This window comes from Triplophysa dalaica, chromosome 20 (assembly GCF_015846415.1).
Source record: "Triplophysa dalaica isolate WHDGS20190420 chromosome 20, ASM1584641v1, whole genome shotgun sequence".
NCBI lineage: Eukaryota > Metazoa > Chordata > Actinopteri > Cypriniformes > Nemacheilidae > Triplophysa > Triplophysa dalaica.
Window position 1 is genome coordinate 15,240,659 of NC_079561.1, and position 124,976 is coordinate 15,365,634.

Below are 124,976 nucleotides of genomic sequence, written 5' to 3' on the forward strand. Positions count from 1 at the left end.
GCCAGGCAGATAGTGCAAAACAGTATGCAAACGGTGGTGAGGAACCCAAAACTCCCATCGAGAAAAAAAACCTCAGGGGAACCCGGGCCCAACCAGGGGATTCCAGTTCCCCTCTGGCAAAAGCTGCTGCCTCTGCACAAGCTCAACAATGCTTGCACAACAAGGCTTAATAAAATATAAAAATTAAGGATTTAAGATTATCATTAACAATCTAATAGCATTTTAAATGTTGTAGGAAAAACAAAGTTGTCGCGTCCTTTATCCAGCTCTATCCTCTTAGCTCTTTTCAGGTCACCGCTTCCCATTCTCAGCTCTGCCATCAGGTCTGGGCATGAACTGCATCCTGCGGTAACCTTGGAACAAAGAGACAAGACTGGCTGAGAGTAGAGTACTGTTCTGCACTCTTTGATGCAACAAGTACATCATTTGTTGTTGGATGTGTTCCTGGTTCCGGTTGATCTAAATAATGCAGCCTAAATCCTCTGAGGATTAATATTATGGAGGTATAGTGTATGCAAGATTAAAAAGATGAGTCTTTAGTCTAGATTTGAACTGACAGAGTATGTCTGCCTGCCGGACCGTGCAGGGAAGAATATTCCAAAGTTTAGGCGCTAGATAAGAAAAGGATCTACCACCTGCACTCGATTTTGAAATTCTAGGTATTACCAACTGACAGGACGCCTGAGAGCGTAATGTACGTGGAGGTCTGTAATACAATAGAAGTTCATTCAAATACTGCGGCGCTAGACCATGTAGGGCTTTATAGGTAATAAGCAAGATCTTAAAGTTAATGCGATGCTTTATAGGTAACCAGTGCAAGGTTGACAGAACCTGGGTTATATGCTCATACTTTTTTGTACGTGTAAGAACTCGAGCTGCCGCGTTTTGAACCAGTTGCAGTGTTTGTAATAGGCCCGCAGGGCAACCACTTAGAAGTGCATTACAGTAATCTAGTCTTGATGTCATGAATGCATGAATTAATTTCTCTGCATCTGACAGTGACAGCATATGACGTAATTTAGATATATTCTTAAGGTGGAAAAATGCAATTTTACAGGTGTTAAATGCGACATGGCTTTCAAACGACAGAGTACTATCGAATACAACACCAAGATTCTTAGCTGATGACGAGGATTTTATGGAGCATCCGTCAATCGTTAAGCAGTATTCTTGGTAGTTACGCATTGCAGTTTTCGGTCCAGTAAGTAGCACTTCTGTTTTTTCCGAGTTTAGTAGTAAAAAATTGTTACTCATCCACATTTTTAAGTCAGCTATGCAATCCTTTATTCGATGAAACTGCTGAGTTTCATTAGGCTTCGCGGAAATATAAAGTTGAGTATCATCAGCATAACAGTGAAAGCTAATTCCGTGTCGCTTTATTATATCTCCTAGAGGTAGCATGTATAAAGCGAAGAGTAGAGGCCCCAAGACTGAGCCCTGTGGTACACCGTACTGGACTTGTGATTTGCGGGACACCTCATTGTTTATTGCTACAAATTGAAAACGGTCGGATAAATAAGACTTAAACCATTTCAATGCTATTCCGTTAATGCCGACGTAATTTTTCGAGTCTATGTAGAAGTATGCTATGGTCAATGGTGTCAAATGCAGCACTGAGGTCTAGCAGCACCAATAACGAAATACAGCCACAGTCAGACGCTAAAAGCAGATCATTTGTAACTCTGATCAAAGCAGTCTCTGTACTGTGACATGCTCGAAATCCAGACTGGAATTCATCATTAATGTCATTCCTTTGGAGGAAGGAGCATAATTGAGTTGAAACTACTTTTTCCAGAACTTTAGATATAAAAGGTAAATTCGATATAGGCCTGTAATTCCCTAGTTCTTTAGGGTCGAGTTTGGTTTTTTTAAAAGAGGCCTTATAACAGCCACCTTAAATGCTTTAGGCACATGTCCTAATGTCAGAGATGAGTTAAAAATACTGAGAAGAGGATCTATAATTTCTGGGAGCATTTCTTTCAGTAGTTTTGTAGATATAGGGTCTAGCATGCATGTTGTTGATTTAGATGATCTTATGATTTTAGACAGTTCATCGTGATCTACTGTAGAAAATAATTGCAATTTCTCCTTAGGGGTGCTGTAGTTAGTTTGTTCAGCGGATTTCACTACAGGTTGCATTGTTATAATTTTTTCTCTTATATCTTGGATTTTACTCGTGAAGTAGTTCATAAATTCATCACTGTTATGCTGATAATCAGAATCTGACGTCGATGACGACTTATTTTTTGTTAATTTAGCCACGGTGTTAAATAAAAATTAAGTCAAGTCATGATTAAAGGTACCGTAGTTCACCCCCAAAACGAAATTTCTGTCATAATTTACCAATGGTCCCCATTGACTTCTATTGTATGAAGAAAAGTCAATGTGGACGAACGGTTTTCTGTTACTAACTTTCTTTCAAATATCTTCTTTTGTGTTTATACGGTTAACACATTACACAGTCAAACAGGTTTGAAAAGTCAAAAAGGTGGGTATGATTACAGAATTCTAACTATGTTTATGCAACTGTCAATATATCTCAATACTAGTCTACAGGTAAGTGCGGTTGGTTTCTAACTTGTCATCAAATTTTTGACTGGTTCGAGTCCCGCTTCGACCACTTGCAGATTTTTTCATTGTTGGTCTTGTTATGTTTATCTGTGTCACAGGAATTGTTTATTTATATTTCAGCATTTACTTCACGGTTAATATATAAAGAAAGTCAGGAAAAATACCTATTTTTCCACAACAAGCTCCCGACACCGTCCAGACAGCCACGTCAACAGCCTTTTAATAATCACCTTAACGCACATCACCTGCCCACTTAAATTTCAATAGCACGCGACCATAATGCACTCATATTATCTACATATTCCCCTTTACCTCCGTGAAGAGATTGACGCTATACCGTATGTGGAACTGACTTTTAGCCAAGCATTTAGATATAATTAATTTTACTCGACAAATCATATGAAACAATATAATTGAAGCTGATTATTGAAAGGCTATTGGCGAGCCTGTCTGGACGGTGTCAGATGCGATTGAGAAATGTAGAATATACTGTAAGTTTGCTGTTGAAAAGAAGTCTTATTCCTGACTTTCTATATAAATTTACCATACGAATTAAATCTCCAAATATAAATAAATAATTCATGTGACACAGATAAACATAACAAGACCAACAAATCCAAGTGGTTGAAGCGGGACTCGAACCCGTCAAAAACATGATATTCAATTGAAAGCCAAATGAGCTAACCTCTACACTAGTATTAAGATGTATAGACAAGTGCATAAACATAGATAGAATTCTGTAATCAGTTACCCACCCTCTTGACTTATCAAATCTATATGACTGTATAATGTGTAAACCGTATAAACACAAAAGAAGATATTTGAAAGAAAGTTAGTAACAGAAAACCGTTCGTCCACATTGACTTTTCTTCATACAATAGAAGTCAATGGGGACCATTGGTAAATGATGACAGAAATTTCGTTTTGGGGGTGAACTACGGTACCTGTAATCATGACTTGACTTAATTTGACATATTACATACTGCATTAGTTATATGTTTTTCTTTCCGGCGGGTTTTTCTTTTATTTCTTTCCATTTTTAGTTTTCCACAAAATTAAGCTCGATATGGATTTGAGATGACACAAGCCTCCGACTTGCCGTAGACCGTGCAAACCCAGAAGAGGAGGGGCTATGTATATTAGCTAATACGTTTGCATTTTGAGTGACGTTTGACGTTAACTTAACGTCGATCGGCGCCCGGCGTTACTTAAACGCGTGGCGGCGTGTGACGTTAATTAAGCACCAGACGGCGTTTATTTAACGCCTGGTGGCGTTAAGAAAACGGCGTTTTAATGTTAATACGGCGATCCAAAGCACGCGAATTGTGATACTGTTGGCTTTCGATAGCAAACAACGCGTAGCCTACTCTACGGAGAAGGGTCTAGCTGCAGACCAGATGCACTCTCAGGCCAGATGCACTGTCAGCGGCGCATGCGCACTCCGACACATGCAGTCTCAGCCGCGCATGCGCACTCAAACAAACGCACTGTCAGACACGTGTGTGAATTAAATGCACCTACAGGCCAATTATAAGTATATTTATTAAATATTCAATTTATTTATTTATTTATTTATTCTCATACAAGATCAAGTCGAAGTAAAAGTGTTATTATGAATTATTTGACAAATATAATCGAAAACGTTCTTTAACATTATCAGACGAATGTTGTAAGTATATTGATTTCGTTCATACAGTATAAGATAGATGTAAAGTATCGTTTTAATATATAAGATAATGTTTTCAAAACCTAACTTAATCCTTATAATCAATGGTAGATATATCGCATCTATGATACTTGGTTAACGATACATGTTCTTCATACAGTAATTTATTGAAGAACTAACGTTATCTAAATTAATTTTGTAGCGTTGCTTGAAAACTCACAGGAAAGTTTGTAGGTGACCTGCACTTTATAGTTATTTTTTTGACAATGTGTTTCTCAAAATTATTTAATATGACGTTGAAATCTATCAAATATAGGGATGTAACGATTCACTCAGCTCACGATGCGATTTATTCAAGATTTATTTTTACAAAATGAACAACTTCCCTAGTATTATTTCTAAAATGCTTCACGTTTCTTTGTATAATAAATTATGTTTTATTTCAAACAACAAAACTAACCTGCAATATTAAAACAAATTAATATTGGAACAATTATTTTTATATAAACAAACTATATATATAAACTATAATATATATATATATATATATATAGTATTAGATTAGATTAGATTAGATTCAACTTTATTGTCATTACACATATACAAGTACAGTGTAACGAAATGTAGTTTAGGTCTAACCAGAAGTGCAATTAGCAAGTGCAGGATATACAGGATATATATTCCCCTCCTTGAACTGCCACCTTACCGTGGTGGAGGGGTTTGAGTACCCGAAAGACCCTAGGAGCTATGTTGTCCGGGGCTATATGCCCCTGGTAGGGTCTCCCAAGGCAAACAGTTCCTAGGCGACGGGTCAGACCAAGAGCGGTTCAAAAAAACCCATATGATGACCACAATTTCGAGGACCGTGACGTCGCCCGGTATGGCGCAGCCGGGGCCCCACCCTGGAGCCAGGCCCGGGGTTGGGGCTCGTATGCGAGCGCCTGGTGGTCGGACCTCCCCCCATGGGGTCCGGCCGGGCTCAGCCCGAAGGAGCGACGTGGGGCCACCCTCCCGTGGATTCACCACCTACAGGAGGGACCGTAAGGGGCCGGTGCAAAGTGGAACGGGTGGTAGTCGAAGGCGGGGGCCTCGACAACCCGATCCCTGGACGCGGAATCTAGCTCTAGGGACATGGAACGTCACCTCTCTGACGGGGAAGGAGCCGGAGCTTGTGCGTGAGGTTCAGAGATTCCGACTAGAGATAGTCGGGATCACCTCTACGCACAGCTTGGGCTCTGGAACCATACTCCTCGAGGGAGGATGGACTCTTTACCACTCTGGAGTTGCCAAGGGTGAGAGGCGGCGGGCTGGTGTGGGTTTGCTTATAGCCCCCCAGCTCAGCCGCCATGTGTTGGAGTTTACCCCGTTGAACGAGAGGGTCGCTTCCCTGCGCCTCCGGGTCGGGGATAGGTCTCTCACTGTCGTTTGCGCCTATGGGCCAAATGGCAGTGTAGAGTACCCGGCCTTCTTGGAGTCTCTGGGAGGGGTGCTGGAAAGCGCCCCGACTGGGGACTCCGTCGTTCTGCTGGGTGACTTCAACGCCCACGTGGGCAGCGACAGTGACACCTGGAGGGGCGTGATTGGGAGGAACGGCCCCCCTGATCTGAACCCGAGTGGTGTTCTGTTATTGGACTTCTGTGCGAGTTACAGTTTGGCCATAACGAACACCATGTTCAAGCATAAGGGTGTCCATCAGTGCACATGGCACCAGGACACCCTTGGCCGGAGGTCAATGATCGACTTTGTTGTTGTTCATCTGACCTACGGCCGTATGTCTTGGACACTCGGGTGAAGAGAGGGGCGGAGCTGTCAACCGATCACCACCTGGTGGTGAGTTGGATCCGATGGCGGGGGAGGAAGCTGGACAGACTCGGCAGACCCAAACGTACTGTGAGGGTCTGTGGACGTTGCCGAATCGCCTGTCAGAGAGATCTTCAACTTCCACCTCCGGCAGAGCTTCGACCAGATCCCGAGGGAGTCTGGAGATATTGAGTCCGAGTGGACCATGTTCTCCACCTCCATTGTCAACGCAGCCACTCGGAGCTGTGGCCGTAAGGTCTCCGGTGCCTGTCGAGGCGGCAATCCCCGAACCCGGTGGTGGACACCGGAAGTAAGGGATGCCGTCAAGCTGAAGAAGGAGTCCTATCGGGCCTGGCTGGCTTGTGGGACTCCCGCTGCAGCTGACAGGTACCGACAGGCCAAGCGGACTGCAGCCCGGGTGGTTGGGGAGGCCCAAACTCGGGCCTGGGAGGAGTTCGGCGAGGCCATGGAGAAGGACTATCGGTCGGCCTCGAAGAGATTCTGGCAAACCGTCCGACGCCTCAGGAGGGGGAAGCAATGCCCCACCAACGCTGTTTACAGTGGAGGGGGGCAGCTGTTGACCTCGACCGGGGATATCATCGGGCGGTGGAAGGAATACTTCGAGGATCTCCTCAATCCCGCCGTCACGTCTTCCATCGAGGAAGCAGAGGCCGAGGGCTCAGAGGCGGACTCGCCCATCACCCGGGATGAAGTCACCGAGGTAGTCAAGAAACTCCTCGGTGGCAGGGCACCGGGGGTGGATGAGATCCGTCCTGAGTACCTCAAGTCTCTGGATGTTGTGGGGCTGTCTTGGCTGACACGCCTCTGCAGCATCGCGTGGCGGTCGGGGACAGTGCCCTTGGACTGGCAGACCGGGGTGGTGGTCCCCCTTTTTAAGAAGGGGGACCGGAGGGTGTGCTCCAATTACCGGGGGATCACACTTCTCAGCCTCCCCGGGAAAGTCTATGCCAGGGTACTGGAGAGGAGAATCCGGCCGATAGTAGAACCTCGGATTCAGGAGGAACAGTGTGGTTTCCGTCCCGGTCGTGGAACACTGGACCAGCTCTATACCCTCTTCAGGGTGCTGGAGGGTTCATGGGAGTTTGCCCAACCAATCCACATGTGTTTTGTGGATTTGGAGAAGGCATTCGACTGTGTCCCTCGCAGCATCTTGTGGAGGGTGCTCCGGGAGTATGGGATTCGGGACCCTTTGCTAAGGGCCATCCGGTCCCTGTACGACCGGAGCAGGAGCTTGGTTCGCATTGCCGGCAGTAAGTCAGACTTGTTTCCGGTGCATGTTGGACTCCGGCAGGGCTGCCCTTTGTCGCCGGTTCTGTTCATAATTTTTATGGACAGAATTTCTAGGCGCAGCCAGGGGCCGGAGGGCGTCGGGTTTGGTGACCACACGATTGCATCTCTGCTCTTTGCGGATGATGTCATCGTGCTGGCCCCATCAGACCAGGACCTTCAGCATGCACTGGGACGGTTTGCAGCCGAGTGTGAAGCGGCTGGGATGAGAATCAGCACCTCCAAATCTGAGGCCATGGTTCTCAGCCGGAAAAGGGTGGCTTGCTCACTTCAGGTAGGTGGAGAGTTCCTGCCTCAAGTGGAGGAGTTCAAGTATCTGGGGGTCTTGTTCACGAGTGAGGGAAGGATGGAGCGGGAGATTGACAGACGGATCGGTGCAGCTTCTGCAGTAATGCAGTCGCTGTACCGGTCTGTCGTGGTGAAGAAGGAGCTGAGCCGCAAAGCGAAGCTCTCGATTTACCGGTCAATCTACGTTCCTACTCTCACCTATGGTCATGAGCTGTGGGTCATGACCGAAAGGACAAGATCCCGGATACAGGCAGCCGAAATGAGCTTTCTCTGCAGGGTGGCCGGGCGATCCCTTAGAGATAGGGTGAGAAGCTCGGTCACTCGGGAGGAGCTCAGAGTAGATCCGCTGCTCCTCCACATCGAGAGGGGCCAGCTGAGGTGGCTCGGGCATCTTTTCCGGATGCCCCCTGGACGCCTTCCCGGTAAGGTGTTCCGGGCATGTCCCACCGGGAGAAGACCCCGGGGAAGACCTAGGACACGCTGGAGGGACTATGTCTCCCGGCTGGCCTGGGAACGCCTCGGTGTCCCCCCGGAAGAGCTGGAGGAAGTGGCTAGGGAGAGGGAAGTCTGGGCATCCCTGCTTAGACTCCTGGCATCCCCCCGCGACCCGGCCCCGGATAAGCGGTAGAAAATGGATGGATGGATGGAGGATATACAGTGTGAATAAATACAGAATACAATATAGGAAAAAAACTATACAATGGCCATGTACTATGAAAATGTGACAGTCGGTATGTACTATGAACAATATAGACAGAAGGCTATATACTGTGAACAGTAATGTACAGGTGGTTATGAACAGATAACAATATAGACTATACAATAGTGCAAGTGACTTGAGTGTGCATTAGTTACAGACATTAGCTATTAAAGTTACAGTGCAGTAGATGAGTTGATGCGGTTATTAAAGGTACAGTGCAGTACATGAGTTATTGAAGTTATAGTGCAATACATGAGTAGATGCAGATATACATTTACAGTGCAGTATGTCTATATAATAAAACTTTATCATTAAACCATTGATTAACAAGCACCTGTTTATTGTAGAATGAGACATTTATGTATATATGTGAGTTTGTTTATATTTTTAGGGTGGAAGATTACGTGTACAAGAAAAGGTTTTATTTAGTTATGTATTTTCATTATTAGTGCAGATGCACATTAATGTATTTCAGCTATAATTATAATAAATACCTGGCCTTGAACTGAACCACCAGTATTCACGGTACTCTTAAAAAGCAGTAACCTTAACATTTTATTAATAGAATCTCACAGTTCACCTTGTGAAATACGTTAGAGCGTGCATGGGACGAGTGCGCATGCGCGGCTGACAGTGCATGTGACGAGTGCGCATGCGCGGCTGACAGTGCATGTGTCTGACAGTGCATCTCGTCTGCAGCCAGATGCTATTGACTCTACGCGCAAACAACTTGTTAAAATACGCACGTTTTTGACCCTCCTGGTGTTCCATATACATTGTCCCCGTTCGAGTTCCATACATGTTAACGTAGTCATTGAGCTTGGCCTGAGATCTCGATGGTTTTACAACATTTTCATCAGTAGGTGGCGCCATCACGTGGTGTTTCGAACTCTTCAAAATCGTGAAACAACGCTTCGAAAAGCCTTTCCCATCATCGCTAACTGTAATAAAGAGACATTTATTACAGTTTTCAATAAACATAAAAACATTAAAGGACCCTTCATTAGCTTTGCAATTTTGTCTTGCCCTAGTTAACTCTACAGCGGAAATGGGAATTTCCAATGTTATGGATATTGTGGGGTGAGGTGGCAATTGTGTATTAGAGTATGTCATGTATGGTAGAGATAAAAAAAACATAATCATTTTAAACTGTGATTTCCCCTTACTTTTAATTGTTTTAATTCAAAACTCTTGGAACACTTGAACGACCTTTAACTTGTATTTGACGTCAGATGCCACCTGACATATGCAAAATGGCTTCCTCCATAAGTCCAGGTCGAAAATTTTGCCTGTTGGTTCATTTGACAATTTTTTCATGGTATTTATTCACGTTGTGGACCAACTGCTCTCTGCAAACTGCAGACAGACATCCCGGTGTGCGATCGTATGGAGGTCGCTGGAAATATTTAACGTTTATTAATCTGGTAGGAGATAAATTGACGAATATTAATGTCTGTAAGTAAGTGTCACATTGCGTATTTTTTTTTGTATCATAATTATTATTATTATTTGTAGGTCATGCAGACTGTGTTATTTGGATTATGCGTCCTAGTGGATGTAATTCACTTCCTCCTGCCTGTGACACAGACTCGCAGTGGAGTTCCTGTAATCTTCACCACAGCCAGAGACTTTTACTTTACTGTTCTGTGTTTCCCTGTTGGCACCGTAAGTAACACTAACATATTGTAGTTAATGTAACATCACTAACAGTATTATAATTTATACGTGCGTAGTCCCAAAATATGTAAAATAAAGCTATTGTTTTAAAATAAGGTTACCAGATTTTTTTTATGAAAACCAGGTACATGCGTAGATAAATGGTCAATATCTCATTATAATCTAATTTGTTCTAATCATTTAAATAAAAAACCAAATAAATTACAATAGTATAATATTCTTTGCATATCAAACCATTGCAAATGATCAAAACAGTATTGTGCAATAACACAAAATTCAATAACACTACAAAATATGAAAAAGTATAAAAACATTTGACAAATATGAAAACATGACAAATACTTCAGTTACCATTTTAATCGTACTTAATATTTTCATTTTTACAAACTGTACACAGCCATTGCAACCAGTAAATAAAACTTTTAAAATTACTTATGTTTGTGCTTTTGGAAACGGATCTCAACATTAAGCATTTTATCTGCATTTTTGGCTTATTTTAAGCAAATATGTCCTTACTGCGAATGTAATAGTTGTCAGTGTCGCTACTGCTTAGATAAATATTTGTATTTGTTTATATCGCTGCATACTTTCACAAGCACAAGCTCAGTTGTGGGAATTCTGTGTTGTGGCATGAAACTTTTGCTTTTGTGCAAACAATCCAGGTCCCTGGCCTGATCATGTTACATAACACACACAAACAGTTTTACTTTAATTCTAAGGTGCGATGAATCTGTGTTGTTTATTGTTTTATACTGTTATATGACGTATGCTTATGACGTTTGCGTGGTTTTTTTTACATCCAAAAACATCAAAATCAATAAGTAATAGGCTATTCTCTACCCAGGTTTTGAGGCCAGCTTTTAACCCAAGCTTTTGTTATATAAGAGGGAATCGTATCCACGTGAACATCATGTAAGTGTTAGAACTGAAAATTCCCTTGTCATGAGAATACATCTGTTATTCACAACAGGCACAGCGAATGCCAGGTTATAGAATGCACCTATAAATGACGACATTCATAGGTTGAACACGGCCTCCACAAATACACGCTTTGTTAGAGATCGCTTGATGTGCTATTACCTGGGGATCTCTTGTAGGGCTGTGCGATATACCGGTTCACACCTAATACCGGTGTGTATTTTTGTTCTGATATGAATTTCTAATATACCGCATTACCGGTGTATGTCGCTTAATCAACGTGCGGAACGCGGCGCAGCGCGACACTGTTTCAGTGGGGTCCCTTTTCACTGTTGCAATGTGACCGGCCATTCTTTTTCTATGCCGCGGCACTACATTATTATATTTTTTTCTATATAAACATGCGCTAAACTGAGTCGTATGGATTTTTGCGTGTACCTCGCCTCGCGCATGAGCGGTAACGTACATACTTCTTTCCTGTCGCAATGGGATTTGCACCTCACGGCTGAACAGCTGCACAAATATAGCAATTGCGAGTTACGTTATAATAAATATACTCACAAACAAACATTTTCATTAAACGATCGTGTTCCCCTTATATCTGCTCAATATAAGCATATAATAGGATGTGTTTTTAGTTGGAACTGTTTCTCTTTATGCCATGATGAGAAATAAAGGTCAGTAAGGAGGATTGACAGCATGATCCCATCGCTTTCATCTCGCATATCTAATTTAAGCCTTTGTTTTATGATAAAATTAGTGGTGGGCATAGATTAATTTTTTTAATCTAGATTAATCTAGATTAATCTTGGAATTAATCTAGATTAATCTAGATTAAAATGGCTCATTTAAATTCTGCCGAAGGCATTCAGAATATGTGTGCTACCCAAATAATGACTAAAAGTAAGTCTTTGAGAACGGGTTTCTCAAGCCAGGTGGCGCATTAGACCAGGGGCTCATCTCCTGTTTCCAAAATGCATCTCAAACTGCTTGAGAAAGCTGTTCTACTATGATAATTGGTGATGAAAAATAAGTTATGTTCAATAAGATGTACTCGTGTTTACTTCCGCATTAGCTAAGGGATGATTTGCGTTTAGGTGGTACTTGAGACTGGAAGAGCTCCTACAGTACATTTACATTTAGTCATTTAGCAGACGCTTTTATCCAAAGCGACTTACAAAGAGTGAGGGAGCAACAAGCGATATGTCATACAGGAGCCATAATACATTAGATCTCAATACAAAGTTACTGGTTTCAACTAAAGCTAGACCACTACCTGTTGAGAGAAAGTGTTTTTTTTAAACCAATTCCGCATTGCACAAGGTGCAAACAACCTTAGTCTTGTCGATGTTTCCATTGGGAAGCTTCTTAAAAATTAATATTCCCTGAAGCAAACCCGGCGGCTTCATAGCTGCATCCATGTTAGCACGTCACGTTTGATGCGGTAATTTCACAGTAACGTTATGTTGTGTTCAGACCAAACGCGAATGGCGTGTCAAGCGCGAGTGATTTATATGTTAATGCAAAGAGCCAATAGACCTACTTGCTGCGCGAATGAAGCCCTGGTTATGAGATGATGAGGCGCGAATGAAGTCCTGGTTATGAGATAATGAGGCGCGAATGAAGCCCTGGTTATGAGATGATGAGGCGACTTCTGCTTCCGCGAATGACGCGAATCACGCGAGTTGAAAAATCTCGTTCTCGCCCCGTACAGTGCAGTTAAGCTGGTATACATCTGCGCTAAAATATCAAGGTGAAAGTCATCATAGTTTGCGTAGTATAGACCCAGCTCCCAACCCAACTTTGAGAATAGATTAACGGCGACAATTTTTTTTATCGCGCGATAAGAGTCTCACTGCCCACCACTAGATAAAATATATGATTTTAGGAAATCCTGAAACCATTGTGACTATGTAAAATACAACAGACATGCATGCTATAATGGTAAAATTGTAACTGTCTTGTTTTAAACTATTACTTTCTGGGTGGATGCTACTAACTCTTGAAGTTGGGAGCACCAGTGGTTCTAAGGAAAAAAGTTAATTTCTCATCCTGGTCTTTATTTATTTGCTTAAATATTTTGTATAAAAGTTACCTTTGCCTGCTATTCAGTGTTTTGGTATCATTTCGGGTGCTGGGAGATATCCATAAGTTACCGGGAGTCTCCCGTTGTTATATATCATGGAAACCCCCATAACATTTGAGACCCGCGATCGCGGTGATCTTTTGTCCCGTTCGTGATCACGGGTCTCAAATGCTGACAGGTACGGTCATAAATCATTAAATACCATACAACTATAGGCTGTACAAACTATACGCAAAGCTTTGCCATCACATCCGGGAAATAAGTCAGACAATTTGATTAAAATCATCCCTTGCGAATGCGTCACACCTAACGTTACATCTCGAACCAAATTCACAGAAGACTCCAACTACGCAAATTGTTATCCAATCAAAGCGGTGGGCGTTTACTTATAAAGTCTTTACTGCAGTTTCCCCATTAAAACAGAGCGTTTGCAAAGCTGGCCTCAAAACCAGTGCAGAAAATAGCCTATAACTTATTGATTTTGATGTTTTTGATTGTAAAAGTCACGCAAACGTCATAACTAGACCTCATACAAAAGTATAAAACAATAAACAAGGCCAGTTCATGAGACCTTTAAATATACTCACGAACAAACGATCGTGTTCCCCTCATATCTGTTCAATATAAGCATATAATATGATGTGTTTTTAGTTTGAACAGTTTCTCTATATTCTATGATAAGAAACAAGGGTCAGTAAGGAGGATTGACTGCGTGTTGCGATCGTTTTCCTCCCACATATCTAATTTAAGCCTGAATGAAAATCCATTTCTTTTATAAATTTGCAAAGATTTCAAACAAACTTCTTTCACGTTGTGAATACCAGTTTGACAAATACTTCTTGCTTATTTTAATTTAAATAATGGAAAACAGTACTAAAAGAAAAGTAGTATAACGTAGTAATGAACCCTTGTGGATCAACTAAAAAGCACACTTAGGCTGAAAATGAACAAAAAAGTCCATTTTCAAACACGGTCATAAGAATATTAAATATACATATTTTTTCACACTTTCAATTACTAGATTTTTTTCACTAGAATCAATTCTTATCATAATTACCAAACAATCATTAATTTTTAGAATTTTGACCCTTTGAATACCAGTTTGTCTAATACTTCGGCTCATTTAGATTTAAGTAATGGAAAACAGTACTAAAAGAAAAGTAGTCATTCGTTTTTAGAATTTTAACCCTTTGAAAACCAGTTAGCCCTGTTTATGATAAAAATGAATAATTCTATTTTTTTTCCTGATTTTTTCCTGAAGCTGATTTTGTTTTATTATCATAGTCTTGGATATGTTATTAATCAGCAACAACATTAATTTTAATGCATTGCTATTTTTGAGCAATGTAAGATTACACATGGATTTAAATTCTCCGTTGCTATGACAGATTTCCGTCAATTGCAGCGAGTCTATTATGTGTCACATGTTAAGCAGTGCTGCGTCGCAATGGAAATGTTAAAGTGATACCTTGGAAAAACTCACCCCAGGGGCTAATACTAAACATTTTAAACTTATTTGTGAAAGTAAATGGGCTAACATTTCTCAAATAGTGTAATTAGTGTCTTAATTTTAGTTTGAACAGGCCTTTAATCAAGGGATGACAGTATTCTGCTGATGGGGATGTAATCAAAACCTGGAATGGAGCAAAAGCATGTTCCACTCTAAGCCTTCTATAATCACTCCGCTCTGAGTCCACTCCAGATTTTTCAGTAGTGTTTCAGTAGTGCTGCGCAACTTTATGCTTCTGACACCCGCTTGCCACACAGAAGAAGAATTCATCTTGCTTACTCTTCGTCAATGTGTGCTTGGCAAAACTGTTTTGCGCTTGAGGGCCACTTTGTGTTTTACTGTAACTTCAGCAGCTCCATGCACGTGAACCAAAGCACCAATAATATTGGTCGGCCAGTTTCCAACGTGACGCCTCAAATAAAAAAAATTAGCATGACGCGTTAAAGAAAAAAAAGACACTTTCAAGTAGGGCTGAAACGATTAGTCGACATTGTCGACAATTTTATATTGTCGACAAATATTCTTGTTGTCGAGTAGTCGTTTGATTACGCGACTTAATTTATGGCCTGCAATATCACAATTTGACCGCTACGTCACTGTAGCGCTAGAGTGTAATGCAGCCTTCTCGAATGCTATCAATAGTGTCTGATTGCGGAGTGCAAGACAGAGGCGTAACTGGTAATGGGCGGAACTTGTAATGGGCAGAACACCTGTATTAGTCCAAATCACACGGAACAACGCGAGATATCAAAAATGAGATGTTGACAAGATCACCTTCTTATTTTATGCTTTAATAGTATGTACTGGTTTTTGACGGAAAAAGTAAATATTTTGGATAGCGGAGCAAGTGTGTGCACTGATACAAACGCGAAACTAAAGTCACGACTGTTTCCTTAGGACACTATAATTATTAACAAAGACAGCATCTTGTTTTTACATTTAATCATTTCTTTATTAATCACTTATTGTGTATTATTAACTGTGTAGTTTAATTAATTCAGCGACGCATCATTTGGCCTATTTATTAATTTTGTGCAGCGCAAGTAGACTCCGCCCTCTAGCGGTGTTACTACTCGCTCCGTACCGGTAGCAGTTTTTAATTGCTTTTCTTCTCCAGATGTATGCGTGATATCCTTTGTGACACACCATTACAAGACAGGAAGGAAATATTAACTCTGGGTTTATTTACATGTGGAACATTCGACCATCTGTGACGTCCAACATCCGATTCCTACCGGGAACACTCTTCAACGTTGCACAGGAAAACACAATGGCATGATAGTAAAATACGCCCTCTGCTGGCCACCTCCACATTACAACACTACATTACTACATAATGTCACAGTTTATATGTGTGACACAAGTTCAGTTTAATAAACAAATAAATTAAAAAGATTACGTTTGTTATACACAATTTCTGAAGATGTTAGAGTTCTAAATATTTCAGCATACTTCAACAAATCTTCATTTAAGAAACACACAATGCATTCATTTATTAATTGTTTATTAGTTATATATACATCCCTTTTTTCTTTTTCACTCATTCACTCCCCCACCCATTCATTCATTCACCCCCGCAGCCATTCACTCATTCACAAAAAATAATCGCATACGTTAATGTTGACAGCCCTAGTTTTAATAAATTGTAGACGAAACGATACGAATATGTGTGTTACTCTACTATTGCATGAAAATTACTTAAACTATTAAATTTAAACTTTAATCTCGGGAAAATATCCTTACCGCTGTATCTATACTATCTGCCATCTCGCCGACAATGTGAAGTTTTTGATATCTCGCGTTGTTCTGTGTGATTTGGACAATTACAGGTTCCGCCCATTACGAGTTCCGCCCATTACCAGTTAGGCCTCTGTCTTGCACTCCGCAATCAGACCCCACTCAATGCTATCGCAGTAGAAGGACACACAGAGAGAATTATGGCGCAGTACAAACGAATGCGAACAAGTAAAGTGTGGGAAAGATTTACCAAACTGAAAACGACAAAATGCGGTTGTGTAATACAAGCAAGGCGGAACTTGCCTTTCACATCAGAACAACCTGCATGCTGGAGTATTTAAAAGGAAACATCCCGGAGAATGAGCAGAAGAGAGGCGAGTGTTCTCAATCTAGACCTAACTAACCAATTTAGCGGTAAATCTTTTTATGAGAGAATGCAATAATAACAGTATTGATAATAACAACAATAATCATATAATTATTTGTTTTGCAAAGTAAAAAGCTTTGATGGAGTTTAAAAGTCAAGCCTGTTTTGAATATTATAACAATATTAGGTATTACATGAGAGAAAAATGATTATAAGAGAGGGAAGTTAAGTGATAGGAGTCTTATATCTTGACTTTATTTTAAAACATTTTCTTCTGTTTCTTGCTCTTTTTCATTAACTCTTTCACCGACATGATTGATGATTTATCTCGTCATTTAAAAAAACGGTTCCCCGCCAAACGAGTTATAACGGCAATCAGTGGTTATACTGTGGTACAGCAGGTGGCGCTATTACACACCTTTCGGGAAAATACAGAATCCTAGAATCTAAGTTTTTTTCTTATCGGTTTTTTATGATTGTTCAGAGCGGAATCTTTGACAAAAAAAACGAATTAACTCAAAATTATCTTTTAATCAAAGTGATGCAGTTTTTAAGAAACCCACCCACATCTAAGGGGTGATAAAAAAAGATCAAATCAAGATTGAAGAATACGGTTTCCTTTGTTTAAAAGCAGAGACATTCATTGGACATATTGTTTGTCCATATATTCTTTACAGAAAATGTAGTGTGAGCCATCAAAGTTTGGTTAAAATGTAAAAAAAAAACGCTGGCGTAGGCTGGCAACTTTTTTTTTTTAAAGGCTGACGGGGATAGAGTTAAACTGAACTGTTTTCATATAAATGCTGCTTAATGCTTCTGTCAAGAGATTTGTTTACATTTAAAATTGTTTTGCCTTTAATGTACCTGATTTATTTATTTGTATTTAAAAGTTTCTAGAGAGAGAGTATTTGTGGGATTCGAGTTGGACAGAATCAGCAAACTTAAAGAGAGTAACCAGTTGGTTCAAGAGCAAATTTCAAAAGCTGAATTCATTTTATTCATTAAGTAAATTATCTATAACTCAATGTTTTAACTACTTGCAAAAGCTGAATAATCGTTAAAAACATACTGATTAGTCATTGAAATAATAGCCGATTAATCAATCTAATAATCGTATTAAAATAATTGTTTGTTGCAGCCCTACTTTCAAGCCTGCTGTTTTGCACACTCACTTTTTTTGGTCAGGGGGCATTAAATCGTGCACGATTATCGTTTTCAGCCATTAGGCTGAAAATGGACAAAAATGTCCATGGCCAAAAACGGTCACAAAAATAAACAAATTGTTTGATGTTTGCATAAACACAGCCAAAACGACAAAGAAAACAAAGCTGAAATGGACAAAAATGTCCAAAATATCGCACAAGGGTTAAATCTACCATAACCTTAGATCCCTCTTAGGTTAATTGACATTAGACAAAACGAATGCAGGGGTGCAGTAAAACTGCATAGGGGCAGACAGAGTTTGAGCCTAGTTCTAGACTAACTCAAATGTTAGAGGTGTCTTGATTGAAAACAACTTGCACTGATAAATCTTTAAATATATCAGTGTGATTGTTTTATTTCGTTTAATGTTTTTTAAATATACCTTAGTCTTGGCTTAATCAAATTGTTGTCCAGGCTTTCCTGTAGCTCAGTGCTAAGACAATGCCGTCAACAGCGCTAAGGTCGTGCGTTCGATCCCACGGGTTTGCACATACTTGCATTATCGTATACATTTGTTTCTAAGTATGTGCAAATTATCCTATACAATTGTTTCTAAGTATGTGCAATCCCACTTTGGATAAAAGCATCTGCCAAATGCTTAAATGTAAATTGGTATACCTTTCTTGGTATTTACCTTTTTTTATTTTCTTCTTTTAAACAAATACTGGTCTCTTTCAGGGGTCTGTAGATATGTGTTCTGTTGTCACTACATTTATTGATCTTCTTGCCCACAGTTTGTGTTTGCTTCTTTCTGGACACTCTATACTTACAACCGAGAGCTGGTCTATCCCAAATTCTTAGATGATATCATTCCCGTCTGGCTGAATCATGCAATGGTAAGACCATTTTATTATTTGGTTTGATTAATTCAGTGTTCAAATCTTGCCCTGCAGAGGTCGTTTCTCAATAAGAGTTCTTGTCTGTACTTATGTTCTTGTAGAATTTGGAATTTTACAACTAGCATGGATTTTTGTCCAATTTTGAGATAGATTTAAATTTAAATTGACAATTTAGAGGTGTCTTGATTGAAAACAACTTGCACTGACATATCTTTAAATATATAAGTGGGATTGTTTTGTTTTCAAGATGCACAACCATATTGTTTTTTGCAAGGTATGTTTTTTAAAATATACCTTAAATATCCTAATTTAACTAAGGCCTAGTCTTGGCTTAATCTAATCCTTGTCCGGGAACCCGCCTCATAATATTACTGTTATTTTGTTACAAAATGTGGTTTTAAGAGGCGATCACTGGGCACTACGTGATCATGTACTCTGCCCAATCTGATCATGTACTCTGCAGCCTCACCTTGGCAGGTCCTTTCTGAAATTGACCCTTCTCAAAGCCTGCCCCCTTTTGCTATGTTCGATATTAGCCTAAGTGCTCCCACTGCACCATAGAATATTTATCGTGAAATAATCATTTCTGGAAAAAATTATGTGTAGTTTCAGCCAATAACAACAAGAAGGTCTGCAATATGCATTTGAAGTATATCTTCAGGATGTGAAAGTGACTCGGAATAAAGTAAACAAAATAAAGATCTAAGCTATTAGACTACAGATCATTAAACTGAAAGCACTGCCTCACCTGGCGATCGAGAATCACTTCATTGAGGAGCAACCCTGTTCTTGTAAAGCTAAGTGATTTCTATTCACAATTCTAATCATTTAAAAGGAAAATCAGTTTGTATTTATAATGTCACATTCCGTAAGTCAACCTAGCTACAGTTAGTTAACAACTGTAATAATAGCCTATAGTGTGCTTGGTATATAACATCTGGATGGCACCATTGGTTTCTGACACGTTTAGGCAACGGATGAAACTTTGATTTACCTCCGATAAAATTCTGGCAGTGTTGATGAGATTCATATTTCAGTCTATGAAGTAAAATTACAGAAAAGTCGGTTTTAGGAAGTCTTCATTGTTGTACATGACAACTCAGAATCCACAGTGACATGACTTTTTGCTTGGAATAATTTTCGTTCAGTGTAAAGGACACCAATAATTGAAAATACTTTTCTTAAACCACATAATGTGCAGCCAGGTAAACTGTATGGTTTCATTGTACAACAAAATGGCGTATAGCAACAGGGGTGCATAACAGCGGCGTTAAAGATTTTGTCAGGTCATCTGTCAATCAATCTCCAGGCGAAAGGTCAATAGCTGGGTTTCAGTCACGTGATTATGATGACGCTCGAAGGCGGGGCGATTTCAGATGGAGGGCAGGAAGTAAATATGGAGAATACGTCTATGGAGGAAACCGTTGCGGAGAGTCCGTATTGTATGAAATTAGGACCAGTTTCAAGCAAAATATACAAGGAGTTAGTAAACAGATATGTTGGTCGTGACCCGTTACTCGTGAAGATGATTGAGCTTTTATGTCGAACTTGAAGATTTGCCAACAGTGGATGCTGTTGACATCACCAACTATCTATCATTTTGACTATTGTTATAAGTGTGGTCTTTGTAAGTTCTGGCTGTTGTTTAATATAAATGCAAACATTAAATGCCATTGAGAAGACAGAATTATAAATGGTGGTTTATTTACAATATTAGATTTTTCAGCAATTGTTATAATAAGAACATGGTGTGCAATAACAGATTAGATTCCATTTCATTACATATAATACATATAGCGAGTACAATTGGACTAGTCACTAGCCCTCGTCACTAGTTTTACACAAGTGTAATACTTTTATCCACTGGTCACTAGTCACGCTGCTTCGGTTCGGAACTTTCGGCTGTCTGTGTCAGATCCTGGCTCTCATCTGTCTGTTGGAGATCCAACATAGCCTCTGCACATTTCGACCGTCTTTGTTGGTCTTCCTTGAGCGTCATCCTCTGCTCTCGTTTGAGAGATGCCTCTGATTTGGGTTTAGTTTTTGGGGACCTTAGGTTGACCGTCGGAGCCCAATCTACCGACTCAAAGTCACCCAAAGCGCTAGGGCAGTCAAAAAAGCCCAAATGAACTGCATATTAGACTACCGTTAACTTTATAATAATTACTAAGTAAAGAGCATTTAACGAAAACCGAATGCTATATAAACACAGACACAAAAAACAATTTGGCTATATAACATAACCTCCGACGAAGTGGTCGCTGCACACACGGGCATTAACAGACTCTGCTCCTCCCGACCGCAGAAGTTCGTTAAAAATCCACTTTTTACGGCGTTGTTCTGTGAACTTTTTACATTTCTCACATTTATGAGTGACAATCTTTGGTACTCTGTAAAATCCTTTTCTCTGTTTGAACGATTGGAGCAGCCGTAAACTACACAAAACATTGGCATTTTTTCAGACGGCACTGGCAGATCCTCAACTATTTTACTTCCTGCCCTCCATCTGAATTTCGCGCTCTCACGATGCAGCATCGTGACGTCACGTGAAACCAACCTATTGACCACTGGCCCTGTAGCCTTTTAGGTATATCTAACAGTAGTAATTGGTCTCATAAAACAATTATTTGGTCCTGGGCAAATCTTTTTGACTGAGGCCAAAGTTAAGTTTCATAACTTAATATTTGATGTAACATTGTGCTGGAGCGCTATCTTGTACTTTTGACTAAATTATTTGCTTGCATATGGATTGCGTTTTGTCTTTTTTCGTTTTATTGTAAACCGTTAGAATAATCAGAGAAGGCACATGTTGCCAGAATCACATATTAGCAATGTTGTGTTTTATATGATATATTTTATATGAAATAAATTAATTATACTTTGTTTAAATGTAAACAGGGTGTCCGCGGGTCCTTAAAAAGTCTTAATAAGTCTTAAATTCCATAATGTGAAAATAAGGCCTTAAATAGCATTAAAATGTCTTAAATCCGCGTTTCAAAGGTCTTAAAAATCCAATCAGACCTACACCATAAAAAAAATTGTATTTTCGTTTTAAAATCATGTCATTATTAGGCTACGTCTATTTCTAAAAAAAAATAGGCGGAACCGCAACTAACACATTAGTTCGCGGGGTAATTTGCTAGGCGCGTGGACTGGATATTAGCAGTTTCTCGCTTTAACCATGGGGAAGAGTAAATATAATGAAAACTGGTTACATAACCCTAATTTTGCGCCGTGGTTAAGACCAGTTTGTGGCAATGCTTTCGAAGTCAGGTGTATATTCTGCAAGAAAGTTTTAAAACTCGGAACAATGGGGATCAAAGCTTTGGAAACGCACATGCAGTGCGAAAAACACAAAGCGGCTGCGGAAACCTGTCGGAGAACACCAGATATTTCTCAGTTTTGTTCCGTTGCGCCCTCCTCAGTACCACTGAGCACTGCTCCATGCCTTACTCCGGCATCTGCATCAGCTTCAAGCACCGCGGTTTCTACGCCAACAGACATCCGAACAACGTTTGGCGCCACCGCAACACTCAGAGCCGAGGTACTGTGGTCTCTGCATACTGTAACAAAGCACCAGTCCTATAACGCTAACGATGCTGTCGGGGACATTTTTCGAACTATTTTTAACCGATCTGTACAGTAAAAACCCAATGTTCAGGTTATTGTCATGCAGTGTACATTCCTCATGTTACTGCTGTGCAGTTTTTTTTTTGTTGGCTGTCAATTTTCTGCCTAACGATTAGTCAGTCTTTGCACTATGTTTTGCAATTTATTGTTCTTTCACGCTTTCAATATGTCAATAAACAATGTGTGTTAATGATCGTAATTGGTGGTATTGTTTGCTGTTTGCAAATTTGTTGGTATGTGTAATCAGGTAAGATGTTATGGGAAGGAGGCGGGAACCGGCGAACATTCAACAATTTAAAAAAAATAAACAAACCAATACAAAAATGAAAGTATAAGCCAGCAGCCCCTCGCGGACGACTGCTGACCACACAAAACAGAAACAGCGTCGTCGCTCCACCTTTTATGCTTCCGCTCCTCTGTGAGCTGAACTGGTCTCGCGCCGTTCTCTCATGTCCCTCGACCTCAGTATGAAATTGGTCTTAAATTTCATTCTGCATGGTATTAAAAAGGTCTTAAAAAGTCTTAAATCTAACTCTCAGAAACCTGCAGATACCCTGTGTAAAGCTACATTAAAATATTAAAATGAATTAGGATTGTATGTACATTGCAGTTGAGTGACGGCATCAAGTACTCTGCTGTTTCATTTGTATATAACCGTACTGCATCCTCCCGTCCTTGGGAGTTTGAACGCCGGAGTCTGAACTTGGTGAACTTGCTATTGAGAAACGGTGTTAGTTTTAACCCTGATCAAACACACCTAAGCAATCTAATTAACGTCTTCAGGATCTCCAGAGAATCACAGATGAGGTTGATCAGGATTTTACCCTAACTCTACAGGGCAGTGGATTTAAAAAACCCTTTAATAATTGATATATTTCTTTGTTGATTTAGCCTAATTATGAAACTTAAAACTCAGTTCATCTTCTGTACTCATTGGCACATTCTGAAATTGTAATGTAAATTCTCTTATTTTATACCATTTTATATATGCAGACAGTATTGAATTGTCCAGTAGTCATTTAATCTCAGGGGCTTGATATTTTAACATTTTAAACTCAAACTATGATCTCTTGACCAGATAACTAATTAAAAACAACCTCTATGTATTAGTTAATCATTGCATGTGGAACAATTGTCATAGAGTTGCTTAGAGGATTTATTAAATATATTTATACATACTTTGTTGCTATTATGCACTGTTTCTGATTCATGGTTTTCCATAGTTTTCACATATTTTACTTGCTGTGTTATGTTTAAGAAAGATTTCTTTTTTTTCCCTACAGCACACAGTAATCATGCCTCTGCTTCTGGTCCAGATTTACCTTCAGAATCACAAATACCCCACTCGTACGAAAGCAATTGGAGCTTTAGGTTTATTTGCCATCCTTTATTTGTCATGGTAATTTATCTTTGCTATTTAAATATCACACAGGTATATTTAGAATACTTTAGTTGCTATTTTCATAATATTTACTTTAAAATATTATTATTTAATGCTTCTGTAATGCTTCAATTTTAAGGGTATTGTGGGTGCACCACGCGTCAGGCATTTGGGTGTATCCCATCATGGCTCACCTAAGTCCTTCGGGTTTGTGCCTTTTCCTTGGAGGTGCATCCCTCACCATGGCTCCTCTTTATCTGTTAGGAGAGGAGATCAGCCGTATGATCTGGAGCACAACAGGTGAGAAACCTTCTAAATGCTTATGGTTTTCACTAGGGATGGACCGATAGGATTTATGGGGCCGTACCAAACCGATAACAAACAACTATCGGCCAATTCCGAAACCGATATTGGTCAATTGCATACAATACTACACAATATTAGTTAGTTTTTCTGCATTCAATTAATTTTACTTAACATGAATTGGATCGATTTAACATTTCAAGAGAGGCACAAGTGTAAATGGGCCTAAATGTAAGCCAATATAAAATTTAAATAAAACAACATGAAAATCTTCAAAGGTGATTTTTGCTATCCAATATTTCTTATACTAAAAACATTAATTCAAATTTGACTTCAATTTTTAAATTCAAATAGATTTAAATAAAGTCTGTGCTGTTGCTATTTAAAGTAATTGTTTTGTTCCGAGAAAAACATTGGATATTCAGACATCAAACTCATTGCCTCCATGCAGTTAATTAATAAACTAGGGACCTATGAAATCCGTTTTATTTTTTCCCAAATTACATTTAATTTTTTCTGGATTCTGTGTTGTGGTGTACAACTATGTTAATATGAACCAGTATCTTACATCTTATGTTTTTTTCTCTTGCTGTTTTATGTCTACTTGCATTTAATTCGTAGTTTTGTAAATTTTTAGTAGCAGTTTTGTCATGTGGTTAACTGGACTTTTATTTTGATGACGGACTTTAATTTTGATGGCTTGCTGCAAATATACCAGCCGATGAATAAAGGTCTTAACTAGCAAAATGATCTGTGATTTTTTTAAATATAAAAAAATGTATATGCTTTATAAATACAAATGCTCATCTTGCTCTGTTCTGCGATGCGTTCATGACTTTACGTAATACGTATTTAGTTGAAAACTTGCACGTTCAACTTGTAAACATTTACTCAGTACTTCTACCTACGTCAAGCGTGATCTTTTCAACGTAATTACGTATTTTTTGAAGTCATGAACGCGTATCGCAGAACAGAGCAAGGCGAGCATTTGTGTTTATAAAGGATTTAAAAAAAAATTAATGAAAATTTTATTTACATTTTTTGTTCATAAGCATTTCGTACTTTCTTCCGAAAAGTGGTGGGGATATGTCCCACCCACAAATTACGCCTATGCGTCCCTTACAACCGATCTGAAGCAAAACCGCTCAGTATAAGAGGCCAATCAGTCCGCTGTCAGGTGTCGGAGGGTCCCATCGGTTGAGAAACACTGCACTACAGTACACAAAACCACTCACTCACACGCAGAACAAGCAGATTGCATATTTAAACAGCAGCTGAATAATTATTAGCGCTATTCATAGCACAATTTGAATTTTATAAGCTGTTCAGTGCTACTTTCTGGCTTGTTTGCTACTTTTCTTCCGTGTTTGCTACTTTACATCTGTATTTTCCTCACCACGGAAATCATAGGGCCCTAATAAACGATCGGTATCGGCCCGTTTCATACTATTGCTGATGGTGGTGCCAATATCGGCCGATTTATACAGTTGAAAGAAAAAGTATGTGAACCCTTTGGGCTTACTTAGATTTCTTCATAAATTGGTCATAAAATGTGTTCTGATCTTCATCTAAGTCACAACAATAGAAAAACACAGTCTGCTTAAACTAATACTGCACAAACATTATACGTTTTCATGTTTTTATTGAACACAACATGTAAACATTCATAGTGCAGGGTGGAAAAAGTATGTGAAACCCCAGGCTAATGACTTCTCCAAGAGCTAATTGGAGCCAGGAGTCAGCCAACCTGGGGTCCAATCAATGTGATGAGATTGGATGTGTTGATTGAACGTTGTCTGATGTGAACCATGCCTCGCACAAAAGAGCTCTCAGAAGACCTACGATCAAGAATTGTTGACTTACATAAAGCTGGAAAGGGCTACAAAATTATATCTAAAAGCCTTGATGTCCATGTGTCCACGGTAAAACAGATTGTCTACAAATGGAGAAAGTTCAGCACTGTTGCTACACTCCATAGGCGTGGTCGTCCTGTAAAGATGACTGCAAGAGCACAGCGCAGAATGCTCAATGAGGTGAAGAAGAATCCTAGAGTGTCAGCTAAACACTTACAGAAATCTCTGGCACATGCTAACATTTTTGTTGACAAATCTACAATAAGGAAAACATTAAACAAGAATGGACTTCATGGGAGGACACCACGGAGGAAGCCACTGCTGTCCAAAAAAAACATTGCAGCACGTTTGAAGTTTGCAAAAGAGCACCTGGATGTTCCACAGCACTACTGGCAAAACATTCTGTGGACAGATGAAACCAAAATTGAGTTGTTTGGAAAGAACACACAACGCTATGTGTGGAGAACAAAAGGCACAGCACACCAACATCAAAACCTCATCCCAACTGTGAAATATGGTGGAGGGGGCATCATGGTTTAGGGCTGCTTTGCTGCCTCAGGCCCTGGACGTATTACTGTCATCGATGGAAAAATGAATTCCAAAGTTTATCAAGACATTTTGCAGGAAAACTTATGACCATCCGTCCGCGAACTGAAGCTTAACAGAGGATGGACGATGCAACAGGACAACGACCCAAAGCATAGAAGTAAATCAACAACAGAATGGCTTCAACAGAAGAAAATACGCCTTCTGGAGTGGCCCAGTCCTGACCTCAACTCGATTGAGATGCTGTGGCATGACCTCAAGAGAGCGATTCACACCAGACATCCCAAGAATATTGCTGAACTGAAACACTTTTGTAAAGAGGAATGGTCCAAAATTTCTCCTGACCGTTGTGCAGGTCTGATCTGCAACTATAGGAAACGTTTGGTTGAGGTTATTGCTGCCAAAGGAGGGTCAACCAGTTATTAAACCCAAAGGTTCACATACTTTTTCCACCCTGCACTATGAATGTTTACATGTTGTGTTCAATAAAAACATGAAAACGTATAATGTTTGTGCGGTATTAGTTTAAGCAGACTGTGTTTCTCTATTGTTGTGACTTAGATGAAGATCAGAACACATTTTATGACCAATTTATGAAGAAATCCAAGTAAGCCCAAAGGGTTCACATACTTTTTCTTTCAACTGTTTCTGCGGCCAAAACATCGGTGCATCCCTAGTTTTAACAATTGTCCACCTTGTACGTTGGAGCGTTTTTTATTGGCCTGTTCGAATTGCAGATTTTTTTACATGCCAATGTGCAGATTCCAATTCCATTTTTCTTTTGTTAAGTAACAATTTATTTAACCCATTATTTAACATCTCAAAAAAGCATGCTAAACCCTATGCTAACTTGCGCTGCTCTTAGGAGATTGGTCATTATGGAAATGAGATGCTGCACCTGTGTTCTTAAGCATGCACAATAAATCACAAGCAGAAATTTCCCCTCGCATCTACACTTTTTAGAATTGTGCTGTCATGCTTACTTGACGTGTTTAGTAAACATTTCTTGACTGCCATATTTTTTTGAAGATTGATCTGTCATAAATATCATCTTAAAGGGGACATATGGCGTGGATATGTGTTTTTCTGTGTCTTTGGTGTATTATAAATTGCCCATGCATGTATTAGACACGTGAAATTGCAAATATAAAAGTGTCGGAACAAAAGACGCATGCTATCTAAAAGTGAATCCTCACACTGACCTCCCTGAAACGCCTTGTGTAACCACACCCCCACAAATCTACATCAGTTCGTTATATGATTTGACTAAGACCGCAAGTAAGGTGGGCGTACCTGTCAGTACAATTGCTTTCGTACCTGATGTTCCAAATATGGTAAGAGGCTTTGCATTTCCGTCACACACTTGCAGTATTCGACCAATCCCTATGCACTTAATTACTGGCCAATCATAGCACACCTCAAAAATCTGATCGTTTTTTTATAACATACGAGGTAACATTTCTCAGGTTCGCATTGTTGCGAGTGCTTTTTTTTTTCTCTCATTTGGTACGCATTTGGTCTTAGGCTTTTTGCCCCGCCAAAGATTTATTTGAACATTTAATGTGATTTATGAGTGATGAATGACGCGCTTGTGATAATTGCAGGAAAGAGTGAGCAGAGAGGTTGTGCACTCCCTCTGTATCCAAACTAAAGTCTGTGTTTGACTTTATTCGTTGTTGCACAGACTGAACGGCATAAAAGCACAAGTGTGCTCCATATGCATTTATAACTCTTTTTTTTAAACTAAGTCGAACACGTTGGTTTTTCTAAATTGTATCTCTCCTTTTCCTTAACTAGCCTTTTCTTCCCTGACAAGTGTTCCGCACATGCAGCTGACATAAACGATAAAGTTAAAGTTACCTTTTTTCCTTGTTAACTTCATTCTTTTGCTGTGTCCTAACAGCTGTGAAAAACAGAAATCAGAAAGAGCTTTACTGCCAAGTATGTTTGCACATACAAGGAATTTGTCTTGGTGACAGGAGCATCCAGTACACAGGATCAGCAAGAACAGTACTCAGAGAACATCAAACAATAGAATTCAGTTACACCGATGATTTAAATTACAGACTAAGGGTTTAAAAAATTCAGAAATACAATACAATAAACATAAGTGTAAAGCTATAGAGAGTAAAGCTATGTGTATATGTAATAGAATAGACTATTGTGATAAAAGGTATGTGTTTATATACAGCAGAATGAAATATAATTTACAGAAAATGTTGTATAAAAATAGATAGTGTATTATCTGCAGGATATATTTAAAATTGCACTTTATTATTATTGCACGTAAATTTTATTTATATCTTAATTGCATGTAAAAAACAACTAACTGTTCGAGGCCTGGCCTGAGGGAAGAAGCTGTTTTTGTGTCTGGTTGTTTTGGTGCTCAGTGCTCTGTCATGATCCTGTTCTTGTCTTGGTGTTGTCTGGCATGGGGGATGTGTTATGTTTGTTTTGTCGAGCACTTACGATCCGTTGTTTTGCAGCTAGCACGCGCTCTGTGTCTACGTCATTCACCCCGCTCTCGTGTTTCCCAGTCAGGGCTTTTCAACTCACCGGTGACTCATTTGTTATCATCACGCACACCTGCAGCTCATTCAACGTTATTACCCCTCACCTGCCAGCTCATATCCCTTTATTACACCTCTATTTTCCCTCGTTCCGTGTCTGACTGTTGCGTGTTATGCCAGCTCAGACTGCCAAAGTTTCTAGCGTGTGCTAGATTTCCTTAGCGTTTGACATTACCTTGTCTTAGCCTTAGCCTTAGCCCTTGTCCCAGTCCTTGTCTTAGTTTTAGTGTCATGCCATCACAGTTATCTGTTTTCTCTCTGTCCTACCTTCTCACCTTCTCTGCTGCACCTACAACAGATCCCGTTGACGTTCCGGACTCAATCTCCTGCTTCACCAGGCACCTCCATTGCTGCTGGATTACATCCGCTACCAGGGACGACAGACTCTCTCGCCTAGCTGGTTCCGAGTTGAGCTTACTCCCCGGACCCAGTTCTCTACAGATTCTTCCCCGTGGCCCACAGGGGGTCTTCTGTGGTGCTTTATTACTGAACTATTGTTGGAGTTGTTGCCCTCAATAAAACCCTGATTTACCCCGCACTTAAGTCTCTTTTTGTCTGCGATGACAGAATGGTCAGACACCAACACGACTCAGCGGGGCCGGATCCTCTCAGAGCCGCTCTCCAGCAACAGGGCATCATGCTCGGACAGCAGGCGGCGCCTCCCAGGAGATAGATGTTCTTCGTGGCCAACTAGCAACTTTTCGGCTTCAGGTCAACGAGCATCTCAGTGGAGCAGCTCATTCAGGGGAGTCTTTCTCCTCGCCTCATGGCGAAGCGAAGCCTCACGCCAACAGCCCTCCCCGCTACGATGGGGACCCCAATGACTGCATGACTTTCCTTTCGCATTGTGCCTTAGTTTTCGCTCTACAACCGTGCCGATACTCTACCGAAGAGACTAGAGTGGGGTTCATCTTGACCTTATTGACAGGACGAGCTTGTGAGTGTGGAGACGCAGTTTGGGAGGCTCAGGATCCCTGTTGTTGCTCGTTTCGTTGCTTCCGTGAGGAGATGGCCAGCCTATTCGATAGGTCAGCACAGGGTGACGAGGCTGCCGCACAGCTCTCTCGTGTCACGCAAGGCGGAGGTATGATCACGGACTACTCTATTCGTTTTTAGACGTTAGCAGCCGCCTGCAATTGGAATGCAGGGACTCTGCCATCCCGTTTCCTGGATGGGCTTAATCCGAGCATCGCGGATGAGATAGCCGCGCTGGACTCTCCCCGGGACCTGGAGGAGCTAATCAACGTCTGCCTACGTATTGAGAGCCGTATCAATGCATGCCGTCGCTGATGTTCCCATCCTCCCTCTTGGCGACATCGGGACATCAATCGGGATGTCACCCGAGACGCAACCTCTTCCAGTTCTTTCCACAACCCAACGACAGAACCAATGCAGCTCGGGCGTCTTCTACACGGCCTGTGCTTCTATTGTGGTAAGGCGAATCACACGGTGGTGCATTGTCCGTCAAAAGCCGACGCCCATCCGTAGAGCGGAGAGTCCGGGTGGGCGCCATCTCCACATCCTCTTCCACTTCCCTTACCCAGCTGCCATTCCGTCTCTCCTTCGGACAAGCCACATACTCCGGTTCTGCTCTCATCGACTCGGGGGCTGAGGAAAATTTCCTCGATGCCTCCACGGCACGGAGATGTAGGATCTCTACCTCGCCCCTCCGTCAACCCATCTCGGTCTTGACGCTGGCGGGACGGCCATTCACTACCTTTACTCATGTCACCTCTCACGTAAGCCTTTTTCTTTCTGGGAATCATTGTGAGAGAATTAAGCTGTACATCCTCGATTCCCCCAATAACCCACTCATATTAGGGCACCCTTGGTTGTCACAGCATAATCCTCACATTGATTGGGTTAACACTTCTATTCTTGCGTGGAGCCCTTTTTGTCTTGTATCTTGTCTTGGTCCTGCTCCCTCTCCTGTTTCTGTGTCTCCCGTGTTTCAGGTGGATACCGCCGATTTGCCGGGATCCCGGAGGGATACCACAACCTTGGGTCCGTCTTCAGCAAGTCACGAGCCACCTCTCTTCCTCTTCATCGCCTTTACGACTGTGCTATAGATCTCCTCCCTGGCACTTCTCCGCCCAAGGGCCGCCTGTATTCCCTTTCCGGTCCAGATTGAGAGACTATGGATAAGTACATTCGCGAGTCATTGAATGCTGGACTCATTCATTTACCAAGCTAGACCTCTGCAACGCCTATCATCTTGTAAGTATCTGCGAGGGGGACGAGTGAAAGACAGCATTTAACACACCATCGGGACATTACGAGTATTTGGTACTGCAGTTTGGCTTTACCAATGCTCCTGCCGTCTTCCAGAGCCTCATTAATGATGTGTTGGGAGACATGATTAATTTTTTTGTCTTTGTGTATCTGGATAATATTCTTATTTTTCCCCCCTCTCTCCAGGAACATAACCAACACGTTAGAGAGGTTCTCCAGCGACTTCTTGAAAGTCAACTGTTTGTCAAGGCGGAGAAGTGCGACCTCCACTCCGATACAATTTCGTTCCTTGGCCACGTCATTTCTCACCAAAGCATTGAACCTGACTGCACCAAGATCAAGGCTGTGGCCGAATGGCCAACTCCCGACTCTCGTAAGGCCTTGCAGCGGTTCCTGGGGTTCACCAATTTTTACAGGCGATTCATCCGGGGATTTGGCCAGGTGGCCACTCCGCTCAAAGCATTGACCTCCACCAAGGTCCCTGTCTCATGGAACTCTCACGCACAGGTAGCCTTTGATAAACTTAAGTCCCGATTTGTCTCTGCACCTGTGCTCTGTTTTCCAGATCCTGAACGGCAATTTATTGTCGAGGTCGATGCTTCCGATGTCGGGATAGGCGCAGTTTTGTCCCATCGTGCTAGTCATGATGAGAGGGTGCACCCTTGTGCTTTCCACTCACACCGCCTCAGCCCTGCGGATTGAAATTACGATATTGTCAACAGAGAGCTGCTGGCGGTTCGTCTTGCCTTGGGTGAGTGGCGCCACTGGTTGGTGGGGTCGTCTCAACCTTTCTTGGTATGGACGGACCATAAGAACTTGGAGCATGTCTGTTCAGCCAAGAGGTTGAATTCGCGCCCGTTGGGCGCTCTTCTTCGGCAGATTCAACGTTCCGGCCACAGTACCTTCCGAAGTCCTCCAATGGTGTCATTCCTCCAAGTTGGCGATCCAGGAGTTCAGGGAACCGTGGCGTCCATGTGTCAGCGGTTTTGGTGGCCATCGGTCTCCACCTTTGTCAGACAATTGTGTTGGCTTGCCCGGTTTGCGCTCAGAGCTAGACGTCCCGCCGCCCACCCGCTGGTCTTCTTCGTCCCATCCCCTCCCGCCCCTGGTCACACATCGCTCTGGACTTTGTTACGGGCCTGCCTCTCTCCAAGGGTAACATGGTAATCCTCACGGTGGTAGACCGATTCTCCAAGGCGGCTCATTCCTCTTCCCAAGCTCCCTTCTGCCCGGGAGATGTCCCAACTGAAGGTGGACCACGTCTTCCGCATTCATGGCTTCCCGGTCGACGTCTTGTCCGATAGGGGTCCTCAGTTCACATCCCGGTTTTGGAAGGAATTCTGTAGACAGATCGGGGCCTCTGCGAGTTTGTCTTCAGATTTTCACCCCAGACCAATGGCCAGTGTGAGCGAGCCAACCAGGATCTCGGACGGAGACTCCGCTGTCTGACATTCAATAATCCCAGCTCCTGGAGCCAACAGCTCTCTTGGGTGGAGTATGCCCACAACTCCCTCCCTGTCTCTTCCTCGGGTATGTCTCCATTTGAGTGTTCTCTTGGTTATCCACACCCTCTGTTTCCCACCCAGGAACTCGATGCGGCAGTCCCCTCTGCGCTGGCATTTGTCCGGTGTTACCGCCGCACCTGGACGAGAACCAGAAAGGTTTTGGCCCGAACCTCCCTGAGGACCAAGGTCACGGCTGACCGTCACCGGTCCTCTCCTCGTACCTACATTTGCGGTCAACGTGTATGGCTTTTCACCAAGGACCTACCTCTCCGGGTGCCCTCTCGCAAGCTGGCTCCCAGGTTCATTGGGCCATTCCGTATCGCCAAGGTGGTTAATCAGGTGGCCCTTACGGCTCAAGCTTCCTCCTACTCTTGGTCGAATTCATCCTGTGTTCCATGTATCCAGGATCAAACCTGTGGTCACATCTCCTCTCAATCCCGCCAGTTCTCGCACCTACCCCCCTCCCCGCGCCTCGTGGACGGAGCCCCGGCTTACACAGTCAGGAAGCTTATTGAATTCCTCCGCCGTGGCAGGGGATTCCAGTATCTCGTGAACTGTGAGGGCTATAGCGCAGAGGAGAGGTCTTGGGTTCCTTCTCGTGACGTGCTGGATAGGTCGTAGTACACGACCAACGACGACCTAGGGGCGCTGGTGGGGGGGTACTGTCATGATCCCGTTCTTGTCTTGGTGTTTTCTGGCATGTGTTATGCCAGGGTGTGTTATGTTTGTTTTGTAGAGCACGTGCGATCCGTTGTTTTGCAGCTAGCACTCGCTCGGTGTCTACGTCATTCACCCCGCCCTCGTGTTTCCCCAGTCAGGGCTTTTCCCCTCACCGGTGACTCATTTGTTATCATCACGCACACCTGCAGCTCATTCACCGTTATTACCCCTCACCTGCCATCTATTTCCTCTCATTAGATTTCCCTTTATTACCCCTCTATTTTCCCTCATTCCGTGTCTGACCGTTGCGTGTTTTGCCAGCTCAAACTGCCAAAGTTTCTAGCGTGTGCTAGATTTCCTTAGCGTTTGACATTACCTTGTCTTAGCCTTAGCCCTGGTCCCAGCCCTTGTCTTAGTTTTAGTGTGACGCCATCACAGTTATCTATTTTTTCTCTGTCCTACCTTGTCACCTTTTCTGCTGCACCTACAACAGATCCCGTTGGCGTTCCGGACTGCGATCTCCTGCTTCACCAGGCACCTCCATTGCTGCTGGATTACATCAGCTACCAGGCACGACAGACTCTCTCGCCTATCGAGTTCCGGGTTGAGCTTACTCCCCGGACCCATTTCTCTACAGATTATTCCCTGTGGCCCACAGGGGGTCTTCTGTGGTGCTTTATTACTGGACTATTGTTGGAGTTGTTGCCCTCAATAAAACCCTGATTAAAAAAGGTGCGACCAAATTGTAAATTAGTGTGACCGGTGGGGAAAATGAGTCTAGAGCCCTGACGGTATGTGGAAATACAGCGTTTTTTTAACCTAAAACCGTGTAAAAACATTGCATTATATCTAAAACAAACATAAATATTTGTTTTAGCTGTGTCATATGATCCCTTTTAAAATAAAGGGTTGTCTCAAATCACGTTTGTCTTAAATCTCCAAAGGTAATATGTTTAATTTGGTTGATTCACAATGTGAGATGTATTGTATTGAGTCAGAATCATAATTTTGACATTTACTTTTCATTGATGAATATTTATATTGATATAATAATCAAAAGGTCTAGCTCCCTTGCTTCAATTTTCTTTACTAGATTTTTTACATTTACATTCTACACAAAATGACTAGAAATAGATAGGGTCACAAATATTATGATGTAGTGGCACAAAAAGAGATTTTAATAAAAATAATTTTGTAACGCTAGCTAACATTGCACTTAGGCACATTCAAACAAACTTTCTAATATGTATCTTCAGTACGACCTTATATTTCGTCATAAGAGAAGTTTTGTGAATCTGGCCCCTTGCGTTTATTCATGTAAAATATTCTGTAATAACTGATAACAACAAATACTCAATTACACATAGTACATTGTGTCATCATCTATTATGTTTAAAGCATTAACAATAAGTTTGTATTAAAATACAAAAATCATATATTTCCCTTAATACATGTCTTATTCAGTAAAGTGAAACTATACGTTTGTGAGAAAAAAATATTATATTTTGACTTGAGCTTAGCATATAATCGTCTTTGGATATAAACGTAATGCATTACTAGACACACAAAGGCTTTGGTTGTCACCTGTCTCACTTTGCCTCGTGTCTAACAGATGCCCTTCCGTCTTTACTTTTTCACAATACAGCGTGGCCTCCTTCATCGAAGAATGAAATAATTACTCAGAGTAATTACTGAGATTTTTGTATGCACAAGAAGTTTGACAACAGCCAGTGATCCACAAGGAGATCTGATCTCACCATCATCGAGTCCAATTCCAGACATTATATATATTTTCAGTAGAATATTGTGCTACAGTTTTAAATGTTGATTAACTTCTCAATATAATTCACAGTGTACCAATGTCTTCGATACTATTGGTCCTTTAAGATCTCAACAGTATGAAGATAAATAAGAACCCCGACTGAATAGTAACCTCGCCATCTTAGACAACTCTGCAGAAGAGCAGAACCGCAATGGATAAAGGTAAAGGAGTCTCATGTAATTATGTGTGAGTCCTTAAGTATATATCAAAAAGAAGTGAAAAAGCCAGGTCAAAGTATTTCTCAGAGCAAATTACGAAGTAGTTCAAGGGCCTTGTTCCACATATTGAACTCTACTAATCCTAAAAATAGCAGGCATGTGTGATCGTCGAGGTCTTGCCCTTAACTGATCTTTTTTAATCTTTTTACTTCTGTATGACAGAAAGTTCTTTGTGGGCATTGGAATTCCATTTCATCAGTCGCCCCCTGACTTGTAGTGTTCACCCAAGGGTCCATTGTCCCCCAACCCTGTTTTCTTTGTATATGCTCTCACTAGGAAATATCTTAGGAAGCATGGAGTATCATTTTTAACTTTTATGCAGATGATACCTGCAGATGAAGCCTCTCAAGCAAAATGACAAGAAAGGTTTAGGAAATCTGTTTGCACTTTCCTGTAGCTCAGTGGTAAGAGCATTGCGTTAACAACGCAAGGTTGTGGGTTCGATCCCAGGGGATTGCAAATGCCTATGTAAAATACATACGATAAAGCAATGTAGGTCCCTTTGGATAAAAGCGTCTGCCAAATGCATAATGTAAAAGTAGAGGACATAAGAGCTTGGATCTACATATTTATGCTTAAATCCTAGTAAAACAGAAGTTATTGTGTTTGGGTCTCAAGTGAATAATGCAAATGTATACCATAATCTTGGGTATCCGAACTACTTTATCAAACCAACTGTGAAAAATTTGGGAGCCCTCTTAAATTCCTCCCGAAAATTTGATGAACATATTAATACAGTAGTGGGGAAGTTTTTTTCAATTGAAACTTCTCTCTAGAGTTAAGTCTTGGTAATCTTTTAAAGATCTTGAGAGAGCCAAACATGCTCTTGTCTTATCGTAATTGGACTACTGTAGTACCAAAAAAGACGATGCTGTTGGCTGTTATCTTGATTCTGGTTGGCCAAACGAATCCAGGTGCTGGACCAAAGATGTTTCAGATGCTCGAGAGTAAACACCTAGTAGACGCCTTTATTTTGAATAAAAATAGTTAATGTAAAACGTGTAAATCTGAAGTTTTGTTTTCCCTTGGGGCCAAGGAAAGCGTCAAATTCTGTCTATGTGTTTAAAACTAAATTGAAATCTTATTTTCTTACTTTTGTTTTTCAAATCTCGTATGTTAAATTATTTACTGATTTCATTAGTTAAGTTTTTTTTCTTATTGTTTTGTTTCTACAGCACTATGGTCAACTTCTATTGTGTTTATCGTTGCTTTATAAATACAATTACAAATCTATTATTACATGACTAAAGAGAAAACACTGACACTGACTTAAGCCCTGAGAGTTGTGGCCGCAAATGTGATCTCCGGAGGACGCATGCAGCCTTCGAAGACGCAGCTAATTGGTCCACGTTTCTTAAAGGGGTCATTTGACTCGGCTGAAACCAATATTATTGTTTGCTTTAGATGTAATACAATGTGTATACACGATGTAAGGTTAAAAAACGCTGTATTTTCCAGATACCGTGCATGTTTGTATGTCCTCTTTGCTCCGCCTTTCTGAAACGCGCTGATATTTTACAAAAGCTCATCGCTCTGAAAAGCGAGGTGTGGTATCATTGGCGGGTCACTAGTGTGTAGTGATTGGTCGAAAACTGACTGCGACGGTACAATGAGATTTACAAGACTTGCGTATACATTTGGGCGGTCTTAGTCAAATAATACCACACGAGGCGTTTCAGGCAGGTCTGGGTTCGCATTCGCTTTTAAATAGAATGAATCTTTTGTTCCGACACTTGCATATTAGCAATTTTACGTGTCTAATACATGCTTATATACATAGCTTTCCTGTAGCTCAGTTGTAAGAGCATTGCGTTAACATCCCCGATCCAATAGGATTGCACATACCTATGTATAAATGTATAGGATAATTTATGTCGCTTTGGATAAAAGCTTCTGCCAAATGCATAAATGTATAAAAAAGGGCAACTTATAACACACCAAAGACACAGAAAAACACGTATTTCCACCATATGACCCCTTTAAGTACATTCTAAAATGTTGTAACAATTGAGGTTTGATATTTTAAGACCGCATTTTCCCTTTTTTTTTTTTTTTTTTTCTTTAGAGCCTGTTCCTTTTATTAACCCCAGTAATAATAAAGGTGTTCACATGCATTTCATCTTTTAAATTTTATTTTGAATGTTTCACTATGGCAGCTATATGTTCACGGAAATAAAGTAATGAACATATTCAGCCTACTACTAAGACATTTATTCAAGAAGTTTATTATAAACTGAAAACAATTAGGCTTACTAGGCACATTTATTCAAGAAGTTTATTATTAATTGAAAACAAGGCTTACTAGAGACATTTTATGTCAGAGCGGGATCTGAGCGGGATTTGGTTTACCGGTGAGCGTGAGTAATGTGAGCGGAACCCTTGCTTGGTCTGTGAGTGACTGAGCGAAGCGCACAGTCAAGCCCCATTCTGCATCACTCAAGCCCCATTCAGACAGCCAGAGACTTTGTCGCTGTGTGTAGCTTGTCTCTTGCTATGAGATCGTTTGAAGGCGATCCTAGCTTTGCCTGTCCTTGTAACAGTTTAAACTAACCAGTAACTGACAAGAGTTTGATTTATATGCAGAATGATTTAGATTGTGGTCTAAATGGGTTAAACCACTGAACTGGTAAATCAAAGGTTGCTGGTTCGATCCCAGCAGCCACCACCAGTGTGTCCTTGAGCAAGACACTTTACTCCACGTTGCTCCAGGGGGATTGTCCCTGTAATAAGTGCACTGTAAGTCGCTTTGGATAAAAGCGTCTGCCAAATGACTAAATTATTTAAAGAATAAAGAAGCGGTTTTATTTGTTGATTTAATTCAACACCTCTAAGGGCACTTCTCTGCATAACCAAAATGTTTAGCTATTCATATTGTCCACTGTCAGAGTTGATATCTTGTGATCAAATTTTTAAATGACTTTAATTTTTGTTTTAAAGGGGATCATCAGAAGAAGAAAAAGAAGATGCAGTAGGAAGGAATACTGCATTCCACTATTGCCAGTGCAAGCTGTGCAAAACAGGAAAACATAGGGAAAGATGTATTTTATAAAAAGTTATTTGAATGGCACCAAATAAAGGGTACTAAATGTGATGCAATATTTTTTACAAAAAATATTACATTTTAAATGTTCCATATAACTAGTGTTTTTTATTATTATTTCCGTTTCTGTAATATCCAATAATGCTGAGTAATTCAATAGTTAATGGCCAGTTAGTGAGCCTTTTTTCAATTTTCTCAGATTTTTCATAATATGACTTCTATGAATATGTGTGACAATAGGAAAGACTGTTTGTTTCTGTGAGGAAAGTCCCCAATATTAAATAAGAATTCATATACTGTAATTATTTTTATTTGAAGGGGTTCTGTGAGCGGTTTTATTTGTTGATTGAATTCATTGGTGAATGTTCACATTTTAGGGATACTTGAATGACGGAGTTTAACCTGTGTGACCTCGAATAATCTTGCATATGAAGCCCTTAATGTGATTTTCTGGCTTTGCTAAGAATTTGATGGTGGAGGCATTTGAGTTCATTGGAGAGATCAGTATATCATACACTAACAAATGCTTGGTCAAATATGCAATAGAATTTTCTAGGAGGTTATTTCACAAGGAATTTGTTGTTTTTATATTTAAATAGTTACTGTAAATTTCTCCATATTTAACGCAATCACAATTTTTTTTTCTTTCTAGTGTAACAGTAGCCTAATCTCTGTCCTCAGTACTGTATAACACAAATTAAATTTAATTCCAGAGATGTTCTTTGCATTCATTATAACAGTATTCCTATTTGAGCCCTTTTAGTCCAATTATATAGATTCTGCAAATGTTTTATTAAAATATTGATTTTCTTGTTTCCTCTAAAATGTATTACCTTTAAAAGCCTAATTTGTTTGATCACCTGACAACTTTTCAAATGGCAGTAATAATAAAATAAAATTGCTGAAATACTGGTTCACTGCGACAGTTGCTTGTTACTTTCTACTTATAGACTCTCCTTTAATCAGATTTGCTTTAAGTCTATAACTTTCTGAATTATTTTAGGACCTCACCTCATTATCGTTTTCTGTTTCTGGTGAGAGTTGAGTACATGATATACTAATATGAATGATATATATTAACCTTTGGGTAATGGGTTGAATAAATGCTTCAACTACAATGTTACATATTTGTCGTTTTTCAAACAAGCAAGGCAACTTGTAGTTGCACCAACTGCTGCTGTTGAGAAAAGCATTGGATATTATGGATTTTTCTCTCCGTCATCTGAAAATCTTGTCACAGTCAGTTTGGGATTTCTCAATTAGGCCCCAAAACATTTACATTTACATTTAGACATTTGGCAGACGCTTTTGTCCAAAGCGACTTACATTGCTTTATCCTATACATTTTACATAGGTATTTGAAATCCCCTGGGATCGAACCCACAACCTTGCGCTGTTAACGCAATGCTCTTACCACTGAGCTACAGGAAAGCTAAAAAAACAAAAACATCATGTATTTCAGTGAAATCTTCCACTAAAAGCTTTACTGATTTTCTGTAACGCTGCTTTTAAAACATTTGCATTGTGATAAGCACTAAAGGTTACTTGACATAAAATACACTTCAAAAAATAATAGAATAATGAAAGATCTTTCATCTCTGTTAAAAATAAAATGGAATGAACAGCTTTGAAAACTGTGGCTGATAATGGTATTTACTGTGGTTGTCAGAGGCGATTTCTTTTGGCTGTTTCAGAAGTAAGTGGATTAGTTGTTGAATCTTAAGGGAGTCTGAAATAGCCACAGTATCTTATTCACTGCTAGCCTTTGCAAGTGATACATTTGCAGTGAAAGAGAAAAGTAGTACTGTCTCTCTTCTTCAAGGAAGACAAAACAAATGATATGCAACATTTGCCTTTGTAATAATCAAGACAATGTTTAATAGTTAAGTCAACAAATCAGTCTTGGATGGAGTAAACAGAAAAGAAGTTAAAATATATTTTCTTGACCTGTGGTTGGGTGAGTAATCTCAGCTCTTTCAGACAATAACTTGTTTTTTAGGAATATATCAAGGAATACTGTGGACACTGTGTAACACAATTTTAAACTTATTTTAAAAAATTACGCAGTTGGTAGTAAGTATAGTCTAAAAGTATTTGCAAATGTATTACCTATTCTTGATTTGGTAACCTTCCAATTTCACAAAAATCTGGGGCTCTATCATTAAAACATTGTCATGTAAGGTTAGGCCATGTTGCTCTGAAATGCATGCTTTTTCCTCTGTTATGCTTTTTTTGTGCTGAACAGGTTTTGATATGGAGGTGGGAATATCATGGATTTTGGTAAGAAATATAATGCCACAAGACAGTTACAGCCTTAGTATTAGAATAATTTGTTTACAAATAATCAATTAATAGCAACCAGAACAATGTTGTATCTATGGTGAGTGTTTTCATATATAAAATACAATTGCCTGTTTAAAGTGACAAGTACCAGAGCTCCCGGATCAAAATACACAGTATTTGGAGAAGCTCTACGTTTTATTATTCCTGGCCATATTCAGTGCTCTATGGGATGTGGTGGGCCGGCATGCAAATATGAGGATCCATCACATTGGAGCGAAGAAAATCAAGCCATCAAGGGAATCTATTCATCTTGGTAAACAACAGCACTTATCTGTTTACTTAAGCTAAGCATTTTTATTAGAAAGGTAAAATTAGCACCCTTAGGGTTATTCTAATCCCCTGGTAAACAGAATCCTGGGTTAAGAGATTACCCTTGGTATTCATAACCTGATGCTTCACACTTTACATCCCTAAATCCTGGGTTAACGTTCGTAATTGCGGTGTCAACAGTCATGACTGGATAACTTCAGCAGTGTCAAACTGACTGAATTAAAACAGCATGTTGTTGCTTTAAATAACTGACAACCTTACTGTTCTGCAACTCGCACATCCATTTTTGTGGTTTTAAGATTCCTTAGATGTTTTTTTACTCAACTCAACTTTATTTATATAGCGCTTTTTACAATTTTCATTGTTACAAAGCAGCTGTACATGAGACACATTGAATACAAGTATGAATTCTAAAGCAGCCCCCCGGCCAGGCAGATTGTGCAAAACAATATGCAAACGGTGGTGAGGAACCCAAAACTCCCATCGTGAAAAAAAACCTCAGGGGAACCCAGGCCCAACCAGGGGATTCCAGTTCCCCTCTGGCAAAAGCTGCTGCCTCTGCACAAGCTCAACAGTGCTTGCACAACAAGGCTTAATAAAAATTTAAAAATTAAGGATTTAAGATTATCATTAACAATCTAATAGCATTTGAAATGTTGTAGGAAAAACAAAGTTGTCGCGTCCTTTATCCAGCTCTATCCTCTTAGCTCTTATCAGGTCACCGCTTCCCATTCTCAGCTCTGCCATCAGGTCTGGGTATGAACTGCATCCTAGGGTAACCTTGGAACAAAGAGACAAGACTGGCTGAGAGTAGAGTACTGTTCTGCACTCTTTGATGCAACAAGTACATCATTTGTGACTGAATTTTTTTACTCAAATTCAGTCGGTTTTAGTCACGATTTGACATGATTATGTACTGTTAACAGCTGAAACGATTATTTACACTGCACGTGGAGTTTTTGTGATTATACACACCTTGTGGTATAAGCTATTTTTTGATTAGCTGTTTGTTGCTTGTTAAGCGTCTGGTAGGGTCATTTACCCTGGGTAAAGTGTACTTCCAAATTACCCGGTGTTTAAAGCGGTTTATAAAGGCATAACAGAAGGACAACAAAATATTACCATAAGAGATCAACAAATTTAATAACAAATAAAATAGTGATCGCTGTATGCTCATTTCATGTGAGTTTTTTGTTTTCTATATTATTATAAATCCATGTTTCCTGATACACTGTGGTTTGCTTTTTTGCCAAACATTTTTGTAAAATAAATATATTAAAATAGTATTGCTTTGTCTGTCTTGTTCCATACACCTTATATATGATGGTATAATGTAATTTGAGGGGCATTAAAAGGAAATATTGTACAAATATGCCCCACTCATCCCTTTTTGCCATACTGTACCCTGAGGGTTTCCAGCACCATTAGGTGTATTTGTTCATTTATTTTCCAGCTAAAGTGCACCACTTGAGTCATCAAACAGAACTGCAAAAATTTGGGCTGACGTCCAGCATGTTTTCAGAAAACTTCTTCATCTGCCCTAAACTGTTTCACTGTGTTTCACTTAATGTTGCTGTGTCGGGCTGATGAGGATGCTTAAACAGCAATTTTCTGATATTACTCTATTTCTGAGTAACAGTTATAACAGGGAAATTGAAACACAAGATCTCTGGTTTGCAGAGATCTTTTTGCAAGGAAAAAAGCACACTTCAGGTTCTCATTTCAAAAGATTGCTTTCCAACAAAATTGATATCCACTCATTGTTTCTCTCTCTTTCTTTCTAGGATCACTGAAAATCTGCTTGCTATGGCACGCCCTTCCACAGAAATAATGAAAAAATATAATGTAATAGATCAGTTTTTGAGGTAATGTTCTCAACTAAAAGTGCCTCAAACAAACAAATTCTTGAATTGCTATGTGTTATTGTTTGGTGTTATTGTTTTGTTATGGAATATTGCTTTGTGTTAAGAGGTGGCTTGAAGACCATTATTAACCTCCAACATCCTGGAGAACACGCCAGCTGTGGCAACTCGCTAGAGCCAGAGAGTGGCTTTACTTACCAACCGGAGACTTTTATGGAAGCTGGCAGTGAGTATCACTTTGTTATTGGTTCTGCCAAACAGACGGATTACTTTATCAATAAGCTTAAGTTTTATTTGTGATGGTGAAGTAGGATATAATACAATATAAACTGTACTATATATGCTAAATAATTTTGTTGACACGGTAAAAAAAATGCATTTAGCCGATAGATAAATAATTGTAACTGCTGTTCGTCTTTGGGTTACAAAGTGTTCTTGTGTTTTAGTTTATTTTTACAACTTTAGATGGAATGACTATGGAGTGGCATCCCTCTTGACAATATTAGATATGGTGAAAGTTATGTCTTTTGCCATCCAGGAAGGTAAAATGGCTGTTCACTGTCATGCAGGGCTTGGCAGAACAGGTACAGTTCTGTTTCCTTTTACATACAGTATATGCTTTTTTGCTACATCAGTAGCTGACTATATTAGAACACCCCAAGTGTTCCCTTAGATTTCTGCTCTTACATTTTCCTGTTTGCTTACCTGGCTATTAAAATAAGTTTGTCACTGACATTGTTTCTTGTGCGTTTATCGAAAAATATATGATTTATCACAAGAGCGGCAAAATACGTTGTATCAGTATGAGTTCAAAGTGAATGTTGAGTCCTCATGAGTTAAATTTAGGTTGCAGCTCATCAAGTTTTGTGTTCTCTGATAAGACACACCAAATTTAATCAATGGGCATTTTTTCAGATAAAATTGTCAGATGGGGGTATTATAGCCCAAATTGTGTTGGTCTTTCAGAAATATATTTTGTCCAAGATGTCATTGATATAAGCCTGTTTGGATGGTGAGGAGAAGCGAATGGCATGTTTCTATTTTGAGTTATTGGTGATGGCATATGAATCACTCTATTTTTATCTTCTAATTGATCAAATTGATCAAATTAATAGACTGTTAGCTCTCCAGTGTACCTGTTGTCACTTTTATTTGCTATATGCAAGTGAAATGATTCACTATCACTTATGCTTCCTTGGTATTTTGCTGTGCTGATTATAAGTTTTCCCTTATTTTTTTAGCAGTACATACAGTATATATTAGACCGGGTGACTACAGTTGTTTCAATTATTATATATAGAGGTTAAATGGGGGTTCATAGGTATATGAAAAGTTCATCATTATTCACTCTTCAGCTTAAATACACAAATGCACTACAGGGGTCATCATCCCTACTTGGCATGTGGTAGTCATTTTGGTTAAAATCCATATTAATTGACTTTTCAAAAATCAATGACAAAAAAATTCTGTAAACTGAAAGTGTTCCGTTTTTAAAGTTTGGTGTAGATATTAATTAGGAAAATTAATGCCATATTTAATCATCCTATACCACTGGATATTTTTTATATTTGGGCAATTCCATCATTATGGACGTGACACTCTGCGTTATGGATGAGATATAAAAATGCTCAGAGAATCTATTTGTTACAAATATATAGAACCATCTGTTTATGTTTTACTAAACTCTTGTTGATAGTCTAACTATCAGGAACATGCCATTCTATGAATACAATTTTCTATTTTAAAAAAGGGAAATTAACATGCGAATATGACAAAAAAGGACACAGTTTTTGGGAGACGTCAAACTTTGTAGGATTTTTGTGAATTAAAATGCACAAACCTGAAGCAATAATACTCAACAAATGAAGAAGGGCTGCCTCTTTGTAGAACATCAAATAGTTACTTTATTTTTCATGTGTCCATTTATGAGGAATATATAGCGTTATGGATGTGACAATCCTAAAAATATCACTTACCCGACTATGAAAAAATCATGCACTAAAAATAAATGCTTTTAAAACTTTGAGAGATCACATTGGTATTTGAACCACCAAAATGTCGATATCTTTGCTGTTGGCATAATAAAAAAACTTTTTTTAATGGTAAGGTTGAAATTTTAACGGAATTGCACATTTTCTTTAGTTTATATTTTCATGGTTTATTAACGTGCCAATTTAGCCGCTAGATAAGTGAAATTTTCATTTATACTTTACCTTTTACTTTGAAATTTACAAACATAAACCTGCCTCTTACCAGGTTGTCGATTCGAATTCGAATCGATAGTTTAGCGCTGGGAAAGCAGACAGGGGCGATTTGCTTTGCGAATATCCAGCTTGTGTTGGTGAACGGCGTGTGCTACAATCTGCTTTGCCGATTGCAAAACGTGACCGGGAAACAGTTTGCCAGAATATTATGGTGGCCGCTAGGTGTCACTGCGCTGCAACGGAAGAAAACACGTGCAAACAGTAAAAAACAACAGCAAATTCAGATAACTCTTCATTAGTGTGGCGACACATGGCCTTCAAATGCTCGCAACACAAAAAACGCAGAAACGCGCTGCCAATACTCGCAACACAAACAAATACAGAAATGCGCTGCAAATTCTCGCAACACAAACAAACGCACTGCAATTGGCACAAACAACAACAGATGTGTTTCTGGAGGACTCAAAAAACTAATGCACCATGGCTGGGACGACGCGCTTCATTTCACTGTTGCCATATTCGTAGGTGGAGTTATCAACTTATATTGGGGTTCTATTTTCTTTGTTGTTGATTATGTTAAATATACTTTCACGAGCAAAGACCACGCCACTCCGGTATTTGTAGGGATGAGAGGGGAAGGGGTAGGATGAGGGGGGGGGGAGTGTGTTAATCTGGCAGGGAGTGTGTTTTCGGCACAACACCTGTATAAGTAAGATCGGGCGAGAGGTGATTGGATGCCGTGGTAGAGAGAGGAGTGGTTTTTGTTCCGAACCTATATTAATTGATTAACATCGATTTATAATTAATTAAACAATATGAAACTTTTTCCATCCTTCTGCGCGATTGACACTTGTGAAAGCATGTCGGGCAACTAACACTAAGTTTCATAGTTTCGTTTGTTATATAGTTTAAATCTACCGGCTAGAATGGAAAAAATATAAAAATCATAAAACTGCGTTTAAACCCACATGGAGCAAACGCATAAAACAGAACGTATAAAAAACAGACAAAACTGAATGTTTATCGACAGTCTGTGGTATGTGGTTATTTTATCTTATCTGTATTTAGTTTACATGTTCTTGATAAGAAAACAAGCGTAAATGCCTATTTTACTCTGGAAAGTCTGTTCAGCCTGTTACAATAAAGGCGACAGCGGAGAAGACTAGCCGTTCTTTTTTTATCATTTATAATCTTGATAATAATGTGAAGATGTGTCCTGTGGGTTTCATCTTTTGTGTGCTTTTTTTCACATTTGTGCAGCGATATTAATTAAAAATTTTAGGTAAACCTAAAATAATAAAAAAGAATGTCTGCCTCAACTTTCACATTTGTTTTTACGATAATAGCTTAATACTTACACGCATATGTAAAGTATTTTAGTTATATAATAAAATATCAATACAAATAAAATTAACAGTGAAGGCATTCATCAACTCGAATGTAATACAATAACAATGCTACAAAAAGTAAAATAACTTATTTATGTGAAACAAATCATAGTATTAAAGATAATTTAAAATAGTAAAATAATCTTTCACAATAGGCTATTTGTAAACTTTCCATTGTTTTTCTGACTCGTGATGCTGTGCAGTTGGGTGGTTTTCCCTTTCCACTTCTAGCGAAGTGATACACTGTTCACAGTGCCCTTCGAACTGAACATGTGTTCTCACTTCGGATTGGAATCTTACTCGTGGAAATAACAGCGTCCCATGCAAAAGTGACAGAAGGTTTTTCTGGGAGACACACAATTCTAGAATTCTAGAATTATTAATGTATGATTGGTATAGTAAAAGTGTTTTATCCCCAGTAAAACTGTCTCTTGTCAGATACCTACACATACTGTATGTGTTGGTGAAAACAGATTTTGTTCTTTTTTATTAATTCAGGGGAATCTCAATAATATGGGTGTTCATGTAAAATTTCTAATTGACAGCGCAGATTCAATTAAATTCATTAATTAATGTAAAAATGGCAGGATATCTCCCATGGTTTATATCGTATGGTTGCCAAGTTTTGCAAGGCTCACAATTTAAATGAGACTTACTTATTTTACACTTGTTCTAGGTGTGTTGCTGGCCTGTTTCTTGCTGTTTACCACACGGATGACAGCTGATCAAGCAATTTTATTGGTCCGATCAAAACGACCAAACTCAATCCAGACTAGAAGACAGCTACAGTGTGCTAGGCAATTTGCTCAGTTGCTCGTTCCGCTGAGAAATGTGTTTGCTAGTGCTGAGCCGAGAGCTCCCCCTGTTACACTTTCACAATATTTGATCCGGCAGAAACACCTGTTGCATGGATATGAGGCTCGGCGATTAAGATTTGTGCCAAAGCTCATCCCCCTCGTCTGCAAACTTCTACTGGACATTGCAGAGAATCGTCAAGTTATTGAGGAGGATATCGTTGAGGTTCCTGATGTGATACCTCTGGTTGAGAAACATTGTAATGAAACTGCAGTATATCCATTTAACAGACAGATAATGGAAAATGGCATCACTTTGATCAGGCCCCTTCTTCCTGGTCAACCCAGAGTCAATGCAGACAACTCGCAACCACTTCACTATGTCCGTAAGAGCCTTAGCTACAGCGAGTCTGACCTGCGTAGGTTAGCTTCATCTTTAAATCTGTCGGATAATCCTCTCAGTGTTTTAGCCAGCATTCACTCATGTAACATCAGCAATCAGTTGGCAGCTTTCAGTAGTTTCTCCCACAACTATGTCACCATTTCTCTGGGGACAGGTAAGAACAGCCCAGGCTACAGTTCAACTAGCAATATATGGGAGCTGAAAACACTAATGGACCAGAAGGAGGGATCTACATTGCTCAAAAGGAAGAAACATTCTGTTCTGCAGCGAAGACATTCTCTAGGTGTATCAGATCAGAAAAACTCTACAACCATCAACAAAATACTGTCGTTCTGGAGGAAAGACCCCGACCATGATGGGACAAAAAAAGCAGAGGTGCCTTTCATTACCGTACAGTCCGAGTTGTCTCTGGACTCACGACATCTTCTGGTGGCTCAGTCCCTTGCGGTAGACCTTGAGCATGATGGAGAAAAAGAACAAATTCAGAAGGTGACTGCTTGGCAGGTAAGTGCATTGATGATCGTCTCAAAGAGGTAGCCTACTAAAGGGAGGGGGTGAGAAGCAGAAGTGTCTTAAGTAGGTGGTCACATTCCACTCTCATTGTATACAAAAAAATTATTTGTTTAACAAATATTGAAGTTCAGGAAAAAAATTGGCAATAAATCAATAGAGGTTTGCAAGGGTAAGTAAATAATCAAAGATTTTATATTTGTGGGTTAACTATTCCTTAAAGATCTTGAAGGGTGTTGAATTGGGTCCTTTCATCTTTGTATGAGTTATGGTCCGATCTGGCAGAGCTTCATTATTTTGAGTTGCTGACATTTCATATCATTCAGGAAATGTTCATCAAACAACTAAGCTACAACAATATTAGTATTATCATAAAAATTATTACAGCAATTTAGATGCAGAGTCAATATAAATGTGTGTGTTTTCCTTTCTGCAGACAGATCTTAATTACCAGGGTGCATGGGAGCGGCTGTGTTTGGAAAAAGACCCATTTATTCTATCTGGGATTTTGTGGTCATGGCTAGAGCAGCTCAAAGAGCCAATCATCTCAGCTCATGATGTCTTCATAGAGGAGAGTATTAAAGACCCAGAAGGTGTCCTCAATAGCCTAGATACGGTAAAATGAATACCACCTCAATTTTAATCCATCAATTTTAATTCATAATTTATTTAAAAGTACGGGTGACTTTGATTTCCTAATACTATCTACATCATTCTTACCTACCCACAAACACTTCATCATGCCGAGAAATGGACCTCTGCCAGATTATGCACCTTCTTCGAAAACACGCAGTACGATTGGCTAATTCTAACCCCTCCCCACACCTATCCCTAACCCTTAATAATCTGTCAGGGGTGCATTTCTCGCGTTACACCTGTCGTGTTTACATCCTGTCATGAACACCTTTTTTTGTGTTATGTGGTGTAGCCTACATTTAGTGCAGCTACTGTCTTACTGAAATAGTTCTGATAATCATAATGTGAGCCCAATAATCTCTAAAAATGTGTCAATTATCTCATTCCCCGCCAGCCTTTTTAAAAAAAAAGTTGCCAGCCTATGCCAGCGTTTTTTAACAATTTCACCCAGATCTGATTGCTCACAGTAAATTTTCCGTGAAGAATACATGGACAAACAATATGTCAAATGAAAGAACAGAGTCTCAGCTTTCTTCTATTTCTCATTTGTTCGTTTTTTATCACTCCGTAGATGTGGGTAGGTTTCTTAAAAAATGCATCACTTTGATTAAACAGCCTAGATAATTAACGTTTTTTGTCAAAGATTCCGCCCAGTTTACACTCAGAACAATCATTAAAAACCGCTAAAACATATCCGTTCTATGTTCTGGGATCCTGTACTTTTTCATAAAAGGTGTGTAATAGCGCCACCTGCTGTGTACACCAGTACAAACACTGATTGCCGTAATAACTGTCTTTGGCAGGGAACCGTTTTTTTTTTTAAATGACGAGATAACTCGTCAATGGCGGTGAAAGAGTTAATGCAGAGTGTCTATCGATGATTTTATTACTTGGATTCATGAGAAAGGATGTGGATAGATTTTTTTTATAAGCCGTAATGTTTCATCACTCATTCATTTTAGCATTCGGCAAATGCATATACCTATATTTTTTTGGGATACAGGAAAGGCTAATAAAGAATGTGTAAATATTTGGACTGACAAACTGCAATATTTTGTTAGTCACGTTAGCACTTAGCATGAAGATTGGTCTACTCTGCTCTGTTAATATTTAGCTCTGGGGTCTGTTCCCTCACATAAGTGTCATTACCATTATAACACAAATCTATTCCGTTTTTGTTACCTTATAGTATTTCTGTGTAATTTATAAGCCTTTGGGTCAAAAATGTAAATTGTGATAATAGGCATTTCGTTTCTGACATGTTGTCTATGCAGAAAGATCAATCACAACAGACTGACCAATTGGAGCACAGTGGGCTCAGGGAAGGGAGGTGTTTAGATAGACTGAAACTTCGAAATGTTTCAAACAAATCATTTTGGGATCTTTGAGAAATAAGGTGATATTAAATGCATATTTTGAGAAAATGGCAGGGTTTTTTGACCTTGGATGAATATACGCAGATGGTGGGGACTCCAAAACAAAATAAGAACACTTATAAATGCCTTGTCACTCGCTCTTTGAACCATCCAGCTGAAGAAAGTCATATACACCTAGACCGGCATCAGGATGAATAAATTATGGATTTTTTTTGCTTTATTGCGGTCAGGCTTCAAGAGAAACATTGATGTGCATTCTGGATTGTTTTGCCTGTTTACTCACAATACCTGAGGAAGTCGAGAATGCCTTTCTAGATCGTGCAACCAAAGCTCTCACAAAGGTACTGTATCTTATTCTACTGTAAGTGTACTTCAATTTATACAACTTTATTCATTAATTATTTTTATTTACCAACAAAATTATTTTCAGATGCAAAACCCAGATGGTGGAAATAGTATCCAGAAAAATGTTTTGAGGCTTGTTCTGCATCATATGAAGTCAACTGCCTCAAAGGGTGAAATGAGGTGTCACACAATGTATAACTAAGGTCCTATCTACAAATTCATTTTAAACGCACTGGTTTTTACTCAGGTTCTCCATTTAGATGATTAATCCAGAAAAATAATAATATATTGTTCTTTTGTTGGAAAATACAAAAAAAACTGTATATGTCATGTATTGTAAGTTATGTTAGGATAGCAAATAATTTACCAAACCAGTAATTATTTCTTCACCCTGAGGGTTCTATAAATCCAAATCACTCAACTGGTTTTATCTGGTTATTGTTTCGAAATTGTACAAAATCAGAAAAATCTTTATGAACAACAGAGTAAGGTGATAAATGGGGATAAATGATAACAGATTTTTTAATGGTGAACAATTCCTTTAGATCAGCGGTTCTCATTGAGCTCTCTTCTAATGAGCTAGAGATTTAAATCAGGTGTGTTAAACAAGAGAGATACAAAAAACATGCAGAGCGGGGCGCGTGGACCAGGGTTGAGAACCGCTGCTTTAGATTAGTTTATTTTCCATTTACTTGTATGCCTAAAAGTAAAGACAAAGAATAGAAAGACATTATAATTTGTACGTGTAACACCATTGTGATCTTTTTTTTCACACATCTCTCTTACATGCTCAAAAATGAAATGTATATGCCTTCAGAACGTCATTTCCATCCACTGAATCCACAGAGGCCACTATACTTGCATAATCACAGGCAACATTTGTGAACCCTCTGTGAAAAATAAAAAACAGTTTACAGAACAGTGGTGCAAACATGATTCATTTTACAGAATGGGTGACCATGCTGTTACCTGGACCTTGTGTGGGAGCCTCCAAGTAAGTGATACTGGCTCTCAAGGCTTAACCCATGTTGTTTATCATTTCTCCAGGTGAGTACCCGGAGAGACAGGTCACGAGATGCTGTCACCACCCTGAAACTGTCCTGCAAGTCCAGCAGAATTTACAGTGATAGTGATTTTTTTTTAGAATGTGCAGTGCAGAGCACAACTTGCTTGTTTTCTCCCTGCCTTTAAAGACTTGAGCACAACCAGATAGTGTTAAAAAGGAACTACCAGATAGAGGGATTGCTGGCTGAATGTACATCACAGAACAGTGTTTTAAACTGTTGCCACATACAAGAGCCTAATGTTAGCTGCCTTTACTTGTTGTCTTTGTCTGTATGTTGCGTTTATTTTCCATCTCTGTGATATGTAGCACTTTAAACTGTTGTAGTAAATTTCCTTTTGCACTTTAATTTTCACTAGAAAACTTTATGTTTGTATGGCCGGCAGTCTGAGGAGTCTGGTGACACCAGGGGCCTCATTTATAGAATGTTGCGTTGAAACCGTCCTAAATTAAATTGTACGATCATTTCGATCGTTCAAAGTGCGTATGTGTAAATCATAGAACGAATGTACGCAGAGAAAACGCACATAATCAATGACATTTATTGGATATCATTACAAGGCGGAGATCCGAAACTGTCGCGAAATTGCACACAGCTAACGGTTTCGGATCTCAGCCTTTTAATGACGTCTTATAAATGTCATTGATACTGTATATGAAAGAGCACCTGTCAACGTCTAAATCCTTTACGAGCGGCAAGAATTACTTGTATTTCCAAAACCCTGCGGCACTCTTGACAAGCAAAAGTGCGTACGTCTGCTCAGACCCTAACGTGGCGTTAAGTACTTTTCCACATCAAAGAACGTTTTTATAAATATGAACGTTGCTGTGCATTTTTGATTACGCACAAATTGATAAAACGTGCGTACGCACAGATTTTATCGTAAAATGTGGGTGCGCACGTTTTATCAATGAGGCCCCAGATCTCCCTGTGGATCCAAGCAGTCAGCAGCAGAACTTCACCACGGTATAAGCTGTCGGCGATCATGAATGTCTTCATAGCTTCATCTCCATTTAAAGGCTGCTGATGTAAAAATAAAAACTAAAAGAATATGAGTATGAGGAGGTTAACCCACTGGCACCACTTTTTGCGGTCATGGCAATGAATTAGCAAACATTATTGTAGTTATTGTAGTACAAAGTCGTATCTATCATCTATTACGGCCGGCAAACTTTTGAAGCTGGAATAATGAATGTGTGGATTAAGCATGTTTGTTTAATCGGCAAGAGAAAAATAATATGGATGGAACATTAGCAAGGAGAATTGTATGCATCACAGTCAGGTATGATTGAGAAGAATACTAACACTAGGTAAGATAAAAGTAAATTTTCTTGCAACTTTTATGACTTGTTAATAGCACTTTGCTGTTATATGTGCCTATCGGGTCCAGTCTCGTCTGCGTCTTCCCAGCGGGGTTCGGGTCCAGTTTTTAAAGCAGCCCTGCAATGATGTGTCATGCATTCTGACTTCTTTACAATGTTAAACGTGCCGTCTTCTCAATGTCAACAAGGTCAATTTGTCAAAAAACGAGTTGGGTGTATTACTTAGTTTTTCTGTGCTCGATAGACTCCACCTAGCGATCGTACAGGTTTCGGGTATTTTTTTTAAAATATAAAACTGTTTTTTAACAACTTTTCTTAGAAAAAGCATGAAGCATGTGGCGTGGCCACAGGAGTGCAGGAGAAGGAGCAGACGTCACATTCACTTGTAAGCATGAGAGAGAGAGCATATGTTCGCTAGGTTCAGATGTTTGTTTGTTTACTGCATTTGGGTGATGAATTTTATACAAACTGTGGATATAACGCTGGATTTGGAGATCGTTTGAAACTGATGTATGTAGCCGTCCCAGCGCTAAAAGACGCCAGACATGAACCAAACGCAGTGAGGGAAACTGATGTCTGTGTTTTGTTGACAATGGGTGCGCACGTGCTTCGGTTCAGCCTACCCCTCCCCCCGCACACACAATACGTTTTCAGAAATAGTCTGTATCTATCTTTGCTTAACTATTGACGGATGCTCCATAAAATCCTCGTCGTCAGCTAAGAATCTTGGCGTTGTATTCGATAGTAATCTGTCATTTGAGAGACATGTCGCCAACACCTGTAAACTTGAATTTTTCCATTTTAAGAATATACCTAAACTACGTCATATGCTGTCACTGTCAGATGCAGAGAAATTAATTCATGCATTCATGACATCAAGACTAGATTACTGTAATGCACTTTTAGGTGGTTGCCCTGCAGGCCTATTACAAAAACTGCAACTGGTTCAGAACGCGGCAGCTCGAGTTCTTACACGTACAAAAAAGTATGAGCATATAACCCCGGTTCTGTCAACCTTGCACTGGTTACCTATAAAGCATCGCATTAACTTTAAGATCTTGCTTATTACCTATAAAGTCCTACATGGTCTAGCACCGCAGTATTTGAATAAACTTCTATTGTATTACAGACCTCCACGTACATTACGCTCTCAGGCGTCCTGTCAGTTGGTAATACCTAGAATTTCAAAATCAAGTGCAGGTGGTCGATCCTTTTCTTATCTAGCGCCTAAACTTTGGAATATTCTTCCCTGCACTGTCCGGGAGGCAGACACACTCTTGTCAGTTTAAATCTAGACTAAAGACGCATCTTTTTAATCATGCATACACTACACCTCCATAAAATTAATCCTCAGAGGATTTAGGCTGCATTATTTAGATCAACCAAAAAATTCAGTCACAAATGATGTACTTGTTGCATCAAAGAGTGCAGAACAGTACTCTACTCTCAGCCAGTCTTGTCTCTTTGTTCCAAGGTTACCGCGGGATGCAGTTCATGCCCAGACCTGATGGCAGAGCTGAGAATGGGAAGCGGTGACCTGACAAGAGCTGGATAAAGGATGCGGCAACTTGAAACGATTTTTCTACAACACTTTAAATGCTATGAGATTGTTAATGATAATCTTAAATATAAAATTTACCTTATCAGTAAGTTATTATTTTATTTAGCCTTGTTTTGCAAGCACTGTTGAGCTTGTGCAGAGACAGCAGCTTTTTGCCAGAGGGGAACTGGAATCCCCTGGTTGGGCCTGGGCCTGAGGTTTTTTTTCTCGATTGGAGTTTTGGGTTCCTCACCACCGTCTGCATATTGTTTTGCACTATTTGCCTGGCCGGAGGGGCTGCTTTAGAATTTAGAAGTTAGACGTAATTAATATTGCATACAAGAATTTATAGTCCGTTTAATATTTGACCTGTGGTTCTCTCTCCTATGTGTGCTTTCACTGTGCATGTGTGCGAGTGCGTTTGCTGTGTGCGTCTATGTCAATTTGTGTAAGTATGTATGCATATTGTGTGTGTGGAGCATTTGTATGTCTGTCTTTTGTTGTTTTCACCTTTTTCTTGTTTTTACAGGTATATGCCTGTTGTTTTTCTTGTATTCAATGTATCTCATGTACAGCTGCTTTGTAACAATTAAAATTGTAAAAAGCGCTATATAAATAAAGTTGAGTTGAGTTATAAATGTGATAAAACTTAATACTCTTAGAAGACACAAAGTATGCGATACTACTCTATAGGTTCTCAAGATTAATATGAGATTTTCAGAAACCCTGTGTGTTAGGCCCGCTTTAAATACTATTCAGGTAGGTGTCGGGGTCCAGGTAGTGAATTTATCGGGTTTGTACGGGTTCCGGTCGAAGTTTTAACATATTGAACAAGTCTGGGTCGGTTCTGTGTAGGGTTTTCACCATAAACATGTCTTACGATACTGCATCAGCTGAAGTATCTCGATACCAAGTAGTATCACGATGCTGTGCCATGTTCATAATTTAAATCTATACAAAAAGATTTAGATGAAACATTTTTCATTTACTTAAGTAAACTGTATTATACTTTCCACTACAATATTTTGTTGTATCAACTGTAGTAATTGGATAAATTGTAATGCAAATACTGTAATATACTTAAATATTGACTATGGTAAGACTCAAAAACACTAGTGTCTATGAGTTTTAGTAGTGAACTGTAGTGAATACTTAAGTACAGTAGATCATTTTTTAAGTGGGCACCAATTCAAATGCGAGACAAATTTCTTTGATACAGCAGTCTTTATAAAGACAAATATTAGGCTTACTTTAAATGCAGAACTAAGACGGCCAGTAGGTGGCGTACATTTTCCACTGAGTTAGTGAATCATTTAACAAACTCGTTCAAAATGCTAATTTGAATCATTATCTCATCCGAGTCATTCAAAACACACATTTATTTGGGAGATAAACACCGCAAAAAGGCAGATGTAAGTTCGAAAATGAATATTAATGCGCATATGCAACATAACCAACGGTACTATCATTTCAATAATTAGAGAGGAATCGCGGGTGTTTTGAAGCTTTAGCATCATGATGCTACCGTAGCACCGGTACACTGTGCAACCCTAGTTGTGTTTAGCAAAATCACGGGTCTCTTCAGGTTCAGGTACAGATTTTTGAACCGGTGAAGACCTCTAATGTATACTGATATTTCCTACGGACACACTACTGCAAATGATGTACTTCACTCACTTAAAAGCATTTATCGGGGTGAAAATACTGACGTGCCTAAGACTTTTACACAGTAGTGTATATGTCTACATCTCAGTTGTCACGAAACTCCACAGACATCAAAAACACAACTACGATTGCTTGAGTTTCTTAATGGTTTTTGAATACTGTGTTGATGTAGGCCTACGGCTTACTAAGAGATCCAAATGCCAGTGAGAATGCAAAATGGTCTGAGAAAAAAATACCGCCCTCTTTAATAGTTCCGGAACTTGGTTCCTGAAATTATGTGGAGCGAACGTGGCTTATGACAGCTCATCATTGTTTTGAGTCTCAACACAAGAACCTGGAGATGAGAAAGAGATGAATGGTTAACACTCAACTTACCACACAAAGAGCAGTGATTGGCTGTATGTGGTCCTCAAAATTAGCAACAAGTTCCCCTTTAAGCGTGTAAACCTTCAGATAGTTTCCCTCTACAACCAGAAGATTGTTGCTCCCTCTTGCCTCAAGAATGAGGTCTGAGCGATGACACAGTTTTAACTGAAAAGATGCAACCTGTTGAGCTGAAACACAAGAGATTACATATCAGGTATTATTAGTTTAAATGTCATGTGTAGTCATGTCAACTTTTTTCAAACAAAAATATGATGCAACATTACTTGAATTACAAGAAAATCAATGGCAATTATTTTCAAGTCCAACCTTCTGGCTTCTTTATATATTTAGTTTCCTTTATAGTCAGGTCAAAGACTGAGATTGTTTTGTTGCTGAAGAGTCCGTCTGTATGGATCACTGCGACTCGTGCATTTAGGGACGGGAGGAATACAGCAGCACAGCAGCCAGTGACTGGCAGACTCTGACATAGACTTTCCTCATTTTCAACAGGGTTGCGCAGAGTTTCACTGTAGAAAACCTCCCAAGACACATACTTGTTATTCATTCAAGTACAAATTTGAATACCGTTCTAGATTTATGAAGTGGAATTAATCAACTTTGACTGAGCTAACCTTTGGGCTCAGGTCATTATTTTCTTTGGAGGTAGCAAGTATCCATTTTTTATCTGGGGATGAAAGAAGTAGGTTTGCCCAAAATGAGTCGAAGATTGGGTGCCTCGAAACCTCTGACAGTGCAGGACAAGTCAAGACAAGGAGACCTTGGATACTGCCCACCTAAAGGGCAGACATGTTCTATTTTACACTCAAATGTAAATTCAGGTGACCTAGACCACCAATGCTATCATGATAAATGGAAACAAATATTGATCATACCATGAGGAAAGCGCTGCTTTTGTCATTAAACAGCAGTAATGTGATTTTGGAGAGACCCGTTTCAAATGAGGCCACCTCCTCTCCAGTTGAACCATTCCATGTTTTGATTGTTCCTGTGCTGTCCGACGTGACAACAACATACTGAACAGGATCAACTATGATGTTTTGCAGGGGGCTTTGAACAGGACTTGACCACAAATATACACCCTGAAAAAAGAACATCACCTTACTTTCCAAAGTCAAACAAGGTTTTTAGGGGCTGCCAAAATGAAATTTTGCACCACACAAGCTTTATTTTATCATTGACTGTGATTTACAAGTGATGTAGATGACTGCATGACCGCTCCGTATCTTTTCATATGCTTTTGCGGAATGCCAAATGAAATTGAACATGCCAGTCTCTGACTTGTATCTCTCCCAGCACATACTAATCAAAAGAAACTGACACGATGAAAAAAGGTCAGAAGACCGAATTCATGTTTCACGTGGGCGCATTCGTAGAATACGTTTATCTGCATTATCAGTGGGTGTCAATTGTGCTCAAAAACATGTTGCATTTACTTTTCTTGGCAAAGGTTCTGAACATGCATCACACAAACCACATTTTTAACAAAATGTTTTTCATGTTAATCATTGCTGTTAGAACATCGCAAAAGATCGCCTCTCTGCACCCGCTAATGTCTGTGACAGATAATTTCTTAGCCAATATATAATTTGGATGCGGTTGTATAACTTAATAATAACAACTGAATAAAATAACAAATAAATAAAGTTTCATTCACTTATTTTGAATTTATTATCAGTATTGGGCTCACAGTTCTGAGAGTAGGGTACTTTTGACTGTTTGTCAGCCACCACCAAAAAACATTTTGGACCCAGGAAAAATTATGTACTGCAAGTCACATTTCACTTTTTTGATAATGAAAATACTGTATGCAGGGAATATGAATAAACATCTTGTCTTTAATTGAGCTCTTATGTGAATTTACAATATATATTTTTTCCTTTGATATTTCAATGTGATAGTCCACCCTATGCTCACGGCTACTTTGTTGGGAATTTGTCAAAAAGGTTTTATACCTCTTGAATGTCCCATGCTTTGACTGTACCATCTGTGGATGCACTACAGACAATTGGCACACTCTTCCAAACGTCTGAGCAGCTGTTGTTTCCAGCTAAGTATGCAAAACCAATAACCTTGCCTTTGATGTGAGAGAATATAAAGCATAAACACTATGTTGCCTATAAAATCAGTAAAGTAGCATTTAAAATAGTATTACAGCTGACATAAATGGATTTGCTTGCCTTTATGGCCTCGTAGGCTTTTGCAGGTGTAGTCACATGACGTGCCTGATTTCATTTTCATCTCCAGATGAAAACGACGCAGATAATACCCTTTCCATGAGTGTGTTCCCGTGTCAGAGAGGAGTTCGGAAACGTTGCAGAAGCTCCATCTCTGCAAACACATTCTCCTATACAAGTATAAGTTCTTAAGTAACTCATCAACACATTTCATATGAAACACCAGATGTTAAGATTATCACTTAACATCACGGGCCCTATCATACACCCACCACAATCTGGTGTGACGCGAGTGTATTTTGCTAGTTTAAGTCTTATGCAGTTTTCGTTTTCACGTCCTGTGCCACGTTGTTTGAATATAAAATGTATTTTCTGCACCCATTGTCATGCTGGTCTGAAAACGAGGTGTGTTCAGGTGCATTGTTGGGGCGTTGCTATTTTGAGGCAACTGAAATAGACTGCCCAACTGAAACCTGATCGCACAGCACTCGTACATTCTGCTTATTTCACACAGAGGGACGCGCAGCAGCACACAAAAATGGCAAATATAAAAAAAAATGGACTGAAATATAACAGATCATTATTGTGTACATATTGATAAATAATCCGCCTTGTTTTGCAGATGGTCTGCTCACTCGCTTTAACCTCGCTCACGAGCAGATACGTTTCCTCTCTAGAAAAGGGTTCGGTCTTTGCTCTTGCAAATTCCATGTAAATAGTGAATCAGCCATGGCGTGAACACAACTGGTTATTAAAGGGAATGGGAGATGAATCTGATTGGTTTACTGCACGTTTTGCCCAAAACACACCCTTTACTCATTAAGAGAATAGGGACAAGCCTTTTAGACCCTGCGCCTGGCGCGCTGACAGTTTTTCCAGTCCTTAAACTAGCAAAAGTAGATTCAGAAAAGCCCACTTGCGTTCTGGCCCATGCGTTTTAGAGCATGCACATAGATCGTTAAAATAGTATTTATTGCTTGCAAGTTACTTGGTTACATAACGTCAAAGGACTTACCTCCACAGCCACGGTGTCTCTGCAGCATGGTACCACTCCTAAACAAAAACATTACATTTACAATGGAATTACAGATTTAGATTGTCAAAGTGGTTTAAATGTTTATTTGACTTTTATTATGGCTTATGCAAAACTGGGGCAATTTTTTTCTGTTTCAGTGATCAAGTGTAAATTATGTGGTCACTTCATACCGGTTGAATTTTTAAGAGCTTGCTAATAAATAACGGAGTAATAATCAGCAAGGTCTTCCGCTGCTGAAGCCAATCTGCTTCAAGGTTCCAAGCACGGTTCGTTTAAAAAAAAATTCTACATAAAACTTTTATAACTTAAGTGGTTATTTAAGTTACTTGGGCCATTTAACATGACCCAGTCTGGACATAGTTTTCTCAACAAGTCATTTTCACCCACAGAACCTGCACTTACACCATTCTCTGTTTTCCTTGAGATGGTTGTATGTGAAAGTCTCAGCAGATCTCTGAAATATTCTAGTGATTTTCTTTTTTATTCAGTTTAGTTTTATCAACATGTGAAGATCTAAAGAAAAATATTGTTGATGCCTATGAGCATTGGATTGTGTCGTCTTCCACAGTCAGGCACCTGGGTGTATTGCTAGATACAGTAGTAATCTGTCGTTTGATGGTCACATCTCAAATGTGTCACATAGCATTTTTCCTATATCTATTCTATTATGACTATTCTGGCTGCCTTTTAATTGTTTGATTTAAACACACAATTACTCTTCAAAACCCTGATGACTTATAAAGCACTTACCTTTTGAGAAGCTTCATTTTTTTTTAATTTAATGACAGGCGGTTTAACCTAAAATCACTGTTTGACCAACTTTTTTTTAGAAGGACAGTCTTTTTTGTGTGCCGCGAAAGCGGATTTGAATCTGGCAGCATGTAATGTTACTCTACATTCTGTCACGATTATTGAACAACCGTCTCATCGCGATTGATTGACATCATCGCAATGGTTTCAGATCATCGCAATTATTGCACATCTCTATGGAAGACACAAGGGGGAGCTGTCAGGGGCGTAGCAAACTTTTCAAAAGTGCGGGGGATGGATGTGTTTTGTTTGTTAACAATGAAAACCTTGAACGTAATGACAGAAAGGTACAAAAGGTATAACATACAAGATATAAAAAGCTTCCCATTTAAATGTGTGATACTAGTAAAGTATAAAAACACATTCGGAACACACAGAAAATAAGTCAAAACTCTGTTGTGAAAATACACAACAGTAGACTTGCTAATGAATCAGAAATACTTTAATAATCCCAGGGGGGAAAGACAGTGGAAAGCTTGATAGTGACATGGGTCTGACAGGACTGTGACTGTGACCGCTAAAGTTTGCTTACTTGCACCTTGAAAAGGGGAGATATAAAAAAACGCCCACACAAAGCTTTTTCTCTGGTGGTATAAATAATGTAACAATTTTCTGTTTTTAAACATTAAAATAATATACACTTTTCGTTCATAGTTCTTCAACAGGTACAATCAAACATAATAGGCAGGTATCCACAAAAGTATTCAGCTAAACAAAAAAAGCAATGTTCAAAATATCAAAATCAATAAACCCATAAATACACAGTTTAACAAGGACAATTTGTCCCTCCTCCTCGTCAATTCCCTGCCTTCTTCATCACAGTTACTTTATACATTGCATGCCACATAAATAAACGAATTTAGCTATTTCTGAACAATATCCCAATTTGCAATTAGCATTAGTCTAAAAACTAAATATAATTCAGAAAACACTCGACATATCAACAAAACATAAACAGAACATCTCCCCAAACACCTATCAAGGTTATTTAAAAACGTCGAAGGCATAAACACTCATTCAAAGTCGCTGGAAAAGGAAGACGTAAATAACCATTACCGTTCCCGCCTCCTCAGCACGAGCTAACCGATAAATCTAACACACCAAGAGAGGCGGGACTTAAGGCAGAACAGCCAATCACCATCCGGTCACACTCAAAGCCGGTGTTCTGATTGAGTGGGAGAGGAGAGGAAGCAGCCGCATCGAGCGCAGACACAGAGCGGCAAGAGAAACGCTGGAGCGACTGCTGTAAGGCGTTTTTACAAAACTGCTGAAAAACTGCAAAAAAAGTGCGGGTGTTCGACGCCCCTGGCTGTAGTGCCTGCATTTATTGTATATTTACATTTATGCATTTGGCAGACGCTTTGATCCTAAGCGACTTACATGGCATTATCCTATACGTTTATACATAGGTATTTGCTATCCCCTGGGATCGATCCCACAATGAGCTTACCACTGAGCTACAGGAAAGCTTTATATATTGTATATATCGTAACTAAAGTATGGTAATACTGGTAAAATGTACAACCACAACACCATCACTTTTAAAAAAATAACTTTAAAGCATATATCTTGTACTGCATATTATTTTTTAAGATAATCTCAGTGTGAAAACCAGTCTACCAAAATTCCATTAACATAGTATTGAAATTCAATTGTAATCTTGCAAAAAAGGAAAAAGCTTTTCTATGACTTACAGCATTTTAATGGTGGCTTCAATTCACCCCTGATTAATGAACTCAATTTACAAAGTACTTGTCGCTTGTGTTATTGATTCGTAAAACGACCATGTATGTCCGTGAGTCGATGTCGATGTGTGTAAATTTGTGTGCATATTGTGTGTGCGGAGCGTTTGTATGTGGGTATGTCTGTCTACTGCGTTTTCACCTTTTTCTTGTTTTTACTGGTATATGACTTTTTTCTTTTAATCAATATGTCTCATGTATTGCTGCTTTGTAACAATGGAAAATGGAAAAGCGCTATATAAATAAAGTGGGGTTGAGTAAACCTTGATGATGACCCCATTTTTCCAACCTATTTACCAAAAAACATTGTCTTATATTCAAACCAAAATATGGTAATTTTAAACCCAAATTTAACATTTCTGAGAATTAAATGTCAAAGCCCCAAAACAGAAATTTATCGTCAGCCAAATTAATCGCAATGATCTATTAGACAATTAATCGTCAGCCAAATTTCATAATTGTGACAACCCTAGTCCAGTATATGTAATCTGTCTACACATAAAATTAGAATAGTTTTTGAAGAATCATTTTATTTGAGACGAAAAACAAAAGCATAATGCATTGAATATATATATATATATATATATATATATATAAAAATGGTGATCAAAGACAAAAGCCAAAAAATCACATTTGTTTAATAACGTTGTTTTATTTTAACTAAGATTAATCATTTTTTGTCATGCTAGTTAACCAAGGAAGTAAACTAATGTTAATAAATAAAACCTTATTGTTTTCTGCAACTGTACACACACCAGCTGCGGTATGTAAATAACGAGGATAACTGTGGTGTTTTGCAATAGAACATCAAGAGCGCAGTATAAGTGTACATGTTGGATAAAAATTAAGATAACTAGCGAAAAAGATGGCAGAGTATATACCACATGAGTTAAAGTGCATATTGCAAGTAGATTTTTTTAATGAATGTAACATAAAAAATACCATATGAAAGTTAATGCCGGATTTAAAATGTTTTTCAAAATTTAAGGGCGCAAATTTAGTAGAAGTGACAGTTTCTTTGATTGTCTTCAAAAACAGTATTTTTTTTCAACATCACGTCATTTGGGGGAAGAGTGCGGCGCTTTGCTTTTGATCAATGCAGAGTATCTCGTTATTCAGTCGGAGCGGTGGTGAGTGAGTCTGTTTTAACTCGTTATTTATTTTAACATCGTCAAGGAAAATGATTGTATTTGAAGAGGGTGCACAAACTCCTTCCTGTCAGGAAATCGTGTCCACATGTTTTACCCGTTTTGTCCCTGCTCTCTTGTCCGCATAGGAGGTTCATATTGTGTGGCAGTGTTCCATCATACGAATGTGAATACACATTTATAATATTCTCAGAGCTCTCATTGTCATCTCGATCCATTGTTTCCCTATCGTCTTTTTTTGCTTTATTGAACATTTTGTTATAACAAAACACTGTCACAACATAAACATAACGTAACATTAAGAAACGATTAGATCAATGTAAAGAGAGAAAATAAAACATTACCATGGCTCGAAACATACACGACAAAAAAAGCAGGAGAGGGAATTACACAATAAAATTACAAATTAAATAGGTTGATAAACTTAGAAGCTGAGCAAATTTTACAATTTCTTTGTGCCTTCATATTGGAAATAATTAGGTTGATTATAAAACAAGCATTTTGGTCACCTTTGAAAAATCCAAAAATAACCGTTTTTGAGCTCAACATTCAAAATAGTGTTTGAAAGACACGTTTTCAAAGTTGCTGAATACAGTTGCGCGACCAAAACAATTTGGTGTCAAAGTCAGATCCAACCTTTTTCTTTAGAAAAGTTTTGCCAGGGTTAATGTTATGGAGTATTTTAAAGGATATTTGTTTGACTTTGTTTGAGAGAAGATATGTTTGTTGCATGGACCATATCATTTTCCAGTTTAGATATTCAAAAAGACTGTTTCAGTATGAAACAGCAGAAGGGCCACAGGCAATGCTCTCAATAAGTAAAGCTCTTATTTTAAGATTTCTTCCTTTTTTACTAATAAAAACATAACTTACCAGTAGGTGTATCGCTACACTCTAAAAAATGCTGGGTTATTTGTTTAACCCAACAGCTGGGTTGAGCCTGTTGGGTCATTTTGTTGGGTTATTTTCTTAGTGTTGGGTAATTTTTTGAGTAACCCAAACGCTGGGTTAGCAGTCGGGTCCAATTGAGTGACAGTTGAGAGAGTAAACCCCTTCCACTCTACGCATCAGACAAACTTTACCTTCGCGGGCATTTTGATCCACTTCATCTCGGAAGCTGTTATTCGGAGAATAAAAGGTATGTTTTACGAGTTTTTAATGTATAAAACTATTACTGTAAAAAAAAAATGCAAAAGTATGCAAAATTCGGCTGTTCGCATTAGGTTTGAAAGTAACGTTACAATCTAGCTTCGTTAGCTTTGCATACACTCTAAAAAATGCTGGGTTATTTGTTTAACCCAACAGCTGGGTTGAGCCTGTTGGGTCATTTTGTTGGGTTATTTTCTTAGTGTTGGGTCATTTTTTGAGTAACCCAAACGCTGGGTTAGCAGTCGGGTCCAATTGAGTGACAGTTGAGAGAGTTAACCCCTCCCACTCCTCTACGCATCAGACAAACTTTACCTTCGCGGGCATTTTGATTCACCTCATCTCGAAAAGTTGTTATTCGGAGAAGAAAAGGTATGTTTACGAGTTTGTAATGTATAAAACTATTACTGTACAAAAAAAAATGCAAAAGTATGCAAAATTCGGCTGTTCGCATTAGGTTTGAAAGTAACGTTACAATCTAGCATCGTTAGCTTTTTATAGCTAGTCTGTAACGTTATGCCCACGTTGTTCTAATTTACAGCTTTTTAATCATTTAAACTTCATTTTTGGTCAACATTTCCCTTTGAAATCTCTGACTCGTGTGAGTCATTTAGTTCAGTAACTTACGCATCTTGATATTAGTTTAAGGTTGACACGAGAGAGCGTCGTGTCAAAAGCAAACATCCAGCAATTTTTTTATTTTAAATACCGCTAATGTTCGGTGAGGGAACTTAGTTTTAATAGTCTTTTAGACGAGAATGTAGTTGTTAAGAACACAAATACGTGATTTATATATAAACATAACGCCTCTTTGAGAATTTGTTAAGACGCTGTCGGAGGTGTGAGCATCAGGCTGTCGTGGCTCCGCTGAGAGCAGCTCTATCTCGGCCATTGCCTCGGGAGTAGCCGCTCTTATAACGTTAGTGGTTAACCGTGAGATATAATTTATTTTGGGTATATGAGACGAACAATTGTTGCTCTTTTTAGACTTCTACTTATTCCCGAGTGTGTCGAATTAGTTAAGAGTTGTGTTAACGTTTATAATATTATTTTTTAAGACTGTATTTCACTTTCTGTACTATATCCCACTCTTCTTTTTCCCCCACACTGACAGGATGCAGAATAACAGCTAATATTAATGGATCATTCTATTCAAGAGAAAGTCAACTGGAACGTGGATGTTTTCATAACAGGCTTAAAGGTAAACATTATTTAGGTAAAATGTTAATGTACTTCTTTATATGTTTATTATAATCCATTGTGCTCTGGGTAGGCCAGTTTCCTTACATTCTTCTCTTGTCTCTTTTTCTCTTTATAGATGAACAAATTGATAAAGAAACCCTCCTGCTGAACATCCACTTCCAAAAGTGCACGCCACACTGTTGTCTACAACTACTAGGAAAAGAATCCTCTTTAGTAAGACTGCTCCGTGGATATGTCAGGTTAAGCAGTGCTGAAACCGAAAGAACTAACGCTCTTTAAAATGTTTTGTGAGTTTATATGAAGAGGAAAGTTACGGTGTCCCTTTTTCACATCCATAACGCTTGTTTATTTCTTTTTTTATAGAAAACTTGTGCATAGACTGATATTTTATCATATAAATGCGGTTCTATCAACAAGGGTTTAGTAAAATACTTTTTATAGTGTTTTTATGTCGCATCCATAACGCTGGAATTGACCTAAAGCACTTTACTCGTGCCACTTTGTTAACTGTATATGAATTTTTGAAGTGTTAAGTTGTCTAACTATTTATATTTACTTGTGCCACTTTAATAACCTTGTTAAATGTATATGTTAAAATCTAAACTAATGTAATTTATTGAAGTTAATTTTCCTTAAATATGTATAAACATACATTTCATCAAAGTGTTTTATATGCCATTTTATTGTTCATTGAGCATAACATATTGCATGTTTTTATGAATTCCTTTTGTCTTGCATTTTGATCCTTAATAAAACTTTTGATTCTTACTGATGCCTCGAGTATTTCTCTGTGATTTTGTTATTATTATTTTTAAACATTTCGGGTTTGTTTTAAACCAGCAATGTAATTTTTAAGCAAAAGTTGATTTAAATAAAACAACCCAGCATGTTGGGTCAAAGATATAACCCAACTGGCTGGGTTAAAATAACCCAACGCTGGGTTTGTCCATATTTGACCCAACGTTGGGTTACCAAAATAACCCAAATTGGGTTGTTTTAACCCAGCCTTTTTTTAGAGTGTAGCTAGTCTGTAACGTTATGCCCACGTTGTTTCTAATTTACAGCTTTTTAATCATTTAAACTTCCTTTTTGGTGAACATTTCCTCTGAAATGTGTGACTTGTGTGAGGAATTTAGTTCAGTAATTTACGCAACTTGATATTAGTTTAAGGTCGACACGAGAGCGTCGTGTCAAAAGCAAACATCCAGCTCATTTTTTTTTATAAATACCGCTAATGTTCGGTGACGGAACTTAGATTTAAGAGTCTTTTAGACGAGAATGTTGTTGTTAAGAACTCAAATACGTGATTTATATATAAACATAACGCCTCTTTGAGATTTTGTTAAGACGCTGTCGGAGGTGTGAGCTTCAGGATGTCAGCGGTCGTGTCTCCGTGGAGAGCAGCTCTGTCTCGGCCATTGCTTCGGGAATAGCCGCTGGCTCTTATAACGTTAATGGTTAACAATGCGATATAGTTAATTTTGGGTATATGAGACGAACAATTGTTGCTCTTTTTAGACTTATACTTATTCCCTAGTGTGTCGAATTAGTGAAGGGTTGTTTTAACGTTTATAATATTATTTTTTAAGACTGTATTTCGCTTTCTGTACTAGAGCCCACTCTTCTTTTTTCCCCCACTGACAGGTTGCAGAATAACAGCTAATATTAATGGATCATTCTATTCAAGAGAATGTCAACTGGAACTTGGGTGTTTTCATAACAGGCTTAAAGGTAAACATTATTTAGGTAAAATGTTAATGTACTTCTTTATATGTTTATTATAATCCATTGTGCTCTGGGTAGGCCAGTTTACTTACATTCTTCTCTTGTCTCTTCTCTTGTCTCTTTATAGATGAACAAATTGATAAAGAAACCCTCCTGCTGGACATCCACTTCCAAAAGTGCACACCACACTGTTGTCTACAACTCCCAGGAAAAGAATCCTCTCTAGTAAGACTGCTCCATGGATATTTTAGGTTAAGCAGTGCTGAAACCGAAAGAACTAACACTATTTAAAATGTTTTGTGAGTTTATATGAAGAGGAAAGTTACGGTGTCCCTTTTTCACATCCATAACGCTTGTTTATTTCTTTTTTTATAGAAAACTTGTGCATAGACTTATATTTTATCATATAAATGAGGTTCTATCAACAAGGGTTTAGTAAAATACTTTTTATAGTGTTTTGAAGTGTTAAGTTGTCTAACTATTTATATTTACTTGTGCCACTTTAATAACCTTTTTAAATGTATGTTAAAATCTAAACTAATGTAATTTATTGAAGTTAATTTTCTTTAAATATGTATAAACATACATTTCATCAAAGTGTTTTATATGCCATTTTATTGTTCATTGAGCATAACATATTGCATGTTTTTATGAATTCCTTTTGTCTTGCATTTTGATCCTTAATAAAACTATTGATTCTTACTGATGCCTCGAGTATTTCTCTGATTTTGTTATTATTTTTAAACATTTCGGGTTTGTTTTAAACCATCAATGTAATTTTTAAGCAAAAGTTGATTTAAATAAAACAACCCAGCATGTTGGGTCAAAGATTTAACCCAACTGGCTGGGTTAAAATAACCCAACGCTGGGTTTGTCCATATTTGACCCAATGTTGGGTTACCAAAATAACCCAAATTGGGTTGTTTTAACCCAGCCTTTTTTTAGAGTGTGAAGAGGAAAGTTACGGTGTCCCTTTTTCACATCCATAACGCTTGTTTATTTCTTTTTTTATAGAAAACTTGTGCATAGACTTATATTTTATCATATAAATGAGGTTCTATCAACAAGGGTTTAGTAAAATACTTTTTATAGTGTTTTGAAGTGTTAAGTTGTCTAACTATTTATATTTACTTGTGCCACTTTAATAACCTTGTTAAATGTATATGTTAAAATCTAAACTAATGTAATTTATTGAAGTTAATTTTCTTTAAATATGTATAAACATACATTTCATCAAAGTGTTTTATATGCCATTTTATTGTTCATTGAGCATAACATATTGCATGTTTTTATGAATTCCTTTTGTCTTGCATTCTGATCCTTAATAAAACTATTGATTCTTACTGATGCCTCGAGTATTTCTCTGTGATTTTGTTATTATTATTTTTAAACATTTCGGGTTTGTTTTAAACCATCAATGTAATTTTTAAGCAAAAGTTGATTTAAATAAAACAACCCAGCATGTTGGGTCAAAGATTTAACCCAACTGGCAAATTGGGTTGTTTTAACCCAGCCTTTTTTTAGAGGTAAAGAGACTTCAAAAGGTAAAGAACAATTTTTAAAAAGCATGTGTATGCCAGATGGAATAGCATCCATAACTACGGCAAACTCTTTAGGAGTAACTGGTATATTATATTTAGAGAGAAATACCATAAAAAACATACCATCCTTATTGAAGAGCTGGCCAACATGCAATATTCCATTACTGAACTATTGTTTAAAGAACAAAGACCTATTTTTCAATAGAATGTTTTTATTGTTCCAAATGTAACATTGATGGGGGAAAAGTTATGTTTGTACATAAGAGTCCAAGCCAAAAGAGCCTGTTTGTGAAAATTAGATAGCTTGAGGGGGAGTTTTTGAATATCATAATTGCACAGTAAAAAAATTATGCCACCAAATTGTGAAAATGCAAATTGGGGGAATATTTCATTGTATTGAAATCAACAAAGTTCAATCCATCCTTATTGTGAGTATCTTATGCTAATGGTATTTGGTGAGAGTCTTCCAAGAACAGGACAGTATCATCTGCTAATTGGCTAATTATCATCTCTGAATTTCCAATACTAATACCTTTAAGAAAACTTGCTTTGATATATGAACTTGAAAATTGTGTTGCTATTAAAAATAGATAGGGAGATACTGGACATCTCTGTCATACACCAAGTTTGAAGTAGAATCTGGGAGAAGTATTATAACCCAATTTAATGGCACTATTACCAATTGTATATAGCATTTTGACCATTTTATAAAATTATTCACCAAATCCAATTCTATGTAGTGTTTGGAATAAAAACTCATGATCTAACATATCAAATGCTTTATAATAGTCTAAAAAAAAAAGGAAACTATCTTTTGGAATCAAATGCGAATAATCTAATATATCTAATATTAAACGTATATGATTTGATATATGTCTACTGGGCAGAAATCCTGATTGCGTTTCATCTATAACCGAATTGAGAACAAATTTGAACCTTTGAGCCAAGTGCTGTTATTTTGTAATCGTTGTTTAGTAAGGTGATTGGGTGCCAATTATCTATAAAAAGGGAATCTTTGTTTGGTTTTGGTATTAATGTTATAAGGCCCTGACATGAGGTAATGGGAAATATGTTTTTTCTATGCTTTCTCTTAAAACCTCTAATAAAAAAAGGTGATACTATTTCACTAAATAGTTTATAGAATTCCGAAGTGAGTCCATCGGTTCCCAGAGATTTTCCATTTTTTTAATGAGTTAATCGAATCAACAATTCCTTTCAAAGTGATGGGGGTATCTTCCATGTACATTCTAAATAGACTCAAAAAAAATTCACATCTTCTTGGCACAATTTAGACGTATATAAATCACTATAAAATCACTATATGTCCAATCATTTTTGGATCCTCATTTAATGTATCGTGAATTATAAGTTAAGAGAGTTGCTCTCTTTCTAATCTAAAAATGTAAGCAGAGCTTTGCTCACCTTCTTCAAGCCATTTTCTGCGCGAACTATTGTAGGCTTCTTCAGCTTTATATTTATAAATGTTAGCTAATTGATGTTGCAGTTCAGCTTTTTCAAAATTAGTGATATCCTCCACATTTTAAGCCAAAAGATTGCCAACTTTATAAATAACATCATTTTCATTAGCTTTTCTCTTTTTTGCTACTAAATTTATGCAAATATTTACTAACTTCATATTTAGTTAGCTCCAAATTACTGCCGTAATTTTTTTCTTTTTTGCTTTAACCCAAAACTTTGTAATAATGTCACTGACGTTGTCTTTAACTTCCTAATAGACTAGAATCTAGTTATCAAGTTTCCAATAAGAGGGGGTTTTATGCAAAGTAACTTCATTTGAAAAAAGGAATATGAATAGTAATACATTTGTGATCAGACAAAGGTTAAGGAATAATATCAGTCGAAACGTTATGCAGCTCCTTAGAAATAAGCCATAGGTCAATGCGAGATTGACATGAAAATGAGCTATTATTCCATGAGAATGTTCTAAAAGACGGATGAGTTTCTCTCCAGCTATCAACCAAACAGAACCTTTCCATGAACATCTTTAAATAAAAATCAGCACAATTAGGTTTTGGAGGCCATTTGAGCAAGGCACCTTTGCACTTTGAGCAAGACACCTTACCCCAACTTGCTCCCCGGGCGCTGCACTGATGGCTGCCCACTGCTCCGAGTGTACACGCGTGTTCACTACTCTCTGGATGGGTTAAAAGCAGAGGTCACATTTCGGATATGGTCACCTTACGTGACAAACAGGTCACTTTCACTTAAAAATAATTTCTTTTTGTTGATTGTGCCCATAAACATTGGTGACGATAAACTATTTATCTGAAATTTCAAGTAAGAGACAAACATTCCGACCATTTGGATCACACTCAGTAAATAAAACTTTCCCCATGAAACAATGAAGTAAAACACATACCCCAGCTGAGCTTGAGGCTAAATGAAAGAATAGACAGAGCCATAATAGAAAAAAACAAAGACAAAAAGAGAACTTTAAATTTAACAATAATAACAATTATGATCCAAGTAATGTGCTAAGGGATCAAGTATTTATGGAATTTAAACAAAGATGAGCGCAGCAAAATCTCAGAAGCAAAACATCCTAATTATGTAGTGCGGTATGAGTACTACCCCAACAGAGTAAAATAATAACTTAAAATTATTATTAAATTATAAAATATTATGATTGAACCAAAAAAAATTCTGATGAACAACAACACAACCCCTCATTGTGTTTATGAAATCTTGAATTTATAAAGTGCCAAATAAGCCATTTTAGAACAATGTTTACCAACATTTAAGAAAGTTATATGTTACATTAAGAACATGGCTTTCACACAAGTGGAGTGGATAAACACAAAGCCAAAAAAGATTTTCAAGTTACTGAAAATATTTCAGTGCCATCCACAAAAGCTCTTCCTTCCAACAAAATAAACGCGTTTTCACGCCGTGCTTTATCCAAGGGAGGCAATGGTTTTTTTCTTCTTTCCCTGTCAGATGGAGAAAAGGTCCTTTGCTGCCCGCCAAACAGCATCCCGATAGAAGCGCGATGTAAACTGGAAGATTTCCCCTCTAGGCTTGTCATTATTCGGCTGTTTGCGACCGAGTCGATGTACAGTGTCTACAATGAATGGAATCTTTTCCTTTGCTTCAGGTAAAAGCTTTTGGCATACCTGAATGACCTGTTCACAAACGTCCTCTTTCTCTTTTACTGGGACTCCCTAAAACCCTCACATTCCAACGACATGTATAACCTTCGAGATTTGAAAGACGTTTCTCTTGCTCAGACGATTTAGCATCCATCTTTTTAACTTGTGTCTCCATTGCACCGAGTTTAACTTTAACATCGTCAACTTCGTCGCTCAACCGCTGTTTTAAATCAGCTATCTGTTTGGCATTTTCAATGACCGTTTCTTTCATCGTTGCGAGTTCGCTTGAGCATTGTTTTTCACCATTTTTCCATTGCATCCGAACGATTGTTGATAAATTGAGAGAGTTCTTTGAGTTGTGTGAGAATATTATCGGTATCCAAGCACTCTATTTTACACTGCTTAACAGCCGGAGACTTACTTGGAGATTCAGGTAGAGGAGGGAATACTTCCTCCACAAGCATGACCCATTTCTGACTTCAGATAGTCGTGCAAATTGTGGCTTAAAAGCCTTTTTGGAGCTTGCTGCGTTGGCTTGATTCACATTCTTGTTTTTCCATTTTATAGATTTTCCCATTGTCAACTATTGCAAATGATGTGGCAGGCAAAAACGAAGCGAAATAGAACTGAAAATATTACTGACTGCACTACAAATCAAATTAAACATTAAGACTTTAGACTCAAAACGTCTAATCAGTGCGCCATCTTGGCCGCCTCTCCGTTTTTTCCTATCGTCTACAATCGACCGCGCTCCTTCTATTTACATCACTTCCGGTTTTGGCCGTTTTCAGATGCGAATAAAAACGTCCCAAGAAGCCTAATTTGCGTATTTATGAGTATATTTTAAAGAACATATAATTCCCATACCATTTTTCTATACATTTACTCTCTGGAGTCTCCAACTCCTTCCGACTTCAAGAGGACACAACAAAAACATGACTAGTAGTTATTTTGATGCAAAAAACGTACATATTTTGTCTTTAATACTATGTATACTTCGTATTGGGGAAAAACAACAATAATACCATATTAGGCTATTCTGTCTTCTTAATTTTTCATATTTATTTTTCTTTACTACAGTAATAATGTAAAGCTGCTTTGCAACAATGCAAGATTGTGAAAAGCGCTGGTTAAATACAATTATAATTGAAAATTTAAATATAGAAATAATTAGGCCACGAGCATTAATTGTTATAATATGCATCCCGTTTGCTTTAACATGTACATAACATCCCAAATATAGCGATAGCCTGTGTCAGATGATAAAATAAGACATTTCCGCATTATAAGGCCCATTAAATACATCTGCATAAATCGGCTATTGGTATTAGCCTATGTTTTTATCACTTACTTTACAAACTGTTGATACCCTGATTAAATCTTCATCTTGAAGAAGAGAAAACACACCGATCAAGCAGTCCAGAGGTAAACTTCGGCCAGTCTCCATTCCAATAGTTAAACTATTGCCACCACCTTCAATCTGTTATATTTATGCGAAAGTGTTTTCGGTTTCGTAGTGACGTCACCTTTCTACGGCATATACTCAGGGACATACGAAGAGATTTGTGTACGACAAAAAGAGAACGTGCAGACTGTAACGCGTTATTCTACGAAACGGGTGCCATTTCCACTTTGCAATTTTTCAGATTTTCATTAAGGACAAACTTTTTTTTTTACTTACAACTATAAATATATGTTAATCCTAAAAAAAACAAATTTTCCCTCCATTCCATTTTCTACCGCTTATCCGAACTACCTCGGGTCAGGGGGAGCACATTTTCCCACCAACAGGCACAAAATCCTTAATAATATTATCAATTTTATTCTGGCAAGAGAGTCTTTCTTTTACCACCCCGTCACGGACAATGTGTATGGCATTAGAGTAGTAAAACAAGAAATATATTTTTTAAATCTAACGTTTTCCTAATAGTAAAATGTCCCTTTTTTGGAAACCATCAATAGAAAGTCTGTAATTTAATTTAAATAATTATACTTAGTTTTTTTCATCTTGAAATATGAATTTGACATTTCAATGGCCTCATTGTTTGTACTAAAAAAACGAATACACTTAAAAAATACAAATAAAGTTAAATTTGTTTGATTAGTCCACACAAAAAGAACATCATTCAACATTAATTTATGTAAAATGTCTTTTCTTTTACATACATTTTTTTAACAAAATGACCCCGTGGCTGGGTGGTAATTGATGTCACGAGGTGGTTCACTGTGGCAGGGTGGTATGGACAAAGTGTGTGTCTAAATGTTATGTTTGTTGTAAACTTTAAACTATAAAACTGGGGGAGGGGAAACATTAACATTGGACATTTAATGGAGAACTTTGGTCATGCTCTGAAAAACTAAAAAAGGGCATCATTACAGTGACTGGGAGAGTCGCATCCACACATCCCTCTGGATTTCCATGTGGCGGGATGTCACAGGCTGTGGTGCTTGAATGATTTCGAGAACATCATCAAAGAGATACCACAGGAAGTCATCTCTAGGAGGCCAGAAGAACCTGTTGACACCAACATGGTGCATACACTTTACCAGGACTTTCTCCATGATGATCCCAGGATAAAGGTCACTGTCATACTTAAGCACGCACCACTTCCCAATGAGATATCCACTTTCCCAAGCAATTGCTTCTGTTGGCACCTTTTGGGCTGGCTTTCTTAAAAGTGAAATGCTGTGTGGTGAAGCATTTACATCTCAGCTGCTTTTGCGTGTGACACATGCAGCTAATTTCCTGGTGAAGGATTTATCGTGGAGTAAATGTGACCACTTAGTGGGTTTTCATTGTGGATGGCACTGGTGGAATCTGGCCTGGCATCTTTTCCATTGCCTGCTCAACTGCTTCAGATGCTACATAAAACAACGGAACAGTTGTAGATGTTTCACTTAGGGCTTTATATAGCTCATGGGCATCGGGTATGTCGCGACCGTTGGTCACCAGCTTATCCGCTGTTCTTTTCAAGGTTCCCCCAACACCGTCAGGGGCCCCCTTGCCATGGCTTGCCTCAAAAAAGTTCCATGTTCCACCTTTCAGACCTCGTCTTGCGAGCTATGTGCTGAAAAGGAAGAAATTCCCTTTCTGTTTGTATTGGGTACAAGGTCCATCACTTAGAAAGTGTAGAACAGATACATCTGGGTATGTGGCTTGTAGATAATTCAGCACTGGATTCATGTGTTCCCATATAGCTGGGGGGCTTTTGTGTTTGGAGGCTGACACTGTGCTAAAACAGATGGGCTCTTTTACATCACCTATGTAGAAAACACCAGTGTGCAGAGTAGCTTGTTGGTGCGAGGAGCCAAAGTGGACAGCTTGGATCTCTGAGCTGTATTTGCATGTATAGTTTTCAGAGAAGTCAATGTGGATAACTGCCTCCTCTTTTGACAGGTTCTTCTTCAACTCTCTGCAGTATGAGTATTTTTGATTTATGCTGAATGTGTGTCTTTTAAATTTATGGAGAAGAGTGTGGAATAACTCCACAAGATTGTCTTGTGTGTCCTCCATTATTTTCTTCATGGTGATCTTGACAGTGGTTGGACCCTCCCTCGCATCTTCCCTTGCTTTCTCTGCTGTGGTCCATTGAGTGAATGCAACCTTTGCTGACCCATCAAATCTGGAGAGCTGAACAGTCTTGTCTTTGCATTCCTCACACTCATCATACATGCACATTTTCCTGGAGGTTTCACAGGCTATCATTTTAGTCAAACTCTCGAGATCTGAAGTATCTATGAGCCTCAAGTTATGCAACTTCTCCATGACAAATCTGAGATTTTCATGGATCTTGCACAGACACGTGTTCCGGTCAGAGAGAGTGGGATGTACAACCCAAAATGGGCGAAGCTTACAGAAAAGGGAGTATGATATGTTGTTTGTGTTTTCAGTGAGAAATTTTTTGTGAAGATTTTTCATTGTGTCAGCCAGAAACCTTTTCTGCTTCTTCACCTTTTTCTTGGTAATTGTTTGTTTTCGTCCAGTCGTTATCCGACTGTTGTCATCTCGGGTGAAGAAGGTTTTGACTTTGGACTTGAAAGCAGCAATGAACCTGTTTGTGGGATTTTCACTCTGAACACTGCGACGCTTCTTTGAAAATCCAAGGGCATTTTCGGCAAAACCTTGTAGCCTGTACTTCTTCACAATCCTCCCCGCTGTTACCTTTGCTATTAGTTGTTTTTTCCTTTTCTTGCTCTACTGTACTTATTCTTTATGTCTTCAATCAAGGCTTCATGATAGAGTAGTGTTTTTCTGATTTTGGAGCTTACTCTGCCCGTCTTAGTTAATTCATTTATTTTTGAACGAGGGGAGTCATTCTTATTTAAGCGCTTATATCTTTTTCTGTATTTGTCAGCATGTTTTCTTTCCTTCTCTAGCGATTTCTTCAGTTTTTTCAATTTCTTTGCGTAGTGTATCCCTGTTCTTCCTGGAAATTCGCTTTCCTTCTTTATGTTGCCTGAACCAAAACAAAAACTACTGGTAACTTAGGGGTTTAAGTCATGTACAACAAATATAAAAACATTAACTCCTCAATGATATGCCTGCTTCTTATTCTCTACATGTGTCCATTTACTTATAATCCTAACTGAGCACAACCCTGACCTTGAAATTCCTAACTGCTGCTTTGGCTGTTGGACAGGATCTGGACTCAGAGGAAAGGTGTCCAGACTTTCTCTTTTCTCTTCTTGTTCTGCTTCCTCCACTTTTTACGCAGCTGATGCTTGCCTCTCTCACTTAGATCACTAATCTTCTTCTTTTTTCCTTGCTCTACATCCCGTCTCCATCTCTGACGCTCACTCTCTAGATATTTTTGCCTCATCTCAGTATCAGCATCCCGACATGCACGTCAATCGCGTTGTCTCTCAGCAGCGCTCAATGGAGCCATGATGGAGACAGATCTATCTGCAAATGTGTGAGTGTGTGGGTGACAGTGAGTGAAAGAGATAGTTAATGACATAGTGATTGAGTGACATAGTGAGTGAATGAATAAACAAAACAGGGTTAAGTTAACAGAAAAAAAATGATTAGCCTATATTAGAATCCTTGATTTCACACATCTTCACATTTAACTGGGAAGCAGAACCACGCCGTCACATCCCTTACCACCCCGTCACAATAAAACATGTGACGGGGTGGTAAATATCATCCCAAAATGGCCGCAGATCTCCCATGTGGTCAAGTTCCTCACATAGCATACATGTATTCTATCTGAAATATCATTTTATTTGCATTAATAATGTAAAAATTTAAATAAAAATTAGTTTTCCCTCTCTATCTTGGTGCCAGGGTGGTTGAGCTAGACATTACCTGCCTAACATGAAAAATCAACAAATAAAGAATGTAGAAGAATGTCAGAACTTGCCTGTTTTTGTTCTTGGCTGCAAAAAGGCTCCAATGATGTCACTTCCGCTTTGTGATGTCAATTAAATCAACAGTACATTATTTATAGATAAAACAATTTAGTGTGATGGGGTGGTAAGACAAATTGAGGGACACACACAAATCATAAAATATTTACAAAAATTAAGATTTATTTTAAATAAAATATATCTTATGTGAAAAGGGACACAAATATATCCTGAAAATAATATATGCATTTTTTTAAATACATAACTTATTTGGTGATATTTTAGATGCAAATATCATGTTGGTCAACACGGACATGTGAAAATGGCTATGTACTAATGCAAAATTAATAAAAATAGTATGTTATTCTTTAAAACATTTTTTTATCATATATCATGTTAACAAGAACACTTAAATTAATAGCTTTAAGCTTTGTAAGCACATTTTGGGACATTTTTGTGCCTTATGCATCTCATCAAATGTTGCGGACACAAATGGCACCCGTTTCGTAGAATGACTCATCTGTGACCTAAACATCTACTAAACTTGGTGTCGTAAATCAATAATAAATACTGTAAATAAGTGGAACAAAAATGTATCTCAGTGTTGTCAAAGTCCGTTTAGGGTGTTGAATATTGAGATTTGTCCAGCAGGGGGCAGTAACGCACAGTGTACTATTGAAAGCCTGTGTGAAGATGAGCATATAAACGCTGAATTGCCATGTTGGTGTATGTATATATGCTGCGATGGGTCTAAAGTGACCATCAAGAACTTTAGGTTCCTCTTGTTGTTAATAATAATAATAATAATTGATTTGATTTATAACGTTCTATATATCAACAAGAATCCCAACGGGCTATACCCAGTAAAGAAAACTAAGCGAAAGAAAAAGAAGCTGTAAGTTCAAATCAATTAAAATCTTGTTTAAAAAGGTAAGTGTTAAAGGACCAAGTATTTGGCTGTTTTAGAGGCTTTGATTATGTATTTTGGGTGTTTAATAATGGATTTTCATGTTATTAATAAAACAACACTATATTTGATATTTCACACATTTCAAGTCTATTGTTCATCGCTGTCCCCATTCTATCTTTCTTGTCCTTTTCTTCCGGTATATATATAAAGCCCCTCCTTCCAAAACGATAAAGAGGACTTTAGTGGTCCGGTGTTGTGCCGAGAAAAGCACGCCTGGCACCCCAGTCGCGGGAACGCGCATTTGCTGAAATTCTTTTAAATATAAAAGGCGGAAACTGCAGTGCTGTTTCAATCCACTAGATGCCCTCAGTGTTTTAAATTACAGTAATAAGACCCTCGAAGCAGTTATAAAATGCAATTGCTTTTATAAAACGGTTACTGCATACGCGTAGCATAGTTTCATAAATACCAATCACGCATTTTATAATTTTATAAAGAAATTATAATTAAAAAATATTTAATAATTTTATTAGGCCATACAAATCAGGACCAGAATTGGCAGGATTTTTTTTGCCAATAAGCTTGTAAAGTGACATCTACTGTGTAACAATTTACGTGCACAGAGCAAGTTTACTGCTTTTCAGGACAAATCAACTAATTTAAATGAGCCAGTCTGCACCCTCCCGTATCTTCCACTAGCAATATTTGAATAGCTCTTTTCCAAAACGCCATAAATCTATTTTTAAAAGTTTTCATGAAAAAACCTAGACCCATATATTTTTTTAATATTCAATTTATCCTGTTAAAATGGTCTGTTAGCTCAGTCTGATCATGTTAAACAATGATTGTTAAATTAAACAACAATATTGCCGATTATAAATTCAATTTTTATTTTTTTCAAAAATGGTTTATTTATTTTAAAAAGAAACTAACAAGAGACCATGAAACATATGAAGTCAGGGACTCATACTATAAATTAATTTAAATCAAATAAATGCAAATGCATGAAATAAATAACAGCCAAATAAAAAGAATTGTAACAAACTAAATGGTAAAAAAAAATATTTTCATGTTTCAATATTTTCAATCACATACAACAAATAATTTGGAAATAACACATACAAATACTACTAACGAACGAATTCTGATTGCCCAGGGGACATATCGCATTTAGGCTAAAAACAGGTTCGGGACTTACAGCGTTTGTGTAAGAAACTGTATCCTGCATTTTAAACAAGGAAATATAGCGATTTGGCATGAAACATTGATGGAGCAATGAATAGGTTTAATAAACGGCAAAATGGCGTGACAAACTATATTTTTTATTTGGCACTTAATGCGTTTTGGAAAGGAGCTCTTAATTTATTTCACGATGAGGCACCTGTCTGTCAGAAAATGCACCTTCCCGTATCCCACTAGGAACGTGTCACAAGCATGAAACTCACCCCATTAGACTGTATAAGTCCTATAACCATACTTTCATAATCATTTCATGCTGGGGCAAACACAAGCAAATTTAAGATGGGGGTGCTTTTCACGGCAAGCCTGTTTGCCAGGAAATGCACCCTCCCGTATCTCTCACTAGGAACGTGTCACAATCATGAAACTCACCCTATCAGACTGTATAAGTCCTATAACCATACTTTCATAATTATTTCATGCTGGGGCGAGCAAAGGCACATTTAAGAGGGGGGTACTTTTCACAGCAGGCCTGTTTGCCTGAAAATGCACCCTCCCGTATCTCCCTCTAGGAACGTGTCACAAGCATGAAACTCACCCCATCAGACTGTATGAGTCCTATAATCATACTTTCATACTTATTTCATTCTGGGGCGAACACGAGCAAATTTAAGATGGGGGTGCTTTTCATGGCAAGATTGTTTGCCAGGAAATGCACCCTCCCGTATCTCCCACTAGGAACGTGTCACAAGCATGAAACTCACCCCATCAGACTGTATGAGTCCTATAATCATACTTTCATACTTATTTCATTCTGGGGCGAACACGAGCAAATTTAAGATGGGGGTGCTTTTCATGGCAAGATTGTTTGCCAGGAAATGCACCCTCCCGTATCTCCCACTAGGAATGTGTCACAAGCATGAAACTCACCCCATCAGACTGTATGAGTCCTATAATCATACTTTCATACTTATTTCATTCTGGGGAGAACACGAGCAAATTTAAGATGGGGGTGCTTTTCACGCAAAGCTTGTTTGCCAGATGTGAAAGAGATAGAATACAATACAGTACATGTTTTTTTAGAGAGAGAAACAACATTCTAATAAAGCAATGCTAATGAATAATACAGAATCATAAGCTAATCTAATATCACCTTGACTCCTATGATATTTTTTCTAATGTATATTTTACTATATAAAGTACCACTGTACTTTTTAGATTTGCATGAGGCATGGGCAGGGAAAGATGTGCATGTACTTCTTTCCAAAGTTGGCCCATACAGACTGTTTTATGACAATATTTTGAAGATCCGTCCCAACAGGGAGCTTGAGGGTGAGATATCCCTTTTTTGTTATTGTATTACATTATGACTTTCCACTCCCTAATGTCTAGGATTCAGTCACCACACACTGTATTACAACACAAAGACCTTAAGTCAAGCCAGGAAATTCAACAAAACTTCAACAGCAAATAGTTGATAATACTACAATCTGTCTTACACATAATGCCATTTGTGGGACAATTAGTTTTTATAGGTGATCAATGCATATTTGACGGTTCTTGTTCGGAAATACAACAAGTGCAATGCTGGTGAAGCAGCTGTAATTGACAGCTTTGCGATGAACGCAATCTGGAAGGGAACCTTTGGAAGAATCCGGGTTTGTACTTGATCATAACAATTTCACATTCTGTAAATGATGCAAATATTCACTCTTCAGCTAAAAGCGACTTTGTATTTATTGTGACTGCATTCAGATTGATCCAAATGGCACACACAATTATTGTGGGAATTGTGAATGTGCACCATCATTGGATGTTGGTGGTGAGAACAAGAGCATTGCACAGATCTCACTACTTTAAGCTCTTTATCTATAGTGATATATACACTATACAGAGATGGTCAACCCAAAAATAAAAATTCTGTCATAATTTCCTCTTCTTCAAGTTGTTTCACATCTGTACACATTTCTTTGTTCTGATGATGTGACGTTAACTGATGACAAATCCAAGAGGAACAGGAGTTAAATAAAAAAGGTTGAATAAAAAGGGTGTAATCAGGAACAAAAAGGTAATCCAACAAACATCAACAGAACAAAATAATACAATCCAAAAACAGGGAATCATCCAAGGGAACAAATAACAAGGTAATCCAAATAAATCCACGGAACATGGTACGATATATTACACTAATACTCAACAAAAAACTGTACCAAGGGTGGAAATTAAATAAAACCGATAAAAAGGACTAAACGGGGGAAGATAAACTAGAGGTGAAAACAGTCAATGATGAGGGAGCATGGGAAAAGTAACGTTCTTGGGCACTAACGGGGAAAACAAGACTAGGGACCGACGAGAATGTCACAGATGAGCATAGAGAAAAGTGAGCACTAGAGAGGGAGTCATTCATGACAGAATTTATTTTTGAGTGAACTATCCCTTTACCTAAATTGGGCTATATTTATACTGTATTTAATCCATACACGCCCTCAATTATTCAAATTGATCTACAATACCCAATACTGTGCAATTTCACTAATATCACTAATACCATAGGTTTGTGCCTAATGTATGCTGTGATTCCATGTCAATAATAAAAGGTTATATACCCACACGAGAAAAGAACCATTTTCATGGATCCAATTGGAGAAGCTGACACAAAGATGAATAGATGCCTGGAGTCTACAAGCTAAAATTGAAGTATAGTGTAGTTGTACTGTCTTTTCTGTTGTTAAATTGTGATGTGTATTTCACACATATTATTTCCTTTAGAGCATTCATGAGGAAAAAGGGCTGCAATGTCTCAAGGTGGACATGCAGCAGTCTCCCTCATAGACGTCAGCAAGATGGCTCATCCTGTGGTGTCCTGGCCTTAAAAGTGGGCGTGAAATGCTGTAACCATCAGTAGAAGTCAAAGTCTGCTTTATTATCAATTCTGCCACATGTAAACTACATACATAGAGGATTGAAATTGCATTACTCTGAGACCTTTGGTGCACACAGATAACACATATATATATATATATATATAGTGTAAATAACCATACGTATATTTGTTGCAGAAAAAGGTCTTTTATTTTGAAATGTTTGTATTGAAACGGGTGTCCTCCGGTCTTCCTCTCATGCCTTTGTTCTTCTTGTGGGAAGCGCGCGCGTGCCCTGGTTAGTGCTGTTTTGTAACATGTGGCTCATCGCAAGTAAAGCAATAACTTTGACACGGAGTCGTGTTTAAACTTCACTCTTATATTTGCAGCCCCTCTGAAGAGGCAAAATGTATGTAAAATCATTTGAGATATTAGCATTTGTTTTTGTTAATATGTTAGTTTTGGCGCAAATGTAAGATTTGTGAATGTGAACCATGTTAGCTGATCAGTTACATGTTTTGTATACATTTCAGCTCTTACGTTGGTGATATGGTAAATGGATTAAGGTTCATAAAGGATTAAACAACATAAAACCATCAGTAAAAGTCTCATCCTTGTTCGGGGGGCCTGCTACAGTAAGAGCTTTTGCCTCTTCAGAGGGGCTGCAAATATAAGAGTGAAGTTTAAACACGACTCCGTGTCAAAGTTATTGCCTTACTTGCGATGAGCCACATGTTACAAACAGCACTAACCAGGGCACACGCGCGCTACAACAACACGGAAAATGGACGGCATCGACGAGCAAACACGTAAGCTACAAACCGAAATCACTGAAACGAGAGCTTTATTACATCAAGGAGACACAGAGAGTATGTCAAGACAGGAGTTAAAGGACGATATAGAACGCAAAGAAAATCAATTAGCTGAACTCCATAAAATGGAAGCTGCGACCGAGTTGTCATTACCCAGGCGTTCAGCGCGGCCTAGTGTGCTAACGGAGAAAATGCAAAGGAAGCAGAATATAAAATTGTGCAGGAGGAAATTAAACAAAAGGAAAAAATGAAAGATATAGAACATGAACTTGAGCGTTTAATGGCAGAAAAGGAAATGCAAGCTGCTCGCGCTAAACTTGAGATTTACAACAGAGAAATTAACATGGATATGGACAATCAGCAAACACAACCGATTAATATGCCTTTCTCTGTTGACCACCAATCCATTAATGAAGCACCAGCTCCCTCTAGTGGCTTACCTCTATTAATGCCTCAAAACAATGTGTCTATCCATATGTCAAATCACGCGGTGAACAACCCAAACCCTCAAATGGTCACTCAAGCACCTCCCACAGACATTTCTCAGTTGGCCCGAGCAATTCAAAATAGTATAGCCATAAACCGAATCCCAATGCCAATGCCCACAGTGTTCAGCGGAGATCCGATTACCTACATTGAATGGAAGGCTTCATTCTCTTCACTTGTGGACTGCAAAGGCATCTCACCTGCCGATAAACTTCACTTGCTTAAAAGGTATGTCACAGGCCCAGCACAAAAATGTCTTGAAGGGACATTCTATCGCAGTGATGGAGAGGCATACAGGGATGCATTGCAAAAGCTTGACCAACGTTATGGTCAGCCTTTTGTTGTCCAGAGAGCTTTCAGAGACAAACTGTCAAAATGGCCTAAAATAAGCTCAAAAGACGCAGAAGGATTAAGGACATTGTCAGACTTTCTAAATTCATGTCTCCAAGCCACACCATATGTAAAAGGCCTAGAGATACTAAGTGACTGCGAGGAAAATCAAAAGTTGCTGCAGAAAGTTCCTGACTGGCTGGCTGCCCGTTGGAACCGCCAGGTCACAGTTACACTTATGAACGGCAAGGATTTTCCCTCCTTTAAGGATTTTGCACAATTTGTGGCAGTCGAGGCAGAAATCGCTTGCAACCCGGTCACTTCTTCATATGCTCTTCACTCATGCAGCTCATCCTACGAGAAAAGGACCACAAAGGACTTCAAACCAAACAGATCCACACAAGTCTTTACAATGCAAACCACGGTACAAAACAACAAGGCAAGAACAAGCAAAATAAAATTAAAAGTACCCTGCATGTTTTGCAAAGATGAAAAGCACCAGTTGTCAAAGTGCCCTAACTTCTAAGATCAGCCCTTAGAAGAGAAGCGAGCGTATGTTAAGGACAATAAACTGTGCTATGGATGCTTAAAGGTGGGTCATAACGCCAAAGATTGTTGCCATCGCCACACTTGTGACATTTGCCAAGGAAGGCATCCCACTTGTCTGCACAATGACAATCACAAGGCATATGAAAGGTTTCGAAGCTCCGACAACACCGCGCCAAGCACTCCAAAGGAAACCACGGCAGTCACAGCTTTCAACGTTACTAAGGTGGGTCAGTCAAGTAGCACATCTATGATCGTTCCTGTATGGTTGTCTACGGTTCAGAGCCCGTCTAAAGAGGAATTAGTTTACGCATTATTAGACACACAAAGTGACAGCACATTTGACTGTGAAGAATTAAGCAACCACCTACGAGCAGACAATCACCCTGTAAAGTTAAAGCTAACTACCATGCTGGGTGTTCACTCTATTGTTAAGAGTCAAAGAGTATCTGGACTGCGTGTGAGAGGTTTTGACTCAGACATTTGCATCGACCTACCCCCCTCCTATACCAAAGACTTTATTCCTGTAAACTACGACAACATACCCACTAGTGACACTGCAAAACAATGGCCCCACCTGACAGAAATTGCTGATAAGATGCCACCTCTTCTGAGTTGTGACGTTGGACTCCTTATTGGATTTAACTGTCCCAGATCTTTAGCTCCAAGACAAGTTCTACTAGGAGAAGGTGAGGAACCATATGCCGTCCGCACAGACCTAGGGTGGAGTATCGTTGGTGGCTCCACACCAGTGCTTAATAAAACTCAGTCAAGTTTGTGTCATAGAATCACAATAAAAGAATTACCCCCTGTAACTCCCATGGACGTGATCAATGTGCTAGAGTCAGATTTTAAGGACATAAAGGCAAGCGACAAAACAGTCTCACAAGAGGATCTCATCTTTTTGGACAAGCTCCAAGAGGGAATAAGGAAAAACGAACAAGGACACTGTGAGATGCCCCTGCCATTCAGACAAAGGCCACACTTACCCAACAACAGAAAGCTTGCTGAAATCAGACTCGAACACTTAAAGCGAAAGTTTAACAGACATGAAAAGTACAAAAGAGACTATATAGCTTACATGGAAGACATTATCGAAAGGGGTGATGTCGAAGAAGTACACAATGAGGGAAAACAAGGTGAAAAATGGTACATTCCCCATCATGGGATTTATCACCCCAAAAAACCCACTAAACTTCGTGTTGTGTTCGATTGTTCAGCCAAACACAATGGTACAAGTCTAAACGATCATCTTCTGCAAGGGCCAGACCTGATTAACAATCTAACAGGCATCCTCCTACGGTTCAGACAACATCCTATTGCTCTAATGTGTGATATAGAGAAGATGTTCCACCAGTTTCATGTCCAGCGGTGCGACAGAGATTACCTGAGTTTTCTGTGGTGGAAAAACGGCAACACAGAGACACAGCCACGGGTACACAGAATGAAGGTACATCTTTTCGGTGCGACATCATCCCCAGGGTGTGCAAATTACGGACTAAAGTACCTATGCTAAAGAACACTGTCACACACACCCTGTAGGATCTGAGTTCATGGAAAAGGACTTTTATGTGGACGACGGAGTCACGAGCACAGACACAGTTGAAAAGGCAATACAGCTCGCACAAGAAGCCACAGAGATATGCAAGCAAGGAGGGCTCCGTTTACACAAATTTATCTCAAATAGCCCTGCTGTTCTACAAAGCATCCCGCCATCTGAATGTGCAGTAGAGATAAAAACAAAGGATCTAACATTCAAAGACATGCCACAAGAAAGGGCCTTAGGCATCCAATGGAACGTTGAAAGGGACTGTTTCAGATTTGACAACACTTTAAAAGACCAACCAGCAACACGTCGCGGTATCTTATCAACTGTCGCATCCATCTACGATCCCCTTGGCTTCCTGGCGCCATATGTGCTCCACGGAAAAAGGATCCTGCAGGAAATGTGTCACCAAGGTATCAACTGGGACGACTCTGTGCCAGAAACACTGAGGCCAAGGTGGGAGAGCTGGCAACGTGACTTTGCCAACCTAGACAAGGTAAACATATCTCGCTGTAACTTTCCTGCTAGTTTTGGAGAGCCTAAAGAATTAGAGTTGCACCACTTTTCGGATGCGAGCACAAGTGGTTATGGACAATGCACCTATTTAAGAGCCAAAAACGTTAAAGAGGAGATTCACTGTTCATTGGTAATAGCCAAAGCCCGTGTTTCTCCTACCAAGCTGACTACAATCCCCAGACTCGAGCTAACTGCTGCTGTAGTTTCAGTCTCAGTTAGTAACATGTTGAGAGAGGAACTTTGCTACGCTACAGTCAAAGAGTATTTCTGGACTGATTCTAAGGTAGTTTTGGGCTACGTAAACAATGAGGCACGTCGTTTCCATACTTTTGTAGCGAATAGAGTCCAAAAGATTCGCGAAAGTACAAACCCTCGGCAATGGTTTTATGTGCCATCTGAAGAGAACCCAGCCGATAGTGCATCAAGGGGTAAATCAGTCACTGAGCTTCTCTCATCCAACTGGTTCACCGGACCCTCCTTTCTCTGGGTGAGGGACCTGCCCACAACTCAAACTGTGGAGCTGGAACCATCTCTTGGAGATCCAGAAGTCAGAAAAACACAGACAATGTTAACCAAAGTTATAGAGACATTCAGCCTTGCAGAACGTTTGTCCAAGTTTTCGTCATTGTCCAAAGCAGTCAAAGCTGTAGCCCGTCTCATAAGAAGGGCCAAGAAAATCAAATCAGATGCGCCGGCTACAGTGAGTGAACAAGAAAGTGCAATACATGTCATCATTCAGGACGTACAAAAACAAACATATGGAAAAGAGATAAAACTGTTAAACAAAGGCAACCAGCTCCCACATCACAACAAACTGTTCCACTTAGACATTTTCAGAGACACGGACGGCCTCATCAAGGTTGGAGGGAGACTTTCAGCTATCAAAGACTCTTTCAAACACCCTATTGTGTTGCCAAAGGAACATCATGTGACCAAACTCATAATAGCTCACTGTCATGACAAAGTAAAACACCAAGGAAAATGCTTCACCATAAATGAAATCAGATCCAGTGGCTACCGTTGCTTCTTTCGTTCGTCAGTGTATCATCTGTCGCAGACTCCGCAAAGCTCCGGAGGGTCAGAGAATGAGCGACCTACCTGCAGAACGCTTAGAACCCTCTTCTCCCTTCACATACTGCGGTATGGACTGTTTTGGCCCTTTTATAACTACAGAAGGCCGAAAACAACATAAACGGTATGGACTTTTATTCACTTGCTTTTGCTCCCGCGCCATTCACATTGAGTTATTAGAGGACTTATCCACTGATACATTCATTAATGCATTAAGGTGTTTCATTGCTATCAGAGGTTCAATTCGCCAAATCCAATGTGATCAGGGAACAAACTTTGTTGGCGCAAAGAAAGAGTTTAAAACTGCCTTAAGTGAACTGGACACCCAAAGACTGAGTACCTATCTGTCCGAAAAACAGTGCGACTTTGTGTTGAATGCACCTCACTCCAGTCACGTAGGTGGAGTGTGGGAACGCCAGATAAGAACTGTCAGAAGTGTATTGAATACTACTCTGTCACTTGCACATGGTAGACTTAATGATGCTTCATTAAGAACTTTATTTTATGAAGCTATGGCCATAGTCAATAGTCGCCCACTGACTGTAGACAACCTTAACAACCCTGACAGCTTGGAACCACTGACCCCTAATCACCTGCTACACCTGAAATCTGGCACAACACTGCCCCCACCTGGTGCCTTCCCTAAGGAGGACCTCTATGGAGCAAAAAGATGGCGTCGTGTGCAGTTTTTGACTGAGCAGTTCTGGGGCAGGTGGAGGCGTGAGTATCTGCCTAACATTATTGCGAGGCAGTGCTGGCACTCTCCAAAAAGGAATTTAAGAGAAGGTGATGTTGTGTTGGACATTGATGAACTGTTACCCAGAGGTGAATGGAGACTTGCCAGAGTCCTGGAGACTGTTATCGGCAAGGACGGACTTGTGAGAAGAGTGAAAATCTCCTTTGGAGATAAGAGACTGAATAAAAAAATTCAACGCAGTAATAAGCTTTCTATTGTGGAGCGTCCTGTACAAAAGCTAATTCTGATATTAGAATGTTCATAATCTAATTAAGAGAAATGGTTGTTGAAAATTATTCATTGTTGTTATCCTGATGTAACAAACTCTCATAATTTGGTGGGAGTGTAAATAACCATACGTATATTTGTTGCAGAAAAAGGTCTTTTATTTTGAAATGTTTGTATTGAAACGGGTGTCCTCCGGTCTTCCTCTCATGCCTTTGTTCTTCTTGTGGGAAGCGCGCGCGTGCCCTGGTTAGTGCTGTTTTGTAACATGTGGCTCATCGCAAGTAAGGCAATAACTTTGACACGGAGTCGTGTTTAAACTTCACTCTTATATTTGCAGCCCCTCTGAAGAGGAAAAAGGTATGTAAAATCATTTGAGATATTAGCATTTGTTTTTGTTAATATGTTAGTTTTGGCGCAAATGTAAGATTTGTGAATGTGAACCATGTTAGCTGATCAGTTACATGTTTTGTATACATTTCAGCTCTTACGTTGGTGATATGGTAAATGGATTAAGGTTCATTAAGGATTAAACAACATAAAACCATCAGTAAAAGTCTCATCCTTGTTCGGGGGGCCTGCTACATATAGTGTTGGGTAAGTTACTCTGAAAAAGTAATTAATTACCAGTTACTCATTACATATTCAATAGTGTAAGTAGATTACTGTCCAAATTACTCTGTCCTAAAAGTATTTAGTTATTCATTACTAATTACTTTCTATATCCTACATCAACCTTGATTAGTTTAGTGATTCAAGGATAGACATGAAACGGCTTATTTAATTCATTCAAATAAATAATATTATTAACCAAAGTATTACAAATGTGAGAATTATACATTAAAGCACAGATTTATACATTTTAAAGCACATTAATTATACATTAAAGCACAGATCAAAGTAAGACTTTGAATTTTGATGTCAATTACACTATTGAAAACGCATATATTTAACAAAGTATTTAGTTTAATTACATCAAAAGTAGCTGTAATTAAATTACAGAAAACATGTGAGTAATCCCTTACTTTACTTTTTCAAGGGAAAAGTAATTAAGTTACAGTAACTAATTAGTTAGTAACTAGTTACACCCAACACTGTATATATATATATATATATATATATATATATATATATATATATATATATATATATATATTATTATTATATATATTTACGAACAGGGATATTTAAAAAGAAGAATAAGATAGATAATGGTAGATAGAGTGCAAAACAGTGGAATATACAACAGTTATGTCATAATCCAGCTAAATGAAATTCTCTTGTGGTTTGATATCATTCATAATATTCATTAAGTTTTACAGGTGATTAGAATCCTTTTTACAGAGGACTGGTCTGGTTCTCATGTTTTAGCTGAGGTTTTGTGCAGGTGGACATCTAGTGACAAAGTCTTCACAGGCGATTTGTCTTTAAGACTCGTCTAGTTGTCAGTGCTGTTGTGGTCACTTCATTGTTTGAATAAGGATTGTATCTAGGTGACCACAGTGGTCATCTGGAGTGGATACAAACTAGATCGAGATGACTACAGTGACCTTGGAATAAGACTGAAACAGACAAACAAATATTAGTGTAGATGCCATTCATTCATAAAGTAACAAGTACATTTAGGTATTTTCCTAGTGTTGGTTGACATAGTGCATGGATTGTGCCATTTTGCAAATAAAACTTTGATTCAGTTTGGAGAGAACATTTTACAGGGGGACGTGATAAATATTCACACCTCACAGAAGGCAGTGGACAAGTTGAGGCTTGAGATAGCTACTTCCCTCCTCAGAGAATCAGGTCTGTTTTTTTTTTTGCTCAGCATGTTAATCAATTCATGTTGTTGGTTTTATTCAATTAATAGGCCTATCATAAAAATGCAGCTCTATGCAAGTGAATCTTTGCTGTGTAATGCAAACTGTATTAGTCTGAACTTATTTGTTGAATACTGTTTGTCTTACCAGATGATCTAAGCGGCTTGTGCTTTTATTGTGGGATGGAGGACAAGGGTAAAACACAATGGGTGGGTTATTCACATTACAAAATATACAAAAAAAATGTACGATTGCAGTAGTAATTACATCTTTCTCCAACATCTATTAATGTATTCATTATTAATGTTGATTTTATGTAAAAATCTGTGGTTACTCTCTATTGAACAAGGTGTGATGTAGGAAATCCTATTGTAGTCAGAACACAAGATTATGTTGTTGAAAACTTCCAAAATTAAAGGAATAGTAAGAATATTAAAAATCAGTTTATTCAGATATCACCTATTTTTAGAAATACCCTATATTTCAAAACATGTACCACTACATGTCACTGTTTTCCCAGGTTTGCTGTGACGGATGTGAAAGGTGGTACCACCATGATTGTGTACAGAGCCCTCCAGTGGATGTGAATTTCTTGTGTCCTGCATGCCAGTAAAAGTTTCCCTTGCTGCAATATTTGTTTTACTACCTGTGCCAAGTAGTTTATGTTTAACTTGTGTTTGTCGAGGTATCTTGGAAATGTTTCTTTTTCACTTTTCTGACAATGCAAGCCTTGAAGATTTTATCAGTTATATTTTATTTATTTCCTAGATTGTTTCTTTTGTTATCAAGATGTTTTTACAGATTTTTTTTTAATTAAAAACAAAAAAAAAGTTTCTTGTAATAATTAGAACTATAGTTCAATAAATGCTTTGTGTATGCTTTATCAGAAGAAGAGTTAATATTAGTTAAAGAGGCTAATATGTTTAAAACTTCTGTCGTCGCATATCACCGTACATCTGAATTTATATTATATTACACATACAAATTGTAATGTAATCATGAAAAACTATACATTGACGGAAAGATCCAAGACTTGCCATGAAATGCACCCCCATCTTAAATTTACTTGTGTTCGCCGCTGCATGAAATAATTATGAAAGTATGGTTATAGGACTCATGCAGTCTGATGGGGTGAGTTTCATGCTTGTGACACGTTCCTAGTGGGAGATACGGGAGGGTGCATTTCCTGGCAAACAAGCTTGCCATGAAAAACACCCCCATCTTAAATTTGCTCGTGTTCGCCCCTGCATGAAATAATTATGAAAGTATAGTTATATGACTTATACAGTCTGATGGGGTGAGTTTCATGCTTGTGACACGTTCCTAGTGGGAGATACGGGAGGGTGCATTTCCTGGCAAACAAGCTTGCCGTGAAAAGCACCCCCCTCTTAAATTTGCTTGTGTTCGCCCCAGCATGAAACAATTATGAAAGTATGGTTATAGGACTCGTACAGTCTGATGGGGTGAGTTTCATACTTGTGACACGTTCCTAGAGGGAGATACGGGAGGGTGCATTTTCAGGCAAACAGGCCTGCCGTGAAAAGAGCCCTTCTCTTAAATGTGCCTTTGCTCGCCCCAGCATGAAATAATTATGAAAGTATGGTTATAGGATTTATACAGTCTGATGGGGTGAGTTTCATGCTTGTGACACGTTCCTAGTGGGAGATACGGGAGGGTGCATTTCCTGGCAAACAGGCTTGCCGTGAAAAGCACCCCCATCTTAAATTTGCTTGTGTTTGCCCCAGCATGAAATGATAATGAAAGTATGGTTATAGGACTCATACAGTCTAATGGGGTGAGTTTCATGCTTGTGACACGTTCCTAGTGGGATGCGGGAAGGTGCATTTTCTGACAGACAGGTGCCTCAGCGTGAAATAAATTAAGAGCTCTTTTCCGAAACGTATTAAGTGCCAAATAAATAAAAAATAGTTTGTCACGCCATTTTGCCGTTTACTAAACCTATTCACTGCTCCATCAATGTTTCATGCCAAATCGCTATATTTCCTTGTTTAAAATGTACTGCAGGATGCAGTTTCTTTCCAAAACGTCCCAAACCTGTTTTTAGCCTAAATGCGATATGTCCTCTGGGCAATCAGAATTCGTTCGTTAGTGGTATTTGTATGTGTTATTTCCAAATTATTTGTTGTATGTGATGGAAAATATTGAAACATGATAATATTTATTTTATTTTACCATTTAGTTTGTTACAATTTTTTCATTTGGCTGTTATTTATTTCATGCATTTGCATTTATTTGATTTTAATTAATTTATGGTATGAGTCCCTGATGTCATATGTTTCATGTTCTCTTGTTTGTTTGTTTTTAAAATAATTTTTTTTTTTTTAAAGGATGGATTTGTAGCGTTTTGAAAAAAATAAAAATTGAATTTATAATCGACAATATTGTTGTTTCACAGCAGTGTTGGGTGTAACTAGTTACTAAGTAATTAGTTACTGTAATTTAATTACTTTTCCCTTGAAAAAGTAAAGTAAGGGATTACTCTTATTTTTTCTGTAATTTAATTACAGTTACTTTTGATGTAATTAAACTAAATACTTTGTTAAATATATACGTGTGCAATAGCGTAATTGACATCAAAATTCAGAGTCTTACTTCAAAATCTGTGGTTTAATGTATAATTCTCACATTTGTAATACTTTGGTCAGTTAATAATATTATTTATTTGAATGAATTAAATAAGCCGTTTCATGTCTATCCTTGAATCACTTAACTAAGGTTGATGTAGGATATAGAAAGTAATTAGTAATGAGTAACTAAATACTTTTTGGACAGAGTAATTTGGACAGTAATCTACTTACACTATTGAATATGTAATGAGTAACTAGTAAGTAATTACTTTTTCGGAGTAACTTACCCAACACTGTTTAACAGGATAAATTGAATATTAACAAAATATATGGGTCTAGGTTAAAAAAATGTCATTTTCATGAAAACTATTAAAATGGATTTATAGCATTTTGGAAAAGAGCTATTCAAATATTGCTAGTGGAAGATACGGGAGGGTGCAGACTGGCTCATTTAAATTAGTTGATTTGTCCTGAAAAGCAGTAAACTTGCTCTTTGCACGTAAATTGTTACACAGTAGATGTCACTTTACAAGCTTATTGGCCAAAAAAATCCTGCCAATTCTGGTCCTGATTTGTATGGCTTAATAAAATTATTAAATATTTTTTAATTATAATTGCTTTATAAAATGCCTGATTGGTATTTATGAAACTATGCTGCGCGAATGCAGTAACCGTTTTATAAAAGCAATTGCATTTTATAACTGCTTCGAGGGTCTTATTACTGTAATTTAACACACTGAGGGCATCTAGTGGATTGAAACAGCACTGCAGTTTCCGCCTTTTATATTTAGAAGAATTTCAGCAAATGCGCGTTCCCGCGACTGGGGTGCCTTTCACGGCAGGCGTGCTTTTCTCGGCACAACACCTGTTCCTGATTGCATCGCTGCCGGCGGCTAGTTTGTATCCTTTGACACTTGCTTCACCTCACATTTGTTCTTGGTCTTAATATAAGTGTATTTTACTATCGTTACCTATCACTGTCGTTGCCGAATTATTTATAACTTTATATTCTAAACCTATATTAATTGAAACGTAACGCCGCTAGCATAGTATTAGGGTGTTAGCTTGCCTTACACTGTGGAATATCATCTCCCCATATTTGTCTTGTGTGCTAACTGTTTCTCTTCTTAAGGGCATATACTAAGACTCATCAAGCAACCTTGGTAAATCAGGATTGCACTTCATACCCGGTGAGTCATGGCTTCTATTCCTAGTGTTGTTATTTGCACCTCATGTCATATGTTTAGCTTAGCCTTCTCTGTCAGCGGCGAGGGTTTTACATGCGATAAATGCAGGGAAGTAGTTAGGCTGACGGAGAAGATCTTAAAATAAGAGTCTCGCATCCAATCTTTATTTGAGGATAGTAAGAGTTTTAGGACCGTAGAAAACACTTTGGATGCGAGCAATGTTAGCGCTCGGTTCCGGTTGAAAATCCCCTGCAGCTGGGAAACTTTGTGACCGTGAGACGGCATAGTCGCAAGACAAAAAATCACTCAACCGTTCCGATTAAAGTCTCGAAGAGGTTTGCCTCGCTCAGTGACGCACCGACTGAGAAACCTGCTGAAAGTGCCCTAGTGATCGGTGATTCTATTGTCCGGAACGTTAACATAGAGGCACCAGCCACCATAGTCAAATGTTTACCGGGAGCCAGAGCGCCTGACATCAAGTCAAATTTAAATGTGCTGGCTAAGGCTAATCGTAGATTCAGTAAAATTGTTATTCACGTCGGCACAAATGGTGTTAGACTCCGTCAATCGGAGATCACTAAAGATATTATTAAAGAGGTGTGTGAGCTCGCAAGCACGATGTCAGACACTGTAATATTCTCTGGCCCCCTCACTGCTTACCGTGGTGATGAGATTTATAGCAGATTATCATTACTAAATGTCTGGTTGTCTGAGTGGTGCCTGCAGAATAATATAGATTTTATAAATAACTGGAATAGTTTTGAGGGCAGACCTGACCTGTTGAAATGAGATGGTCTCCATCCCTCCTGGGATGGGGTTTCCCTCCTCTCTAGAAATTTGGCACACAGTCTTAACAATGCTAAAGGCTGACTACCTGGGGCCCAGGTCAGGAAGGAGACAGAATGGCTTAACCAACTGTCTGCTTGCCGTCTCACGTTACAGAATACGCAAAATATACAACATGTAATAATCCCTTCTCACAAACAACATAAAATAGAGACTGTGTCTGTCCCCCGGATTAGCTAACATAACAATGCGTAAACCTCTTGAAAGTAATTTAATAAATGTTAAACAAATCAAACATGAACAAAATCCAGATAATCAACGGTTACGACTCGGATTGCTTAATGTTAGATCTCTCTCAAATAAAGCACTCTTTGTAAACGATATGATAACCGATCATAAAATAGACATGCTCTGTTTGACAGAAACATGGCTAAAGTCAGATGATTATATTTCTCTAAATGAATCCGTTCCCCAAGATTATTACTATAAACACGAGCCTTGTCTAAAAGGTAGAGGGGGAGGTGTCGCTGCACTTCACAATAATTATTTTATAACCTCTCAGAAGTCTAATTTTAAATACAATTATTTTGAAGTCATGGTACTTCACGTATCAACAGCTAATACTAAGGACAAAACATTTTTTTAATTTATTCTAGCTATTGGATATAGGCCGCCAGGGCACAGATTTTATTAAAGAATTTGGTGGGTTCTTATCAGAACTAGTACTGGCTGCAGATAGAGTCCTTGTCGTTGGTGACTTTAACATCCATGTAGATAATGATACAGATGCCTTGGGAATGGCTTTCAAAGACACTCTTAACTCCATGGGCGTTAGTCAACATGTGTCAGGATCCACTCACCTTTGTAATCATACTTCAGATTTAATACTATTTTATGGTATAAATGTGGACGATGTTAAAATCGTTCAGCAGAGTGAAGACATTTCGGATCATTATCTGATATTATATTTGCTTCACTGGCCTACGGCTGCAAATCAAACTCCTTGTTACAAATATGGTAGAACGATTACTACCAAAGTTGCGTTTCTCGAAAATCTGCCAGAATTGTCTCAAATATCTAGCATGACTAAAAACGATGACGATCTTGACATTTCTATTGAAAATTTTAACTCTACCTTCTCGGAAACATTAGACACAGTTGCTCCTCTGCGTTTAAAAAAGATTAAAAATGGCAGCCCAACACCGTGGTGTAATGAACACACTCAGGCTATAAAGAAAGCGTCCCGTAAAATGGAGCGGAACTTTAAGAAAACTCATTTAGAGGTATTTCTTATTCCATGGAAGGATAGTACTCGAAAATACAGGACTGCCATAAAAACGTCTAGATCCGCCTACTTTTCATCACTAATAGAAGAAAACCATCACAACCCTAGGTTTTTATTTAAAACCGTGGCCTGCATAGACTCGAAAATTACGTTGGCTTTAACGGAATGGCATTGAAATGGTTTAAGTCTTATTTATCTGACCTTTTTCAATTTGTTGCAATAAACAAGGTGTCCCGCAAATCGCAAGCTCCGTCTTAGGGCCTCTGCTCTTCGCATTATACATGCTTCCTCTAGGAGATATAATAAAGCGACACGGAATTAGCTTTCACTGTTATGCTAATGATACTCATCTTTATATTTTCTCGAAGCCTCATGAAACCCAGCAGTTCCATCATATAAAGGAATGCATAGTTAATTTAAAAAACTGTGTGAGTAACAATTTTTTACTACTGAACTCTGACAAAACAGAAGTGTTACTTACTGGACCGAAAACCGCCATACGTAACAACCAAGAATACTGCTTAACTATTGACGGATGCTCCATAAAATCCTTGTCGTCAGCTAAAAATCTTGGCGTTGTATTCAATAGTAATCTGTCATTTGAGAGCCATGTCGCCAACACCTGAAAAATTGCATTTTTCCACCTTAATATATCTAAACTACGTCATATGCTGTCACTGTCAGATGCAGAGAAATTAATTCATGCATTCATGACATTAAGACTAGATTACTGTAATGCACTTGCAGGTGCAGGATGGTTGCCCTGCAGGTCTATTACAAAAACTGCAACTGGTTCAAAACGTGGCAGCTCGAGTTCTTACACGTACAAAAAAGTATGGGCATATAACCCCGGTTCTGTCAACCTTGCACTGTTTACCAATAAAGCATTGCATTAACTTGAAGATCTTTCTTATTACCTATAAAGCCCGACATGGTCTAGCTCCGCAGTATTTGAATGAACTTCTATTGTATCAAAATCCTCCACGTGCATTACGCTCTCAGGCGTCCTGTCAGTTGGTAATACCTAGAATTTCAAAATCAAGTGCAGGTGGTAGATCCTTTTCTTATCTAGCGCCTAAACTTTGAAATATTCTTCCCTGCACTGTCCGGGAGGCAGACACACTCTGTCAGTTTAAATCTAGACTAAAGACGCATCTTTTTAATCTTGCATACACTACACTTCCATAATATTAATCCTCAGAGGATCTATGCTGCATTATTTAGACCAACCGGAAACAGGAACACATCCAACAACAAATGATGTACTTGTTGCATCAAAGATTGCAGAACAGTACTCTACTCTCACCCAGTCTTGTCTCTTTGTTCCAAGGTTACCGCAGGATGCAGTTCATGCCCAGACCTGATGAGGGGTTCTAACCCACGAGTCCTCTCTAACCTACGGCCTTTAGTTTTTAGTTCACGCAGTTCAGGCTTAAGTTTTCCTGCAAAATGTCTTGATAAACTTTGGAATTCATTTTTCCATCGATGACAGTAATCCGTCCAGGGCCTGAGGCAGCAAAGCAGCCCCAAACCATGATGCCCCCTCCACCATATTTCACAGTTAGGATGAGGTTTTGATGTTGTGCTGTGCCTTTTGTTCTCCACAAATAGCGTTGTGTGTTCTTTCCAAACAACTCAATTTTGGTTTCATCTGTCCACAGAATGTTTTGCCAGTAGTGCTGTGGAACATCCAGGTGCTCTTTTGCAAACTTCAAACGTGCTGCAATGTTTTTTTTGGACAGCAGTGGCTTCCTCCGTGCTGTCCTCCCATGAAGTCCATTCTTGTTTAATGTTTTCCTTATTGTAGATTTGTCAACAAAAATGTTAGCATGTGCCAGAGATTTCTGTAAGTGTTTAGCTGACACTCTAGGATTCTTCTTCACCTCATTGAGCATTCTGTGCTGTGCTCTTGCAGTCATCTTTACAGGACGACCACGCCTATGGAGTGTAGCAACAGTGCTGAACTTTCTCCATTTGTAGACAATCTGTTTTACCGTGGACACATGGACATCAAGGCTTTTAGATATACTTTTGTAGCCCTTTCCAGCTTTATGTAAGTCAACAATTCTTGATCGTAGGTCTTCTGAGAGCTCTTTTGTGCGAGGCATGGTTCACACCAGACAACGTTTAATCAACACATCCAATCTCATCACATTGATTGGACCCCAGGTTGGCTGACTCCTGGCTCCAATTAGCTCTTGGAGAAGTCATTAGCCTAGGGTTTCACATACTTTTTCCACCCTGCACTATGAATGTTTACATGTTGTGTTCAGTAAAACCATGAAAACGTATAATGTTTGTGCGGTATTAGTTTAAGCAGACTGTGTTTCTCTATTGTTGTGATCTTAGATGAAGATCAGAACACATTTTATGACCAATTTATGAAGAAATCCAAGTAAGCCCAAAGGGTTCACATACTTTTTCTTTCAACTGTATTTTTAATCTTGCATACACTACACTTCCATAATATAAATCCTCTGAGGGTTTAGGCTGCATTAGTTAGATCAACCGGAACAAGGAATACTTCCAAGAACAACTGACGTACTTGTTGCATCAAAGAGTGCAGACGAGTACTCTACTCTCAGCCAGTCTTGTCTCATTGTTCCAAGGTTACCGCAGGATGCATTTCATGCCAAGACCTGATGGCAGAGCGGAGAATGGGAAGGGGCAACCTGAGAAGAGCTGAGATAATAGAGCTGGATAAAGGACTCGGCAACTTGACACAACTTCACTACAAAATTTCAAATGCTAATGATAATCTTAAATCTATAATTCACATTATTAGTGAAAATGCTTGTTTTGCAAGCACTGTCGAGCTTGTGCAGAGGCAGCAGCTTTTGCCAGATGGGAAATGGAATCCCCTGGTTGGGCCTGGGTTCCCCTGAGTTTTTTGCTCGATTGGAGATTTGGGTTACTCGCCACCGCTTGCATATGTTTTGCACTATTTCGATTTTTCGTTGATATGGACCGATATATTAAATATTACTGCTCCTTTCAAATATTTTAAAGCACAATGTACATCTAAATCAAAACCATGGGTCGACCATAGTATTTGCTCCCTCCGACAGTCATGTAGGACAGATGAAAGAAAATGGAAAAAAGATCAATCACAGGTCTCATTAGAGATCCAAAGGGATTGTCTATCATTATATCAGAGTGCGGTCTAGAAAGCAAAGGCTCTCTATTTTTCTTATCTGATTGAGAAACATCACTGCTCCCCGAAAGTATTTTTTTCTGTTATTAACTCTGTTTTAAATCCTCCCATCACCTCTCTCCAGTACCCGTTTTGGGCTCTTTGTGAGGAGAGCCCAACTTCAGGTCCCTGATCAGGATTTTCCGATAGAGATGAGTTTGTCTATCCTTTGGACCTCCTTTAATTCTGTAGCTCTAGACACCGTGAAGGAAGTCATGTTTAAACTTAAACCCTCCTCACTTGAAGCAACTATTTGACATAGTCGGCCCTGGGCTGGTGTCGTTATTTAATAAATCTCTTTAGTTTTCCAAAGGCTGAATAGTAGACTTCGACCCGGTGGCTGGGCTACGTGTGGTTCCAAGGTCAACTTTACCAGATCTTGCAATATGACCAGGTTTATTACGACGCAAACATATAGGCCTACCATCTGAATTATAACGATACTGTGAGCTATGAGCCTCCTTGAGGTCAGGGGTGCTGTTGAAAAAGGGGGCCCCTGAAGCGCTTGAGGAACAAAAGACTCTTAACAATTCAGAATAGCATCTAGCTGTGCTTGCTGTTTACGAAGGCTCTCTTTAACTTCCCTCAACTCATCAGAAGGCTAACTTAAAACAGCATTTTAATGGGCCGATAATTCTATGACACTAGCAATACTGCAAGACTAAGCTCGAGTTCGCTGTATACATGGATTTTCACCTTTTACCCAACACAATGCTTCTTGTCGGGCATCCAAAAAACTCAAAGGCGGGTCTAGCCTCACCTGGAGACGTAGATCATGGCAAAGCATATTATCCCATGCAAATTCAATAAACTGGTCTTGTTGAACAATAACGGGATTAGCAAAACATGCTGGATCTTTACGTTTAATCACATCCATAAGAGACATAAAGGCATGAGAATATTCTCCCAATGACTCACACTCTAGTTGCCGTCGCTGGAAGAACTAATTTCTGGAGGCTAATGTAAGACTGGGAACAACCATAAACACTGACAACTATATCAAATATCTTTTCAGGATCGTAAATTTCAGAAACTGGATGAAACCTAACTTCTGTCCTGTCCTCCCCGTCCTTTTAATAACATAACAGAAAAACAACCATGCCGACCGTGCCAAATGTAACAAGGCGAATTCGACTACGACAGTCCAATTTTTATTTGGGTAAGAGTTCTCAACTAGGTTAACCCCCACAGTCACTCAATTGAATTGTCATGATTCCGCTATCATGTCCTGTGTATTCTTGGTCTTGCAGCAGAGTCATGCCATAGCCTTAGGGTTTTGTGTGAGAAAGACATGGCTCTGTTTATTTATTGGCTTGCCATGTGCTTGTCTCGTGTCTCGTCTGTGTTACCCGCCCTTTTGTCTCGTTAGCTTTCCTTGAGTATTTCATCCCCTGGTCCTTGTTAACTATCCTTTGTCCGTCTCCCTACTTAAAACCCTCGTGTTCATCGTCCATATTACTCTTGCCTAGTCTCATACGTTTTTATTGTTAGTCCTGTCAAAGTCTCATTTAGTTTTTGTTACCCTGACTTGTTTTGTCCCCCTCATGGGAAGTTTTTGGTTTGCTTTTTGAATTCCTTTTCAGTTATCCTGGCTGTCCCCATCGCCGGTGTTTTGTTTGTATTTTTAATTTTTAAAAAAAATTGGTGCCACCTGCTGTCTGCACCTGGGTCCTCACTGCCAAATCATGACATGAATAAATGCACGTAAAACAGAGTTAACACAAGCAAGACAGTAGTTTTGTTGGGCAGATCTTAAGTTGAACTGATCTTATATCAAACTGGCCCAGTTTGCCTGCACAGTAATAGTGGCCTTAGAGGGTAACAACATTCCAAGCCACGTGCTTACGATCACTCGTCAATCTAACGAATAACATCCACCCTTTAACGTCCAGTGCTTGTCCCGTGAATGTATAAGCAACACGCAATTTATAACACACGCACACACCCAGATGAAACGACACTGGCTCTTCCAGCGACCAGGTATGGCACCATTTGCATCCACGGAATTGGCACATATAAAAGGCACATGACGCCCCTTCTATTGTGGTCCTCCTGTGACAGTCCAACAGCACCCCCTACAGACTGGCTACACAAGGTTTACAGTTTTCACAGTCCCAGTGAAAGTAATATGACAATTCTTAATTTTTCATGAAATATTGCACAATGAATGAATAGCTTATCATTGTGGATCATTCTCTTTTTAAAATTCATGCACCCTCATAATCTTCAGTTAAAATCTGAAAATGCACATCCGCCTCAATTGACTATCCATTTCAAATGACAAATTAGACGGCTTGGTTGAAGCATCCGTTAACTCCTCCACTTCAACTGTCCGTCTGCTGCCAGCTTCATTTTAAAATCAATGCAAACGCTGTTTTAACACATCCATTGGATTCGCAAAGCTAATAAAAAACACAAGCCCCACCCACTAATTTTCTCCTTTGAAATTCCTTTTCACTCGGAAATGTGTCAGAATAAGGAAGAAAAACGATTGCAATTTCCGTTTCACAGGGGCTTTAAATAAATTTAGATTTAATCTAGATTTAAACATAATCCTTGTTGGTGCAACCCACCCTAAATTGTTGTTTATCATCAATTAACTTGCATCATTCTCTAACTCATCTCCAGTGTTTTGTTCAGAAATCTGATTGTGCCAGCAGCAATTTAAAAATGAAAAATAATTGCGGACTATACTTGGCCCCCCTGCTTTTATAGTCCTAGATCCGCCACTGGTCTTACACCTTGTTTACAACACACGCATCTACGGCATGTTATGGCTCCGGCAAGGTTTTGTTCTGTCCTCAATGCCATACCAATGTACACCAGTAGTGTTTCAAAAGCGGATGAACTTGCGAGACCACGGGATTTGACTGTCTAAATGATTTTTTCCCATGATTTTGGAGAGTTATACTTTTATATAGAAAGTGGTTATATAGTTTTGTGCATTGCTATGAGTTTCTACGAAATTTAACCATGGTTTTACTACACAAAAAACGTGATTATTTTAGTTAAACAATATTTTACCACAAAATAACCATGGTTTTGTTCGAGGATGAACCTTTTGTTGTCCATTTATGGTCTTATGTCAGGGATATGTGATGTGAAATACAAACGGAAGTCTGCATACAAATGTTTATTTGAAATAAAACTGTGCGGCTTGAGACTAGGTGCGTATCTTTAGCAAGGCGGCGCGGAGAGCCGCTTCAGTAATGTGCTGTCTCGGCTAGTATAAACAAAAGCATTGACTAGAGTGGCCGCGATCAGCTCCAGTTGCCACGTCAGAGCCATAACGCTGGATTCACATGGGGTGTATGCGTCAGTGCTTATCATTTCATTTGAATGGGTGATGAAATGAGGGGTTCGTTGATGATTAAATTTGAATGTATGAAACACAGTAGGCAGTCGGTAAGAACGGAATGAGATGGATTCTTAAATCAGAATTAAGCACTCGACAAAGGCCCCTCCTTGAACTGCCACCTTACCGTGGTGGAGGGATTTGAGTACCCGAAAGACCCTAGGAGCTATGTTGTCAGGGGCTTTGTGCCAAACAGGTCCTAGGCGACCGGTCAGACTAAGAGCGGTTCAAAAACCCTTATGGTCACTACAAATTGGAGAACCGTGACATCGCCCGGCATGGCGCAGACGGGGCCCCACCCTGGAGCCAGGCCCGGGGTTGGGGCACCACCTTCAGGAGGGACCGTAAGGGGCCGGTGTTTAGTGGATCGGGTGGCAGGCGAAGGCAGGGGCCTCGACAACCTGATCCCTGGACGCGGAATCTAGCTCTAGGGACATGGAACGTCACCTCTCTGGCGGGGAAGGAGCCTGAGATTGTGCGTGAGGTTCAGAGATTCCGACTAGAGGTAGTTGGGATCACCTCTACGCACAACTTGGGCTCTGGAACCACACTCCTCGAGAGAGGATGGACTCTTCACCACTCTGGAGATGCCCATGGTGAGAGGTGGCGGGCTGGTGTGGGTTTGCTTATAGCCCCCCAGCTCATCCGCAATGTGCTAGAGTTTACCACGGTGAATGAGAGGGTCGCTTCCCTGCGCCTTCGGGTCGGGGATAGGTCTCTCACTGTCGTGTGCGTCTATGGGCCAAATGGCAGTGTACAGTAACCTGCCTACTTGGAGACTCTGGGAGGGGTGCTGGAAAGCGCTCTGATTGTGGACTCCGTCGTTCTGCTTGGGGACTTCAACACCCACATGGGCAATGACAGTGAGACCTGGAGGGCGTGATTGGGAGGAACGCCCCCCCCTGATCTGAACCCGAGTGGTGTTCTGTTATTGGACTTCTGTGCTAGTTACAACTTGTCCATAACGAACACCATGTTCAAGCTTAAGGGTGTCCATCAGTGCACATGGCACGAGGACAACCTTGGCCGGAGGTCGATGATCGACTTTGTGGTAGTTTCATCTGATCTGAGAGGGGCGGAGCTGTCAACTGATCACCACCTGGTGGTGAGTCGGATCCGATGGCAGGGGAGGAAGCTGGACAGACTCGGCAGACCCAAACGTACTGTGAGGGTCTGTTGGGAACGTTTGGCCGAATCCCCTGTCAGAGAGATCTTCAACTTCCACCTCCGGCAGAGCTTCGACCAGATCCCGAGGGAGTCTGGAGATATTGAGTCCGAGTGGACCATGTTCTCCACCTCTATTGTCAATGCGGCCACTCGGAGCTGTGGCCGTAAGGTCTCCGGTGCCTGTCGACGCGGCAATCCCCGAACCCGGTGGTGGACACCGGAAGTAAGGGATGCCGTCAAGCTGAAGAAGGAGTCCTATCGGGCCTGGCTGGCTTGTGGGACTCCCGAGGCAGCTGACGGGTACCGACAGGCCAAGCGGACTGCAGCCCAGGTCAAACTCGGGCCTGGGAGGAGTTCGGTGAGGCCATGGAGAAGGACTATCGGTCGGCATCGAAGAGATTCTGGCAAACCGTCCGGCGCCTCAGGAGGGGGAAGCAGTGCCCTACAAATGCTGTTTACAGTGGATGGGGGCAGCTGTTGACCTCGAACGGGGATATCATCGGGCGGTGGAAGGAATTCTTCGAGGATCTCCTCAATCCTGCTGTCACGTCTTCCATTGAGGAAGCAGAGGCTGAGGGCTCGGAGGCGGACTCGTCCATCACCCGGGCTGAAGTCACCGAGGTGGTCAAGAAACTGCTCGGTGGCAGGGCTCCGGGGGTGGATGAGATCCGCCCTGAGTACCTCAAGTCTCTGGATGTTGTGGGGCTGTATTGGCTGACACGCCTCTGCAGCACCGCAAGGCGGTCTGGGACAGTGCCTTTGGACTGGCAGACCGGGGTGGTGGTCCATCTTTTTAAGAAGGGGGACCGGAGGGTGTGCTCCAACTATCGGGGATCACACTTCTCAGCCTCCCCGGGAAAGTCTATGCCAGGGTGGAACACTGGACCAGCTCTATACCCTCTCCAGGGTGCTGGAGGGTTCATGGGAGTTTGCCCAACCAATCCACATGGGTTTTGTGGATTTGGAGAAGGCAGTCGACTGTGTCCCCCGCGGCATCTTGTGGAGGGTGCTCTGGGAGTATGGGATTCGGGATCTTTTGCTAAGGGCTATCCGGTCCCTGTACGACCGGAGGAGGAGCTTGGTTTGCATTGCCGGAAGTAAGTCAGACTTGTTCCCGGTGCATGTTGGACTCCGGCAGGGCTGCCCTTTGTCACCGGTTCTGCTCATAATTTTTATGGACAGAATTTCTAGGCGCAGCCAAGGGCCGGAGGGCGTTGGGTTCGGGGACCACACGATATCATCTCTGCTCTTTGCGGATGATGTCGTCGTGCTGGCCCCATCAGACCAGGACCTCCAGCATGCACTGGGACGGTTTGCAGCTGAGTGTGAAGTGGCTGGGATGAGAATCACCACCTCCAAATCTGAGGCCATGGTTCTCAGTCGGAAATGGGTGGCTTGCCCACTTTAGGTGGGTGGAGAGTCCCTGCCTCAAGTGGAGGAGTTCAAGTATCTGGGGGTCTTTTTCACGAGTGAGGGAAGTATGGAACGGGAGATTGACCGTTGGATCAGTGCAGCTTCTGTAGTAATGCGGTCGCTGTACCGGTCTGTCGTGGTGAAGAAGATTTACCGGTCAATCTACGTTCCTAATCTCACCGATGGTCATGAGCTGTGGGACATGACCGAAAGGTCAAGATCCCGGATACGGGCGGCCGAAATGAGCTTTCTCCGCAGGGTGGCTGTGCGATCCCTTAGAGATAGGGTGAGAAGCTCAGTCACTCGGGAGGAGCTCAGTGTAGAGCCGCTGCACCTCCACATCGAGAGGGGACAGCTGAGGTGGCTTAGGCATCTTTTCCGGATGCCCCCTGGACGTCTTCCCGGGAAGGTGTTCCGGGCATATCCCACAGGGAGGAGACCTCGGGGAAGACCTAGGACACGCTGGAGGGACTATATCTCCCGGCTGGCATGGGAACGCCTCGGTGTTCCCCCAGAAGAGCTGGAGGAAGTGTCTAAGGAGATGGAAATCTGGGCATCCCTTATTAGACTGCGCCCCCGTGACCCGGCCCAGGATAAGAGGAAGAAAATGGATGGATGGATGGACAAAGGTTTGAATGATGTCCTCTTTACTGAAGAGCTTGGTGGAAATACAGATGTGGTTTTCTGCAACAAGTTAAACCAAGAACAAACTAACTCACATGAATGTACAACGTTTTCACATTAAACAAATCTTAAACAATGAACAGTAACACAATTAACCATATAACTAATTATATAATTCAATATATATGAGAGGTAATTATCCTCTACATGTCCGCAAGGGGCCCTACCAGCATGCAAATGTTGTATAGCGGCAGCTTTCCGGACTGAACATGTGCTCCCGTGTAAACGAGCATTGTAACATAACACACATGTCCAATAATAATGCGGATAGGCAGTACTAACAGTTTAAAAATAAACATCTTACAGCAAACAGCACGGAAGCATTTAGGAATTTACATAATCGAGCATGTTATATCAACAGAGCTAGGCTAATGGTTTAATATGAGCACTTTCTGCAAAAAAACGAGAGATATGAACAGCTATTACTTACTTCACATTCACGCACACTGTAACCCAATAAAGTCTCTAGCTTGTATCTGAGTGGATTAGAGTACAGCTGCCGAACTTTGTGTCTCCTCACGTGCGCTGTCTAAACTAGCTATCGTCTATTTCACCTGATGACGTTGCTGAAGCGATGCATGCTCTGATAGGTCCGTATCATCAGGGGCATTGAAGATAGCCGGGGCTTTTGTACAGCCGCCCCCGAATTCAGGAACGGAATTAGCTCATCTAGCAAGGTCTATATCCTTACCTAGTCGCCCTCGGGTATGGCTGGAAGTTGGATGAGACGGGCCACAATTCGGGTGTAGGTCTACCCTTTAACGTCAAACCTGGCTGTACATACGCGACCATCTGCACTTTGGAACACTTGAGAAACTTTGCCTACCGCCAAAACAGTACCAGGAAGTTGGGGATCAATGATCATGAGAACATCTCCATTTTCTCCTGTCTTCCGGTCCGTCCTCCACAAGTGCTCAGCAAGCAATTGACTGTGGCGCCAACGTCGTCGACTCAGGATCTCTTTTTCCTCATAAATTACTTGAGGCAAAAATTCATCTCAACGGCCAATCAGGAAGCAGGGGTGATTGGTTAGATATCTGCAACATCAGAAGAGGTGTACCCTAAAGGCTTTGAGTTAAGAATACCCTCTACTTCAATCAGGACTGTCCTCAGTACTTCTTCTGCTACAGTCTGGGCTCACATAGTTGCCCTGAGGGCTTCCTTGATTGAGCGGATCTCCCTCTCCCAGCAGCCGCCGAAGTTAGGGGCGCTCGGCGGGTTGAAGTTGAATTTGATCTGCTGACTGGCGACGTGGCTCTGTAACTCATCCTGGAGGGCGGCGAAAGAATCATTCAATTCGTGCTCTCCTTCTTTAAAGTTCGTCCCTCGGATCCTCAATTGTGGTTTCCCTCGTCTTGCGATGAAACGTTGAAGAGCCATTACGAAAGAGTCTGAGTCTATACTGGTGTGGAGACCTGGATTGCCCCACCTCTTTCGCCGGCCGATGTTGATAAAGAAGGGGCTGAAACAGTCCATATCGGTTGAGCAGAAGGCTGGGAGAAAGTATCTCTGTCTGGAGAGGGGTAGGTCAGCCATGAAAGGTACCTCTGGTCGGCCTCTCCATTTCTTACAATTAGCACACTGTCGTTGGTGTCGACGGACGGCTTCACGGCCTCTTAGTATCCAGTACGTTATTCTTATTTCGGCAAACAACCGCTTCGTATTTGGGTGATGCAGCCGCTCGTCATAGCCCTTTATGATTAACAATGTAATCGGATGTTGAGGGTCAAGGACGGCTGGATGTACTTCATCTGCTTCTAATACTGCACCATGGCTTAGACGTCCTCCAACCATAATCAGACAAGTAGCAGTGTCAAGCTCTGGAGAAAGTGTGATGAGTCTTCTTGTGGATGATACTGGTTTCCCAGACTGCAAAAGTTTCACCTCGTCGGGAAAGGACTCACCTTGAACTTGACCAATGATTACATGTTGAACATCCGTTTGGAGGTCAGCACTGTGGTTGTAGGCCGCCCCATTATTTTCCTGACCGTAGGAGTCTAGACACTCTGCCAGTGTGTTGTATTGCTGTGGATTAACTGGGGGTGTGGTGGTAGTAGTCATTAGCCCGGAAAAGGCTGGCTATCTCTGTTCGCAGTTCGGCGCTTCCGGCGACGAAAGAGGCTGCTCTGGCCAACTATCTGAGTGAAGCTTGAGAAATCATGGACCTTGATGCCACCTGCTTTCCTTGGAGAGGAAACTAAGAGGCTTGCCTCCGGTGATATCGTTCGCAGGGTTGTCTGCAGATCTGACATAACAGCGAATGGCCAACTCTGTCAACTATTGAATCTACGCTACACTTGTTCCCACAAACAACTTAAAATGACATGAATCCGAGGTCAATCACGTGAGTATGGTAGTGGAGTCGGACCAGAGGGTCGTCGAGCGAATAGGAAGGGTATGCTCTGTGTTCAGTAGCCGTGATAGCTGTGCTCCGTTCTGTGCGGCGCATAACTCTAAGCGTGGTATGGTTTGTTGCTTGCGAGGGGCAACGCGTGATCTGGCGGCGATGAAGGCTGTTTTGACTTGACCCTCCTCATACTCTATGTGCAAGTAAGCCACTGAGCCATACGCCTGCTCAGATGCATCACAGAAGACATGGAGGTCATATCGACAGAGTAGCCGATCTTCCTGTGACTGGGAGTAAAACTTGGCAGAGATATCTCTTCTAATCCAATCTCTTCTTATCCAGCTTCTTCTCCCATCCTTGCCACGATGTAATAAGATCCTGGGGTAGCTGTGGATCATCCCAGTCAATCCCACGAGCGTCGACTCGTGGACGTCTTGTTGGCCATGACTGAGCCAGAGGTTACAAGTACTGGATCCGGATTCAATGGGGATGTGACTAATCACAGACGGGCAATTGCTGGCCCATTGTCGAAGCTCAAAGCCTCCAGTAGTCAGAAGTACACGGAGACTGTCAACTAAATCCTTAGCCTCTTGGGGGGGGTTAAGACTGTGTAGACAATTGTCGACGTAAAATCATTTCTCAATTTCCTCTCTGGATTGGTCTCTATTCTAACTGTGATCCGTGATGTGTCGCTGTAGGGCATACGTAACGCAGCATGGGCTACAGGTGGTGCCAAAGGGGAGCACCTGCCACTGTTACACGTCAGAAGGCCACTCAGTCTTCAGATCTCACCACAAAAAAGGACAAGAGGACCTCCTTTGAAGAGGACTTTGCGGCTGCCAACAGAACGGTCTGCAAATAAAATGCCCTTTGTAGTACTCACTAGACACAAGTTCTCCTTGGGTTCACTCTCAGCAATGGGGTTCTTAGCTCTCTTATTCAGATCATGTAATATAAGCAAGTGTTTTCTGTTCCAGGTCTTGCAGAGGGCCTATAGAGTTGATCTAGCTGCGGGGTGGTTGCGGCCACATCTCCAACATCTGTTATTCTGACGAATCTTGTCTCTGTGTGTGTGTGCGCGTGCTTGTCTGTGTGTGTGTGTGTGTGTGTGTGTGTGCGCGCATCCGTGTGTCTGCGCATCCATGTGTGTATATTTCTATGTGTGTTTGTACATGTATATATTGTGTGTGTGGACATTTGTATGTGGGTATGTCTGTTGTAACAAGGTTCAAATGTACAGAAGGAAGGAGACAGGGTCGGCTGTTGTTGGGACTCGTAAGACTCTTTTGGGTTGGCCGTCAGCCCGGCTCCTCTCAGCGAATGAAGAACCGCCCTCAGATGCTGCATGTGCAGCTGCCAGTGATTACTATAGATGATGATATCGTCCAAGTAAGCAGCAGCATATGCCTCGTGTGGCTGCAGTAGGCGGACCATGAGACGCTGAAATGTGGTCGGAGCTCCGAACAAGCGGAACGGAAGTGTAACAAAATGGTGTAAACCGAGCACCGTAGTGAAAGCTGTTTTTTCTTTGGATAAGGGAGATAAGGGATATCTGCCAATATCCTTTAGTCAAATCCAGTGTCGAATAAAAACGAGCCGTAAATAAGTAAAGCAATATATGAAACAAATCATGCATCGACGCTTCCACAAAACAGGTTTGTATAGTTGTTGAAATAGGATTTACTTTGCTAACACTGGGCCAGGCAACAGTGCCTATTGCATTTATAATATCATATGTGCATATGCGAATAGCAATTAAATAATCCACTCACAATATCTTCAAATTCCATGGTCAACAGTACCAGTAACACAATTGTACATCACAATAGAGAAATTTGATTCTTCTTCTGGGCTTTATGGCGGATGGCAAACAAACAAGATGATAGGTGCGTTCCAGCCACCTACTGGGCTGGAGTATGGACCAATGATGGAATATGAAATTAATGAATGAAAGTTATATTTTTACTGTTTTTAAATAACATTTTATTAAAACCTTTCAAAATCCTTTCTGTAAATTGTACTACAGTGAGCATCAATGTATGTAATTTGTGCTTAAGGCGCGAAGGAATCTTGTCCAAGATGTCGATGAACTTATCCCGGGTGACCGAAATTTTAACTGCGTCCTCTCAACCTGCTCAACATTTTAAAATAACTCAACTCACTCGACTCAACTTTACTTATATAGCGCTTTTAACAATTTTCATTGTTACAAAGCAGCTGTACATGAGACACATTGAATACAAGAAAAAAAAAAAGGCATTTACCTGTAAAAACAAGAAAAAGGTGAAAACAACAAAAGACAGACATACAAATGCTCCACACACACAATATGCATACATACTTACATTGACATAGACGCATACACGCAAACACACTCGCACACACGCACAGTGAAAGCACACATTGGAGAGTGAACCACAGGTCAAATATTAAACGGACTATAAATTGTTATATGCAATATTAATTATGTCTAAATTATAAAGTAGCCCCCCTGGCCAGGCAAAAAGTGCAAACAATATGCAAACGATGGCGAGGAACCCAAAACTCCAATGGAGAAAAAAAAACTCAGGAGAACCCAGGCCCAACCAAGGGATTCCAGTTCCCCTCTGGCAAAAGCTGCTGCCTCTGCACAAGCTCAACAGTGCTTGCACAACAAGGCTAAATAAAAAATAAATAAACTTACGAATAAGGTAAATTAGAGATTTAAGATTATCATTAACAATCTAATAGCATTTGAAGAAAAATCGTGTCAAGTTGCCGCGTCCTTTATCCAGCTCTATCATCTCAACTCTTGTTAGGTCATCGCTTCCCATTCTCAGCTCTGCCATCAGGTCTGGGCATGAACTGCATCCTGCGGTAACCTTGGAACAAAAAGATAAGACTGGCTGAGAGTAGAGTACTGTTCTGCACTCTTTGATGCAACTACATCAAGTACATCATTGCAAGTACATCATTTTGTTGTTGGATGTGTTCCTGGTTCCGGTTGATCTAAATAATGCAGCCTAAATCCTCTGAGGATTAATATTATGGAAGTGTAGTGTATGCAAGATTAAAAAGATGCGTCTTTAGTCTAGATTTAAACTGACAGAGTGTGTCTGCCTCCCGGACAGTGCAGGGAAGAATATTTCAAAGTTTAGGCGCTAGATAAGAAAAGGATCTACCACCTGAACTTGATTTTGAAATTCTAGGTATTACTAACTGACAGGACGCCTGAGACCATAATGCACCTGGAGTATTAAAATACAATAGAAGTTCATTTAAATACTGCGGCGCTAGATAATGTAGGGCTTTATAGGTAATAAGCAAGATCTTAAAGTTAATGCGATGCTTTATAGGTAAGAAAGTGCAAGGTTGACAGATTCGGGATTATATGCTCATTATTTTTTGTACGTGTAAGAACTCGAACTGCCGCGTTTTGAACCAGTTGCAGTTTTTGTAATAGGCTTGCAGGGTAACCACCTAAAAGTGCATTATTTATTCACAAAACCTCTTGAGCTCACATATTGCTCACAATGTGAGTATCACAGTATGAGAATCTTTTTAACTCACAATGAGCTCACGTATTACTCACAATGGGCTTCATTAATGAAACACGAGCAGAGCGTTTTTTTGTGTAAATCGTTCATGAAGCCGTTTTGACGTAAATTTTCGGATTCATAAAAATGTTTGTATTTTCAAAATGTTAATTGGTAGGAAAAAAATGTACACCTGCTCCATACCACGTGTAAAATAGTGCGTAAAACTGCACATAACGTTCTTTATTATTTTAGACAAACTGATGATAGTGCATTTTGATGCATTATGTATCGTAATGACATTTCACAAGTTATTTTGCCCATCTTTAATAATTTTTTGCTTTTGAACATTGGTTAAACACAGAGCTCGTCACTGTCCTTTTTTACAGCCATCCAAGTGGAGAAGATTATTACTGCATTTCATATTCAGTAATATTCTTAAAAAATTACATACTAATAACAAGTAGGCTTACTGTTGCGGATATTCTAAATCACAGAAACCAACGCATCTCCAGAGTAACGTGCACTCACGCAGAGCCTCCAAAGCGTTCTCAGGCCCCACCAGCTCGTTATTTTTTGAAGAGCACCAGGTATTATTATTTTATCTGTCTAAAAACACGTTGGTGGACAAATTTTAATTGATTAATTTATTGGTAAGCATATAGCCTATTATTCTCTTATGCATTCATGCAATAAAATGTAGCAAAATCAGAATAAAGTCCAGAGGAATCCAACACTCCTAGATACGTAATTTTGGTATCTTTTAAATTATAGACTGGGATTATGCTAATTGTGAGTGAGCGTGCATGCGCTGTGTGTTTACGAATGATTGGAATTCATTAACATACACACATTTTACTATGTCATCTGACGTTTACGAAGTATTTGTGAATCCGAAGGAAAGTTTTCAGGAAGGTCTGTTTTTTCTCATATTTACGAATTTACTCATATGTTTACGAATGTTTCATTAATGAGGCCCAATGTGGGTATCACAGTATGAGAATCTTTTGAAGTCACAATGAGCTCACATTTTACTCACACTGTGAATATCACAGTATGAGAATCTTGTGATGTCACTGTGATCAATGCACAATACTCATGTATTGACTGCTGGTCAGCTACCGCATTCTCAAGGGTTTTTGCAATGAAGGGGAGGATAGACACTGGTCTGTAGTTTCCTAGCAGTACAGGATCAAGGGTGAATTTCTTCGGTGTCGAGCAAGTTGTTGTAACAGTAGGGATATAAAAAAAACATGGTAAGAAGGGGAGAGTAAGAAACATACAAGACAAATCACAAGAAGATAATAGATAAAGTGCAATAGTCGAAGTGCAAAAAGTAACAACTGGAGTGCAATACTCAAGTGCCTTGTCAGTGTCCTTGCTCGGTGGAGTCACGCAGGTAGAGTCAATGGTCTTTAATCTCTTTGGTCTTCACGCAATGAGGACTGCACACGACCACTGCCACGGTAGTTAATCATACTTCAGTACCCGTCTTAATCATATAGCTGAATTCAGAAGGACACGCCTTTCAAAAATACACAATAAACAAGCAAAACCTGCACAAGACTAAGCGCGAAAAACGTGACTTCAACACGTGACATTGTGATAGTAAACATAGGAGCATGTTACTGCGCTAAACTGAAAGAGACAAGAATGAAATACACTAACAAGCTTTTTGTTGCCTTTTGTAGCCTGTAATAATGAATGACTTTACAGCTTGGTTTTTACATGAATCACAAATGTGCATTGAAAATTGCTACCTGACAAAACCTGTGCTTTAGGGATTGTATACATTGTGTATATCATCATTCCTATCAGGAAACCGTGAAAAGATCCTGTAACAGGAAGTAGACTCGGGGACAAAGCTTTGGATCTCTTTGATCGTTTTAGGAGTGGGCCAGGAGTGAATTGCTTCCAACTTCCTCTCGTCCATCTGTATACCTTTGGCAATAATGTTGTATCAGAGAAATTGTTTGGTGGATTGATGGAAGATGAATTTCAGATTTATTTGATGTTTTTCAGAGCCGTTGGAGGACCTCAGAGACCTCTCCTGGCTATGTTCAGCCTCGTTCCGGGAGTACACCAAGTTGTAGTTGATGTAAATCAGCACGCAGCGGTGGAAGTATTCCCGGAAAACCTCATTCATATAACTTTGTAATACGGCGAGGGCGTTGACTAGTCCGTAGGGCACCAAATACTCATAGTGTCCTGTTGGAGTTACAAAGGCCATCTTCCACAGTGCCCCTTGCATAATCGAGTGAGGTTATATGCACTCCTGAGGCCCGACTTTATGAATATCTGGTCTCTGTAAAGCTGTTAGAGGGCTGCAGGGATGAGAGGAAGGGGGTACTGGTATTTTACGGTGTTCTTGTTGAGAGAGCGGAAATCAATGCAGGGCCTCAAACCGGAGACACAGATGGGCGGATATGTCCCTGGTGTAGAGCCTCTTAGATATACTCCTTCATGGCCTTCTGTTCGGAAACGGATAGTGAATAGATTTTACCTCTGGGAAGTCGTTCATCTGGAATGCGATGGATGGCACAGTCCCATGTTTGATGAGGTTGAAGTTTGGAGGCTCTCTGGGGGCAGGAGATTGGGTTCCTCACCACCGTTTGCATATTGTTTTGCACTATCTGCCTGGCCGGGGGGGCTGCTTTAGAATTCATACTTGTATTCAATGTGTCTCATGTACAGCTGCTTTGTAACAATGAAAATTGTAAAAAGCGCTATATAAATAAAGTTGAGTTGAGTTGAGTTGAGGAGATGTCACTGTATATATGTCACTCCACAGAGAGTTGCCCTGGGGGACTTTTGATGGAGGTAGATTCAATGAAGATCGGGGAGCTAGGATGAGTAGGCAGCATTAGATACGGAAAACACAAATGGAAACAGTTCTTGCTCCACTTCAGGACTTCCCCCGTTTTCCAGGAGAGAACTGGGTCATGGTCGATTAATCGGGGTGCCCTAAAACAATATCAGCGGTGGAGTCCTCCAGAACCAGCAAACAGATGTTCTCGACATGAAGATGACCAGCTTGGAGTTTTGGTGGGCCCACGCAGAAACAGATATGTCCTCGGCCTAGGGGTTTCCCGTTATGGACTGGAATTTGTCAGAAGTGTCGGTGAGTCTCCTTTGGAGTTGGAGCTGGTTGCAGGGGCTTGCCAATTTGAAGTTCCCGGCTGACCCAGAGTCGAGGAGTGCATCCACTGAAGTGCAGCAATCAGCGGTAGTAAGTGATACAACAGTGGTAAGTGGATGAACATGAACTGAGGAAGTGACAATCACACCCACTTCGGGACGAGGAGGACGACTGGGACAATTATGAAGAATTTGTCCCGGGGAGCCACAGTAGATGCATAGACCCTGGGTCAGCCAATGTTGACGTTTGACCGAGGACAAGAAGGTGGTGTCGACCTGCATGGGCTCCACGGCTGGTTTTGGGGTGCTGTATCTCCCTCCGGATGGCCAAATACTTCTTTAAAATGGGTGACGAACATGTCTGCTCTGTACAAGTGTACAATCAGAGGCATGAGCCAATCTCCATTCCACAGGACATGTCACCAATTCAGCTACCAGAACACCAGATGGACACAAGGCCCCCTAAATGGAGCGAAGTTTAGTGTGCATTGGTACAGTCTTGTCCAGGTAATATTACCGTACCCCTCATAGCATTCTGATAAATTGTGTTTTTTCCCAAGTTCCACATTAGTCGATCGTTATTTGCAGATGGTGGAGCATTATGAAAAAGGGGAAATAATGTTGGTCATATTAAAATAAAGATAAAAGAGGCTTACAATGTGGTTGAAAAATTTTACAGTAAAGGGGATTTAAGTTTTCAGAAGAAAAAACTAAATTACGGTAATAATATGTAACAGAAAGAAATATAAATTAATGGAATGGAATTCAGTTTGTATGGTCAAGCAATTGAACACGTTACATTTTTCACATGTTTGAGAATGTGGTTTGATTCTAAATTGAGTTGGTCTGAACATGTTAATAATATGCTGTGTAAATGCTAGAAGGGATTATGTCAATGTTATGAGGTGTTTCTCTGGATCTGAGTGGGAAGCGAGCAGAGGTGCAATGAAAAATATATACAGTCAGGTCCATAAATATTGGGACATCGACACAATTCTGACATTTTTTTAATACTTGGTTGCAAATCCTTTGCAGTCAATTACAGTCTGAAGTCTGAAACGCATTGACATCACCAGACGCTGGGTTTCATCCCTGGTGATGCTCTTACAGGCCTCTACTGCAACCATCTTCAGTTCCTGCTTGTTCTTGGGGCATTTTCCCTTCAGTCTTGTCTTCAGCAAGTGAAATGCATGCTCAATCGGATTCAGGTCAGGTGATTGACTTGGCCATTGCATAACAGTCCACTTCTTTCCCTTCAAAAACTCTTTGGTTGCTTTTGCAGTATGCTTTGGGCCATTGTCCATCTGCACTGTGAAGCGCCGTCCAATGAGTTCTGAAGCATTTGGCTGAATCTGAGCAGATAATGTGAAGAAGAAAATAAAAGATGAGAACTGCGTGTTTTGAAAACAGTCTGTAATCTTTTGTATGTTCTGAAATATTACAATATACAGTGAAAGATTAATAAATGCTGCGTTAAACTTTGGCTTTTCGGTTTTTGCCAAGAGGTTGATATCCTTAGGACAACATCATGTTGACCCTGGGACAACATTTAAAGGTCTCATGAACTGTGCTTGTTTATTGCTTTATACTGTTATATGAGGTCTACTAATGACTCTTGTTTTTGAGACCCATGATCGCGAACCGGAATAAAGATCACCACGATCACGGGTCTCAAATGTTACGAGAGTTTCCATGATAAATAAACAAACGGGGGCCTCCCAGTAACGTATGTATATCACCCAGCACCTGGGTGACAAATAATTCTAAAAAAACTTCAAAACAGCCTCCATTATTCGCAAGTGGTGGATAAAACATCCATCCATCCATCCATCCATCCATCTTCTTCAGCTTCATCCTGGGCCGGGTCGCGGGGGCAGCAGTCTAAGCACGGATGGCCAGACTTCCCTCTCGCTAGACACTTCCTCCTGGTCTTCCGGGGGGACACCGAGGCGTTCCCAGGCCAGCCGGGAGACATAGTCCCTCCAGCGTGTCCTAGGTCATCCCCGGGGTCTCCTCCCGGTGGGACATGCCCGGAACACCTTCCCGGGAAGGCGTCCAGGGGGCATTCGGAAAAGATGCCCGAGCCACCTCAGCGGGCCCCTCTCGATTTGGAGGAGCAGCGGCTCTACTCTGAGCTCCTCCCGAGTGACCGAGCTTCTCACCCTATCTCTAAGGGATCGCCCTGCCACCCTGTGGAGAAAGCTCATTTCGGCCGCATGTATCCGGGATCTTGTCCTTTCGGTCATGACTCACAGCTCATGACCATAGGTGAGAGTAGGAACGTAGATTGACCGGTAAATCCAGAGCTTCGCCTTGCGGCTCAGCTCTTTCTTCACCACGACAGACCATTACAGCGACCGCATTACTGCAGAAGCTGCACCGATCCGTCTGTCAATCTCCCGTTCCATCCTTCCCTCACTCGTGAACAAGACCCCCAGATACTTGAGCTCCTCCACTTGAGGCAGGAACTCTCCACCAACCTGAAGTGGGCAAGCCACCCTTTTCCGCCTGAGAACAATGAAACCTTGAAAAATGATATATGAGCCCACCAAATCACAGAGATGGGGATTCGCACAGACTTTAGGTCACAGAAAACCTCTGCAAGTATTACAGATGACTAGAGGTCCCTAGGTAATACTTATCTTGTGCGATAGTGCTCAGGGCACATCAAGCGATCTTCTCTAAGAAAGCAATAGTGACGCATGGTACAAAAATGTTTTACTCACATAAGATTGCTGCACCATTCCTATCGACAGGAAGGAAGAGCTTAAGTGTGTCCAATGTCTTAAAAGTGCAAAAGGGCAGTGTGCTTAACACATACTAAACCCACACTAGCTTGAATACCGCTTTGTAGCGCTGTTAAGGCTTACCGTATCCCATCATCCATCATGTTGCGGAAAGCTTTCCAGTGTACGTTATACTACTACTTTTTAAGGTTATATCTTTATTTATTTTATATTTGGCTAACACATGTTCTTCTTTTGTTTTTGTTTTTGATACAAATAAATTGGTATAAAAATAAATTTGACTTGACAATATAATTAGAAATAACATATAATTTCAAAATAAAACGTAGTGTCTGGTGAAAAATCCAGAGTTATGTGTTTTGTAAAACTGCTTTTTATGTCATAATAAGAAGCCCCGCATTTATAAACGTTATATGTTTGCACTTGCCAAGTGTCCCATCGGGTTAGAAATACTTCACTATTCACTAGGGCCAAAAACAGGAAATACATCATACATGCAGTCAAGTGGTCAAGTGCAAAGTCCGCAAGTGGGGGTATAAAAGCGCTACAAAAACAAAAGAAAAACACATGTTAGCCAAACATAGATTCAATAAATATATAACTTTAAAAAGTAGTAGTATAACATACACTGGAAAGCTTTCCGCAACATCTCGTGAGATCCAAGCAAAAAGTCATGATTCATATCCAGAAAATGATGCATGGTGGGATACACTTAGCCTTAATACTGCTCCGAAGCGGTATTCAAGCTAGTGTGGGTTTAGTGTGCATTAAGCGCACTGCCCTTTGGCATTTTTAAGACATTAGACACATTTGCTACGTCTCATCTTTTCCAGCAACGTAAGCGTGGTAGCTCCAAACCTGAAACACCACCAACAATGGCGGACGTTTACCACCAACAGTTGCGTTGCTTGTGATGTTCATGGCTTTACGAATGTACATCTGCATCCAAACACGGCAAAATACGACAAAACCAGTGTTGCTTTTGTTTCGCGTCCATCGTGAATTGAATTGAAAAAATGGTGGACTCAGTGGTCATGGTAACCCAGCACCTGACGCAAGCAGTTCATACTTCTAGCCCAGCAACGTTTCGATGCTAGATAAGGACCACTTTTTCTGGTTCGCAGCTGATGCTTTGGATGTGGAAAGACAAAGAACCAATTTGGAACTAGACTCTTGTTCCGAAACAGCACCGAAACTGCCTTGGTGGAAAAGGGCCAGTCCTGTAAAACGTGCTATGATGCATATGCATGTACAGTATATGTTTTTCTCTCTCTCTCTCTCAATTTCAAATGTGCTTTATTGACATAACAATTGTAACAATGTATTGCCAAAGCATTTATAACATCAACAATAAATCTAGAACAGATGACAATACATTAAATAAACTACACATTTTAGAAATAACAAAACAAAAACTTTTTCTATGTGTGTGCATATTTGTGTGCGCATCACTGATTGGTCGACTCCTCCCTTTTGTTATTGCAGGTATCAATATATTGCGCTGCTATTCAAATAAAATCCTGTTTCTACATTAACATTTACGTATTTGGCAGACGCTTTTATCCAAAGCGACTTACATTGCAGTAACCTATAAATTTATACTTAAGTATGTGCAATCCCCTGGGATCAAACCCACAACCTTGCTCTTACCACTGAGTTACAGAAAAGCTCTCCTAATAAACATTGAAGTTGTGTTTTGTTGTCTAATTTTCTGAAATCAGGGCAAATCATTTCAAATTTTTGATGGAACTTCTTTCTAATTTCCTGATAGTTGGGGCATCTGATGAGGAAGTGTTGTTCTTTCTCTAAATCTCCTCGCTGACAGTATGGGCTCTCTTTGGGTAACTAGTTTTGTTGATGTCTCCACTTTTCTATGCTCAGAGTGTATCTCGTCATAGTTCTTCTTAATTTACAATCTTTCACTGTGCCCAGATATTCTGCTGTTGTATATTTCTATCTAGGGTCAAATAACATTCAAGTTTACTTTGTTTTCTTGTTGATTCAGTCCATCTTCTTTTTTGTACTTTTATCATGTGGTTGGGTTGAATGTTGTGGATGAGTGTGTCAGTGTCTTGATGCTGAGTGTTGTTAGTTGTGTTAGTTTGATTTTGTAGTTTTAGGAACATCTAAATCATTCTTCTTGTTTCAGTGTTTGGTTCATGGTGTTTTAGGGCTTTAAAATAAAACGAGTGAGAGTCACTCAGTTTTAGATGTTTCCAAAATGCGATGGTTCGTTTTTAAATGCGCATCAGTAGAGGATATTTACCAAGCTCTTCTCTACATGCGTTGTTTGGTTTCTCTGTACTCTGAGGATACGCTTACAGATCTCAGCATGTGAAGGCTTCAATCGGGGATTTGACCCATTGGTTAAACTCATGGTTCAGGAGAGGACCCCACACTTCTTTTATTAATGTATTTATCGAACAGGGTATGTAGGGTGAAGATATGGTCTGAGGTTCTATAATTTGGTAAAATCTGACTTTTGTTTATGACGTTATGTTCTGTAAGGAAGTGTATGAGTGTTGTATTGATGATGCTGCAGAATAATTTCGCCAGATTAATACTCACACAGATCCATCTGTAATTTTTTGGATGTGATTTGTCACCTCTCTTAAAGATGGGTGTATGAGTCCTTTATTCCGTATGTCAGGGAAATATCTAACACTTTAAATCAGGTTAAATAGTTTCAGTATGGGCAGTTAAAATTTGTGATTTATATTTCTAATCATTTCATTAAGGATGCCATCTAGTCCACTTTTTTGCTGTCATTTTCTGCATTTTATCCATGAACTCTTTTTCAGTGATTGGGTAGTCTAGTGGATTTTGGTATTTGCCAAATAGGTTTTGAATAGTTATTGGTTTGTGGTGTTTTTTATTCATGAGATTCCAGTTGTCCCGAAAACTGTTTGGATTTGGATAGATTCTTCAATTGTTTTAAGCTGATTTTGGATGTAGCGTTCTTTATTTCTGAGTGTATTTTTATATTTGTTAAGTTCCTCTCAATAACAAAGAGGTAAATCTGCACTGTCTAGATGTCGGTGCTTTTTATTTGCAAGATGTCTTAATTTTTTCTTAGTTTTTTTTTGGTGATTTTAAGGTTGGATAATGTTGCTACAATCAAATATGTCATTTATATTTTCTACCACCACATTTACACCATCAGCATTCAAGATTTTTTTTCTATGACGTTATCTAATAGTAAATGTACTTGAGGGTGGTCATTTGCGGTCAGGTACTGTTCAGTGCTGTTTTGAGACCATCTATAATTCTTGTTAATGTTATATAGCTTACTGGGTTCAGGTTGTGGATGTATGTTTGTGTTTTCTTCCCTTTTTAGATAAGAGTAGTTTTGTTAAAAGCTCTGTCCATATAAATAATTATTACCATTGCCAGTTGTCATGAACTGTCACGGATCTCGTGGCAAGACAGGGCAGGAGAACCCAAGTGCAGGCAGGCTCAGACGTAGATGCAACAAGGACTTTATTAAACAATAAACAAAACAAAAACCCACGATGGGGTAAAACAGGACAGGGATATATATATAACTTTAACAATAAACAAGGACACTGACTGACTAGACTATTACTAACAAACACTTGAAACAAACACTAAACTGACACTTACTATACACAAGGGGAACAGGAACACGGTAACAAGAACTTCGTGAACAGGTGAACAGGTGAACAGGTGAACAGGTGAACAGGTGAACAGGTGAACAGGTGAACAGGTGAACAGGTGAACAGGTGAACAGGTGAACAGGTGAACAGGTGAACAGGTGAACAGGTGAACAGGTGAACAGGTGAACAGGTGAACAGGTACAGCAAAAAAGTACAATGCACGAGCACAAGACAAAGAACACAAGGGTGTTTTATGGGGGAACAAACACAGGATCATAACGAGCAACAGGTGCTGGGGATTAGCACTAAGTAGAGGCTGACGAGGAACGTGATGCAGGGAACAATGACGAGACACAGAAAAGAAACATTCAATCTCACATAAAACCATAGGTTATGCCATGACTCCACTCAAATAACACGAAATAAACATGACATGATAGTGGAATCATGACAGCCAGTGGTGTAATCGGGTAAGGATCCTGTTGTTGCATTGAGATCCCCACACACCAACACACTTCCTAGGGTCTGGAAATGGTAAATTTGACTGTGAAGGGTTTTAAAGATGTTTTCATTATAGTAAGGAGATTCAGAGGGAGGAATATAAGGGGCTTATAAAAATATATAGTGTACTTTTGTATTTTGACTGAGTTGATTATTGATTTTGAGCCAGACATGTGATTCTTCTTTTTTGATTAGTTGGATGTATTTATCAATTTCAAGCTTGTGCCAAATGATTGTGTACTGTGTACTGCCTGAATCTCTCCCACGTGTAATTTTTTCATGTTTTCGGGATGATAGTGATATTTGACGATAACCTGGGGGACAAAAAGTGACCTCATCAGTTCTGCGCCATGTTTCTTGTAATATTATTATTTCTGTGTCTAATACACTTTTCTTAAACTGTAGGGTATTGGTTTTACATCCTAAACTGGATGAGTGTATTCCCTGAATGTTCCACAGTGTAATTGACAGTGGTTTCATGTGTTGTTCCCAAACAATCTTAACATTCCTCTATAATTAAACCAACCCGACTTAAACCAGTTAATTATCAATGTAAATCTTGTAAGCTTAAATAAAGGTTACTTTTACCATACTGTTATTACTATATTGATATATTGTAGTTCAACTCAGTTTGTTGTCTTTTACTCACTACTTGTCCATCAGCCGCGTACAGATTAAGTTCAGCATGTCTTTCATTTCTCTTGGATTGGTTCTTTCTGTGTCCTTTTGGCCTTTTTTGGCTGCAGTGTAGTTGAGTTGCTCCGGCCGTTCTGATCTGTTTGGGTTCGGTTGTGGAGTGGACATCTGCTCCATCCTCGGCGCTTTTCTCAATAATTGCTCTTTTTTTGCTGCTGATGTTGTGGCACATGGTCTTGGTGTCGCTGTGGGTGGTGGGTTGCATGGTGATGAAGGTTGAAAATGTGGTTGCTGTTGTTCAGGTTGAAAGTTTTCAGATATTTACATTTGCATTTATGCCTTTGGCAGACGCTTTTAGCCAAAGCGACTTACATTGCATTATCCTATACATTTATACATAGGTATTTGCAATCCACTGGGATCAAACCCACACCCTTGCGTTGTTAACGCAATGCTCTTACCACTGAGCTACAGGAAAGATTGTTGTCAGACATATGTTGTTGATGAAGTCTCCAGGGCACTGTGTGATAGCGTTCATCTTGATTTTGAGAGAAGAGGCCGTGTGTTGAAGTTTGGAGAAAGCGGCTCTTTTGCTAAGGATTGGTGGATTCCCTGGTATTCTTCGAGGGACTGCCAGTGGTCCTGCCAAGTGCAACATCTTTGAGATTTTTAGCAAACACATTCATGCTGTCTTTACGCAAGTGGATGTGGTTATGAAGATTGTCGATGTTCAATGTAGAATGACGTACAAGGTGAACGGGAGATGTCTGTGTTGACTTGATTGGCACGTGTGCAATCGACTGTATCACTCGCTCCTGTTGTGTCCGCAGATCATTGGTCCCCACATGAATGATGATGTGACTGGGATCACCCAGTTTTTCTTTATCAAGATGCCGATGGGCACTGTCTGTTTTTGGGCACCAAAGTTTCAATGTTTTGGGAAAGAGCTGTTTTCATTGATGATCTTGCCATTTGAGTCCATCAAAATAATTATTTCTGCAAATGTGTTCTCTTGATCCTGGGGTTATTCAGAGGCATCAGTCTGTGTTGTTGGCGTGTTGGTCTAAGAAGGTGTCAGAAGTGGGTGTGTTGATGGCTAAGTGTTATTTAAGTTGGATTGTATGGAGGACTCGTGTATGGAGGTCTGTTTTTTCAACCCTAACCCTGACTCTTTTTAGTTCTCTGTTTCTGGTCTCTTTTTCCTGTTGCAGTCCTTTAATTTCTCCTCTCAGCTCTTCAACACTCGCTTTAAATTCTTTTTTTATCTGATGAAGTTGGTTTTCTAGATTTTTCATTGTCTCATTTGATATTGTGCGTGATAACATCAGTTCAACCTTCTGCAGGGAAAGAGTATTCCGTATCTGAGTGACGGACTCCTCCAGCTGTGTGTCACAGTCCAGGATAAGGTACTCCTCCTCGTCTAGCCCCGCCCCTCACTCTCTACCAGGGCTTTCAGACTGTTAAAATGTGTCTGAACAGAGTTGAGACTTGCTTCATTCCCCTGAAACATTATGGTCCCATTGTGGTAAATGTTTACAGTCATAAATGCTTAACTGGTATCTCCTTCTTATTCTTCATGGATTTTACAGATGCCGTGTTTTTTAACGTTCTTCGAAAATTGGCAAATGACTGTGTGCCAAATACTGCTGTTTCAGTGTAGAGCAGCATATTTGTGATTGTAGATATGTCTCCTTTCTGAAAGTAATCAGCCATTAAAGTCTCAGGGTTTGATGGTGTTTGTATGTTTTCTTGTCTTTTGCACTCTTTACTCTCAGTGGATATGTGATGTGTTGGGGGAGGGGCCCTGCTGCTGCTGTCTCTGTTCTCTCCATTTTAACTGTCACTCTCATACGTTAGCTTTAGTCAGTTATTTGTTCCTCTTTGTCTTATTTCTTCTGTTGTAATTATGAAAGTCATATAGATGAATATAACTTTATCTTGCCTGTTTGTTGATTGAAGTTTGTTCCGGATGAAATCTGTTTTGTTGCTCTGTTATACTCTCCTGCTGTTTTTATTCAAAATTGATTTAAAGAAAGTGTATACAAAATTTGATCTTCAGTTATCTTCAGAATCAGAATCAGAAAGAGCTTTATTGCCAAGTATGTTTGCACATACAAAGAATTTGTTTTGGTGACAGGAGCGTCCAGTACATAGAATCAGCAACAACACAGAGAGACCATCAAACAATAGAAAACAGTTACACAGATGATTTAAATAAGGGCCTATGGGTATAAAAAATTAAGAAATACAATAAAATAAACA

General features: G+C 39.7%; 3 protein-coding genes and 2 long non-coding RNA genes across 7 annotated transcripts; 4 read left to right on the forward strand and 1 right to left on the reverse strand.

Annotated features, from left to right (window-relative positions):
- The first annotated feature begins 9,564 nt into the window (after nt 1-9,564).
- adtrp1 (androgen dependent TFPI regulating protein 1) lies at nt 9,565-39,353 on the forward strand. Of its 2 annotated transcripts, none has more exons than XM_056733002.1 (6): nt 9,565-9,757; nt 9,849-9,998; nt 18,566-18,667; nt 23,584-23,699; nt 23,821-23,981; nt 38,328-39,353. In XM_056733002.1, exons 1-6 carry the CDS (start codon nt 9,566-9,568, stop codon nt 38,360-38,362), a joined length of 756 nt encoding a protein of 251 aa, XP_056588980.1. In that variant the 5' UTR covers nt 9,565; the 3' UTR covers nt 38,363-39,353. The 2 variants fall into 2 exon arrangements, with proteins under 2 accessions (XP_056588980.1, XP_056588979.1); XM_056733001.1 differs by lacking the exon at nt 38,328-39,353 and adding an exon at nt 29,252-29,489.
- A 931-nt stretch (nt 39,354-40,284) lies between these two features.
- On the forward strand, nt 40,285-50,785 carry ptpdc1b (protein tyrosine phosphatase domain containing 1b). Its single transcript, XM_056732998.1, has 9 exons — nt 40,285-40,710; nt 40,852-41,026; nt 42,828-42,908; nt 43,013-43,131; nt 43,352-43,489; nt 47,174-48,198; nt 48,641-48,820; nt 50,447-50,557; nt 50,647-50,785. The coding sequence occupies exons 1-9, from the start codon at nt 40,701-40,703 to the stop codon at nt 50,761-50,763; spliced, it is 1,956 nt and encodes a 651-aa protein (XP_056588976.1). The 5' UTR covers nt 40,285-40,700; the 3' UTR covers nt 50,764-50,785.
- Nucleotides 50,786-51,065: 280 nt separating this feature from the next.
- On the reverse strand, nt 51,066-73,673 carry fbxw12 (F-box and WD repeat domain containing 12). Of its 2 annotated transcripts, XM_056732999.1 has the most exons (11): nt 73,526-73,673; nt 59,729-59,766; nt 58,717-58,883; nt 58,492-58,613; nt 57,412-57,618; nt 57,151-57,312; nt 56,846-57,056; nt 56,528-56,706; nt 51,531-51,661; nt 51,348-51,451; nt 51,066-51,261 (listed from the first exon to the last, which is right to left on the reverse strand). In XM_056732999.1, the coding sequence occupies exons 1-10, from the start codon at nt 73,619-73,621 to the stop codon at nt 51,352-51,354; spliced, it is 1,413 nt and encodes a 470-aa protein (XP_056588977.1). In that variant the 5' UTR covers nt 73,622-73,673; the 3' UTR covers nt 51,066-51,261; nt 51,348-51,351. The 2 variants fall into 2 exon arrangements, with proteins under 2 accessions (XP_056588977.1, XP_056588978.1); XM_056733000.1 differs by lacking the exons at nt 51,066-51,261; nt 51,348-51,451; nt 51,531-51,661 and adding an exon at nt 54,605-56,486 and having other exon boundaries at nt 56,600-56,706.
- LOC130409210 (uncharacterized) lies at nt 65,041-68,429 on the forward strand. Its single transcript, XR_008904831.1, has 3 exons — nt 65,041-65,796; nt 65,914-67,529; nt 67,651-68,429. It is a non-coding gene; the product is annotated as an uncharacterized LOC130409210 (long non-coding RNA).
- A 16,532-nt stretch (nt 73,674-90,205) lies between the features above and the next one.
- On the forward strand, nt 90,206-91,285 carry LOC130409729 (uncharacterized). The gene is made up of 3 exons (XR_008904891.1): nt 90,206-90,541; nt 90,706-90,764; nt 91,076-91,285. It is a non-coding gene; the product is annotated as an uncharacterized LOC130409729 (long non-coding RNA).
- The last annotated feature ends 33,691 nt before the right edge of the window (nt 91,286-124,976 follow it).

Bases quoted from the DNA above. Each gene is read 5' to 3' on its own strand.
- adtrp1 (XM_056733001.1), top strand. From the start codon at position 9,566: ATGCCACCTGACATATGCAAAATGGCTTCCTCCATAAGTCCAGGTCGA. The intron at 23,700-23,820 runs GTAATTTATCTT...TTCAATTTTAAG, and splicing joins GCCATCCTTTATTTGTCATG to GGTATTGTGGGTGCACCACG. The intron at 23,982-29,251 runs GTGAGAAACCTT...CACCTACAACAG, and splicing joins TATGATCTGGAGCACAACAG to ATCCCGTTGACGTTCCGGAC.
- fbxw12 (XM_056732999.1), bottom strand. From the start codon at position 73,621: ATGGAGACTGGCCGAAGTTTACCTCTGGACTGCTTGATCGGTGTGTTT. The intron at 58,884-59,728 runs GTAAGTCCTTTG...ATACTTGTATAG, and splicing joins GAGACACCGTGGCTGTGGAG to GAGAATGTGTTTGCAGAGAT. The intron at 57,619-58,491 runs GTATAAAACCTT...TTCTTTTTTCAG, and splicing joins AAGCATGGGACATTCAAGAG to GGTGTATATTTGTGGTCAAG.
- ptpdc1b (XM_056732998.1), top strand. The intron at 42,909-43,012 runs GTAATGTTCTCA...CTTTGTGTTAAG, and splicing joins GTAATAGATCAGTTTTTGAG to AGGTGGCTTGAAGACCATTA. The intron at 43,490-47,173 runs GTACAGTTCTGT...CACTTGTTCTAG, and splicing joins TGCAGGGCTTGGCAGAACAG to GTGTGTTGCTGGCCTGTTTC.